The sequence below is a fragment of the Lithobates pipiens genome, unplaced genomic scaffold, assembly GCF_037356315.1.
Source record: "Lithobates pipiens isolate NorthernLeopardFrog02 unplaced genomic scaffold, aLitPip1_a1.2 Scaffold_8, whole genome shotgun sequence".
In the NCBI taxonomy this organism is placed as follows: Eukaryota; Metazoa; Chordata; class Amphibia; order Anura; family Ranidae; genus Lithobates; species Lithobates pipiens.
In genome coordinates this window covers 341,746,188-341,875,148 of record NW_027507903.1, presented here as the reverse complement: position 1 = coordinate 341,875,148, position 128,961 = coordinate 341,746,188, and the positions used below count along the sequence as shown (strand labels likewise).

General features: G+C 45.1%; 1 protein-coding gene across 1 annotated transcript; it reads left to right on the top strand.

Moving 5' to 3' along the window:
• The first annotated feature begins 39,806 nt into the window (after positions 1-39,806).
• NDFIP1 (Nedd4 family interacting protein 1) lies at positions 39,807-111,466 on the top strand. The gene is made up of 8 exons (XM_077473132.1): positions 39,807-39,979; positions 84,515-84,602; positions 86,586-86,716; positions 92,176-92,263; positions 97,250-97,374; positions 99,027-99,093; positions 102,014-102,119; positions 107,471-111,466. Exons 1-7 carry the CDS (start codon positions 39,947-39,949, stop codon positions 102,115-102,117), a joined length of 636 nt encoding a protein of 211 aa, XP_077329258.1. The 5' UTR covers positions 39,807-39,946; the 3' UTR covers positions 102,118-102,119; positions 107,471-111,466.
• Positions 111,467-128,961: the final 17,495 nt, after the last annotated feature.

Below are 128,961 nucleotides of genomic sequence, written 5' to 3'. Positions count from 1 at the left end.
CTGAAGGCACTGTTAAGCAAGTGCTAATCAGTTACGGCAGAAGCACTGAAGTTATTCCAATTGTTTTGACGCCTGAAGTCACGTGGTAAGCTGTAGTATATTACATTTTGGTTTTAAATATGCTTTAATGCACCCTACAATTACACATTACATTAAATCGAAACTTTGAATTGGGACACGAGTCACTAAATGGATAAAGTAAGTAGTATAAATGAACTACAGGTTGATCTTTATTACCTCCTTTCTGCTATAAGTAAGGTCCACATAATGTATCCTATAAAAATAGACAGGTAAAATGTTAAACTCGGACTATGATAAACACTTATTACATTCTGTATAACCGAGTGCATATTCACAGTCAGGAAAGCATTTGTTTTGTGTACAGGGGGAATAAACCTGGTTAAAGCGGGGTTCCACCCTAAAGTGGAACTTCCGCTGATCGGAACCCTCCCCCCCCCCCCCCCCCCCCCCCCGGTGTCACAATTGGCACCTTTTCAGGGGGGAGGGGGGTGGAGATACCTGTCAAAGACAGGTATTTGCACCCAATTCCGGGCATAGACTCCCGTGGGAGTCTATGCCTCTTCCTGTCCTGCCGCGCTGTCTGCTGGGACACACACGGGTCCCAGAGAGAGACAGCGCGGACAATTCCTATTGCGCTGCGCGACTCGCGCATGCGCAGTAGGGAACCGGGAAGTGAAGCTGATTCGCTTCACTTCACGATTACCCTCACCTAGAATGGTGACGGCAGCAGCCGAGAGATCGATCGGCCTCGGCTGCCGGCATCGCTGGACCCCGGGACAGGTGAGTGTCATTTATTAAGTCAGCAGCTATAGTATTTATAGCTGCTGGCTTTTAATATTTTTTTTTGTAGGTGGAATCCCTCTTTAATATTGCCTTCAGCTGTCCCTTCCTCCTTGTCTTTGTTCTCACTACATCTGTAGACCACCTTTTGTCATCTACTGGGCATGCTCTATTTTCAGTTCCTTTCTAAGCTTTTCATTTCCCTCCCTATTTTTTTATTTTTTTTTAAATAAGATACAGATACCTGTAAAGCAAAAAAGAGCCTTGGATGCAGATACTGTCAGACAAAAAGAAAGCTATTGTCAATCATCTTTGACTCTGCCTACATCATATTAATGCACAAAAAACTACACATTTTATGTTCAATAAAGGTTTATAAGAAGCTGTAAAAAATGTTTTTCTTTTAGATTTGAATTGCTCTATTGAAACTTTTTTGTTTGTGATTAGTGCTATGCCAATCAGGGATGGCCAGACAGTTTCATACAGTAGAGAGTATACAGAGTATTAGAGAAGCCCTAGGGATCTTTGCTCGCAGCTGCCAAAAAACAAGGAACTATCATGTGACCACAAAACGACCTGGTAGCTCCTCCCCACATCATATAATCCCCTAGGTGAAGCGCTCACCTGGGGGATTACCTTGCGTGCACACCCCACAAGTCTAGCATTTGGCGTCCATAGACGCTGAATGTAGGACCCGGGCCCCACCACCCGTCTTATTGGATTTGATTGACAGCAGTGGGAGCCAATGGCTGCACTGCCATAAATCTATCCAAGCAAGAGCCGAGAACCCCGGGCAGAGAGAGAGTGTGGCGCTGGTGGGGGAATAAAGGACTCGGGTGAGTAAAGTGTGTGTGTGTGTGTGTGTGTGTGTGTGTCAGGCATGGAAGTTTTTTCACCTTAATGCATAGGATGTGTTAAGGTGAAAAAAACCTGAGGGTTTACAACCCCTTTTAAAGCCCCGTACACACGAGCGGACTTTTCGACATCCAAAGTCTGACGGAATGATTCCGCCAGACTTTTCGATCGTGTGTGGGCTGCAACAGACTTTTGATTCGCAAAAGTCTGACAGACTTTAGAAAATGGAACATGCTTCAAATTTTTCCGACGGAACTCCGCCGGACCCAGTTCCTACCGAAAAATTTGCTCGTGTGTATGCTATTCCGACGGACTAAAACCGACGCTAGGGCAGCTATTGGCTACTGGCTATGAACTTCCTTATTCGAGTCCAGTCGTACGTCATCACGTTCGAATCCGTTGGAGTTTAGTGTGATTGTGTGTGGCCAAGTCCGCTCATTCGAAAAGTCCGTCAGAACTCTGTCAGAACTCCGGTGGAAGTCTGTCGGACATAAGTCTGGTCGTGTGTACGCTGCATAAGAGTTTTAATTTATATGCAGGCAGGCCCTTGCACTACATGTTTTTTTTGTAAATCGGACAACAAAAGTTGTATAGTGTGTATGGGGTCTAATTCTGGCCATTGAAATTAATTAATAATACTCAAGCACTAGCTCTCAGGCACATTTAGCAGCTTTTAGAAGCAATTCTAAAAATGTCCAGTGTGCATGAGGCCTAAGCAGTGAAAAATTCTGTCTATAATAGAAGGAGATAAAATAACTGATGCACAACAAGGATGCTATCCTCCAGGAACAGGACTCCGAACTTGGAAAGAAAGATGTCATGGAATACCTTCTATATAACGCTATGCTTCCCAGCCAGAGATCTGCTACATCAAAACCTCTGCACAAGCTAGATCTTTGTAGGAAATTAATGGAAAATTGCACCTCCAGCAGACAGACATCATATCATTTATCTTCCCATCCCAAGCCAGTCATCTTTTTGTCCCTGGACTTGCCCTTCAGCTGGGGTGGCTTTGCTCAGTTTGATCTCTCATAGGATATATATATATATATATATATATATATATATATAATGATTGTAGATTTCAGATTTTTCAGTTTTGCACCAGTAACTGTGTTTTGTGTTAAGTAGAATGTAATCTTACAATCGTTGCAAGAACCTTTTATCTATTCCAGTAATATAAAAGTTTTGCGCTGCTGTAAATAAAAATTATTTTGATGTGATAATCCAAAATACTGATGGAGAACTAATTCAATAATAATGATGAAAACATCCACCAATCGTGTATCAGATTAAATTGAGATTCAAAACAGTGACAAAATTAAAATAACATTCCTGTGTTTTAGTCTGAAATTCCCCTGGAATATAAAACCAAACTCCCAGTGCTGCAAGCAATATAATCCCTTAGTATTGGTTACACTCAAACGATGATTCTTTCCTTCACACAAAAAAAAACAATATGTTGCAAAGTGGCTCTAAAGCCTAACCATGTTTTACCTTAATGCATTCCTTGCATTAAGGCTGCTTTTGCACTGGAGCGGGCGGGCGTTGATGGTAAAACGCCGCTAGTTTTAGCGCCACTATTCAGCCGCTAGCAGGGTGCTTTTAACCCCCGCTAGCAGCCGATGAAGGGGTTAAATGCCCCGTGTAGCACCACTGCAGACGCGCTTTGCAGGCGCTTCAGCAGCGGTGCCCATTCATTTCAATGGGCAGAAGCGGGGGAAGATCAATGTATACACTGCTCCTTCACCGCTCTAAAGATGTTGCTTGCAGGACTTTTTTTTTTTTTTTTAACGTCCTGCCAGCGCATCACCTCGGTGTGAAAGCACTCGGGCTTTCACCCTGAGATTGTAGGGGAGGTGTTTTACAAGCGCTATTTTTAGCCCAAAAGCACCTGCAAAATGCCCCAGTGTGAAAGGGGTCTAAAGGTAAAAAAATGTTTAGGCATTGGCATCCCACCCTTCATTTTACTTATCTGAGCTTTAATTTGGTTCAGTGCTGTGCACATCTGCATCTCTTCTCTACCCTCACTTCTGGGTTTGCTGGGATGCCGAGAGCCATTGGCTCAGAGTGCTGTCAGTCTGTCCAATGCCCATGGGGACCAGGAGCCCTGAAAAAAGGAGGAGGTTTCTATTGCACAGAGCAGAAAAGTATAGACATGTTTGCTTTTTGTTTAATTTTACAATCATAGTTACATAGTTGTGTCTTTTTGGACATTTTTCAAGTCCATCTAGTTCAGCCAATAAAAGGAGAATAAAAACAAAAAAACATACATTCCTAGATCCACAGTCATGGCCGGCTCTCCTGCTTGGTGAACTAGGCAGCCGCCTAGGGCGCACCCATAGCCGCTGGGTCCCCTCCAGATGATCGGTTTCCCCCTGGCGTTTGGTGCGGAGTGTAGCGGGAGGTGCAGGAGGCTGGTGCAGAGTCGCTATTTCAACATTTTCATGTAATAAAAACAGGATTTTTAAAAACCGCTTACCTGTAAAAATCCTTTTCTTTGAAGTACATCAGGGGACACACAGCCATAGTAGTTACTATGTGGGTTATAGGCCACCTTCAGGTGATGGACACTAGCACGCCCTAAGGCAAGAAGTGCACACCCTATATAACCTCTCCCACGACTGGGAATACCTCAGTTTTGTAGCTAAGCAATATACGTGCATACCAAAGAAGAGAGGGACCTCTGTGTCCCCTGATGTACTTCAAAGAAAAGGATTTTACAGGTAAGCAGTTTTTAAAAATCCTGGTTTTCTTTTCTTACATTAGGGGACACTCTTTCCCTCATGGTAACTCAGTTCCCATTACTTGGGCAGAGTTACCTCAATTACATCTATCGCCCAGGAGGCCCCGCCGTGGCCGCGCTGCCTGGCCATTAGTTCCGCCGCAGCGAGGGGGGGCCTTTCGCCTGCTGAGCTGAGAAGAGGCTGAGACTCAGAGAGACTGTCTGGACCGCCCTGCCTATCCAGAGAGAGAATGTAGGGAGGTGGGGCAGACACTGAAAAATTAAGTCAGCTGACCAGCTGACACCTATCAAGTGAAGGGGAGGGTCTCTCTCTCTCCCCATGAGGAAAGGCATCCCTTGAGGCATTCAAGTAAGTGACTGATGATTCCAATTGCAGTGCAATCGATACATACCAAGTTCTCCACCACCTTTGCTTCTTACTGATCCCATCCCTACCCACCCACCATCACTACTACAACAGAGGTGATGGGGGGATAGGGTAGGGATGAGATCAGTGGTGGTGGGGGATGGGATCAGTAAGAGGCAGAGGTGGTGGTGGTGTGAGAGGTTGGCACCACCACCGCTGCCACCCCCCCCCCTCCCGTACACCACTGCTGCCACCCCCCAAGTACACCACCACTGCCACCTCCCCAAGTACCACCACTGCCACCCCCTCAGTACACCACTGCCACCCCCTCAAGTACCACCACTGCCACCCCCCTCAACATTTGGATTAAAATAAATACCAAATGTTCTAAAATACTGTATATAGTGTTTTTATTCTTCAATCAGTTAATATAAACATCTTTGATATTCTAGAACGTAATTGCATTATAGAATATAAAAAAAAAAAAAGTCAGTTACTTTGCTGAGTAACTAATTACTTTTTCAATGTAGTAATTGAGTTACTAATGCAATTACTTTTTGAGAGAAGTAATTTATAACTTAACTAATTACTTTTTTAAAGTAAGACCAACATTGGTGATGTCCCATAGCAATGGCAACTGAAGGGAGGGAGACGCAACAAAAAAGGTAGGGCATTAAGAGGCTAGAGGACTTACACTGCAGCCTGCAGTACACTCTGCCCAAAGGCAATATCCTCATGACCTTTTACATCGATTTGATAGAATCTGGTAAATGTATGGACTGAATACCAAGTTGCGGCAGATCTGAGCCATGGAGGCCTGGTGATGCACGACCCAAGAGGTACTAACAGCCCTGGCGGAGTGCGTTTTAACATGAAAAGGAGGAATTTTCTTCTTTAGACCATAAGCTTGAACAATCACTTGACAAATCCATTTGGAAATAGTCGATTTTGATGCTGCCTGTCCTCTTTTAGGGCCTTCTGGCAGTACAAACAAAACATCTTTAAATAGACCTTGACCACTCTCACTACAGCAAGAGAATGTAGTGTCTTCCATTCCCTAGATCGAGGCTCTGGGAAAAACGAAGGCAGAACAATATCCTGGTTTAAATGAAAACCTCTCACTACCCTTGGTAGGATTTCAGAATGAGGTCCCAATACCACCTTATCCTTATGTATTATCAAATATGGCTCTTTACAAGACAGAGCCACCAATTCCAATACCCTTCTGGCAGAGGATATGGCAACCAAAAAAATAAAAAATTTTCTCGTCAAAAGAACCAAGGGAGTTTCCTGTATAGGCTCAAAAGGCTGCTTCTGTAAAGCCGACAAGACTAAATTCAAATCCCAATGATTCAGGGGTGCCCTGACGAGAGGTTTAATCCGCGTTACCCCCTGAATAAAACTACGTACCAGAGAGTGAGAAGCAACAGGCCATTGAAAGAATACTGATAAGGCCGAGACCTGGCCCTTGATAGTACTCAAGGCCAGCTTCATTTCCAATCCCATTTGCAGAAATTCAAGGATCCTACCTATGACATACCGTATATACTCGAGTATAAGCCGAGATTTTCAGCCTCTTTTTTGAGGCTGAAAGTGCCCCCCTCGGCTTATACTCGAGTCATCGCTGTCTGCCCGCTCGATCAGCGTGTCGAGCAGACAGACAGCGGCCATTCTGATTCAAAAGCCGCGCCTCCGGCTCCGCCTTCGCCTGTGATAGGCGGAACACTGAATTTCCCAGCAGCCTGTGTTCCGCCTATCACGGGCATCCGCTCATCCTCGTACTACGGACGAGGATGATACGACGTCCGTGATAGGCGGAACACATGCTGCTGGGAAATTCAGTGTTCCGCCTATCACAGGCGAAGGAGGAGGCGCGGCTTTTGAATTTTACAATGGCCGCCGAAGAGGGCACGGGACGGAGGCAAGGCAAGGCAAGGCAAGGCACGGCACCGCACGGGACGGGACGGGACGGGACGGAGGCAAGGCAAGGCACGACACGACGGCAAGGCACGGCACGGGACGGAACGGAGGCAAGGAGGCAAGGCACGGGACGGAGGCTCGGGACAAAGGTAGGCTGGACACACACACACACACACACACACACACACACACACACACACACACACACACACACACACACACACACACACACACACACACAGATACACACACACACAGGGATGGGTGGATGGATGGAGACACACACAGGGATGGGTGGATGGATGGAGACACACACAGGGATGGATGGATGGAGACACACACACACAGGGATGGATGGATGGATGGATGGATGGAGACACACACACACAGGGATGGATGGATGGATGGACACACACACAGGGATGGATGGACGGACACACAGGGATGGACGGACACACAGGGATGGACGGACACACAGGGATGGACGGACGGACACACAGGGATGGACAGGCATGTCTCACCCTCGGCTTATACACGAGTCAATAAGTTTGCCAGTTTTTTTGGGGGTAAATTGGGGGCCTCGGCTTATATTCGGGTCGGCCTATACTCGAGTATATACGGTACTTCCTGGGGTGCCAACCCGTAGATCCACACTAGGAGACATATGCCTTCCAGACTCTATAATATATGACTCTGGAGGCTGGCTTCCTAGCATTAACCAAAGTAGACACTACTGAAGGAGATAACCCACTGTCCTTTAGAATGTGGGTTTCAATAGCCAAACTGTCTTTGACATAATCGACAGAAAGATGGGGTGAAGGGACAATTCTCCCGGAAACAATTGTTGGCAACTCAAGTAGTCCGCCTGCCAATTTTCTATCCCTGGAATGAAAATCGCCGATAGGCAAGGAATGTTGCTTTCAGCCCAAGCTAGAACATGACTCAACTCTTTTTGGGCTGCACAACTTCTTGTGCCCCCTTGGTGATTGATGTAGGCCACAGCCGTGGCATTGTCAGATTGAATCCTGACAGGACAACCCCTGTTGGAGGTTAATGGATATCAACCACCAAATTGAGGCTCTGACGCACCTCGGGGGGTGAACGCATTGGAAAGTCCAAAGCCTGGACTTTCTTGTTCCAGGCCGACAGATTGGTGTTTTGTAGCAGTCTTGAATGAAACTGCACATAAGGAACAGCCTTGAAAAAGGCCACCATCTTTCCTAACAATTTCATGCACAGCCGAATGGAAGGATTTCTCTTTGTTTTGACAAAACGAATCAGATCCTTTATGGAGCCGACTCTTGCCTGGGGTAAGAATACCTTCTTTTGAATGGTACAGTGCCTTGCGAAAATATTCTGCCCCCTTGAACTTTTCAACCTTTTGCCACAATTCAGGCTTCCAACATAAAGATATAAAATTTTTATTTTTTGTGAAGAATCACCAACAAGTGGGACATAATTGTGAAGTGGAACGAAATCTATTGGATTTTTAAAACTTTTTTAACTAATAAAAAAATGAAAAGTGGGGCGTGCAAAATTATTCGGCCCCCTTGCGTTAATACTTTGTAGAGCCACCTTTTGCTGAGATTACAGCTGCAAGTCGCTTGGGGTATGTCTCTATCAGTTTTGAACATCGAGAGACTGAAATTCTTGCCCATTCTTCCTTGCAAAACAGCTCGAGTTCAGTGAGGTTGGATGGAGAGCGTTTGTGAACAGCAGTTTTCAGCTCTTTCCACAGATTCTCGATTGGATTCAGGTCTGGACTTTGACTTGGCCATTCTAACACCTGGATACATTTTTGTGAACCATTCCTTTGTAGATTTTGCTGTATGTTTGGGATCATTGTCTTGTTGGAAGATAAATCTCCGTCCCAGTTTCAGGTCTTTTGCAAACTCCAACAGGTTTTCATCCAGAATGGTCCTGTATTTGGCTGCATCCATCTTCCCCTCAATTTTAACCATCTTCCCTGTCCCTGCTGAAGAAAAGCAGGCCCAAACCATGATGCTGCCACCACCATGTTTGACAGTGGGGATGGTGTGTTGAGGGTGATGAGCTGTGTTGCTTTTACGCCAAACATATCGTTTTGCATTGTGGGCAAAAAGTTTGATTTTGGTTTCATCTGACCAGAGCACCTTCTTCCACATGTTTGGTGTGTCTCCCGGGGGGCTTGTGGCAAACTTTAGACGAGACTTTTTATGGATATCTTTGAGAAATGGCTTTCTTCTTGCCACTCTTCCATAAAGGCCAGATTTGTGCAGTGTACGACTGATTGTTGTCCTATGGACAGACTCTCCCACCTCAGTTGTAGTTCTCTGCAGTTCATCCAGAGTGATCATGGGCCTCTTGGCTGCATCTCTGATCAGTCTTTTCCTTGTCTGAGCTGAAAGTTTAGAGGGACGGCCAGGTCTTGGTAGATTTGCAGTGGTCTGATACTCCTTCCATTTCAAAATGATCGCTTGCACAGTGCTCCTTGGGATATTTAAAGGTTGGGAATTCTTTTTGTATCCAAATCCAGCTTTAAACTTCTCCACAACGGTATTACGGACCTGCCTGGTGTGTTCCTTGGTCTTCATGATGCTCTCTGCGCTTTCAACAGAACCCTGAGACTATCACAGAGCAGGTGCATTTATACAGAGACTTGATTACACACAGGTGGATTCTATTTATCACCATCAGTCATTTAGGACAACATTGGATCATTCAGAGATCCTCGCTGAACTTCTGGAGTGAGTTTGCTGCACTGAAAGTAAAGGGGCCGAATAATTTAGCATGCACCACTTTTCAGCTTTTTATTTGCTAAAAAAGTTGAAATTATCCAATAGATTTCGTTCCACTTCACAATTGTGTCCCACTTGTTGGTGATTCTTCACAAAAAATTAAAATTTTATATCTTTATGTTTGAAGCCTGAAATGTGGCAAAAGGTTGAAAAGTTCAAGGGGGCCGAATACTTTCGCAAGGCACTGTATCTATGATCAGCCCCAAGTACTGTAATCTCCTTGACGGTTTTAAAGAAGATTTTTCTAGGTCGAGATCCAGCCTAGAAATTCCAGGTAGCTTACGGCTGAGATTAAACTTTGGTGTAGACCGGTGACTGATTGATCTACTAAAAGCAGATCGTCTAGATGGGTTAGGATAGTTATACCCTGATGTCACATACCTTACAGCGGAGTCAGACTGTTGAGGGTGGCCTCTTGCACGGTTCCGGTCTCTACACCCCTGGAGGTGGGAACAGGGAGTGTGAAGACAGCGAAAGGGTGCAGGTGCCTGCAGATTGAAGTTGAAGGCCTGAAGATGCTGGGTCCTCACGGAGGAAGAGGTGTAGGTCGACCACCGGAGGAATACAGCGGAAGCCAAGCAGATGTAAAGGAAACACTGCACATCTGGAACAAGCAAGGTCGGAAACTGGCTGGCAACGAGGTACAGGAACGAAAGGCAGGTGCGTAGTCAAGGGCGAGCAAGTGTCTGGTAATGTGCTGGCAGTGAGGTACAAAATCAGGAAGCAAGCCAAAGTAGTAAGTCCAAGCTGAGGTCAGTAATAGTCCAGGAAATAGTAAACAAGGAGTATCCAAAAGAATAGGCGAACACGCCGGGTGATCAGGAACAAGGTCACAGGAACAAACAACGATCAGGTGTCTCAGGAATAGCTGAAGACGATCCAGCACTGGTATCAGGCCAGGATCCCATTTATATAGGGTGAGATGTGCCAGGATTGGTGGAAGTGGCCGTACGTGCGTGAGTACGTACATACGTTCGGTTGGCGCGAGTGCGTCCACATGTTCGGATTGGCGTGCGTCCGTTCATTCCGGAAACTCGTACGCCTCTGACGGGGACACCGCGCATGGCGCCTAGAATGAAAGTGAACCGCTGCTACACGGGGACGGACATTCACATGGTGAGTTCCCTGACACCTGAGCCCTTAACCTGGCTAAAGGAGGTGCCAGGATCTTTGTGAACACATGAGGTGCAGTGGCTAGACCGAGTGGCAGAGCCACAAATTTAAAATGACATTTTTTTCTACCTTGAAGCGTAGAAATTTCTGATGAGCGGGAAATATCGGCACGTGGAGATAGGCATCTTTGATAGATTGATGCCAAAAATTCCCCTCCTTGCAGAATGGAGACAACTGATTGGATTGACTTCATGTAAAAGGACCGGATATTCAAATGCCGGTTCAGATCCTTGAGATCCAGAATGGGTCTTACCTCCCCATTCGGTTTTGGAACCGTGAAGAGGTTTGAATAAAACCCTGAACCCACCTCTTCTGTGGGAACCTCTGATATCACCTTCTGGGACAAGAGATGATCCAGAGCTAGAAAGAGAGATTTCCTTTACCCTGGATCTTAAACGAGTAGACGGGAATTCTCTAAACTCTAGTTTGTAACCTAGAGTAATTGAGAAAGCCACCCATCTGTCTTGACATTGTTCCTGCCAGATCTTTGAAAATTGTAGAAGTCTTCCCTCCACCCGAGCGAGCGGGGGCACCCCTTCATAAAGAGGCTTAAATATTTTGCTTTGCGGGCTTCCTGCACCAAGCCTTCTTTTGGCCCTGGGACTGCCCCTGCGGTCTTCCCCTTGAGCTCAATGGTGGAGGCCATCGAGACTGTCTAGAGGCAGATGCTCCTGGCACTAGAGAAGATGCACGTTTAACCACTTGCTTACTGGGCACTTAAACCCCCCTCCTGCCCAGACCAATTTTCAGCTTTCAGCGCTGATGCACTTTGAATGACAATTGCGCGGGCATACAACACTATACCCAAATGAAATTTATCATTTTTTTTCCCACAAATAGAGCTTTCTTTTGGTGGTATTTAATTACAGCTGGGAGTTTTATTTTTTGCTAAACAAACAAAAAAAGATGCAAAAAAAAAAAAAATCATGTTTAATAGTTTGTTATAAAAATTTTGCAAACGGGTAATTTTTCTCCTTCATTGAAGTGCGCTGATGAGGCGGCACTGATAGGCTGCACTGGTGGGCACTGATAGGCATAGTTAAGGCGGCACTAATAGGCACAAATAAGGCGGCACCGATGGGCACAGATAAGACGGCACTGATGGGCAAAGATGGGCACAGATAAGGTGGCACGGATGGGTGGCACTAAGGGGCACTGATAGGTACCACTGATAGATGGGACTGATGGGCACTGATAGGTGGCTCTGATAGGTGGCACTGGTAGATGACACTGATGGGCACGGATATGTGGCACTGGGGTGCAGCACCTTTGTTGAGGCAGATTGTGGGCACTGCTGGGTGGCACTGACGGGGGGCACTTATTTTTTAATGAGGTGGCACTGGCAGGGGGGCACTGGCAGGGCTGGCCGTGATCGGGACTGATGTCCCGATCACGGCCGCCGGTGATCGGCTCTTTTTTTTTTTCTCCTCGCGCTGTCAGCGCGAGGAGGAATAATAGCCGATTACCGGCTCCGTTGTATCATATGATCAGCTGTCATTGGCTGACAGCTAAACACGTGATAAGGGGTCGGGATCGACCCCTTGCTCGGATCGGTGATCAGGCGAGTCTCAGACTCGCCGATCACAGAGCGCGCAGGCCGCTCGTGCACGGGACGACGTCAATAGATGTAGTCCCGGCAGAGGAGGTCCGCGCTGTAGCCGTCATTCGGCTATAGCGCAGGTCTCAAGTGGTTAAAGGAGAAATGCCTAAACTTCTTTTTCACTGGTAAAAGAACTTTTCCCATTAAAAATCCTTTGGATATATTTATCTTAATCGTCTCCAAATAACCATTCACCATGAAGTGGGAAACTGGCCAATAGCTTTTTACACGGCTCTTCGGCTGACCAATTTTTCAACCATAGGACTCTGAGTGAATGTACCAGTCCTAGCATAAGCCGTGAGGCTTGAATAATAGAACCTTTCATAGCATCCACCATAAAACATGGTGCTTCTGATATGCCAGCCCATTGCTGGGCCTGCTGATCAGGAATAATCTTAAGTATCTCTACAAACTGGTCCTTTATGGACTGAGATACTCCAATTGCCACAAGAGCCGGCTGCACCACTAAACTTGCCAGAGAAATGTTGTTCTTAAAAAGAAATTCCAACTTTTTATCTGTTGGATCCTTCAACATTTGCGCATTGTCTACAGGACAAGTGAGGTTTTTTTTTACCAAAGAGATTGCAGCATCAATTGCTGGAACCCTCGATTTCCTATAGAATTCCTCCTTCATAGGATAAAGTATAGAAAACTTTTTTGGAGGAAAAAACTGCTTATCTGGGTGTTCCCATTCAGAATACATCAGATTTTTTAGCCATGAATGGATAGGAAAGGCATCTCCAGATGAGGGAGGCTTTAGTGACCCCAAACAAATAGACTGTGCTACAGGCAGCAAAAAAGTTGAGCGAACCAAGTTAGTAAAGGAGTGTACCAACATTCTTTCTTGCGAGACTGCTCCCTCCATATTAGGATCCTCCAAAGAGGCAATATCAGCGTCTTCCTGATCTTTGGGAAGAACTTCCTGATCCCTTGCCCCTTGCACCTCAGTATGAGGGTCCTGAGCACTGGATGGGGATCTGCTACGCTTGGATCCACTATGGAAATCGACCATAGCATCAATCTTCTGTTCCAAACTTAAAATGGTAGAAGAAAAAAAAACCTCCTGAGTAATATATATGTGGGGCTGAAGTGTCCAGCGCTGCTTCAACACCAGTCTCCCCTGACGGCTCACTCTGACCGGCTGCATCACTCTCAGAGGATGACATTTTCTTGGACATGGATTTAGGTTGTTGTAAAACAATCGATCCTTTAGAACCATTTGAGGTGTTGTCCCCCTTCCGCTCATAGCCTGATGCACAAAGCATAGGCACTACCAGAAGGAATGCATACACTGCTAGGGCTATAGTCCAGCAAAAATCACTAATTGCTATTAATGCCCAGCCTGAAGCAGTAACAATGTGTCAAAAGGAAATGCCTATGTCACCAAACCTGTTAATGCCACCTCTTTGCTCTTGTGTCCCTCCACAGCCTGCAGTAGCACACAGTGTGCTTTTAAAATCTTGCCTCCATGCGCACCGGGTGTCGAAGAACGACAAAACCATTAGCCTCCCCCTGGGTTGCCTACGGCTCCACCCTATTTTAAAAGGAAGGGTTTTCCCGTGCGGCAGACTACAGGTCCCCTCAGACCCAGAGAGAGCATGGTGCTGGGGGAGGGGTTACATAGCTGCTGAGCAGCCACTGTGCTTTCCCTCTTTTCTTTTTTTTTCAAAAATGAATATGGGCGGGAAATTCCAGCAGGGGGGAGGGGGGGGGGGGCAACAGGCTTACCAGGGGCTCTGCTGCTTGGCTGGAGGAGGTCGGAAGTGTTCGCTCCTGACACAACACGGTTTCCAGTATGAGGCAGTGAGTGCTCAATAACGCCCCCAGTGGTGACACATAAGTATGACAAAATTATTATTTTTTAAGGAGACATTGATGAGAAAATTAAAAGGATTTCTTAAAAAACTTCACTTACCTTTCTCGCGGCAGGGTTTTCTGTGGTATCCAACAGACCCAATCTTCACCCTTCACTGTGGGTTCAGTTAAATCTTCAGGAGCAGGGGATTCTAGAGGAAACCCACAATCCTGGACCTGCAACAGCACCCTGCCAGTAAAATTTTTATGGCCTCACTACCAAAAAGTACTGGATTCACAGGCAAAACCTTGTTTCTTCGGCTACGAGGCCCGGGTACCATTCAATTTGGCCAAAAATAGGACACTTTGGATCCGGTCAGCGTGGCTAGCCCCAGCAAGGATTGCTCCAGTGGAAATCAGCACAGCACATCTTTACATGTGACCAACACCTTAGACACTGGCGAAAAAACTGAGGTACTCTCAGTAGTGGGAGGGGTTATATAGGGAGTGCACTTCTTGTCTTAGGGCGTGCCAGTGTCCATCACCTGAAAGTGGCCTATAACCCACATAGTAACTACGATGGCTTTGTGTCCCCTGATGTATGAAAAGAAATAGATGTATTTTATTGTAACACAGATACAGGAAAGAAAGAGTATATAACAATACACTTCTTCCATACAAAACACACACTATTTGTTTTGCCTTGCGGCTTCTTCAGGAATGTGCATGGATATTCTTGCCTGATAAGTAAGGATACAAAAAGTTAAATATACAATTTTAATACTAATAGAGCAAAACATTAACGAAAAAAGGTTTGTTACAAATTTTATTAACCAGTATGGCAATACCTGGACATTCACGGAAGCCCTGAAATATGTGACTCTGAATTCACCGATGGAGCAATCAGAGTGTATTTTGGAAGGGTGACATCAGAGCCATTCATCGAACACAAAAGTGCTGACCCCCAAAATAATAGGGAGTCACCTCCTGACTAGCTGGGGTCTCCAAAGTGGGGAATGGTAGTCTTGCTATTGTAATGTTTTGCCCATGACCTAGTGACCTGTAGTTAATAATGACAAAATATACATTTTTACATTTTTGGTTTGTCACTTAGCGTTTAAGCATTTATTGTACAGAGAAAGAAAACCACAACGTTTTGCTTACATAGCATATTGGAATGACATTGCATATCTAGGAGCTACATTTCTTGAAGACAAACACTGCAGAAAATTTTGTCTGAATATTGAGCGTTTGACATTCACATTTACCGATCTAACTGGAGGAAGAAAATTGGAAAAAAAAAAGCTAGTATATATCTCTCAGTACTGTATGTTTATAAATTTACCAGTGCTTCATCTTATATTTAAAATGTTTAGATTGGTTACCTCCTCAATGGACAGTTAGTACCAAGTTCTAATAGTGCACAGATTCCAAGGCTTTTAATATGTTATTTAAGTCATGCTTGATTGCAGGATCTGCCAACAGATATTGAATGAATATCAGCGGTTTTCCCCATAAGTGCTATAGCAACAAATCTTACCATTATTCAGATAGAGAGAAAATGTTTGTTACCTGGTTGCAGCATCAAGAAATAAAGTGGCTCCTAGAAGGCCCTGCGGACTGTCTATGGCCGCATGGGTCTATTTAAGTTCCCCACTTGTGCATCATTAGCGGCGCGTTGCATGAGGTCACGCAGCTTCCGACGCTACACCGTATGTGGGTGGCGTCAACATGTGGAGGGGCAGGAGCCTCCTCCACAGTGTGACCTGGGATGATGAACAAACCTTTTTTTAATAATGTTTTGCTCTATTAGTATTAAAATTGTGTATTTTTTAACTTTTGTATCCTTACTTATCAGACAAGAATATCCATGCACGCTCCTGAAGAAGCCGCAAGGCAAAACATGTAGGACAAATAGTGTGGCATTTTGTATGGAAGAAGTGTATTGTTATATACTGTATTTCTTTCATGTATCCATGTTACAATAAAATTCATCTATTTTTGGGTCACTTTTATTCCTATTACAAGCAATATAAACATCCCTTATAATAGAAAAAAAAAGCATAACAAGACCTCTTAAATGTGACATCTGGGGTCAAAAAGACCTCAAATCTATCCAGCCTATGAGGGGAGAGGACGCGATCATCTCAGGTAAGTGGCAGAGATGACTGGAGCACGGTGGGAAGGGTGTCCCTCTCCCGCCCCTGATAAAAATGATCTTGCTGCAAATCTGCTGTGGAGTCCACTTTTATCTAAAAGAGGACCGTCCGTTCTTGCAATTCAGCAATCAGTGGCCATCAGTGATGCCAGTCAGTGCTGGTTATCAGTGCTGCTCATCACTGCTGCCCATCTCCATTGATGCCGCCTATCTGTGCCCACCAGTGCTGCCTGTGCCCACCAGTGCCGCCTATCTGCCCAGTGCCGCCTATCTGTGCCACCTATCAGTGCCCATAAGTGCGACATATTCGTGCCTCATCTGTGCCACCTAATCAGGGCCCATAAGTGCCGTCTCATCAGTGCTGCCTCATCGGGCCCCCATCAGTGAAGGAGAAAAATTACTTATTTACAAAATTTACTGACAGAAACTAAGAAAAATTTTTTTTTTTCCCACAATTGTTGGTCTTTATTTTGTCCTTAAAAAAACAACAACCCAGGAGTGATTAAATACCATCAAAAGAAAAATTTCACATGGTTACAGTGTAGCATGACTACGTAATTGTCATTCAAAGTGCGACAGCGCTGAAAGCTGAAAAATGGCCTGTAAGTGCCCTGTATTGAGGTGGTTAATCAAGTCCCTGAGCGAAAGGTCTACCGCGGTCTGAGTGGTTCCTACGTTAAGCTTTAGCAGAGACCTAATACCAGGGTTCAGGGTGCTGTAAGGAGAGTTTGGGGTCTCCAGTCTGGGAAATCAATTGGAGGGAGGTCTAAACCCCAGCGATATTTAACATCTGTTGATCGCAAGGTATCAAGCAGTGGTTGTACTGTTCGGTGCTGCATTAGAGTGCGACGTGATATATCAGGGACTAGGAAGATTTGAGCTCCATCAAATTCAATCATAAGCGTTTCCCTTGCGTTTTTCTTAATAGCCACTTTTACAGAATACTTATGCAATTTACAAATCACATCTCTCGGCCTGTCCTTATTCTGATATGCATAGGGTGTAACGCGGTGAACTCTATCCACCTCCATAGCCTCCGGCACAGTCTCCCCCAGAATTTGATAAAATAAACTTTGTACTGTTGTTACAAAGTCACTGGTATGATATGTTTCAGGTAGGCATCGTATGCGTATATTTTGTCGGCGTTCCCTATTTTCAAAGTCATCCAACTGATCCATATAGGAATTCAACATTTCCTGATATTTAGTAGTATATTGAATGTCAGCCATAACCTGTATGAAAATGTATAGGCACACTTTTTTGGCTGTAGGCAGAGTCTTATTATAATTAGGGGGCGGGGCATGCACTCATAGGCGTGACATAGCAAAAAAAAGAAAAATGCAGCACGCATCGAAAGATGGGCATGGTTTATGTGAAATATTGAGTGTGCCTTATATGGGCGTGGTTCAGATAGGGGTGTGCTTAGAGTCTGGGATGCATGAGAGATGGAGAAAGAAAGGGGAAAAGAGGGAGGGAGAGAGAAACAAGGAAAGAAGAGAGAAGGAAGGAAAGAGGGATGGAGGGACAGCAGGACCAGATCCTACACCACAATAGAAATGTGTATTCCAGAGTTTAACAAATCAGCAGATAAAGATACTCCAAACACCTGGTGTTAGCGCTTCAATGATGATTGAAGCCCATCGTTACTATTATTACATTGTAATATAGAATGAAATCATTCAACTCACCATAATCCTAAATTAGTGTGTCCCCTGAGTATGTCACCTGCCACCAGATGCTATCAGGTGCCCCCAGCAGAGTCCGTCCTTGCATCAGGTGCCCCCAGAAGAGTCCATCCTTGCATCAGGTGCCCTCAGCAGAGTCCGTCCTTGCATCAGGTGCCGCCCCCAGCAGAGTCCATCCTTGCATCACGTGCCCCCAGCAGAGTCCGTCCTTACATCAGGCATTCCCAGCGGAGTCCCTCCTTACATCAGACGTCCCCAGAAGAGTCCCTCCTTACATCAGGTCTCCCCAGAGGAGTCCCTCCTTACATCAGGTGTCCCCAGAGGAGTCCCTCCTTACATCAGGTGTCCCCAGAGGAGTCCCATCAGATTCCCCCCATTGGAGCCCCCTTACATCAGGTATAGGAGGTGTCTTCGCCGTCATTAAGGTTTCCCTGTTCCCCAAGGGGGGAACACAATAGAGGTGGAGCCAGCCGTGTGGCTACAATAGAAATTAAGCTGCCGTGCCACCCATCCTCACCCCTTTCCATAACAGGTCAGAGACGGACCAGCAGCAGGGCGGGGCCGCAGCATAATTTATATTGTCGCCACCCGTGTTCTTCTTCTGGTCTTCTTAAAAATGGCAGCCGCGGACCTCCAGCGGCGGTGAAAAATCTGGAAAAAAATGGATTTCCCGGGACACAATAAAATCCAGAAAACTGCCTAAATCCCGGGAATGTCCCGGGAAATTAGGAACAGTTGGCAAGTATGCCTGTGCTCTAATGCCACCGTGTTTTCCCTTAGCTCTTCTACTGCTTGTTTACATGACTGTTCAACTGCAGCTATCAATTGCTTGATATCTGCTTTTGTGGGGCGAGCTCTTATATGCTCTTTAATGTCCCAATCCAAATTGATTGCCAGTGTATCTGTCCCACATGTGCCAAATGCAAATTAACAGGTAATACACTAGTTAATAATATTGATATTGTGCTGTTACGCTGCATTTTTAAAGTAGGTACCACCCCCCCCCCCCCCCTCGGCACCGGCACCGCCACCATCCAGCATGCCTCCCCCATCCCAGAGAGTCTGTAAATCCTCTCTATGCTCCAAAGGGCTGTGATCGGGAGTTAGGGATCCTCCGCCTGCCTTTAATATCCTACTGCCAGGTACCTGGAAGCCACGTCCAAAGTTAAAAAAGCTATAAACTGTAAGAGGAGAGCTTTTAAAAAATATAAAAATGAAGGATCACTAGTGTCATTTAAATGTTACAAAGAAATTAACAGTATATGTAAAAAGGAAATCAAGGATGCAAAAATTCAAAACGAACGACAGATTGCAAAAGATAGTAGGACAAACCCCAAAAAATTCTTCAAATATATTAATAGTAAAAAGGTCAAGTCTGAGCATGTAGGCCCTTTACAAAACAATCTAGAGTTGGTGACTGGGGACAAAGAGAAGGCTAATTTATTAAACACTTTCTTCAGCTCTGTGTACACAAAAGAGCATGGGGGAGCTCATGTCCATAATGGGGGTGGTAGTGACACAGCCCCAAATGATCCACAATGGCTCAAAAGGGATATGGTCCAGAAATACTTAGACAGAATAAAGGTGGATAAAGCACCTGGACCTGATGGCATCCACCCACGGACCCTAAAAGAATTGAGCTCTGTAATTTCAGAGCCATTGTATCTAATTTTTAGGGACTCATTAATGACGGGAATAGTCCCACTGGATTGGCGCAGGGCGAACGTGGTGCCTATATTTAAAAAGGGATCAAAGTCTTTACCAAGTAACTATAGACCTGTTAGCTTAACTTCTATAGCTGGGAAGATACTGGAGCGTTTAATAAAAGACCACATCGACGAGTTCTTGCTGAACAATAACACTTTAAGCAACAGACAGCATGGATTCATGAAAGACAGAAGTTGTCAGACAAATCTGATTTCTTTTTATGAGGAGGTAAGTAAAACCTTGGACAGAGGGGTGGCGGTGGACGTGGTATACTTGGATTTTGCAAAAGCATTCGATACAGTTCCGCACACACGGCTCATGTGTAAGGTAAAGTCTACAGGTTTGGAAATATCAGTTTGTAAATGGATAGAAAATTGGCTAGAAGACAGAATTCAAAGAGTCGTGGTTAATGACTCTTACTCTGAATGGTCTAAGGTTATCAGTGGTGTACCCCAAGGTTCAGTGTTGGGACCCTTACTTTTTAACATCTTTATAAATGATATTGGGTCTGGCATCAAAAGTAATATTTCTGTCTTTGCAGATGACACCAAGATATGCAGTGGAATAACGTCTTTACAGGATGTCTCCAATTTACAAGCCGACCTCAATACACTGTCTAATTGGGCGACTATGTGGCAGATGAGGTTTAATGTTGATAAATGTAAAGTTATGCACTTGGGGCCTAAGAATATGCATGCATCATACATGCTAGGGGGAGTACAACTGGGGGAATCCATAGTGGAGAAGGATCTGGGGGTTTTGGTAGACCATAAGCTCAATAACAACATGCAATGCCAAGCTGCTGTTTGCAAAGCGAGCAAAGTCCTTTCTTGTATTAAGAGAGGTATGGACTCCAGAGAAAGAGATATAATTTTGCCCCTGTTCAAATCATTAGTAAGACCTCACCTGGAATATGCCGTTCAGTTTTGGGCACCAGTTCTCAAAAAGGATATCGGGGAACTGGAGAAAGTGCAGAGAAGGGCAACCAAACTGATAAGAGGCATGGAGGAACTCAGCTATGAGGAGAGATTAGAGGAACTAAATTTATTCACTCTTGAGAAGAGGAGATTAAGGGGGGATATGATTAACATGTTCAAATATATTAGGGGTCCATATAGTGAACTTGGTGTTGAGTTGTTCTCTGTACGGTCAACCCAGAGGACACGGGGGCACTCTTTACGTCTAGAGGAAAAGAGATTTCAGCTTCAAGTACGGAAAGGTTTCTTCACAGTTAGAGCAGTGAAAATGTGGAATAGACTCCCACCAGAGGTGGTTCTGGCCAGTTCAGTAGATTGCTTTAAGAAAGGCTTGGATACTTTCCTGATGGTACATAATATAACTAGGTACTAACATAGGTAAAGTTGATCCAGGGAAAATCCGATCGCCTATTGGGGGATCAGGAAGGAATTTTTTTCCCCTGCTGTAGTAAATTGGAGCATGCTCTGCTGGGGTTTTTTTTCGCCTTCCTCTGGATCAATTGTGGGCATAAAATTGGGTATCTGGATTGTACGATTATTTTTTATTTTATTTATTTGTTTTTAAGGTTGAACTGGATGGACTTGTGTCTTTTTTCAACCTGGCTAACTATGTAACTATGTAACTATGTAACTATGTAACTATGTAACGTCCGTGTGCTGGTGAGCCTCGGCAATGCACCTGTGAGCCACATCTAGGCATTAGGGAACCACGTCCAGGCGTTGTATGTCCTCTGCCTGCCTCCGGGCTCTCACGCTTCCTCTCCTCCTGGCTCCCTTCTCTGCGGATTGAGGTAAGCTCTCAGTTCGCCCGCTGAATTCCTGTCACCGCCTCCCACAGGTTGGAGCCCTGCGTGTCTGTGTGTTGTCATCTCCCTTTGGTGGTACGTCTCTGCTGAAGCTCTATCCGCTGTAGAAAGCCCGGGGGCCTGAGGAGCGTTCACATTACATATCTGCTCTTCATCACAGCAGTAAGTGGAGTGATTGGATCAGTTTCACTGCCTTAGTAATTACTACAGCAGTTTCATCTGAGGGAAATCCTGAAAACATCACCTGTCGGGGTGCCCTAAATACTGGAGTTGAGAAACACTGGTGTAGAGGAGTGGTTTCAGTGTTTTATTCCAATATAATTCATAGTTGCCAACATTTCAAAAAAGTTTTTAAGGGATACTTTTTTTCTGTGTGCAGAGAAAGCCACTGTAGGGGGAACATTGCTTTAATTAGAGGTGGGGCATTCATCTATTATGGGTGCGGTTCTACAAGAAGCAAAAGAAACAAATATGCGGTGGGCAAAGCGGATCGCCGCAAAAAAGTGGGTGTGGTTTACATTATGCTAAATATTGGGGTGTGGTTAGAGTCTGAGATAACCTACATAGTGCAGAATGTGGTAACGTTAAATAGGGAATGTACAGTGCAGAACAAGTGAGGATGGAGGTGGCTGTGTGTGTGCAGGATTGAGGCCTGTGTTTAGGATGGAGGTGACTGACAGCTATCCCCACAAGATAGAGAACCCAAATGGCTGCTGCTCAACCCCCAAAACACAGAGACCCCAGCCATAATGATCTTCCCTCAGAGATGGAGATGCAGCAAAATCCCAAATTGCAGCACTAAACATATCTCTGCCCAGATTCACTCCAGCCTTACATATTTTGCAGTTCAAGGCTCAAGGTGGGCTGGCTGGCATATTCATCACCCCTCCAAAGCTGGCCATGCCCCCTCCCACCCAATTACTGAGAGGCAAGCTCCACCTGACCTCCTCTCATTGGTGAATGAGAGTCCTGAATACTGGAGCTGCCCAGATGCTGCTGGGGGAGGAGGTAGGGCTGGGTAGCACGACCCAATCTGTGACCCCAGCAGTGTGTGCCGCATCATCTGATGTTAGTTCTCAGTGCAACCAACCCTGCTCTATTTTGCCCAATGATTTTAATGCACAGTTCACATCTGTCTGTAACAGATGGCGATTTCCAGAATCAGCCGGGACAAGGAAATATTATGAAAGCTTTTAAGAATTTTTTAGTGTCCCAGACAATTCGGACCTTTGGAAACTACGTATAATGTAGTGTCCCAGTAGGCTGCTAGTGTTAAATTTTGTTTTTGGTCTCCCTGTAGGCAGTTAGAGCATCAATTGTTTAACAGTGTCTGTTCAAGGTTCTGAGCTATGGGATAGGTTATGAGTAGGGATGAGCCGAACACCCCCCGGTTCGGTTCGCACCAGAACTCTCGAACGGACCCCGCGTTCGTAACGAACGTTAGAACCCCATTGAAGTCTATGGGACTCGAAGTTCGAAATGGAAAGTGCTAATTTTAACGGCTAATATGCAAGATATTGTCCTAAAAAGGGTTTGGGGACCTGACTCCTGCCTCAGGGGACATGGGTCAATGCAAAAAAAAGTTTTAAAAATGGCCGTTTTGGCGGGAGCACTGATTTTTAATGACGATTAAAGTGAAAAAAAAAAGTGAAATATTCCTTTAACCACTTGGGATCGGCGCTATTGCCAAATGACGGCATTAGCACGGACCTACATTTCCGGGACTACGTCTATTGACGTCGTCCCGTGTACGAGCGGCCTGCGTGCCCCCTGAGGGGCGCGCGCGGCGCGCTCTGTAATCGGCGAGTCCATGAGACTCGCCTGATCACCGATCCATGCAAGGGGTCGATCCCGACCCCTTATCACGTGATCAGCTGTCAGCCAATGACAGCTGATCATGTGATAGAACGGAGCCGGTAATCGGCTATTATTCCTCCTCGCGCTGACAGCGCGAGGAGAAAAAAAAAAGCCGATCACCGGCGGCCGTGATCGGGACATCAGTCCCGATCACGGCCATCAATACAAGGGACCACCTGCCACCTGCCAGTGCCCACCTGCCTCCCGCAGTGCCATCCTGAAGTAAAAGTAAAAGCAAAAGTAAGTGCCCCCCGTCAGTGCCCATAGTGCCCACAGTGCCCCCCACAGTGCCACCCCACAGTGCCACCCCACAGTGCCACCCCACAGTGCCACCCACAGTGCCCACAATCTGCCTCAAAGGTGCTGCACCCCAGTGCCGCCCATCAGTGCCCAGCAGTGCCGCCCATCAGTGCCCAGCAGTGCCACCTATCAGAGCCACCTATCAGTGCCACCTATCAGTGCCCATCAGTCCCATCTATCTGTGGTACCTATCAGTGCCCATCCGTGCCACCCATCCGTGCCACTTATCCGTGCCATCTTATCTGTGCCCATCGGTGCCGCCTTATCTGTGCCTATTAGTGCCGCCTTAACTATGCCTATCAGTGCAGCCTATCAGTGCCCACCAATGCAGCCTATCAGTGCCCACCAATGCAGCCCATCAGTGCCCACCAATGCAGCCTATCAGTGCCGCCTAATCAGCGCACTTCAATGAAGGAGAAAAATGACCCGTTTGCAAAATTTTATAACAAACTATTAAAACATGATTTATTTTTATTTTTTTTTGCATCTTTTTTTGTTTGTTTAGCAAAAAATAAAACTCCGAGCTGTAACTAAATACCACCAAAAGAAAGCTCTATTTGTGGGAAAAAAATGATAAAAATGTAATTTGGGTACAGTGTTGTATGCCCGCGCAATTGTCATTCAAAGTGCATCAGCGCTGAAAGCTGAAAATTGGTCTGGGACAGAGGGGGGTTTAAGTGCCCAGTAAGCAAGTGGTTAAATATGGTGCCTGGGGGGTGTCTGTAGTATGCCTGTGAAGTGCCACGTGTTTCCCGTGTTTAGAACAGTCCCTGCACAAAATGACATTAAACGGAAATAACACCATTTAAAACTGCTTGCGGTTTTAATGTTATATCTGGTTCCTGCAATATGGTTGAAAATCATTCAGAAAAATGGCATGGGTAGCCCTCCCTGCCCATTACCAGCCTATTTGGGTCTTGTACGCATATTAAGGGGAACCCCGTACCCATATTAAAAAAAGGAAATGCGTGTGGCCCCCAGGCCCTATATACTCAGAACAGCAGTATACAGGCGGTGCAAACAATACAGGGACTGTGTAGGTTTGTTGTGTTAAGTTGAATCTGTTTGTAATTTTCAACTGGTACATTTTTAAAGTGTAGCTCCAGTCAAAAAAACTATTTTTAAGCTTTTTGGAAAACATAGGGAAGGGTTATCACCCCTGTATAATTTGTTTTGTCGTCCATCTTTTTTCATCTCACTTGCTGCTGTCTGATGTTTGTAAGTTGGATGTTTGAAAGTAGGGGCCTGCCCTATATGCTCTGCAGAAATGGCGGAACAAGGTGTTGGTTTTGCCACAACATTGTAAGCCCTCAAAGTGACTCTTGGTGGGCGCTGGAGCGCCCTGCTGTGAACGATTATATCAAGAATTGTAATTACATGCCATTGTTGAACAGTGGTAGAAAAATTGACCTTTGGTGGTTGTGGTGCTGGTGCCACAACACTATAAGTCCTCACCGTTACTCTGGGTGGGCACAGGAAGGGGCCCTCCTGTGAAATATTATATCAAGAATTGTAATTACATGTCCCTGTTAAACAGGGGCAGAAAAATTGGGCCTTAGGCACTGGTGCCATCACACTGCAACATCTGCCATATACTCTAGTTTTATTGCAGGAATTAGCCCTGCTGCAAAGCATTGTATCAAAAATTGTACTTAAACGCCCCTGTTAAACAGGGGCAGAAAAATTGGGCCTTAGGCACTGGTGCTGGTGCCATCACACTGCAACCTCTGCCATATACTCTAGTTTTATTGCAGGAATTAGCCCTGCTGCAAAGCATTGCATCAAAAATTGTACTTAAACGCCCCTGTTAAACAGGGGCAGAAAAATTGGGCCTTACGCACTGGTGCTGGTGCCACCACACTCCAACCTCTGCCATATACTCTAGTTTTATTGCAGGAATTAGCCCTGCTGCAAAGCATTGCATCAAAAATTGTAATTAAACGCCCCTGTTAAACAGGGGCAGAAAAATTGGGCTGCTGGCATCACCCAGAACCAAAAATGTTCTTCCAACATATCAGCGGAGGAGGAAGAGGATAGACAATCAACATAACAGGACAGTCACTCAGCATCAGCATAGGCAGTCTTGAAGGGATGTGGTATTTCAAAAAAAATTAGTCGGTTACATCAGCTTCAGGTGCTTGGTAGCTGTGGGTGATCCAAGACTGATTCATCTTGATGAAGGTCAGTCGATCAACTGATTCGGTGGACAGGCGCACCCTGTGATCGGTAACAAAGCCACCAGCAGCACTGAAGGTGCGTTCCGAAAGAACGCTGGATGCAGGACAGGCCAGTAGCTCAATTGCATACTGTGCAAGCTCTGGCCAGTGATCCATCCTCAAGACCTAGTAAGCCAGAGGATTTTCAGTGGGAAAGGTGTCCAAGTCTGACCTTGCCCCTAGGTATTCCTGCACCATGTAAATTAGACGCTGGCGATGGGTGCTGGAACCAATCATACCTTGGGGCTGCGGACTAAAAAATTGTCTGAAAGCATCAGTCAGACGGCCACCTTCTCCACCGCTCCTTCTGACTGATGCCTCAGCAACACGTTGTCCAGGACCAGGAGTTTGTGACCTCCCAGTCTCTGGGAACGCGTTGCACAGAGCTTTCTGCAAGGCCTCCCGGAGATGTCTCATCCTCTGCTCCCTCTGCGATGGCAAGATAAGGTCGGCAACCTTACCCTTGTACCGTGGATCAAGGAGAGTGGCCAGCCAGTAATGGTCCCTCTCCTTGATCCGAAGAATACGAGGATCCTTCCGCAGGCTTTGCAGGATCAGGGAGGCCATGCAGCGTAGGTTAGCTGAGGCATTCGGTCCGGAGTCCTCTGGGTCACTAAGGACAACATGATCCGCAGCTACCTCCTCCCAGCCACGTACAAGTCCACGTGTTTCTTGGGACTGTAAATCATCCCTATAAGACTGCTGATGCTGAGTGCCAGCCTCCACCTCCATGCTGACACAATCATCCTCCTCCTCCTCTTCCTCCTCCTCACCCTCTTCCTGTGTGATGGGTGGCACAGCAGGAACACTGTCTGGATAAAGGGGGCCTTGAGAGGCAAGGAAGTCCTCCTCTTCCTGCCTCTGTTCTGCCTCAAGTGCCCTGTCCATTATTCCACGCAGCGTATGCTCCAAGAGGTGGACAAGAGGTACAGTGTCACTGATGCATGCACTGTCACTGCTCACCATCCTTGTGGCCTCCTCAAACAGTGACAGGACAGTGCATGCATCCCTGATCATGCCCCACTGGCGTGGTGAGAAAAAACCAAGCTCCCCTGACCCTGTCCTGGTGCCGTAGTCGCACAGGTACTCATTGATGGCCCTCTGCTGCGTGTGCAGCCGCTGCAGCATGGCCAATGTTGAGTTCCATCTGGTGGGCATGTCACATATAAGGCGGTTCTTGGGCAGGTTCAACTCCTTTTGGAGCTCAGCCAGCCGAGCACAGGCATTAAATGATCGGCGGAAATGCACACAGACTTTCCTGGCCTGCTTCAGGACATCATGTAAGCCGGGGTACCTGCCCAAGAACCGCTGCACCACCAGGTTAAGGACATGAGCTACACAGGGCACATGGGTCAGTTGTCCCTGTCGGAGGGCGGAGAGGAGGTTGGTGCCATTGTCGCAAACCACCATTCCTGGCTTAAGCTGGCGCGGCGTCAACCACCTCTCGGCCTGCCCCTGCAGAGCTGACAAAACATCCGCCCCAGTGTGGCTCCTGTCCCCCAAACAAACCAGCGCAAGCACGGCATGGCATTGTTTTGCCTGCGTACTTGCGTAGCCCCTGGAACGCCTACGGAGCACCGCTGGTTCTGAGGACAGAGCACTGGAAGAGGCCATGGAGGAAGAAGAAGAGGAGGGGGTGGAGGAGAGAGGTGTGTCACAACCAATAGTAGCATTTTGGAGGCGTGGTGGCGGAACAACCTCGAAAACAACAGCACCTTGTCCTGCATCCTTCCCAGCTGCCAGAAGAGTGACCCAATGGGCCGTGAAAGACAGGTAACGTCCCTGTCCATGCCTGCTGGACCATGAGTCAGCGGTAATATGCACCTTACCGCTGACCGCCCTGTCCAGCGAGGCAAGGACATTGCCTTCCACATGCCGGTAGAGAGCCGGAATCGCCTTCCGTGAGAAAAAGTGGCGTTTGGGGACCTGCCACTGAGGAACCGCACATTGTACAAACTCACGGAAGGGGGCCGAGTCTACCAACTGAAAAGGCCGCAGTTGAAGTGCTAGCAATTTAGCCAAGCTAGCATTCAACCGCTGGGCATGTGGATGGCTGGGAGTAAATTTCTTCCGCCGGTCCAGCAGCTGGGGCATGGACATTTGCCTGCTATAATCGGACGTGGATGTACCACTAGCAGAGTTCCCGGAAGCACTTGGCTGTGACACACCTAATTCTACACCTTCATTCCTCTCAGAGCAGGTTTCAGAGAGGACTGAAGGTCTAGTGGGGTTGGAGATGCCAGCTGATGAGGAGCAAGGAGAGGTCCGCTTTGTTCTTTGGTGTGGGTCTTTGAGGTACGCTTGCCAACGAGCTGCATGGCAGGTCAACATATGTCTGGTCAAGCATGTGGTGCCCAAGCGGCTGATGTTTTGGCCACGTGAGATACGCTTGAGACATATGTTGCAAATAGCAGCGGTGCGATCTGATGCACTCGTCTCAAAAAAGGCCCACACCAAAGAACTTTTAGAATAACGCGCAGAGGAAGCGCTCTGCGCAGGCGGAGCTCTGCGGTGTGATTCAGTCGGTGTGCTGCCCCTAAGCTGGCCCCCGGAGGGCATCCTGCCTCGTTGGACATGTGCCTCCTCCTCCTCCTCCCTCCTTCCAGGCACCCACGTGGAGTCAGTGCCCTCATCATCCCCTCCCTCCTCATCGCTGTAGCAAACCTGGCAGTATGCTGCAGCTTGTGGAACATGACTGCCAGATTGCTGTGCTTCTTGAGCATCCTCTCTGTCTGCGCTCACGCTACTGCCTTCCTCTAGCTGAGTGTCATCATCAGAGCCCACCAAACACTGGGCATCCTCCTGGAGCATGTACCCAACACTGTGCTCAAAGAGTTCAGGAGACTCCTCAGGAGGACGTGGTGGGTCTAGGGAAGGAGTCACTGATGATGACATTGAGAGGAGGGAAGATGATGCGTTGGCAGCTGCTTTGCTACTACCCTGAGACTGGGTGAGAGAGGATGAGGAGGATGAAGAGGGCTTGGTCATCCACTCTACCAAGTCGTTGGCATGTTGCGGTTCAACATGTCCAGCTGCAGAAAAGAAGGACAAGCATGTCCCATGGCCACGTGCTGATGACAATGCACCGCGTCCACGACCAGCACTGTTGTCTCTAGACACAGAGCCTGCTTGCCCTCTTTTATCGGCTCGCGCCTGTCTGCCTCTCCTTGCTGGCCTTCCAGACATGGTAATGGCCTGAAGGGAGTTGGGTAAAACAGTAGTTGGGTAGTTTATATTGTGCTGGAGGCACACAACACCCACTAACTCCTGCAGATGCCTTTTTTATAGAACAGCAGAGTTAAAGGGGTATATACAGATGTATACTGTGCTGGAAGCACACACAACTTCCAATAACTCCTGCAGATGACAATTGGGCCCAAATAGAGAACAGCTATGTAGGTGGATTATAGCGGTATGTACTGGGTACAGAGCACGCAGACAGCACGCACTATCTCCTGACACTACTGACTGCAAGCGCTATTATTAAAGATGGACCACTAGCTATATAGGTGAGGTGAATATCACGGTGTATACTGCGGTCAGGGCACGCAGACAATAACCAGAAAACAGCAGAGTTAAAGGGGTATATACAGATGTATACTGTACTGTGCTGTGCTGGAAGCACACACAACTTCCAATAACTCCTGCAGATGACAATTGGGCCCAAATAGAGAACAGCTATGTAGGTGGCTTATAGCGGTATGTACTGGGTACAGAGCACGCAGACAGCACGCACTATCTCCTGAGTGACACTACTGACTGCAAGCGCTATTATTAAAGATGCACCACTAGCTATATAGGTGAGGTGAATATCACGGTGTATACTGCGGTCAGGGCACGCAGACAATAACCAGAAAACAGCAGAGTTAAAGGGGTTATATACAGATGTATACTGTGCTGTGCTGTGCTGGAAGCACACACAACTTCCAATAACTCCTGCAGATGGCAATTGGGCTCAAATAGAGAACAGCTATGTAGGTGGATATAGTGGTATGTACTGGGTACAGAGCACGCAGACAGCACGCACTAACACTACTGACTGCAAGCTCTATTATTAAAGCTAGATCACTAGCTATATAGGTGAGGTGAATATAGTGGTGTATACTGCGGTCAGGGCACAGACAGTAACCACTACACAAGAGCAAGATAGGAAAACAGCCAAAAACGATTGGTGTGTAACTGTGTTGAAGGTACACAGAACACCCACTGCTTCAGATGCTAACTAACACACTACACGAGGCCGCCTCAAAGGCGGCCTTATATAGTGTGGGGCGTGCACTACACAGCCTGAGCTATGATTGGCCACAGGCAGGATGCCTGTGGCCAACCATGGCTCTCCTCGCTGCTGGCGCTGCGATTGGCCAAGCATGCGGGGTCACAGTGCATGCTTGGCCAATCATGAGACAGCAATGCACTGCGCCATCGCAGTGCATTGTGGGCCACACGAATTTTGCCGCGAACGGCCCAAACGTTCGGAATTCGGCGAACGCTTGAACGACCAATGTTCGAGTCGAACTTACGTTCGACGCGAACACGAAGCTCATCCCTAGTTATGAGCTATGGGATAGTATGGATGGAAGAACACAGTCCCTGGCCTGCAAAATAATTCCTCTTTAGCCAATCCCTGGTCAGTGGAGTGAGTGGCCAGCAAGGGGCTGAAATGGTTATATATAGGTTGGTACCCAGAACAAAGCTCTAGTTTCTGGGTGAATAAGATCCAGCCTGAGGGCTGTGGCATGCCTTGGAGATTTCCTGCAGCTGAAAGAATCATTTTTGGAGGTCCAAGCTTCTGCTTTGGCTGGGGGACCTCTGGCCTAGCCACCTGAAGATTTGTAGAGAGATCATCTAAGCTTCCAGGGCACAGGCACATCGAGTACAGAAACTGGCTGATACTGCAGACGGCAACACAGTATTCAGGATACAGTGAGCGCCAGCCTCTTGGACTTGGAGACTTTCTTTAGCTTTATTTGGGAGAGTTTTCATTTAGTACATTCGGGTCTATACTCCTGTTGGGGAGTGCCTGTTTACTACCAGTATAGCTTCACTGATGGAATAAATCCGTTTTAGTGTCCTCTACTACAGTTGTTGAAGTTTAGTGAAGTATCCCAACACAGCCTCACCCTATCCAAGTGCTTTCAAAAAAATAAAAACCACAAAAAGACATGTACAGCCTGTTCTCTGACTTGAGTGCCTGGCTGCTGTGTGCCTTTTACACACAGCAGCCTGAGACCAAACAGCCAGACCAGTCCCAGCTCTGCGCTACATGTGGGGGCTCTTTCCTGGATTCCCACCTGGCACAGGCAGCTGTTATGGGAGATGGCCAAAGAAGTTTGTGTAAAGAGAATGTAGCCAGGGACATGTGCACTAAAGTGAATGTAACCGGTGATATGTGGAACTTCAGAGGTGGTAAGCCAGTGAAAGACATCTGTCTTTATTCAGGAATTGTTTACCTTAGAGATATAGGGCTGTCGAACATGTGTTTTGGAAGAGGAAGGGTTAAGGGTTGGTGCGGTATCCTAAGGCTCACCCTATTACAGTTCTTTAACAAATAAAATAAAAAATAAAAATCACAAAAAAGACATGTGCAGCTTGTTCTTTGACTTGAGTGACTGTGAACTACCATGTGACTGGCTGCTGTGTACCTATCAGGGAATGGAACCTGGGACCAAACAGCCAGACCAGTCTCAGCTCAGCGCTACATGTGGGGGCTCTTTCCTGGATTCTTCCCTGGCACAGGCAGCTGTTGCAAACAGAGATGGCCGAGGAAGTTTGTGTAATGTGAATGCAGCCAGTAATATGTGCAACCTCAGAGGGGGTAGGCCAGTGTAGGTCCACTGCCTTTATTCAGGAAATCGTTTGCTGTGGAGATAGTGGGCTGTTGAACATGTAGCTTGGTAGATGAGGGGTTAAGTGTTGGCGCTGTATCCTAAGTCTCACCCTCATCCTATCCCAGTCCTTTAACAAAATAAAAACCATAAAAAGACATGTGCAACCTGTTCTTTGAACTAAGCAGTGGTGCCCAGTCCACAAGGGGTGCAGCCCCCCTAATTTCCATGCGGGACGCCGGACTCATAGGTTTCTATGAGTTATTTATTTTTATTTTTTGTAATTGTTTATTTTAAATTTTCAACATCATACAGAAGAAAATATACATGAGATATGAATATTAACGTATCAAAAATGCAGGTATACTTTGATTACAAGGCATACAAAATCTAAACATATAGAGGCATAGCGATGTGATTAAAGCAGTGATCTTCCACCGTATCTTTAAGGGGGTTATAGACAGAATCTGTAAACAGACTATGTAACATCAAAGAGAGCTTTAAGGAAAAAATAAAAAATAGATTTCAGACCTTCTCTCGGGGACATGTATGTATCCAGGTTTATCTAAGTAGGAGCAATCCCATCAGAACCATATGTAGACTCATCCCATGTTGACCAAATTTTAGAAAATTTCTGCATCTTATCCTCCACTACGGCCGTCAAGTGTTCCATTCTGCGTATGTCAGCTACAGTGGTGATCAATTGCGGAAGTGTAGGTGGAGAGGTGGACAACCATAACCTGGGTATGACCCTTTTAGCAGCCAATAAGATAAAGGACAACAATCTGCGCAAGGCCTTAGAAATACCAGAGAAAGGGAGGCCTAGCAGATAATGCATGGGCGTCAGGGGAATAGGAGTGCCAGCCAGTGTTTCTAACAGATTTTGGACTTGGAGCCAGAACTGGTGGACTAGGGGGCAGTCCCAAAAAATATGGTAGTGAGAGCCGACTTCCCCACCACATCTCCAGCATTGTTTCGAAATTAACCTGTTACGGGCATGTAGAATATCTGGAGTCCTATACCAGTGCATTAGAACTTTGTAAGCAGTTTCCTTGTGGGTCACACATCGAGATATTCTGGAAGTGTGCTCCCATATGTTCCCCCAGTCCACCAGGGAAATATCGTGTTGTAGAATCTGAGACCATTTCCTCATGTAGTGGTGGGTGTTCACCGTCATAGGTATGGCGTCATGTAATATCGTGTAAATAGTAGAGATCAGTCTGGGTTCGTAAGGACCCTTAGCACATAGGCTCTCAAAGTCTGTGGGTTTGTCCAGAGTCAGAGAGGGGGACCTGATAGAGAAAAAGTGTCTGATCTGTAAGTATGAATGTAGAAGCCTTTGGGGGATCTGGTGTTGCTTTTGCAAGGTGGGAAAAGTCAATAAATGGCGTGTCGCCGGGTTAACAAAGTGTCGGAGTTGAAAGAGTCCCGCTTGGGTCCATGGTAGCATACGATCATAGGACAGGCTATCTGGGATGTCTGGGTTAAATAGGATATTTAAAAGCGGTGGACACGGTGAGGATAGGGCAAAGCGGTCATTGCACCTTTTCCAGATATTCAACGTGAACAACATGGGAGCTAGGCATATGTGCCGTAATTGGGGCATATGAAGGGCAGTAGAAGGCCAAAGCATATAGCAAGGATGTACCGGGGCTGTAACACTCATTTCTATTTCTGACCATCTATTTGGGGCCTTCCGGGAGGTCCAGGAGGTAAGAACTCTCAGGTGTGTGGCATAATAGTATTTAATGAAATCTGGGCCTCCGAGCCCCCCCCTATTCCTCCGAGCCAGGACCACTGTCCCCGCTAACCTGTGGGAAGCGTTATTCCAAACAAAACGGAGGCTTCTCCTTTGAAGGGATTTCAACTGTGACATAGGGATAGCCACAGGTAGAGTTTCAAACAAATATAATAACTTAGGGAGGATAGACATTTTAAGGACATTGATTCGTGCCCAACAGGGATAGGGGGAGAGATGTCCAGTATGTCAGCAAGCGATTAATTTCTGAGAACAGGGGGGGGGAAATTGGCCTTATATAAAGTATCATAGGAAGCAGTAATGCGAACCCCCAGGTATTTAAGTGAGTGAGGACACCAGTGGTAATTATACTTACTTTGAAGCGAGGATAAGAGGGACGGGGTTATGTTTACAGGTAATGCTTCGGTTTTAGTATCATTAATTTTGAAACCCGAGAGGCTACCAAAAGTGGATAGTAGGTGGTGAAGGTGTGGTAGGGATGTGTGCGGGTGGGTGAGAGTTAGGAGGACATCGTCCGCGAATAAGGATATTTTATATTCTGCGTTGCGGAGGCAGACTCCTTTAATATCTGAACATTCCCGTATAGCCGCAGCTAGGGGTTCCAGACTGAGGATAAAGAGCAATGGCGATAGAGGGCAACCCTGTCTCGTACCGTTGCTAATGGAAAACGGACGGGACAGATGGGAGGAGAGTTGTACCTGGGAGGTGGGCTTCGAGTATAGGGCTTGGAGGGCGTGAATAAAGGGGCCTGAAAATCCAAAGTGGTTTAGTATCGCAAACATAAATGGCCAGCTAAGGCGGTCAAATGCCTTTTGGGCATCTAAACTGAGTATCAAAGCAGGGTTTTTAGTTTTAGTAAGCAGGTCTATAAGGTCAATTGTGCGGCGGGTATTGTCCCCCGCATGTCTTGTGGGAACGAAACCCACCTGATCTCTATGGATCAACGCTGGCAGCAGTAGAGAGAGCCTGTTCGCTAGAATCTTGGTAAAGATTTTGTAATCAGAGTTCAATAAGGCTATGGGACGATAATTGTCAGGGAGGGAAGGATCCTTATCTGGTTTAGGGATAGTGGTTATGACTGCATGTAGGAACGAGGGGTGTGGTATTGTGCCCTGGAGCAGTGAGGAGAATAGGGTCAGCAGGTGTGGGGACAGGGATTCTAGGAACGTCTTATAATAGGAGTATGGAAGGCCATCTGGTCCTGGGGCCTTATGTGTGGGGAGATGTTTAATTACGTCAACTAGTTCGTCATTGGAGATAGGTTGGTTTAAGGAGGAGCGTTGCTCTGGTGAGAGTTTTGGGAGGTGAATAGATGATAGGAAGGAGTCCAACCTGTCTTGTGGGAACTGATCCTGTGTGCCCGTGTTCAGGCAGTTGTAAAGTTTGTTATAATATTCTCTGAATACTCCGGACATGGTCTGAGGGCAGTGCGTTGGTGTACCGTCTGATTGCATTATATAATCAGGAATGGATAAAAAGGGCCGGGGCTTAAGGTTGTGGACAAGCATCCTATGTGGTTTGTCTGCAAACTCATAGAACTTTCGCTTAGACCATAACATTGATTTTGAAATGTCTTTTGCGTCTATAGCCTTAATGTGGTTGCGAATAGTAGTCACTGCACGCAAGCGATCCACCGTAGGGGAGCGGAGTAACCGCGCCTCCGCGACCTGCAGCTGGGCCACAAGCTCCACCCTCAGCCTAACAGAGTCCCGCTTCAGACGTGAGCCAGCTGAGATGCACTCCCCCTAAAAACTGCCTTGTGGGCCTCCCACACAGTAGATATATCTGAAATGGAGCCTACATTGAGATGGAAAAACTCCTCCAATCTCTTGAGCAGTCTATCTTTGGTTTCAGCATGTCGCAATAGAGACTCATTCAGTCTCCAGTGGCAAGTTTTAGGTGATGCGTTATGGATCGTCACATTGAGAGTGATGGGAGCGTGATCAGACCACGTGATAGGCTCTATTTCAGAAGATACCACATTGGGTAGCAAGGGTGCAGTTATTAGAAAGTGGTCCAGTCGGGAATACAATTTATGTGGGGGGGAGAAAAAGGTGTATTGGCGATGGGTGGGATGTTTCACTCTCCATGCATCAAAGAGATTGTGGGAGCGGATTAGTTTGCGAAAGGAGGTGGACAGTTTAAGAGTTTGGAGGGACGGGGTTTGTTGAGAGAGTGCTAATCTATCCCTACCAGGGGACATACACATGTTGAAATCCCCGCCTATGATTGCGAAAGGCTGAGAGAAGGAGCGCAGCCGATCCAATACACTAGTGAGGAAGCCAATTTGTCCCGTATTAGGGGCATAAATGTTAGTTAAGGTAAAGGAGGTGTTCAGGTGAGAACAGTTCAGGAGTATAAACCGACCTTGGGGATCTAGGATCGAAGCAAGGATCCGTATAGGGCATGAACGTTTAATCAAAATGGCTACTCCAGCCTTCCCAGATGGGCTGGAGGCCATAAAAACAGTAGGGTACAGCTTGGAGGCAAATTTAAATGAGCCCTCTGGGCGGAAGTGCGTCTCCTGAACCATTATCACATCAGCCCCTGAGGATTTGAATTCCCGCAGGGCTAGCCAGCGTTTTCTTAAGGAATTCAAGCCCTTAACATTACAGGAAAATATTTTTAGAGCCATAATACATTCATGGAATAATTAGCAGATGATATTGGAATCTGGTACATGTGGTTGGAGTGCTCTGATCTAAGGAGGTCTGGAAGAGGCATATACACATCAGCATTTCCTAGTAACATAAAATTGTATGTCAAGTTTACAACCTGCAGCGACATGTAAGAACCAGGACAGGTCAAAAAAGGACCTGGTAAAAACTTTGAAAAATTGAAAAAAATAACCTGAGTAAAATATAGAGAGACAAAAATGAAGAGACAAAAAACAAAAAACATAAAACATGTATCTTGAAAGCCTGAAGGATATAAAATCTTCAGGGAGCCAAGGCAGAATACCTTGGACCTATAAAGGGACATAACAAACATTTGGAGTGGTAAACTATGTACCGCTCCCGCAAAGAATGATTAACCTCGGACTCTTAACATTTGAACAGTGGTCAGACATACCACCATCGACTGGGAGTACAATACCAGCTGGAGGGGCCCCGCGGGGGGGGGGGGGGGGGGGGAGGAGGCTCGTTGAGCACTACAGAAATGGGAGAGATTTAAAGTTAGGGGGATGTTCCCCGAAGAGTTCCTGAAGAGGTCCGATAGGTTCCTGGAAACCAAGGGTAAGGAGGTGCAATTCGGACAGGCGCCGGAACTTCAGGCAGGTTGTTTAGGCACGTTGGGGCGTTGCGGTGTGGAGAAGCCTCTCTGATGTCTCCGACGAACTGGGGTCCAAATTGCCGTAGGGGCTTGGAGAGGTTTGGGGGCCAGAGCGGGCGGGGGGAGTTGGAGGTCCTCTTCCGGGACAGGTGGGAGGCCCAAATTGCGAATGAAGGCCTCACATTCATGCAATTCTCTGATAGAGTATTGTGTGCCATCTTTGGATGCTGACAGCCGAAAAGGGAAACCCCATCTGTAAGGGATTTGGTGTAGTTGGAGGTGTGCAGTGATTGGTCGGAGGTTGCGCCTTTTGGCCAAGGTGATGGGAGAAAGGTCGCTGAAGATCTGGATCTTAGAGCCTTTGAAATCGATGCGATTTTTATTGCGTGTGGCTGCAGTTAAAGCTTCCTTGCTGTCATAATAGTGGAAATGGACTATAATGTCCCTTGGATTGGATCCAGGACGAGGTTTAGGGGCCAAAGATCTATGGGCTCTGTCTAGACGCCAATCGATATCTGGTATGTGCGGAGCCAGAGTGACAAACAGATCAAGCAAGTATACCCGCAACTCCTTATCACTGACTGTTTCAGGGACTCCACGAATCCTCACGTTTGAGCGACGTTCTCTATTTTCCAAATCTTCTTGTTGTAGTTGTATTTGGGAGACTGTGTGTTTAAGAAATGCGTTTTCGTCCTCCAATACGTGCATGTATTGCACATTCTCATCAAATTTAGATTCCAAAGTGGCAGTACGCTCTCCAAGCTGGTCGATCTCACCCCTAAGCTCCCGAGCAAGCTTTCCAACCTCTGTAGCTATATTGCGTGTCAAATCCTGTAGGAGTGTCTGTAGTTTCAGGTCCAGGACCGTTACCGTAATTGCTTCGGCAGGATTTGTTTGCTGGGTAGAGCCACCTTTGTGAAGAGAACTAGGTGTGGAGGGCAGGGAGTCGGTGGTCTCTAGTGGTTCTGCCAACGTGTGTAAGGCTGGAGATTGCGATCTGTGTAGGTATCGCTCCATGACGTGTGCAGGACGGGAGGTCGATGGCGGGATAAAGCCTTGATATATATTCTTTTGAAAACCAACTTTGCCCATGTAGTATCCGGAGGGGTCCGGGGGGCAGCTGATAATGACCCTGTGTATGTGAGAGCTTATGAAGCGGTGCAGGGTCCCTTAGGAAAGGAGCGGTATATTAAGCCATACTAAGACATGGTGTCAGCGTTGTTAGTCGCCCATGAGTTCTGCTAGTTTGCGCCGATTCCAACAACTGAAATTATGAAAGTCTCAGGAGAAGGGGGGTATGTCTCTTTAGGGGCTTGTTGAAGAGGCTGTGTAGGGAGAGCTGACCGGTGAATAGATGACTCCCGTGAACTGACCGTAGCCGTCTGCCTTGATGGTCAAGCAATTTCACCCAGACCGGGGGGGGGGCCACGGAGACTCCGAGCGGAGATGGCGGAGGCCAAGCCAGGTGTAGCCTGGAGAAGGGGCCTTAGCCGGAGCTCTAACCCACTAGGGCGGTAGTCAGGCTGTGAAGGGCCTGAACCCAGGAGGAGGCCGGGTCGGAGAGAGGGCCGTGGAGCCGTGGGGATGGGGAGAGTGTCCAGAACACAGTGGGGCGAGGTCTGGGGAAAGCAAGGGCCCCCTGGGCTAAGACAGTGCCTCACCTGCGGACCGTGGAGCTCACAATCACCGCCTCTTCCTCAGCTGTCTTGGGATCTTGGAGCGTGGGGGGAGAGGATGGCAGCTGTAGTGTCCAGATTCCAGTGAATGGGCCCCCTGCCAGGCGCTGGGGCAGAAAGGTGTGGTAGTTGGCAGGCTTCACTGGGCCTTGCTAGGCCTCACTAGGCCGCATCCGCGGCAGACAGTCCCGGGGGCCCCTCGGACCTCCAGAGGTCCCCAATTAGTGACTAGGGCCGACCAGGTGGCAAGGGGAGCCGTGCAGCCCACCAGGAGGGCCTCCGTTAGCGTGATTAAGGAGGGTGGAGGCCGGGAAGACGGCCGCGGCGTCCTCCCGCCGGGCGCTGTTGTAGGAAAGTGCGGGGACTGGCTGGCTGTACTAGGCCGCACTAGGCCGCATCCGCGGCAGACAATCCCGGCGGCCCCACGGGCCTCTGGACCTTACCGGGCACGGAGTAGGGCAGTCCGGATGGCGGGGAGATCCACTGCCAGGTCCCCCGTTGAAGTGGTGGAGGAGGATGAAGGGCAGGGAAGATGGCGACGGCGGCCAAGGACGGACTAGGCCGGCGTCTCTCTCCGCGGATCCCAGGCCAGTCTCGTCCCAATTTTCTTCCAGGCTGAGGCAGGACAGGTGGTGGGGTGCATAGGCCGAAGATTTGGGGAAAAACGGCCGTGTATGCACCCGGATTGCTGCGGATTACACTTGGTACTCAGGAGCAGTCTGTGAACACGTCCGTCCTGGGTCACTTCCGGGTACGCCCCCCGTTATTTATTTTTTTGGAAACACATGATTAGAGCCTGAGGCTCTAATTACCTTCAAAAAGGTTGGGTTTGGTTGCAGAGCACTTGTATGGAGAAGTGGGGTCAGTGTACAGTCTCTTGGCCTCCTATGTGCAGTGTGTAGAGTAGTGTCAGCCATCAGTGCTGTGTACAGTGTATAGAGAAGTGGTGTCAGTATACAGTACAGCACTGTGTAAAGGAGGGTCAGCCATCAGTGCTGTGCACAGTGTATAGAGAAGTGGTGTCAGTGTACAATACACCACCATATAAAGGAGGGTCAGCCCTCAGTGCTGTGCACAGTGTATAGAGAAGTGGTGTCAGTGTACAATACACCACCGTATAAAGGAGTGGCAGTCCTCAGTGCTGTGTACAGTGTATAGAGAAGTGTTGTCAGTATAGAGTACAGCACTGTGTAGAGGAGTGTCAGCCCTCAGTGCTGTGTACAGTGTATAGAGAAGTGGTGTCAGTATACAGTACAGCACTGTGTAGAGGAGTGTCAGCCCTCAGTGCAGTGTATAGAGAAGTGGTGTCAGTATAAAGTACAGCACTGTGTAGAGGAGTGTCTGCCCTCAGTGCTGTGTACAGTGTATAGAGAAGTGGTGTCAGTATACAGTACAGCACTGTGTAGAGGAGTGTCAGCCCTCAATGCTGTGTGCAGTGTATAGAGAAGTGGTGTCAGTATACAGTACAGCACTGTGTAGAGGAGTGGCAGTCCTCATTGCTGTGTATTGAGTTGTTGCAGTGAGTGTCAGCCTCCTCCTGGCTGTGCTCCCTCCTCCCCCCACCCCCTCCATAGGAAAGCATTAGCCATCTCTGTGTATTATTCACAGACTCGATTCCTTGCAGCCGCCGCCACCTTGGTGTCCTGAGTGGGCCGGATTCCTCCATCCAGCCGTGTCCGGGTTCCTGGTGCAGACATGTCTGAGCAGAGCGGCAGCAGATACCAGCAGGTAGGAGACGGGCGGGTGAGGCTTGTAGGCGAGGCCGGGGATGAGCTGTGTGCACTAGGCCTCAGTGTTGTTATTGTGGAGCTCCACACCCGGAACAGCCAGCCTGGGCTTTCCCCAGAGTGACAGATCAGCCCCGGGGACATGTGGACGGCCCTTCCCGTGTGACATGACTTTTTCACACGTTATTTGCCAGGCCTGCAGTGTGAGGGCGGGGGACGTGTTATCAGAGCCATATGGATTTATATGGGAATTAGGGCTGAATGCAGTGTGTGTTTTTGGATCAGGGTCAGTGGGTAATTCTAAACCCACTAATCGTGATCCCTGAACCAAAACACACACACTGCATTCAGCCCTGGTCCTAATTCCCATTGGAGTGATTGGAATAGTCAGTGTATACAGATTAGAGGGTCAGCTGCATGTCAGCTATCAGCAATACCACTTCCCTCTAATGGAGGAGATAGGATTTCCATACAGGACCATTCTTATTATTGGACACACACGACACAATTATATTACAGATATATAGACAAGGACATATGTTTTGTAGATGATTCTCGTGTACAATACAGTGTGGATGATCAGACATCTTCAATGATGTTTTGTGGAATAATGGAAGAGGGTAAAGTACAGCTCACTGTTCAGTTAACCTCTTGCCAAACGCATATTTCCAGCGGCTTTAACGCCTAGCCACCACACATGTGGATCCACAGCGGTGGGAGGTTATATGATGAGAGCTCGCTTCCAGTGCACTGACCTGTCCCAAACAGCTCCTGGTCAAAGCTTCTGATTGGCTCCCATCATGTGACTGCTGGGCCAGCAAATCACAACGGCTACATTTCCAATTTATTTTTCATAAATGGACCCCAATAGCTTTCAGCCATAATGTATTCATTTGCACAGGGTATTAGCACAATATAATATACTTACCTGGCAAGTTCTCTTCAGTAAGGATGAGCTCCGGCGTGTCCGCACCTCCCACATGCAGAGCCTGCCAGGAAGTCGGCACTGCGCTAATCATAGGCAGTGAGACATTTCCCGATCTTTGTAGCCGCGCATTGGGACAATGTGTCATCCTTACTCTTCAGCGGTGTGCTGTCAGTCATGGCTGTTGCCATCTTCTTTTCCTCTTCCATCTTGGCACTGACTCTTCCACTGCTTGGTTGGCCGGGTCATGGTGACTAGGGATGAGCTCAGGCGTGTTCGCACACTCCACATGCAGAGTCCGCCAGGAAGTTGGCGCAGCACTGTGCTAATCACAAGCCGGAGCTCATCCCTAATGGTGACATCACTCCCACACACGTTTAAAGGAGTCACATTCCGTTGCTTTCTCATCCCATTAAAACCAAACACACATAATTTACAGGGATTGTGAGGCTAATTTAATGCACATAAGGCACTAAGTGTGCTTAATTACCACCTTAATCAGCCACATATTCTGCATAATTAAGAGCTACAGGCGCCATAAAAAAAAAATGAAAAGGCAGCAACTACAAATACTGTAACTGTTGAATTTTAATATAAGGATCCAATGATGTCCTCACCTGAACCGATTCTTCAATCAACTTTGGGTGCAGGCGCCGGCATAGCAAGTAAGGGAAACAGGAAGTGAAGCCTTGGGGCCTCACAGCAGGTTTCCAGGTCTTATGTGTGATTTAGCATTGCGCCTTGTGAATGGACCTGTGATGTGTCCCAGAAGATTGGGGGTGAACGTCTGGCTTAGATAGCCCCGGCAATCAGCCACAAGTGGGAGCATGTACCCGCTCCTCCTCGACACCAAAAGGGTCAAATGTGGTATTGGAGGTGGGGAGGGTACAAACACGTAGAGCTTGTGTTCAGTTTTAAAGGGATGAGGTGGGCTAAGCTGCTTGTGCGTGGTTCTTTTTACACAAACGCAACGCCTACCTCCCAATGCTTATTTTTTTTTTTTTTTTTTTTTTTTTATGGTTTAATTTTGCTTAAAGAAAAAAAAAGAAGCCTCCTGGGAGGCAGCAGTAGGGAGGGGTTAAAAAACCCTGTGTGATTAGTCCAAAAAGCATTCACATTACATTTCTGGCAGAGTGTGTGTAGTTGAAAGCCTTGAACCAAATTCATGAAAACCCTGCAGCACTTTGTTAGGACCAACTCATGCAATGGGTACTTATTTGTGGCACTGTTGCTGCAACAAGTTCATAAAGAGATGCCACCATATCTGTGATCAGGAAAGCAGAGGTAAATAAAGATCTTGTGGAGTAAATTGTTATTTGTATTGTATGTGTAATTGTTGTGACCAGTTGCACAATTCATCACCATCCAGGGTTGTCAAACTAGTGGCCCTGCAGCTGTTGCAGAACTACACGTCTCATCATGCCTCTGCCTGTGGGAGTCATGCTTGTAATTGTCAGCCTTGCAGTGCCTTCCTGGGACTTGTAGTTCCACAGCCGGAGAGCAACCAGTTTGACTCCTGAAGAATCCCGTTATTCTCAATGGGCCTGTTCACGCCTTCGCATTTCACTTGTTGCCTTAAAAAATGACATGGGTACGTGTGGCAGAATCATGCATTTTGGGGTGCATAGACATTAATGGGAGCACATAAAAAAAATCATATGGGGATAAAAATTAGCAATTCTGCACCTATAGTGAAGAAAAAAAAAAAAAAGTGTAAATGCAGGCCATGTTCCTCTGGAACTGATATGTGATGCCTTTTATTGCTTTATTGTTACCCTCCCAATGTCTCCAAATAGCATCTCTGCCTATAAAACTTTTGGTTTGCTACAAGTACATATTACTGGCATGTACATAAGTCTGTCGGTCACCAGCTCTCTGCTCTGTCCCTCCATCACTCTCCCTCACTGGAGAGCTGGGATGTGGAGGGGGGTGAGAGTGGCTGGTATAGGCTCTTGGCGGATCACTGAGAGCCTGAGCCAGGTGCAGGTCCAGGCTGCTGGGTGGTGTCTGACCATATAGTCTGAATCTTTTCAGAGCCTTAACTGGCTCTGTAATGTCACCCGACAACGAGCTTTAGCCTGCTGTCAGCTGAAAATGGGTTATAGGAGACATACAGCAAAAAAAAGCTTTGGCTATACTTCTCCTTTTTAAGCTAGCCATGTGTATTCATTTTTTCCTATTCAGTCTGCTGATACAATGAGTTTAGATGGGGATATCTCCCACTATTTCATTCTGACAGCCAACACATGCAATTGTTAGAATATCCAAAGGGCTCGTTTAAAGTGATTGCAAACCATTTATCTTTTTTTTTAAATAGCAAACATGTTATACTTGCCTGCTCTGCAATTCATTTTGCACAGAGCAGCCCCGATCTCCCCCACCACTGAATGCCCACAATAGCAAGCCACTTGCTATGGGGACACTTGTGTGGGCCTGCTCCTAATACGATTCTGTGTGCCCATTGACACACATAGCATTGCTTATTCCCACCCCATACAACCTGAGAAGTCTACGCTGCATTTGCATGCGCTGCACATGGTTGCAGCATGGCTTCATTCACTTGAAAAATAAGATGTTGTGCTGTGGTTTTAACAGCCCCTGATTGTTTACCTTAGCACCAGTTCACCCCGTAGAAATGCAGTTTGGATGCATTCTTAATGCGTTCCAGTGCATTTTTGATGCAGTCCAGTGCATTTCCCCCCCCCCCTTTTTTTTTTTTTTTAACCTTTAGGGCCAGTTCACACTAGATGCAGTTCCATGCAGTTTCGTTTTTTCTGCACCAATACAGTCAGTTCCTGCACCAGAAATTGACCGGAAACTGACTGCATGGTGTGAACTAGAGCCATTGGAATACATAGAAAACGGTGTGCATGCATTTTTAGTGCAGAAAAAAAGCACACGGAACTACATCTGGTGTGAACTAGCCCTAAAAAGGGACGTGTGTGTTCTGGTGTGTTTTTGATGTGTTTTATGCCACGTACACACGACCAGACTTAGGTCCGACAGACTTTCGACGGAGTTCTGACAGAGTTCTGACGGACTTTCCGAATGAACAGACTTGGCCACACACAATCACACCAAAGTCCGACAGATTCGAATGTGATGACGTATGACTGGACTAGAATAAAGAAGTTCATAGCCAGTAGCCAATAGCTGCCCTCGGTTTTTGTCCGTTGGACTAGCACACACACGAGCGGATTTCTTGGTAGGAACTGGGTCCGGCGGAGTTCTGGTGGAAAAATTTGAAACATGTTCCATTTCTAAAGTCTGTCAGACTTTTGCAAATCAAAAGTCTGCTGCAGACCACACACGATCGAATAGTCTGCCGGAATTGTTCCGTCGGACCTTTGATGTTGAAAAGTCCGCTCGTGTGTACGCGGCATAACAGTATTCCAGTGCAGGAAAAAACGCAGCATGTTCTACCTTTTTTTTTTTTTTTTTTTTTCTTGCACTGGAATACACTGGAACCCACAAGCACTAGTGTGAACTATGCCATTGAAATTCATATAATCTACTTTCCATGCATTTTTGATGCACTGGACTGCATGTGGTGTGAACTTGGCCCTTAAAGTGGTTGTAAACCCTTACAAACCACTTTGACCTACAGGTAAGCCTAGATTAAGGCTTACCTGTAGGTCCAAGAAATATTTCCTAAACCTATACGGTTTAGGAGATATTTGCCAAAAGACAGGCACCGCTGTCTACGGCGTATGCACCGTAGACAGCGACGTGCAGGCGCACTGAGCATGCCGCTGTTAACAGCGATATGCCGCGAGCGGCGGGTCCTGTGCGCATGGGCGGGAGTGACGTCATTGCGGCTCCGTCGAATGACAGCGCTGGATCAACGAGACCCACCAAGAAGAGGGAGGCTCCGTACACAAGGGGACAGCGGTGACTTCCCTGGCTCCTGTGTCAGGTAAGTGACACATAATGGACTACTATGCGATGCATAGTAGTCCATTATGCTTTACCTTTGCAGGGAATCAAAGAGGAAGTAAACCCATCAGGGTTTACTTCCTCTTTAATCTAACACAGTGGCTGGAGGTGGTTGAACACATGCTCTGGCCACAGCAAAAAATATATCCTCTGTTACATTTGGTGGGCAATACTGCAGCCAGACACAACAGGGAAGTATCGTTGTTGCCAAGGCATGTGTACAGCCTCCTCTGGCTGCTGTGTTAGATTAAGGGGGAGGGCTGTCGGTGGGTGATTAAACCACACCTGATTGGCTGCAGTCACCGTTCGGGCCAATGTTTTTCTGGCTGACTCCTTTAAATTTTCAGTTAAAGATTGTCAAGCTGGTTGTTGTTGGCAGGAGGACCCACGGCTCAAATTCAAGCTGAGACCATTCTCCCATGAATCTCTCAAGAACCTGGCCCAATGGCACTACCTGCCTGGAGTTTGCAGGTTCTCCCAGTACTTGTGTGTGTTTCCTCCCATATTCCAAAGACATGTTAGTAGGTTAATTGGCCCTGGTATGTATATGAGTTAGGGACCTTAGATTGTAAACTCTTAGAGGGCAGAGACTGATGTAAATGTACGATATATATGTGTAAATTGATGGCACTATATAAGTACCTGAAATAAATAGAAAATAAACACTGCCCACTGTATGACCGGGTTGTGTTGAGCAGGTCCACGCTGCAGGTCTGAGTGGGTGCATACAACCCAGTAAGGGGGTGGGAAAACTCTTAGGGCTAGTTTACACTTGCTTCAAAACAAGGCTTCGGACAGGCTTTGTTAAAGCTCCTGTCACTAAATAAAATGGTTAGCTTACAGTCCTCTTTACACATTGCTTTTGCTTCGCTTCAAAAATTAAACCCCATGTCGCTTTAGTGGTGCTTCAAAGCACCTTCAAAGCCTCCATAGAAGTCTATGGCAAAGCTTGCTTGAGGCCCCACTGAAGCATCATTGAAGCACCACTGACGCATCAAAAAAGCATGTTGAAGCAGTAGGCGCTTTCATGTGTGTTGAAGCCCAAGCTAGTGTAAGGCCGCGTACACACGGGCGGACTGTTCGCCCAACCTTGTTCGGCAAACAGTTTCATCAAACAGTCCGCTCAAAATTTGCATGAGCGGACTTGCCCACACACGAGCGGACTGTTTGACGAACAAGGTTGGGCAAACAGTTCGCTCAACTTTTGAAATGAACGGACTCGCCCACGTAAGGAGGAGGCAAATCCGCCCATTTCGAGCGCGTGTACAGTTAGGCGGGGCCCGCGAAGGAGACGTCGCGGGCTCCGCCGCCTGGAATGGGCTTAAAGGGGAACCCCAACGCCGAAAAAAATCGGCGTGGGGGTTCCCCCCAAGTCCACACCAGACCCTTGTCCGAGCACGCTACCCGGCCGGCCAGGAAAGGGGGGCGAGCGAGCGCGCCCCCCCTCCTGAGCCGTACCAGGCCGCGTGCCCTCAACATGGGGGGTGCCTTGGGGAAGGGGGGGCCGCGCGGCCCCCCCCACCCCAAAGCACCTTGTCCCCATGTTGATGAGGACAAGGGCCTCTTCCCGACAACCCTGGCCGTTGGTTGTCGGGGTCTGCGGGCGGGGGGCTTATCGGAATCCGGGAGCCCCCTTTAAGAAGGGGGCCCCCGGATACCGGCCCCCCACCCTATGTGAATGAGTATGGGGTACAATGTACCCCTACCCATTCACCTGTGAAATAAAGTACAAAAAAAAACACAACACATGGAAAAAGTATTTTATTGCACAGCTCCGGGGGTCTTCCGTCTTCGGGGGTCTTCTCGCCGGACTCCTCCGCTATGTGTGTGTAGCTCTTTTACTAGCGGAGGAGTCCGGCTTTCTTCCTCCCCGCCGCCGGCCTCTTCTCCCGACTTCGGGGGTCTTGTCCCCCTCTTCGGTTCTTCTGCCGGGCCACCGCGCCTGGTCCGGTGGCCCGTTCTTCTGTCGCCGCCTTCGGTTCTTCTGCCGGGCCACCGCGCCTTCTTGTAGCTCTTTTACAGGCGGTGGCCCGGTCTTCTGTCGCCGCTGTCGTCGCCGTCGCCGCCGCCGCCTTCCGTTCTTGTTCTTCTTCTTGTTCTTCTTCTTCTTCTCCTGGAGATGTTGACTCGACGATCTCTCCGGCCGGAATGCCAGGGACACGCTCCGCTGCCACTTATATAGTGACAATGGGGCGGTGTCACATGGTATATGTCACATGGGTTGGTCACATGGGTTGATGTCACATGGGGACTATGACATCGTAAGGGGGCGGGGTCACCATGTGACCAACCCATGTGACATATACCATGTGACACCGCCCCATTGTCACTATATAAGTGGCAGCGGAGCGTGTCCCTGGCATTCCGGCCGGAGAGATCGTCGAGTCAACTTCCCCAAGGCACCCCCCATGTTGAGGGCACGCGGCCTGGTACGGCTCAGGAGGGGGGGCGCGCTCGCTCGCCCCCCTTTCCTGGCCGGCCGGGTAGCGTGCTCGGACAAGGGTCTGGTGTGGACTTGGGGGGAACCCCCACGCCGATTTTTTTCGGCGTTGGGGTTCCCCTTTAAGCCCATTCCAGGCGGCGGAGCCAGCGACGTCTCCTTCGCGGGCCCCGCCTACCTGTACACGCGCTCGAAATGGGCGGACTTTCCGAGCGGGAACAGTCCGCTCATTTCGAAAGTACAGCGGACAAGCCCACACACGGGCGGACTGTTCGCTCAAACACAGTTTCAGCGGACAGTTTTTCGGAATTTCCGAAAGACTTTGTCCGTCCAACTGTCCGCTGAAACTGTCCGCTGAAAGCCCACACACGAGCGGACTGTCCGCCCAAACACTGTTCAGCGGACAAGGTTGGGCGAACAGTCCGCCCGTGTGTACGCGGCCTAAGGCTGGATTCACACCTATGCACTAAAAATGCATAGGTGTGAATCCAGCCTTAATGAGCCCATACAGGCTTTTTAGCTAGAAAGTAGACTTGTACTTTTAGCAGATGGAATCTGTTTATGTAAATGATTTGTTCGTAAGGTCATCAGCTCTTTATTGCAAAGTTGTCTTCCCTACCATCCAAATCATATGACGCACGTTTCATCTTTTCCTACTGATTTCCTTGGTTTGTATCACATGACTTTAACTTTGTGGTTGCATATAAAATGAATGAGGGTTTCTAAAAATTCTGCTGAGAATGCTTGAAGTAAGCAGATTCATCCAGTTCCCCAGAGCGATTTTCTTTTTTTTTTTTTTTGTGTGCAGCACAAGACTTTCAGTGCAGTATTGCTTCATGTTGGCAAGTGTCACAGACTGTTGTTTTTACAGCTATGGATAGCAAGTTCAACTCATTATTCAGCATTCAAACAAAAAAAAAAAAAAGAAGAGATTAGATACTAGCCCTCTGATTTAATCTTTTTAATAAAATTAAAATTTTACCCCAATGCCTGTATACTTAGATGTGCCTCTTTTAATCATCAACCATGTGAGTTGCTAAATGTTGCACTTTCATTAAATGTAACCATATTGCCACACTTAGAGACACCTTTTAGGCTCGGTTCACACAGGCGCGACTCGTCCAGGCGACTTCGCCACCTGACAAGTCGCCCCCGTTCTGTACTACGGAACCGTTCTAATAGGAGCGACTCAAGTCGCTCCGACTTAGAAAAAAGGTTCCTGTACTACTTTTGGCATGACTTTGGGCGACTTGCATTGACTTCTATACAGAAGTCATTTTGCAAGTCGCCGCTGAGGTCGCGGCGCTGCAAGTCGTGCCGCGTCCTGTGTGAACCGAGCCTTATACTCAGTTGTGACATGACGCTACTTGTATATCAAGTCAAAACTTATTTAAAAATTTTGCTTGTCTTGTAAAACACTCCCAAACCAAGGTTTTACTGTACACTTTATTTATCTGTATTTAACAAAGGATTAAAAATCCAAATGTCCTGCCTTGAAGCAAGAAAGGATGCTGTGTTTTTAACCACTTAAGCCCCGGACCAATTTGCAGCCAAAGGACCAAGCCCCTCTTTGCGATTCGGCACTGCGTCACTTTAACTGACTATTGAGCGGTCGTGCGACATGGCTCCCAAACAAAATTGGCATCCTTTTTTTCCCACAAATATAGCTTTCTTTGGTCGCCTTCAGGAGTTTGCGCTATAAACAAAAATAGAGTGACAATTTTGAAAAAAAAATACAATATTTTTTACTTTTTGCTATAATATCCCCAAAAAATATATATAAAAAAATTCTGTGCACCCCCTCCCACTCTTGCTCTGTGACCACCCTTCAGCCCCCCTGCTGTTAGACTATGCCTGCTGGAATGCATCCCCCTTACTATTAGGGCTCATTCTGATGTGCAGCAGCCATTGCCATTCCTGTGAAAAGCAATCCACAGAGGATCGTTTTTCAGAGAGGGTTTGACAGGTGGTGAGGAGGCACTGTCACCTCATCGTTGCTTGTTTTAACCCTAAAAAAGGTTTCAACGACCATGTGTATTGCACATGGTTGCAGGGCAGTTGTGTTTCAGCCCAATACACTTGCATGGATCAAATTTTATGGTGGTACCCCCTGCTAAATGCAACATGCGATTTAATTTTTGTAGCAACTGCACAGCAAAATGTGTACATTGCTGAGCAGCTGCATGCCCTTCTTTTTTATCGCCCATACTGACTGTTACAAGAAATAGCAAAAAAAGTATACATAATGAGTTGCATTCCCATAGCATTGCCGATCCCTGAAAAAATAAAATGTTTTCTCTTATATTCACTGACCGACACAGATCCTCTCATAACCATTGGGTTGTTCTGCCCTATTACTAGGAGATACTAGGCATTAGTTGTAATACAACACTCAGGGGGCGTTCCCTTGGGCAACAACCCTCCAGCCTGCCATGCAGCCCTAGGTTTTATTTTGCCTAGTGAAGGAGAAGGACTTAGGAACCCTGTTGGCCCATTGGTCCGTGCTTTATTATGAAGCGTGACTTTTTGCGCAAGATGATTGATCCTGTGATCTACCATCAACATACCCTTATCCTAGTAGTCTCCCCAGTCCGGCCATCGAGCGGTTGCAGGCCGCAGCTACGCACTCAGCAGGCCACGGCGAAACCTCAGCTCCAGAGGTGGTTGGTGAGCTTTTATGCTCCGGGGCATACATATGACCGGGCTACTGATGTCTGCGTCACAGTATGCCGGGCCAGCAGCCACCCTGCACTGATCAGAGAGTGGGTCTGTAATGGAATGTCTCCCAGCTCTTCAGGACTGGTAAGTACAGCTCTCCCGGCCTCGGCAGGGTTGAGCAGCTGGGCATTCCCTGGGAGGTCTTTTTGGGGGTCCCTCATCTCCCTCTCTTCTCCCCCTGTCCCTATCCCTCCCCCCTCCCTGGGGGGTTGCTGCATGTGGCTGCTGAGCGGTGTGTGTGCGCCTATGTGGGGGCTCTCATCTGGGGGGGGGGGGTTGCGCTGGCTAGCGGGGTCCTGTCTTGTACAGCACTGTGTTCACTGCCATCTTTTTCTCCCTGTACCTCATGGAGCTGCTTTAGCGGCCATTTTAGGTGTGGGCAAGGACAGCATGCTTTCTTTCTTGGGCTTCAGCGGCCATTTTCCTAGTGGTCTCCTATACAGGACACTGACTGCCATTTTCTTGAAGTCTGAACACGTTTTTCAGTGTTCTCTAGCGGCAGCATGTGCTCTCACAGCCATTTTCCCTGTGTTTTATGACTGTACTAGACGCTGGGCGGCCATATTGAAGCCTGAGCATACTTCAGAGCGGTTTGGTGCTATTTGCAGCTGCTGCCACTGACACAGCTTTTGATTCCTCTGCACCTGGGAGCCCACAGGGACTACAGGCACTGCTTGCTGGATAGCGCAGAATCCTCAGGGTGGTGAGTCCGGCAGGAAAGAGCCCCTCAGCCAGCGGCAGTAAGGAGGGTGGGACTGTCACTGTCCTAAGTCCCCTTAGGGTGGCAGACAGGGTAGGGTCAGCATGGCTTCAGAAACTGGTGTTTCTTCCCCAAAAATTCAGGCAATTGCAACCGGGTCACCTGCAGACTGCGCAGTGCCCATGGACACCCTGACGGCGGTCCTCAATTAGTTAGTTGCCAAGATGGAGGCGGTGCGTGGGACGAAAAGTGCAATAAATTGGCCCCTGCCCCCCCGTCCTCTGGGGAGAACTCTGACGCAGACTAGGGTCCTGCTGAGGCTGGTGACCCCTGCTCTGTCTTGTCAGATGACGCTGACCGGGACAGTGAGGGTGAGTCCCCGTCTGGGTCCGTGTGTGACAAAGTACTTGTTGGAGCACTTATCACAGCTGTGCGTGATACCCTGAAGATTCAGGAGCCGGCAGATCCTTCTGCTGATGTACCGGTCCCTTTTGGGTCCCACAAGCCAGCACCTTCCCCTAAGGTGTTTCTGTATCTGACTTATTTTGACAAGTTCATTTACAAGGAATGGGGTCGCCCGCAACTGACCTTTTCGGTCCCGAAATACATAGCGGTGCGTTACCCCCTTTTGAGGAAAGCCTTCTCAAGAAGTGGTCAGCTCCTCCGGTCGTGGACCCCCCAGTATCCAGGTTAAATAAAGTAACCACGATCCCGGTAGAGGGGACTCCTGCATTCAAGGATCCCAAGGACAGGAAGGCCGCGGCGGTGTTTCGTTCCTTGTTTACGGTTGTGGGGTCAGCCGTGTGACCAGTACTGGCATCCGCACTTGTATCGCAGACACTGAGTAGACAAAACTTTTGCACCGCGAATTGGGAGAGCAACAGGCTTCTCCTGTCTGCGTGGAACTAGCAGACCAACTAGTGCAAGGCCTTAAGTACGTTTGTGACATGGCCCTGAATACCTCTGTTATCTAGGGCTTCAGTGTCAGCTGTGGTGCTGAGGCGGCTGATTTGGCTAAAATGCTGGTCTGCTGACCAGGCATCCAAAAAAGCCCTGATGGATCTTCCCTACCTTGGCGACCGGCTATTTGGAGCCTCTTTTGGATGACATTATTAAAAATGCCACCAGTGGTAAGAGTACACTACTCCCACAGGCCAGGAAGGCTAAGGAGCCTCGCCGTAGGCAAGGGCCCTTTTTTTCCACTCACAAACTGATTTTTCATCCGCCCAGAGCTTCGACAAAACGTCCCCAGTCCGACCGCAGAAGGACAAAAATGTCCCTGGAACCGCAAGCCTAACAAGCCTGTGAATAAAAGTGCTACCGCATGAAGGTTTGCCCCCACCCATGTCGCGGGTGGGGGGGTCGCCTTCGGGTGTTTGCAGCCCGGTTGTCCTCTCGGTTATCTGACCAATGGGTCTGTGATCTGATTTCCTCAGGCTACAAGATAGTTTCTCTCTTGGCCGCCAAACTGGGAGCAGTAATTGACCTGCTGAGTCGCGGGGTGGTTGTACCAGTTCCGGAATGGGAAAACATTCCAGGGATTCTACTCGAATCTGTTTGTAGTTCCCAAGAAGGAAGGGGTACGTCCAGTCTTGGACTTAAAAGCCCTCAATCACTTTGTAAAAGTGCAGAGGTTCACAATGGAATCAGTTCGCTCAGTAGTCACTGCACTCCATCAAGGGGACTCACTGTTGTGTTTTGTGGGTAAAGTTTTACTAGTTCCCACTTGCCACGGTGGATGAAGATTTATGCTGGTTTTCCCACCCCTCGTTTGGCACTGCTTGGGGACGTCACAATGGTTATGAGAGGAGTTGTGTCGGTCGGTGAATATAAGAGAAAATAGGATTTTTTTTGTGCTCACCATAAAATCCAAATCAATGAGCATATGAAACAGTAAAAATTTATGTCAGGATATATAGCTGATGGCTAGTGAAACTAGCTGGGTGGAGCACAATGTAAACATGTGAAGAACACATACCAAATTATATATATATATATATATATATATATATATATATATATATATATATATATATATATATATATAATTTGTTTCATTTGTGGATTAGCAAGGCTCTTGGCAATAGTGCATTGTACAAATTACCGTATATACTCGAGTATAGGCCGACCCGAATATAAGCCGAGGCCCCCAATTTACCCCCAAAAAAACTGGCAAACTTATTGACTCGTGTATAAGCCGAGGGTGAGACATGGCTGTCCATCCCTGTGTGTGTGTCCGTCCATCCCTGTGTGTCCGTCCATCCCTGTGTGTCCGTCCATCCCTGTGTGTCCGTCCATCCATCCCTGTGTGTGTGTGTGTCCGTCCATCCATCCATCCATCCCTGTGTGTGTCCGTCCATCCATCCATCCATCCCTGTGTGTGTGTGTGTGTCCATCCATCCATCCCTGTGTGTGTGTGTGTCTCCATCCATCCATCCCTGTGTGTGTGTGTGTCTCCATCCATCCATCCCTGTGTGTGTGTGTCCATCCGTGTGTGTGTGTGTGTGTGTGTGTGTGTGTGTGTCCAGCCTACCTGTGTCCCGAGCCTCCGTCCCGTGCCTTGCCTCCGTCCCGTGTCGTGCCTTGCCTCCGTCCCGTGCCGTGCCTTGCCTCCGTCCCGTGCCGTGCCTTGCCTCCGTCCCGTGCCGTGCCTTGCCTTGCCTCCGTCCCGTGCCTTGCCAGGATCGCCTCGGCGGCCATTCCTCTTTTCAAAAGCCGCGCCTCCGTCTGTGATAGGCGGAACACTCAATCTCCCAGCAGTCTGTGTTCCGCCTATCACGGACATCCTCTCATCCTCGTCCGTAGTACGAGGATGAGCCGATGTCCGTGATAGGCGGACCGCTGACTGCTGGGAAATTGAGTGCTCCGCCTATCACAGACGGAGGCGCGGCGTTTGAAGGGTAGAATGTCCGCCGTCTGTCTGCTCGACACGCTGATCGAGCAGGCAGACAGCGATGACTCGAGTATAAGCCGAGGGGGGCACTTTCAGCCTCAAAAAAGAGGCTGAAAATCTCGGCTTATACTCGAGTATATACGGTATCCCTATTATTGCATTTTCTCAGCATGGTTCTATCATACATGGAGATAAACCATGGGGTATACTGTATAGACATTCTAGCGCCATTCAGTTATCCAGTTGCATTGCTACATATTGTAGATGATGAAATTCTGTTATTTTATTACTGTTCACATATTGTGTTAGTCTTAGGCCGCGTACACACGGGCGGACTGTTCGCCCAACTTTGTCCGTCCAACAGTTTCGGCAAACAGTCCGCTCAAAATTAGCATGGACGGACATGGCCACACACGACGAACGAACAGTTTGCTGAAACCGTGCGCGATGACGTGAACGGCACGTACGACGGGACGAAAAATACGACGTCCTATACACTGCATTATAACTTTCGGCGTGTAAATCCTTTCTGAGCATGCGCGGAACTTAGTTTGACGAACAAGCCTACACACGGGCGGACTGTTCGCTGAAACAAGGTTTCAGCGGACAGTTTTACGGAATTTCCGAAAAACCTTGTTCGTCAAACTGTCCGCTGAAAGCCCACACACGAGCGGACTGTCCGCCCAAACACTGTTCAGCGGACAAAGTTGGGCGAACAGTCCGCGCTACACGTGTGTGCTACACTTTTGTATTGAATTGTGGCAATTTAAAGGGATTGTAAAGTCTCAAGGTTTTTCACCTTAATGCATTCTATGCATTAACCACTTACAGACCGGACCATTTTGCTGGCTTAAGACCAGACCACTTTTTGCGATTCGGCACTGCGTCGCTTTAACTGACAATTGCGCGGTCGTGCGAGGTGGCTCCCAAACAAAATCGACGTCTTTTTTTTTCCGAACAAATAGAGCTTTCTTTTGGTGGTATTTGATCACCCCTGCGGTTTTTATTTTTTGCGTTATAAACAAAAATAGAGCGACAATTTTGGGAAAAAAAAACGCATTATTTTTTTACTTTTTGTTATAATACATATCCCCCAAAAATATATAAAAAAAACATTTTTTTTCCCTCAGTTTAGGCCGATACGTATTCTTCTACATATTTTTGGTAAAAAAAAAATCACAATAAGCGATTATTGATTAGATTAGTAATAGCGTTTACAAAATGGGGGATAGTTTTATGGCATTTTTATTAATAATTTTTTTTTTTTTAACTAGTAATGGCGGGGATTTTTATTGTGCCTGCGACATTGTGGCGGACACATCGGACATTTTTTACACATTTTTGGGACCATTGTCATTTATACAGCAATCACTGCTATACAAATGCAGTGATTCCTGTGTAAATGACACTGGCGGTGAAGAGGTTAACCAGTGGGTGGCAGTGTAGGGGTTAAGTGTTCCTAGAGGCGTGTTACTAACTGTGGGGGGCTGGGCTTTCTTTTAGTGAACACTGATCTCTGCTCCAATCACATGGAGCAGAGATCAACATCACTTGTTGCTAGGCAGAACGGGGAGATGCTGTTTACAAAGGCATCTCTCCGTTCAGCCGCCCCGTGAGATGATCGCAATCGAGTCCGTGGGACCCGCGACCGGCGGCGCACTCGTGATGGCAGGGCGGCATTAAAGATTGGACATACCTGTACGCCAATATGCCTGCCCGTGCCATTCTGCCGACGTACATCGGCGTGCGCCGGTCGGGAAGTGGTCAAAGTGTTAACCCTAAAAATAAAGATCCTATTCCTTTAAAGCATTATGTACAGAGCTTGTGCTGTGTAATTTCCCCCCCCATATAACCTGAAATACCTGACTGATCCTGACAGTTTCTGCCCTCCTCTCTGTACGCTAACCACTATATATCGAGGCTCCTGACACCGTTGTCAGTGTATGTGCTTCTGTCAGCCACAGCCCTGCTCTGTGTCACCTGTGTCCTCTCCTCCATCCTCTTTCCCCTCCCCTCTCTGACTGTCTGCTACATGTCCGCGCCGCCCCCTCCCATCCTGCTGTTCAAATTAGGGTTAACGTTACATTATCTTCTTTGTTGATTCATCTAATGTCCCCTGTGACTGCTTTATTAAAAATGAAGCTATATGCCTTGTTTACTGAGCGCAGATCGGCGATCACATAACATGCCACCTCTCTCTTCTCTCGCGTGACTGGTGCAGTGGGAGGGGCTGTCTTTCTCCTCCTCCCCTCTTGAATGGCTTCAGTGGGAGATCCTCAGCTCCGCTCCTGCTGCATCTATGACGCAGAGAGAGGCTGCATGTCACGTGATCGCCGATCTGCGATCAGTAAACAAGGTATATAGCTGCATTTTTAATAAAGCACAGTCACGGGGACATTAGATGAATCAACAAAGAGGATAATGTAAAGTTAACCCTGTGGGTTAACAAACACTTTAAGGTGAAAAACCTTCTTTGCAGCAGCTGCTTCCCAGAGCCCCCTTCTTCTTACATGAGCCCATCCGTTCCAGCGACGTGCACAAGCCCAGCGGCTCCAGCCACGGTCTCTGTCCTCATTGGATAGATTGATAGCGGCAGGCGCCATTGGCTGAAGAAGGTCAATACGACTGTCAAATACAAAAAAATTCAAGATGGAAACTATCTTCACAATGGGAAAACTTCTGTCTCTGGAAGTGTTCATGGCTACAATTGATTCAAAGGTTGAAAATCTACACATACCCATTAGGAAATGTTCAAGAATCTTCCTCAGGTTTGCAGTAAGAAGTCCAAGCCAAACTGTCTTCTTTCAGTTCAACGCTCTGCCATTTTGGTTGACAGCCACATTGAGAATCCTCACAAAGGTACTAGTAGAATCTCTCAGACCTTAAGAATAGCGGGCATCCAAATAATACCCTATCTGGACAACTTTCTCTTATTCGTAAAGTCGGCAACAGAGCTGGAAAAATGCTTAAAGGTCAGGGTGGATTACAAACTCAGAAAAGTCAAACTTTCAGCCTATGCAGAGAATCACATTCCTAGGCTAGATGGTAAACGCTTTGGAGGCAAAAATCTTACTTGAAGAAAAAAAAGAGTTGCGCTGATCGTAGAATCCTCCATGATCATTCTAAGCCACAAGACATCCATCAAAGAGATAATGAGGCTGTTTGGCCTAAGGACAGCAGCGATTTCAGCAGTACCATGGGCTCAGTCTCACATGAGAAGTTCCTGCTGACTGGGACAGTCATCCGCAGTTACTGAGCAACTTAGCGGAGTTGCCGGGCCAGGTGAATGAGTCCTTACAGTGGTGGCTACAGGAGAAGAATCTGGTATTGGGACAGGCCTGGACTCGGGAAAGCCTAATAAGATTTTCATTGGATGCGAGTTCTTGGGAATGGGGAGCCCACAAGAGCCATCAGGTAGTCCAAGGGAAATGGGAGCAGAAGTGGGCCAGGCACTCATCAAATGTTAAGAGCTAACTGGAAAGCCCTGCATGCCTTAAAGCGGTAGTAAACCCGCACATTTATTTTTTATTTTTTTTTAAACCTGCAAAGCAAAAGGCATAATGAGCTAGTATGCACCGCATACTAGCTCATTATGAAATACTTACCTTAGAACGAGGCCCCGACATCTGGCCCGATCCACGCCGAGGGAGCTGACATGCTCCCTCGGCGTTTCTTCCGGGTATCGCGGCTCCGGCGCTGTGAGTGGCCGGAGTCGCGATATCGTCACTCCCGCGCATGCGCGCGGGAGATTTCAGTCCAGCCGCTCGGCTGCTGCCGGATTTTGATGGCGAGAAACCCCTTGTGCGCATGCGCCGCTGCAGTCAGCGGCGCATACCGAGGGGAATATCTCCTAAACCGTACAGGTTTAGGAGATATTTTTTTTACCTACAGGTAAGCCTTATTATAGGCTTTCCTGTAGGTAAAAGTTAAAAATTTGGGTATACAACCACTTTAAAGGAAAGTCATGTATTAATTTTCTCAGACAACGTTACCGCGACTTCTTATATAAACAAACAAGTAGGAATACGCTCAGAAATCCTCATGAAACTAGCAGAGCTAATATTCTCCTGGGCGGAAGTAAACATTCTTTCTCTAGCAGCAGAACATCTCAAGGGGGAGTTAAACACACTTACGTACACCCTGAGCAGAGAACAATTCTCCAACACAGAATGGAATCTGAACCAAGAAGTGTTCACTATGATCACTCAAAAATGGGCCATCCCAAACAGGTACAAACCTTTTTGCTACCTCAAAGAACAAGAAGGTGGAGAAATTCTTCTTGATGCACAGGGAATCTAAACAGTTTAGGGCTAAATGCGTTCATCTATCCCTGGGTGGGGAAGTTCCTGTATGCATTCCCTCTCTTCAGGCTCATTCGCAAAGTCTTGCAGAAGATCAAATCTTCGGAGGCATGTCTGATATCCCCAGTGTGGCCGAAAAGGTCTTGGTTTGCGACTCTCCAAAAACTGTTGATGGCAGATCCTTGTAGGATTCTGGTGAGGGAAGATCTACTGATCCAAGGTTGTCACCCTCATGTGGACCGTTTTTCACTGACAGCCTAGCTTCTGAAAAGGTCTTGCTGAGAAACAAAGGGCTGTCGTATAAAGTTATTTGCACTATTTTCGACAATAGGAAGAAATCAACAAACATAATTTAGGCCAAAATTTGGAAGAAATTCTGCACCTGGAGAAAAGAGGGCAAGCTTTCCGGGATTATAATTCCATCAGTTTTTTTTTTACAGGACAGTTCAGACTTGGGGCTCGCTCCCAACACTTTAAGGCCAGGTTCACACCGCTGCAATGCGGGAACGCCGCGAATCCGCGCCGTTTTCCCGCATCGCACACCTCCCGCCGGCAGTTCACACTGCCCTATGCGGACGGCTGGGAGTGTCAATGATATGTTAATGACACCCCCAGATCCGTCCGCATATCGCAGTGCGATCTGCCGACTCGCACAGGAATCGGATCGCATGGTGTGAACCCCCATGCGATCCGATTCTGTTGCGGACCAAAAAAAGGGTCCCGTGCGAGTTTGCTGCGGGAGCGATGCGAGTTCAGCCATACTAGCTGTATGGCTGAACTCGCATCGCTACGGAGATCGGATGTGATTTGCGGTGCGAATCACATCCGGATCTCCCCCCGCAGCAGTGTGAACCCAGCCTAAAGGTTCAGGTGGCAGACTTTTGATAAATGGAGCATTCGTTATTAAAAAGATTAATCAAAGCAGTCTCAAGGAGGCAAGCTCCTCAGCAAAGGAGAGTTCCTCCTTTGGATTTGTCCACAGTACTAAAGAGCTGCTTATGGCACAGGCTCTGAATGTCCGGTTTACTGTGCCGATGACATCAGCTGCATGCACTCTGAATATCTCCTGAACTGTGCAAGCAAAATCTTTTATTCTAGGCTTACCTGTAGATACAAGTGAAAAATAAGACTTTACTTCCACCTTAACAGGGGGGCCAGCTGCAAGAACCCATGAGAGATAGCCAACTCCAAATGATGTAAGGAAGGAAGATGGTGGTGGGAGGGACCCCATGGGCAGCGGCAGATTACAGCAGAACAATGTTGGATTTGCTGAGTGTGTTTATTCTAAAGTACGTGTCTATTCAAATCTTATTCTTTTGTACCTCATTATACTCATTAAAAAATATACTGACTGTGAGCATTTTTTTGTATAAATCAGAGTATTTTTTTTTTTTTTTTTTTGTATTTATGAACCTTTACCTTTTTGTCATAAGCAATCACATGACCTCTGTTCTCAGCTGCGTAAGAGTCTTAGCGAGGTGGCAGTAGAGACTCCTTGTGATAACTTGGAAAGCCTGGCAGCAGCAGCTTGAACAGTCAAGTGTAAAATGCTGAGAATGATTTACATAAACGGACCTTTGGTCATTTTTTTATCTATTAAATCGTCTGCCCTTCTTATTTTAACTTTGGACAGTAAAACATTTTTTTTTCTGCCAGTAAATATCTTATACAGCCCACTTCCTGTTTCTTGTCCAATTATTAGCCTAGGCTTATGACATCATTCACAGCTCTCTCTCTGGCAAAAGTTTGCCAGGAAGAGGGGGGGGGGGGTTGAGTCATAAGAGCGCCAATGAGAGCTGCAGAGCTGGAGGTGTGCCTCTGTGTGTCTGTGTAATTCCAGGAAGTGAACAGGCAGCAGCACACTTAAAATGGATGCAGCCAGACTTAAGTAAAGAATCACAGTGTATATATAATACAATGCAAAGTGGTTGGAGGGAAGCTCCAACCTTCTGAATGGCAAATATGTTTTTTTTTAGTAATTATGTGAGTAATCTGCAGTTTCTCTTTAAGGGATGAGCAGGAGGGCATGTCAGCAGAAGGCAGAGGGAGAGCTGTACACTGATCTTCCCAGTGAAGAACTGTGCAGGAGGCATGTCTGCAGAAGGCAGACAAGCAGCATTACACCAATCTTCCCAGTAATTAGCTGTGCAGTGCATCTCAGCACAAGTTTGACCGTTGGATTACAGGAAGGCTGTGCTTCCAAGTAGAATGTAAAGAAGGAAGCTGACCATGCCGGGATAGATGTGCTCTCATGCCTACTGTGGTCAGTTTTGAAATAGGAAAGTTGGGGGGCTGGCAGGATCGCCAGGTATTTCACAAGGAATCAATGTAAATGGAACAGGATACGTTTAAACACAAGTGCATTGTAACACAGACAGAACCCAATTGTTGGGTAAAATACACTATAATGTTGGGAGATGACTGTTTCGGTGCTCTTTGCACCTCTTCTTTTTTTTTTGTTCTTTTCAGTATAGGTGGCATTTTTTCTTTTACTACTAACTTGCTATGCTGACCCATTTATTGAATTTGAAGCAGCACATTAAAATCAGAGTTTACTTACTAGTCATATCTACTTTTAAAGAAGTCTACTCCAGGAAGCACAACAGCTTGCAAAAGCTTTATGCTTACTGAGCCATAAAGCCTTTTATCAGGAAGCTTGATCACAAGCTCTCCGAAATTGTTGTCGATGTTAACCACTTCAGCCCCGGAAGGATTTGCCCCCTTCCTGACCGGCCATTTTTTGCGATACGGCACTGATAATTGTGCAGTCGTTCGACGTTGTACCCAAACAAAGTTTATGTCCTTTTTCTTTATCCCACAAATAGAGCTTTGTTTGGTGGTATTTGATCGCCTCTGCGGTTTTTATTTTTTGCGCAATAAACAAAAAAAGTGATTTTGAAAAAAAAAAATATTTTGTTGTTTTTGCTATAATAAATATCCCAAATTTAAGAAAAACAAAACAAAAACACATTTTTTCCTCAGTTTAGGCAAATATGTATTCCTCTACATATTTTTGGTAAAGAAAATCGCAATAAGCATGTATTGATTGGTTTTGGCAAAAGTTATAGCCTCTACAAAATAGGGGATAGATTTATGTAATTTTTAATGTTTGTGTTTTTTTTTTTTTTTTTTTTTTTACTAGTAATGGTGGCGGGCTGTGATTTTTATCAGGACTGCAAGATTGCGGCAGACAGATCGGACACTTTTGACGCTATTTTGGGACCATTGACATTTATACAGAGCTAAAAATAGCCATTGATTACTGTATACATGTCACTGGCAGCGAAGGGGTTAACACTAGGGGGCAATCAAGGGGTTAACTGTGTTCCCTATGTGTGTTCTAACTGTAGGAGGGGTGGGACTGCCTAGGGGAAGAGAGAGATCGGTGTTCATACTTAGTAAGAACACACGATCTGTCTCCTCTCCCCGAGAGAACCTGGATTCGTGTTTACACACGTGGTGGGCAGTATAACTGCAGCGGCTGGTCCGGTAACGGTTAAAGGATAAATTCACCTTTTATAACATGTTTTTTTGCCCTTGACTGCTTGCCGACCCTCCGCAGGGAGAAAAATGGCAACACATCACTGCTGATAGTAGAGTCTCTTAATGTTCACCAACATTGGGGCTGAGTCGATCAGTGGGTCCTGGCCACAAATCGGTGAATGACAGAAGAGAGCCCTGTGATGGTCAACAATACCAGGCTCTCTACTGTCAGCATCAATGTGCTGGCCTTTTTCATCCTGCAAAGCAGGATAGTAAAGCACACACCTTAAACATTTTTAGGCACACTTTCAACCTCCTTGATTGCCCTTGATGTTAACCCTTTCCCAGCCAGTGTCAGTATAGTCACCGTGTATATTTGTAGCACTGATCACTATATTAGTGTAAATGGAGATGTCATTGGTAGTTCCCCGCCAGTGTCAGATTTCCCGCCGCATTATCACACTCTCACTAATCACTGATTGCCACCATTACTTGTAGAGGTCGACCGATATGGGTTTTTCTCTGGCCGATGCCGATATTTAGAAATCATGGCGGCCGATATATGATGCCGATTTTTTTTTTTTTTTTTTTTTTTTTTTTTTGGGCTGATATGTTAGGCCGATTTTTTTTTTTATTATTATTTATTTATTTTTTTCCTTTTTTTATTTATTATTATTTTTTTTTAATCCCCCTTGATCTAACACACCTTTCCCACTGGGGCGTTTTTCAGGCGCTTTTGGGCTAAAAATAGCGCCTGTAAAATGCCTGCAAAATGGCTCCCCTGCAGTCTGTGTGAAAGACAGAGTGCTTTCACACTGAGGCGATGCGCTGGCAGGATCTTAAAAAAAAGTCCTGCAAGCAGCAAGTTTGGAGTGGTGTATACCGCTCCTCCACCACTCCTGCCCATTGATATGAATGGGCACCACTGCCGAAGCGCATGCAATGCGATTTGGCAGCGGCGCTTCATGGGCGCATTTAACCTCTTCCTTGGCCGCTAGCTGGGTTATATGTGCCCCACTAGCAGCCAAATAGCACCACTAAAATGATGGTAAAGAGCTGCTAAAACTTGCGTTTTACCATCAACGCCTGCCTGCTCCAGTGTGAAAGCAGCCTTCATAAGTGATACAGAAAATTTCTTACATTTAAACATTTATTAACCACTTCTCGACCAGCGCACGACGATGTACGTCGACAGAATGGCACGGGCAGGCATATTGGCGTACAGGTACGTCCAATATTCAATGCCGCCCTGCCATCGGGAGCTGGTCGGGACCCCGGTCGCGGGACCCACGGACTCGATCGCCGCGGGCATCCCCGCAATCGTCTCACGGAGCGGCCGAATGGAGGAAATGCTGTGTAAACAACATTTCTCCATTCTGCCTAGCAACTAGTGACGCTGATCTCTGCTCCATGTGATTGGGGCAGAGATCAGTGTTCACTAAATGAAAGCCCAACCCCCCCACAGTTAGTAACACGCCCCTAGGAACACTTAACCCCTACACTGCCACCCACTGGTTAACCCTTTCACTGCCAGTGTCATTTACACAGGATTCACTGCATTTATATAGCAGTGATTACTGTATAAATGACAATGGTCCCAAAAATGTGTCAAAAATGTCCGATGGGTCCCCCACAATGTCGCAGTCACAATAAAAATCGCTGATCGCCGCCATTACTAGTAAAAAAAAATAATAATAAAAAATTATTAATAAAAATGCTATAAAACCTATTTTGTAAACGCGATAACTTTTGCGCAAACCAATCAATAATCGCTTATTGCAATTTTTTTTACCAAAAATATGTAGAAGAATACGTATCGGCCTAAACTGAGGGAAAACAATGTTTTTTTTTATGTATTTTTGGGGGATATTTATTATAACAAAAAGTAAAAAATAATGCGTTTTTTTTCAAAATTGTCGCTCTATTTTTGGTTATAGCGCAAAAAATAAAAACCGCAGGGGTGATCAAATACCACCAAAAGAAAGCTCTATTTGTGGGAAAAAAAGGACGTCAATTTTGTTTGGGAGCCACGTCGCACGACCGCGCAATTATCAGTTAAAGCGACGCAGTGCCGAATCACAAAAAGGGGTCTGGTCTTTGACCAGCAAATTGGTCCGGTCTGCAAGTGGTTAAACAAAACAAACCTCCAATCAGTTTACTTGTATGTATGATTTAGATAAAAAAAAAAAAACTATATATTAAATAAAAACAGGTAGTCAAAACTTTTGGATGAAAAAAAAAAATGGGCTAACTTTACTGTTTTTATTTTATTTTTATTTTTTAAATAGTGTATTTTTTTTCCCCAAAAAAATGCATTTGAAAGACCTCTGTGCAAATGCCGTGTGACATAAAATATTGCAACAACTGCTATTTTATTCCCTAGGATCTCTGCTAAAAAAATATATATAATTTTTGGGGGGGGGGGGGGGGGTCTAAGTGATTTTCTGGCAGAAAATACAGGATTTTTACTTGTAAGCAACAAGTGTCAGAAAAGATTTAGGGTCCTTTCACACGGGGCGGATCAGTGCTGATCCACCCTGTGGATATCCGTTTGCTCAGCGGGGATCACTCCGTCGATCCCCGCTGAGCAGGGAGATGACAGGTCTGTTTCTGCACACTGCGCAGGGACAGACCTGTCACAGCGCCGCTCTCTCCTATGGGAGATCGGATGACGACGGACCGCAGTGCCCGTCGTCACCCGATCCGATCTGCAGACGGATGGAAAAATAGCTTTTTCCTCCGTTACACTTTTTCGGATCGGAGCGGGTCGGATGTCAGCGGACATGTCACCGCTGACATCCGATGCTCCATCGAGCTCTATGGAGCACCCGTTCAGGTCTGCCTGAAAAACTGACAGGCGGGCCTGAACGGGACGTCAGTGTGAAAGGGGCCTTAGCCTTTAAATGGTTAAACTGAGAACTTCTACACACAGGGATGATTTCATTCATTCAAGTGTAAACATTGTATCTTTCTGTTCTTTTCTTGGCAGCCTGCCCAGAGAGGAGGAAGACGTTTCTATGACGACTCAGGCAACTTACACTGACTTCTATTACAGAAGTCATTTCAAAGTCCCTCTAAATCGGCTTTTTATCAGCACAATCGGCCGATGCCCATTAATTAAAAACTGCAAATATCGGCCGATATATCGGTCGACCTCTAATTACTTGTATAAAAGAAAAAAAAATTCCATTACCTATACCAGTGATGGCAAACCTTGGCACCCCAGATGTTTTGGAACTACATTTCCCATGATGCTCAGCTACACTGCAGAGTGCATGAGGATCATGGGAAATGTAGTTCCAAAACATCTGGGGTGCCAAGGTTCGCCATCACTGACCTATACCATAGTTTGTAAACGCTATAACTTTCACGCAAACCAATCAATAAACACTTATTTAGATTGTTTTTACCAAAGACATGTAGCAGAATACATTTTGGCCAAAATTTATGAAGACATTTTTTTGTGTTTTGTTTTATAGCAGAAAGTAGACAATAGTGGGGGTTTTTTTTCCCCTCAAAATTTTGGGTCATTTTTAGTTTATATTGCAAACAATAAAAAAACCCAGAGGTGACCATATACCACCAAAAGAAAGCTCTATTTGTATGAAAAAAAAATTATATAAATGTTGTTTGCACACAGCATTGCATGTCCATGCAATTACCAGTTAAAGTAGCGCATTGCTTTCGTGTGCAAGGAGTAAAGTGTTTTTGTTTTGTCTCAGTGGGAATGGTGCCTCATTGTAAGGTCTCTTCCCCTCCCTGCTAGTCTCTGGGTGCAGTGCTGGAGACGAGAAGGAAGTTGAATAGGAGTTAAACAGCCCAAAGCCTTGCTTCTCTCTGCGGTGCCGGCATTGAAAGTGTGGGCACCTGGCTGTGACGTCTTGCAGGTTAACAGCCAGGTGTGCACTGAGAATGCATGAGTCATACTGCGCATCCTGAACGGCTGGGCAATCTTCTGGGACCTATGACATGTCCCAGAAGATTTGCAGGGTGGAGGGGAGAAGAGAACTCAAAACTGGGTACTCCCTCCCCCCCCCCCAAAAAAAAATGTCAGGGGGGGGGGCTCAGAAGTCCTTAAAGTTTAAGTTTCACTTTTGGGTAGAACTCTGCTTTAAGTTGCCATAAAGGCCCCTTTCATTTTTAAAAGCCTAAAAAAAAAAACCTTCATATTTTCCATCCTGGAAAAGCCATTTCAAGGTTTAACTATTTCCGGACCACCCACCCAAAATGATAGCCCCCACTTGACTCAATGACGTTGGATGATGGGAGCGACGTCAAACGTCACTTCTGCTTAAATGGGCATTTTTTTTTTTTTTTTTTATTGCATGTAGTCTTGGTTCACACTGGCTGTGGGAATCAAATCAGCTGAACTCGCACAATTTCACTCCTGCATGGCAGTTCCAATTTCTGGGGTGATTTCAGAGACATCTGCGCACCCCAAAATTGCCAAAAAATGTCACTGTTGGGGATTAGTGTGGCGTCGCAAATGTGGCATCGCCCCGGTTCGGATGCCGCCATTGCCGGCGATTTGGCATGCGATTTGCGCGGTCGTACGACGTTGTACCCAAACAAAATTGACATCCTGTTTTCCCCAAAAAAGCGCTTTCTTTTGGTGGTATTTGATCACCTCTGCGGTTTTTATTTTTTGCGCTATAAACAAAAAAAGACCGTCAATTTTGAAAAAAAAAAAAGCAATATTTTACTTTTTTCTATAATAAATATCCCCCCCCCCAAAAAAAAAAAAAATTATATATATATATATATATATATATATATATATATATATATATATATATATATATATATATATATATATATATATATATATATAAAAATTCACTGTTTAGGCCGATATGTATTCTTCAATATATTTTTGGTAAAAAAAAAATCGCAATAAGTGGGGATAGTTATGTAATTTTTATTATACTTTTTTAAAAATGTTTTAACTAGTAATAGCGGTGATCTGCAAATTTTATCAAGACTGCAACATTATGGCGAACAGATCGAGGGGTTAAATGTGTTCCCTCAGCGCGTTCTAGGGATGGGCAACCTAAGGCATGACAGTGATCACTGCTCCCGTTGACAGGGAGCAGTATATCCCTGTCATGTCACTAGGCAGAACAGGGAAATGCCTTGTTTTTACATAGGCATCTCCCCGCTCTGCCTCTCCTCGCCGCAGTTGTGGGCCGCCGGTGAACATAGAGTTCCTGGGACCCGCGGTGCACTCACCCATTAGGCGGCACATTCAAAGGGACATACAGGTACGCACTTTTGCCTGCTCATGCCATTCTGCTAACGTAAATCGGCGTGTGGCAGTTGGCAAGCGGTTAACTTGACAAGCGGTAAACAACAAGTTTGAAAATTAGGCCTGGTCCTTAAAAGTGATTGTAAAGGCTTGGCTTTTTTATTTTTAATAACAAAAGTGTTATACTTACCCCCTCTTCTTGGGTCCCTCTTTGCTGCTCCTAGCCACTCCCTCCTTTTGAGTGCCCCTCAGCCAGCAGCTTGCTACAGGGGGCATCCAAACCGAGTCTGAGCTCTGCGTATCCATTTAGACACGGACCCCCCTCCCTGGCCCGCCCCCCTCCCTCCCCTGATTGGTTGACTGACTTTGACAGCTGCGGGAGCCAATGGCACTGCTACTCTGGCTCAACCATTCGGGAGGAGTGTCCTGGGTGGCTGAGGGGATCGTGGACCTCGTTGGAGAGAGAGGGGGCTCATGTAGGTAATTAGGGGGTGCTGGGGAGGTTGCTACACACAGGTTTTTTTTTTTTTTTTTTTTATCTTAATGCATCAAGAAAAAAACCTTCCACCTTTACAACTCATTCAGTAATATTTTTAAGTATAAGTATTGTTAAACGACCTTATTTAAATATGGTTTTGATTACAATTATTATTATTCCAAGTTTTTATTTGAGAAAGGCAGCTTCCAAATATGCAAATCAGGAAGGATACAATTGCCACAGATTTGTGTCAGAGGTCATATAAGAGGACCAGAGTCACTCAACAGAATGGAGAGGTCCTGACAAATATCAGCCGTAATGTAAACTGGTACAGGGAGTGTGAGGAAACGTCCCCTAGTGCTAACAGACTAATTATGTTATAGTGTAATAATTATGGGAGGTGATCCCAAAATGGCAAAGCTTCTGAGACAACTTCATAAGTGGTAGAAAACTGCCCAATTTTTACAGGTAGATGGAAAGACGGAGAAGAATATCAGAAGGGGGAGAGTGAGTGAGAGAGAAATAAGAAAATAAAAGGGGGGGGGGGTTTAAGGGTGGAAAAGTAAACAATGAGTTAGTTGATCTGTTGAGATGTCAGAATACCATCAATCAGTAGAAGTCACGTCAATTACAGCCTTCCCTTCCTCAGAATAGATAGACATGTTCCATAATATCCGAGTTTCTCTCGTTTCTGTTGGGCGGTCAAAACCAGGCCCAATTATTATTTTTTTTTAAACAGGACCAGTACATTGGGATCCTGATTAAGCCTGAGTCGCACTGCCGCGACTTTGAAAGTTCAAAGTCGCATGATAAGTCACGTCCCATTAACGGCAGTGGAACTGTTCTAATCGGTGAAACTCAAGTCGCTCCGACCTAGAAAATGGTTCCTGCACTACCTTGGTGCGACTTCAATACAACGTGCGTTGACTTTAAAAAAAAAAAGTCGTATGCAAGTCGCGATGAAGTTGCGTAGGGATGTCGGATTCAAAGTCGCGGCAGTGTGAACAAGAGCTTAAGGCTCATACACACGGTCGGAAAATCTGCAGTTAAATTATGTCCGATTTTTCTGATCGCTAGTATGCTGCTTTTGACAGCCGATTACGCATTTTCGGCAGACAAAAACTGGATGTGCAGGCTCCAAAATTTTTGTCTGATGTGACCACAAGGTCCAAATTTTTCCTTACATTTAGTACGGTTTTCTGCCAAAAAAAAAAATCTGAAGAGGAAGACTAGGCATGCTCAGAAATGAAAGAACAAATGCAAAACGATTCAACGCTTGTGACGTTGAATTGTATCGTCTGAAAATGTTCTGATGGTGAGTACCCTCTTCACTTTTGATTTGAGACTAGCATCCAACAAGAAACTGATGAAAATTTGTTCAATAATCTGACCGTGTGCTTTAGTCTCTTGGATCTTTTATCTTAGTATCTTGTGGCCATAAAGACCTTGGCTGTATCTGCTGAAGAACCCTTCCAGAAGCTGCCATGCTGGAATAGAGGAAAGGTAGGAGATGTAGGCTGCCAGAGGGGAGTGTATAAGGGGTCATCTATTTGCAGATTTATTTTAATCCCGAGAAGGTCACTCAAAAGAACAATGGAATTTTATCACTGAGTTAAATCAAGACCTATAGCCTCCATGTTTGTCCAGAGTTTATAGTATTAAACTTTAAACAAGCTGAACTTTAACTGCAGGAGCATCAAAAATAATGTGCAGGAACGCACAGCATACTTACCATCTTCCAGAGATTTGCCTTCTTCCAGAGATAACTGCTGTGCACTCTCGTTCACCACTCTTCTAGACCAGGATTGATTTTTCTTCAGCCATTGGGAGACCACTTATAATGTAACTTCTACATATACTGAGAATAATCCTATAAAATACCACATCTTTATAAATAGGCCCCTTTGTGTTGTAACACATCATGTAGGCTGCAGTAATTACTTACCGTAGTTGGCAATCTTCAAGCTATACAAGTCCGTTATGACCGTGCAGCCTGGGAACTACATTACATATTTATCTCCGGTATGCTGAAAATATTATTTCATAGTGTTTCAGATGCATACTTCTAGGCTCTCCCAGAGATGAGCTGAACTCTAGGGTGTAATCCAACAACCCTGTATTTATATGCATACAATTGTAGACGTTCGTTTCAATCTGAATTTTAATGAGCTTGTAAAACTATAATTATACCAGTCATCAGGGAATCCCTTGTAGAATTCCCTCAATGTAAAAGCAACAAGCGAAGCTACGAGGATTTGTTCAGTGGATAAGCAGTACATGATGTTCCATGAATGTGTGTTGCTACTCCTGTTTTTGTTATAGAGGAATCTTGTAGAAGTTGTGAAATCTGCATGGTGGATGTGATGATAGCTCCATCGTTCTTTCAAGGACTTCTTGAGATTCTGTCTTTGGGAGCCCATACATGCTCTGTTTGTAATTTGCGTAGAAGAAATCCTAACTGTGGGCTTCTGGAGTAGTTTGAAAATAAACTGAATATGTACGTACTTGCTGTATGCTGGCATGGCCAGGGGATAGCGTTTGAAAAACCTACAGGTTTACTATAAAAAAAGGACCACTGTTACAAGGTCTTAAAAGCAAAGTGAGCATGCAGCCATATATTAGTGCCCTCTGTTGCTGCATCATACCTATAGGTCCAGTTCACGTGGTGGCTATTTTAGACCCTTGGAAGAAGACTCCTTTACAACATAAATTAGTGCTGTGCGAACAACTGGTGGTGTGGTATAGAGGATGTTTCCGACGATGGTGACTCTGCTACTCCTGTATGGAGACTGTTCCTCAGGTGGTTGCCCCAAAAACATTGGTGCTGGATTTTCCTTTTTGCAGTCAAAGCTGGGTGAATACAATCAAAATAAATTTACCACAACATGATTTGATGGATTGTGCCAGTTTGTTACCAGCCATTTACCACATGTTACTGTACTGAATGGATCTAATGACTAAGCAAAGGCCTTTCATCCTCAACTTTGGCAGAAATGTTCAGCAATGTGTGTTTTTTTTTTTTTTTTTTTTTTTTAACTGGACTATAGTAAAGGTAAGGATTACCTTGCACTGATGTTTGGCTGTACAGTAGGTTCAAAATGATCCCTGGTATCTGTAAACATGTGTAAAACCAGTCTATTACCAGTAAATATATGTAAAACCAGCAGAGACAAGTAAATAAATACAATCCAACAGTGCATTATAGAAATGTATGTTTGTATTACGAAAAAACATGCAAACCTCCATGACCTTCTTTGCACAAAATAATAACCCTATCCACCCACTCCTTCTTACTCCTTCTCTAAACCCTTACTGCAAGGTTTTGTCTTTGCTTACCTGCTCAAGAAAGTTAGACTCACCCAATTCCCCCATGTAGGTCTCTTTCTGCCACTACGTTTGGATGTGGGGGACTGCTAATCTAGTGCTGCAGATGTGCTCAAGACTGCTGATCTCCTGGTCCCTCTGCTGACATCACTACTCGTCTGGTTCCTGAGGGAATTCCACTGCTGGATAGACCATAGGAAGTGACCACCTCACTCAGACAGTGATGTGGACACCTTGAAGAAGGACCCTGCAGGAAGCAAAAATGGCATGCTCAGGGCTTAAGTCCATATGACCAAGGATTTTTTTGCATTCCATTGATCAGTTAGAGGGGGTAAACGTTATCCTGTATATAGGCTTTAATGTGCCTTAGTGTCACTTGATCCAGTGGCTTTGATATTTTCCAAGTGATGTTAGTGGTAAACCAGATTTAAAATTATGGCTTTCCATTAAGGTCCTCCAAGATGTTATCCGCTCAGTGACACTGCTTTCCTTCTGGGATATAGCGGAAAGATATGGACTCCAAGGGAGAATGTTATTCACATATTAGCTGAGGCATGCAGCCAGAGCCCAATTCCCCCGGCCTATAAGCTTAAAAGCAGACCCCATTGAGGCAATCCTAGCATAGGAAACTCTTAAGAAGACCCTCTCTACATTATACTTTGGCCTACTAGGGGTTGATTGATTCACCTAAAATAAATGCTCTGTAGGAAAAGTGTCAGGCTGACATTCCTAGTTTAGACAGGGAGACCTGGGAGGAATGCTTTGAGGATGGGTCTAAATTAGTGGTATCCTCTAGAGAAAAATTGCTGCAAACCAAATTCATACATCAAGTTTATTACACACCGCAGAGACTGCATCAGATTTACCCTCATAGGTCACCAAATTGCCCCAGATGCCAATCCCCTGATAGCACATATATGTTCTGGACCTGTCCCCTTGTTATGACATTTTGGGCAGCAGTCTTTGAGAGTCTCAAAATCCGTCTACAGTTATCACTACCGGTGTCGCCCGAATTAGCTCTGTTGGGCATTCACGAGGATGACCAAAGAACCCGTTACACAAAGTTGCTCATCTCATTTTTGTTTTTATCCCAAAAAGGAAGTCCTAAAGAAATGGGCCTCGCCCTCTCCCCCGAAGGTGGACTCATGGGACTCCTCTATAAATGATGTGTTACATATGTATAAGATGACTTACACAAATAGGGGGTGCCTTCAGAAATTTGACCGGATCTGGTTACCCTGAACTGACTGAACAATTCTAATACCTCTACTGCTCTTATGGGGCACTTCCCTCAGGTAATGGGACGTCAGCCCCCCCCCCACCACAACCACTACCCACACAGGGGGTATCAATTCAACCTACTATTCTTAAATATATGCGCACTGGAAGTAGTATGCAACATTCTATGATCTAATGTGTAACGTCTACTCTTGTTTTTTCTGCCTCATCTTGGATTATTCACAGATGATTACTGTATGGCTGTTAATTGGTATGTGATGTCTTCTCAATAAAGACCAACCTTGTTTGTTAAAAAAAAATGATGGTTTTCCACACAAGCCATATGAATCGATTTTTCTTTCCTTCCACCCAGGTGGAAGGAAAGTACATTGCTCAGTTCCCCCATCAACACACTCAGTGTTGAATGGGAAATCCCTCCTGCGGAGCTACTGTGTTCTTTGAGGGGGGGGGGGGGGGGGGGGGGGGGGGTGGTTTCCAGCCATGGGGACGCAATGATTATAGCCGGTGCCAGTAAGGACTAGTTTACTTCAAAACATGGCTTCAAACACGCTTTTGTTAAAGCTCTCGTTCACATGAAGTTTGCTTTTGCTTTGTGCTTCGATGAGGCTTCAAAGAGCCTTTGGTGGGGCTTCAGTAGGGCATCAAGCGAGCTTTGCCATAGATTTCTATGGAGCCTTTGAAGCACCACTAAAGCTACATGGGGTATAATTTTTGAAGCAAGGTGTAAACAGGACTGTAAGCTAACCATTTTATTTAGTGACAGAAGCTTTGAAGAGCTTTAACAAAGCCTGTCCAAAGCCTCGTTTCGAAGCAAGTGTAAACTAGCTGTTAATGTGTGTTGAAGCAGAAGCAAGTGTAAATTGGCCCTTACTGTATAAAAAAAAAAACCCGATAGATGGAGTTCCGTAAAACCAGCCTGACCATAGATGGATTGAAATTCAGCCGGTTCAGCAGGAATTTTGATCCCTCTCTGGCTGACTTTTTAGTCTCACGGCTGCATTTGCCAACAGATCCCTTCCTGCCGGGAGAACACAGTGGTCGTTGCTAGTGGCCACAGCCGCTGGCAATAATCACATACTGAAAATCCGACATGCTGGTTGTACCCAAGTCGATCAGTGGATCAACTTGGGTACAATCAGCCTGCCCATAGATGGTTTGAATCTCGGCCAGTTCCCCGCTGAACCGGCCAAGATTAAAACCATCTATAGCGCCGCTTTACCGTTGTTTTTGTGATGCTTTTTGGGAGCTAGCGGGCGCTTTTAACCCCTGCTAGCGGCCGAATAAAGGGTTAAAAGCGCCGCTTCAGAGGCGCTGCCCATTGATATCGGTGGCCTGGTGCGCTTTAGGTGGGGTGTATACACCGCTTCTAAAGCGCCTCAAAGAAGCTGCTTGCAGGACTTTTTTTGATGTCCTGCACTGCAGTGCCCCAGCGTGAAAGCACTCGGGCTTTCACACTCGGATTGCAGATTAGGCTTTTCTCAGGTGCTTTACAGGCGGTATTTGTAAATACGCTAAAGCGCCTGAAAAATGCCTCTGGTGTGAAAGGGGTCGAAGTCCTGGAAAAACTGACCCAAGCCTGCATGCTAAAATGGAATTCTTTAGCATGTGGGTAGTGTGAAGGGGCCTTGAGTGTTGCATATAGTGCAGGGAATAAGTGGATGTGAAATTCTTGTGATATTATTCTGAATGCCAGACAAGTGATTAACTACAGTGCGTCTGGAAATTATTCACAGCACTTCACTTTTTCCACATTTTGTTATGTTACCACCTTATTCCAAAATTGATTAAATTCCTCAAAATTCTAAAAACAATACCCTATAATGACAATGTGAAAGAAGTTTGTTTGAAATCTTTGCACATTTATTGAAAAAAAAAAAAAATCTCATGTACGTAAGTATTCACAGCCTTTGCTCAATACTTTGTTGAAGCACTTTTTGGCACCAATTACAGCCTCTATTTAAACCTTCATTAAGACAGTCTTTTTGAGTATGATGCTACAAGCTAGGCACTACCCGTTTCTCCACATTCTTTGCAGGACCTCTCAAGCTCAATCATGTTAGATGTGGGGCATCAGTGCACAGCCATTTTCAGATCTCTCCAGAGATGTTCAATCAGGTTCAAGTCTGGGGTCTGGCTGGGCCACTCAAGGACATTCACAGAGTTGTCCCGTAGCCACTTCTTTGTTATCTTGGCTGTGTACTTAGGGTCATTGTTGGAAGATGAACATTCGCCCCAGTCTGAGGTCCATCAAAAATGTCTCTGTACATTGCTGCATTCATCTTTCCCTCGATCCTGACTAGTCTTTTAGTTCCTGCCACTGAAAAACATCCCCACAGCATGACGCTGCCACCACCATGCTTCACTGTAGGAATGGTATTGGCCAGGTGATGAGCGGCGTCTGGTTTCCTGCAGACATGAAGCTTGCTATTCAGGCCAAAGAGTTCAATCTTTGTTTCATCAGACCAGAGAATTTTGTTTCCCATGGTCCAAGAGACCTTCAGGTGCCTTTTGGCAAACTCCGGGCAGGCTGTCATGTGCCTTTTTCTGAGGAGTAGCTTCCATCTAGCCACTCAACCATACAGGCCTGATTGGTGGAGTGCTGCAAAGATGGTTGTTCTTCTGTGAAAGAGGCCCTCGGACATAATTCAAATTGCTTTGTTCTTGCATTGTGCAAAAGTGCCCAACAAAACTGGCATGAATGAGCTCTAAAGGGTACCCGCAGACATTAAAACATTCTACTGTGTCAGCTCTTGAATGCAAACTTGTTTTCAGGGAAGGTGGAAAGCATTCTCCTCTACTGTCTTAGTAAGTGTATAGCAACAACTATGAATTTAATGTGACTAAAAGTATAAAAAAAGCAATTCCTGGTTTTATAGCTGGCAAATAGAAAGACCTGGCTAAAAATAGTTGGCCGTTTCTAATCTCCCAGCAATAAGATATCCTCTGTAAACACCCTACCAGGGTTTGGCAACAATCCATTTAGCTGCAGCTACTTTGTCCCTTGGCTGCTTTCTTCCTTGTTGTGCCTCGCCAACACAACCAATCTGTTACAGAGAATATCATTAGAGCTCATGGAAACATGTTGACTTCTTAAAACTGAAGTTTAGGTATGGCAATTTTTACATAGTTACATTGGATGCCCCCTCCATGGCAAAACACCTTGTCCCTATGTTAATGAGGACAAGGGCCTCTTCCCCACAACCTTTGCCTAATGGTTGTGGGGGTGCTGGGGTTGACTCTTTGAAATCTGGGAGCTCCCCTCACTTCAAATGACTGAGTATAGGGTGCAAGTCCTTTATTAATCACTTAAAGACCAGCCGCCGCAGTTGTACTGTGGCATGTTGGCTCTCCTGGGCGAATCGCGAATTGTACGTCGGAAGCTTTAAGACCACTAGGGGACGTACACGCGACACCGAAGCCGATGCCAACATCATGGTCGCCGGCCACCCACGATATCTCCTGAGAGAGAGAGAGAACGGGGACCTGTCAATGTAAACAGACAGATCCCTGTTTTGTCAGGGGAGGATAGAAAGATCGTCTGTTCCTATTAGAAACAGCGATCTGTCTCCTCCCCCAGTCACTACACTGCCCCCACAGTTAGAAACACCTCCCTAGGGAACACTTAATCCCTTGATCACCCCCTAGTGTTAACCTCTTCCCTGCCAGTGACATTTACACAGTAATCGGTACGTTTTTATAGCACTGATCGCTGTATAGATGTCAGTGGTTCCAAAAATGTGTCAAAGGTGTCAGATCTGTCCGCCGTAATGTTGCAGTCCCGTTTAAACATTTCAGATCGCCACCATTACTAGTAAAAAAAATTATAAAAATGCCATAAATCTATCCCCTATTTTGTAGGCATTATAACTTTTTATATAAACCAATCAATATACGCGTATTGTGATTTTAATTTTATTTTTTTACCAAAAACATGTAGAAGAATGTATATTGGCCTAATCTGATGAAGAATATATATATATATATATATATAAATATAATTTTTTTTTTGGGATCTTTAATATAGCAAAAAGTATAAAATATTATTCTTTTTTCACAATTGTCGCTTTTTTTTGTTTAAAGCGCAAAAAGAAAGCTCTATTTGTGGGGGGAAAAAGGGACAAAAATGTTGTTTGGGTACAGCGTCGCAGGACCGCACAATTGTCAGTTAAAGCGACGCAGTGCCATATCGCAAAAAATAGCCAGGTCATTAATGGGGCAAATCCTTCTAGTCCTTAAGTGGTTAAAAACAAAAAAAAAATCCCCAGATGCACATCAGTCGTCAATCATGTTGTCCAGTGATGTCACTGTCAATCACAATGAATGCCAACCCCAACCAAAAAAATAAAATAAAATACCCTCTGATCAATGACTTATAGTGGGATCACAATAATGCGGTGGACAAATTGGACGCTGACACTTTTGACAATTTTTGGGGACTAGTGACACTAATACAGTGATCGGTGATGAAAAAAATAAGCATTGTCACTGTACAAATGTTAACATGGAAGTGGTTAACATCGGGGGGGGCAATCAAAAGGTTAAATGTGTTCCTAGTCAGTGCTTGTGTACTGTGCGGGAGGTGTTTTTTTTTTTTTTTTTTTTTTTTTTTTTTTTAAACTAAGGGAAGGCAAAGGTCTGTATCCATGCTATGCAGGAGCACAGGATTCCCTCCTCACAGATAGCCGTTCTGCCTGTGTACTGAGTCGTGTCTGCACTACTCGCCGCTGGGCTCCTTCTGTGTGTGATCACAGCAGAAGCGGGTTGCCAGAGGTGCGCGTGCACGCCCCAGACCTGGAAGTGTCAGATCATATACTAGGTACGTAATCTGCCACAGAGCGGCCACCCTGCCACACCCTATGCATGGTGGATGTTTCGCAAGTGGTTAACATGGGTTCCACTTAAATGCCATACAAGGCCTGAAGATTATGCCATTATTTTTTGATAATGCACCAAGTTGCAATGCAGTTGCACCGACTACGGTAATTATTGACTCGCTAGCTTTCGGTAAAATGCTACTTTCTACATTTATTAGGAGAAGATTATAGGAGGAGAAGGCAGAGTGACAGAGAAATTAGTTCCTTACTGGGCAGCGTACAGGCTGGGAGCAAGACACATTTCAGTCTTCTGCTCAGAGAAGATAGTTTGAATGATGCTCCTGTCATTTCATCCAAATAAAGAAATAAGTATAATGTACATGCAACTTGATGTGTCTAAACAGAGTCAGGGCTAGATGACTGTGTTTTGGCATACAAATATGATGCAGTATCTCACAAAAGTGAGTACACCCCTCACATTTTTGTAAATATTTTATTATATCTTTTCATGTGACAACACTGAAGAAATGACACTTTGCTACAATGTGAAGTAGTGAGTGTACAGCTTGTATAACAGTGTATATTGCTGTCTCCACAAAAAAAAACTCAACACACAGCCATTAATGTCTAAACCGCTGGCAACAAAAGTGAGTACACCCCTAAGTGAAAATGTCCAAATTGTGCCCAATTAGCCATTTTCTCTTCCTGGTGTTATGTGACTCGTTAGTGTTACAAGGTCTCAGGTGTGAATGGGGAGCAGGTGTGTTAAATTGGGTGTTATCGCTCTCACTCTCTCATACTGGTCACTGGAAGTTTAGCATGGCACCTCATGACAAAGAACTCTCTGAGGATCTGAAAAAAAAAGAATTGTTGCTCTACATTAAGATGGCCTAGGCTATAAGAAGATTGCCAAGACCCTGAAACTGAGCTGCAGCATGGTGACCAAGACCAAAGAGTGGCTTAATAGGACAGGTTCCACTTTTATAACAGGCCTCGCCATGGTTGACCAAAGAGGTTGAGTGCACATGCTCAGTGTCATATCCAGTGGTTTTCTTTGGGAAATAGACGTATGAGTGCTGCCAGCATTGCTGCAGAGGTTAAAGGAGTAGTGGTGGTGGTGGTGGTGGGGGGAGGGGGGTGGATGTCAGCCTGTCAATGCTCAGACAATACGATCAAATTGGTCTGCATGGCTGAAGGAAGGAAGCCTCTTCTAAAGATGATGCACAAGAAAGCCCGCAAACAGTTTAAAGACAAGCAGACTAAGGACATGGATTACTGAAACCATGTCTTGTGGTCTGATGAGACTAAGATAAAATTATTTGGTTCAAATGGTGTCAAGCGTGTGTGGCGGCAACCAGGTGAGGAGTACAAAGACAAGTGTGTGAAGAAGCGGAGTGTAAAGGTGATGGACTGGCCAAGCATGTCTCCAGACCTAAACCCTATTGAGCATCTGTGCAGCATCCTCACATGGAAGGTGTAGACGCTCAAGGTCTCTAACCTCCACCAGCTCCGTCGTGGAGGAGTGGAAGAGGACTCCAGTGGCAACCTTTGAAGCTCTGGTGAACTCCATGCCCAATATTGACACTTTGGGCCCAGTTTTGGACATTTTCACTTGGGGGTGTACTCACTTTTGTTGCCAGTGGTTTAGACATTAATGGCTGTGTGTTGAGTTATTTTGAGGGGACAACAAATTTACACTGTTATACAAGCTGTATACTCACTACTCTACTTTCTAGCAAAGTGTAATTCTTCAGTGCTGTCACATGAAATGATAAAATATTTACAAAAATGTAACTGATTAGGCTTTAGGAAGTGACTGTTGTTTTGAAAAACACAGAAGTGTACTAGTGAGCACTCACAATCACTATGTTGCTAAGCTGAGTAGTAATGTTTTATCAATTAGACATATGCACATGGGCACATTTGCCCATGCAGTGTAAGAAAAACAAAAGGGTGCATTTTAGTGCCTGGTAGCCCCTGGGTGAAAGTAGCTGTACACATCTATGCACCACTACTTGCATAAAGTAGTACATGTGCACAGATGTAACGTCCCAAATGCATACTACCTGTGTTTGGACATTTTGTCTGTATGCATACGTTGCTTTATACACAGGAGTGTACAGCTGCTTTTAGCCATTTATGTCTATGGGTATCTATACATCTCTAGGGGCTCCTGGGGACTAAATTTTGCCTGCTTGTTCATATTCAGGAAAATGTGCCCATGTACAAGATCCCCTACCCTTCCTGGTTCAGATATTAGCTTTGTGGGTCAGCTTCCTGATCACTGGACAGGGGTCACAAAGGTGACTTCTGTGAATGACAAGAGGGCGGGAAGGTGACATAGGAAGCATCAAAACCAAGACATAAGCCGATCGCCTGTCTGGCTGGGCAAGGTGCAAGTGGTATGGCCTTATTCACACCTTTGCAATCAGGTAACGTATCCAGATACACGCTTCTTGAACACGTGCCATTATTCCTTAATGACACCCCAAATGTGGCTAGCAAATGAGTATTTTGTAGCGTGAGGCTTACTCCGAAAAACGGTGCAGGAGCTACCCTGGTGCATTTGTCGCGCGTAGGGCAGCCCATTCAAGTGAATGAGCGTCCCTATACTGTGGTGTGCAAAAAAGCATGGATAAAAGACGCACATGCACGTCGGGCAGTTGTAAATAGGGCAGCTGTTTATTTTTAAGAAAACAGTCCCTTCCCTGTCAAGTAGGAGCTGTGCTGGGGTCTGTGAAGTATATTGACCTGCAGCTACAGTACAGATCCTGAGTTGTGCGGGAGACGGACATGCTGATTGTAGGTCAATTGTGGCTGTCCATACGATACCGGAGTGTATAATTGCACAGAATGGGGCTCTAAGCCTCTCCAACATAGAACATGTTCCTGGTTTTCCCATAGGGTAGAATAACAAAACACTTTCTAGATTAGTATGTAATACTTACTATTTCATTATTCAGAAGAAAATGTTTACCATCATTGCTGTACTCCGTAAACCACCTTTTATACAGTGGACCAATTTTATAGAAGCAATTTTTATACATTATATATATATATATATATATATATATATATATATATATATATATATATATATATATATATATATATATATATATATATATATATATATATATATATTATACTGTATATCTCATATACTATTATGAATTTGCCTCAATAGTGTGGTTTTTACATGTGTTGTAAAATACATACAGTTTATAGGTCAAGCTTTTTTATGTTTTTGTGTGACTATTTTACATATTTTTGTACTAGTTGTTGGCATGTCCACATCAGCTTTAGGTTTAGATCTGTTTGCAAATGCAGCCCTGAAAGCTGGCCATAGACTGATAAAAATTCCTGCTAAACCAGAGGGCTTTTGATTCATCTGTAGGCAGACTGGTTGTACGGAAGTCGATCTAGCTGTTGGTACAGGTTGCTTTTTACCCAGTCTTGCGCCGCGATTTTGCGGCCAGCGGTCAAAACGTTCCTATCCGGAAAGCAAAATAACTTCCCTCTCCTCATTCAGGAGAGGGAAGTTAGGGGAGGTTGAACCTCCTCTAACCTCAGAAGCTCTTAAATGATCCTACAAGCCTATGTGTACATGCACACAGACTTTTATGGAATGACGTTTAGGAGCTTTGGCAACAAAAAAAATGCCAAAAGCACCTAAACTCAAGTTTAGGAGCTTCTTGTGTACATGGAGCCTTAGAGGAAAAGCTCCCATTGCATTTTGATCAGCAATTACAACGTGCTGTGGGATACCAACATACACAAATTAAATTAATCACCTTGTAAAAAAAAAAAAAAATTCTGTTTAAAATAAAAATGAAAGGCAAAACTTGTGTATAGGAATAAAAAAACATTTATAAATACCTTTTTCCCTTTTTTACAAGCGATCAAATTCCTTCTGTTCTCAGCTACATAAGAGCACGGGGAAAGAGAAACAGCAGCACACTGAACTTCCCAGTGAATGGCTGTGCAGCCAGGGTGTGTCAGGACTGATCATTGGAAGAGCATTTCTCTCCTGCTTAGTGAGGTCAGTTTTTAATAGGAAAGCAGAGGAACTAGCAGGATCACCAGGGATTTCACACAAAGGAAGCAATACAAAGAGAACAGGATACTTTCTCATACAAGTACATGGTACATACTCTTGAAAGTGTTACTAAGGTCAATTAAAAACTAAAATAGCAAACATGTTATACTTGCCTACTCTGTGCAGTAGTATTGCACAGAGAGGCCCCAATCCTCCTTTTCTTTGCCCCCCCCCCCTCCGCTGGTGATTTTGGCTGCTCCTCCTCTTCCTGTTTGTGTATCCCCATAGCAAGCTGCTTACTATGGAGGCAAACGGTGTCTGCGCGCTGCAGAGCTGTGTCTGTGAAGCCGCGCTCCATAGACTTGTACAACGGGACTTAGCCCAGCCCCCACTTCCTCCTTACTGTATTTGATTGACACTCCAAAATATATGCAGCTGTGCACAGTGCTGGATCTATTCTCTCCTCGCTAATTCCTTCACTCAGGGAAGGGGGGACATAAATAGAAAGCGTTTTTTACCCTAATGCAAGGAATGCATTAAGATAAAAAACGTTTTTAGCTTTAGTATTACTTTAATGCTAGCAGAAGCACACCTATTCAGTAGTTATTGCCAGGATGGCGCAATGAGCAGTATTTTGTCTTTCAGAAATATGGTCCTAGCATTTCTGAAATTGCAGAGAAAGTATATTATGTCATGGTTTAGATACCAGCTGTGTGTAGGGGATATTACAAAGCCCCTTTTCAGACTCCTCATTCTGTATTGTAGATATCCTACACACTATTGCCATACAGCACTGTGTGGGTTTTCAAGGGCTGTGCAGTTCTTCTTCCCCTTCCCCATTCCCCTTATCCTTAGCAGCCCCATTTGCCTTACATTAAAGTGCTTTGTGGAGTTGAAGCACATTAGATGACTTGGGTGATGGAATATACAAGTGATTGATGTAGTTCAGTTAGCAGCTAAGTGCTCTTAGTAGAGATGCCAAGGCTACTGAATAATGGATGAGACAGAAGAGTTGTGTTGGGAATAAAGGGTTAATGCAGAACTTCACTCTCTCAATCCATATTGAGTATTTGTAATCCTTATGCTGCTAGCATTAGTAAATAGATAGGAAAGTATATAATATTTATTTGTTTTACACTTTGTACATTTCTTCAGGTATTTCCTGGTTTTCAGGCCTAGGCAAATTATGTCATACATCCCAGGAGTCTTTGGGAGGGGAGGAGGGGTTTTCTCAGTAAAGCAAATCCTCCTGCTTGCATGCCTGAGCTAAGGGCAGATGGATTCCAGGAAGTAAATGCTACATGAATCAACTGCCCTTACTCAGGATGGCCATGGCGAGAATTCTTAGGGGGTGTTTAGTGTTTTTCGTTTGTGGTACACAGATGCAGTGTAGTTCTGCTTTAAAGAGGAGCTATAGTTCTCTGAGTAATTACCAATAAACATATTGTTGTGCTCCTTAATTTTAGTTGTTTTTACATCAGGCATTATTGCTGGTAAAAATTTCTAAGCTATTTTATTATAGCTTAGCTACCGACAGCCATAACAACTGCTGGCATCTGAAAATGGCAGATGTATTTTGTGCAGCTGGCTACCCAGCATGCACATCACTATCTTGTGCATGTGCGGTAACAACACAATGGCAACATCTGTGGAAGAAAAATGGTGCCTAAGTCTGTCTGGAATCGCATCATTTCCAGTTCTGAAATAACGCAATATCAGAAACGGAGGATGCCCCTTGACTCCTGGGATTGATGACACTGATATATCTCAGGAGCCAACGAACGACTGGAAATGAAGTGTGGGACTTTCAAACAATAAAAAGGTACTTGGACAAAAAAAAATTCAAAGATTATAGACCAAGGTATTGGCCACTAGTAGGGACTGTTTCTAGGGCCTATTTTACACAATTGTCAAAGACAATTTGTGTGGAAGAAACACACGAGCTTCATTGGTCAAGGTCATTAAAAAACCGGGTCCTTTTAGCTTATAGCCAGATTCAAATATATAAAGATTCGATACTTGTTAAATTTCATTAGAATAATGAATCAGTCATTTCCTCAAACAATCAAGTACCGTATATAAAGGGTCAGCAAAGGGTAAAAAATGCCCTGGCCAAAAGTAGTCTGCTGCCTCCTCAGTTTTTATGATGGCAATTTGCATATACTCCAGAAAGTTCTGAAGAATGATCAGATAAATTGCAATTAATTGCAAAGTCCCTCTTTCCCATGAAAATGAACTTAATCCCCCCCCAAAAAAATTTCCACTGCATTTCAGCCCTGCCACAAAAGAACCAGCTCATGTCAGTGATTCTCTCGTTAACTCTGGTATCAGTGTTGACGAGGACAAGGCTGGAAATCACTCTGTAATTCTGATTGAGTTAGAATAACAGACTGGAAGATTTAAAAGGTGGGTGGTGCTTGAAACCATTGTTCTTCCTCTGTTAACCATGGTTTCCTGCAAGGAAACACGTTCTGTCTTCATTGCTTGGCACAAAAAGGCAAGGAAACTAATGCTACTAAGACTGCACCTAAATCAACCATTTATCTGATCAAGAACTTCAAGGAGAGAGGTTCAATTGTTGTGAAGAAGAATTCAGAACGCAAAGGAAAGTCCCATAAGCGACAAGGCCGTCTCCTACAGTTGATTCAGCTGCAGGATTGGGACACCACCAGTGCAGAGCTTGCTCAGGAATGGCAGCAGGCAGGTGTGAGTGCATTTTGCACGCATAGTGAGGCGAAGACTTTCAGAGGATGGCCTGGTGTCAAGAAGGACAGCAAAAGAAGCCGCTTTTCTCCAGGAAAAACATCAGAGACAGACTGATATTATGTAAAAGGTACAGGGTTTGGACTAGTGAGGAATGGGGGAAAGTCATTTTCTTTAAAGAATCCCCTTTTGCGATAGTTTGGGGCATCTGGAAAAACCTTATCCAGAGAAGAAAAGTTGAGTGCTATCGGTAACAGTAAAGCATCCTGAGACCATTCATGTGTGGGGATTCTTCTCAGCAAAGGGAGTAGTCTCACTCACAATTTTGTCTAAGAACACAGCCATAAATAAAGAATGGTACAAAAATATCCTCCGAGAGCAACTTCTCCCAACCACCGTCTAAGAACAGTTTGAGGAAACAATGCCTTTTCCAGCAAGATGGAACACTTTGCCAAAAGGTAAAAGTGATAATTAAGTGGCTTGGGGAACAAAACATAAGAATTTTAGGTCCATGGCCAGGAAATTCCTCAGACTTTAATTCCCATTGACAAACTTGTGGTCAGTCCTCGAAGAGGCAGGTGAACAAAAAAACCCCACAACTTCTGACAAACTCCAAGCATTGATTATGCAAGAATGGGCTACCATCAGTCAGGATGTGGCCCAGAGGTGGATTGATAGCATGCCAGGGTGGGTTGCAGAGGTCTTGAAAAATAAGCGTCAGTACTGCAAATATTGACTCTTTGCATAAACTTATTTTATGCACAGTTTTATATCCGTTTTTTTTTCTTCTTTTTTAACACTGACAGTGCTGTCAATCCAGAAGGTAGTCGGTTGTATTGGATGAGGTCTTGTGCTGACTGACAAGCTACCGCCTCATTACTCAGCAATGGCAATGGGCTGACTGACAAGCTACAGACTCATTACTCAGCAGTGGCAATGCTGATAGCTACACTCCCTGCAATATTTTTTCATCCCACTGTAGTTCAACCATACACAGTCTATAGGAGAGTGGTAACTGCTCTGAATTCTGAAAGGAGCAGTGCAGCATTATTGCCACACCATCACAGAAAGCTGCATTTGGTGGACTTCACATGCATGCTCAGCTTGTGTTTTGTGGGGAACTAAGAGAAAACTGTATGTCCATATGTATTTATATTTAAGTGCCGCAGCACATATTTTATTATCAATGTTGCACTTCCTGTCATTTTTAGGCCATGAAGTCAGGGATTTTGGCAGTCATGTTGTATGTAACCTAGTTTTATACTTATGTTTCTAAACCTGGTATTTGTTTCCTATAGTTACAGAATGAAGAGGAGCCTGTAGAAAATCCCCAGGGTGCAGCAGACGCTCCACCTCCATACAGCAGCATTGCTGGAGACAATGCAGGTTAGTGATATATTTTCTTCATTTCAGAAATGCCTGAAAACTTCACTTTAGCAGCATAAAGTCACGTGTCACCTCTTGCTTGTTAAGCCTTAAAGGATCTAGATTAGTGTTGCTTCCGTTGTTACATGCAAGACATGAATATTCAGCATATAACTCCGGCTTTTAACTCCATCAGCTATGTAAAGAATCTCCGGCAAAGGACATTCATAACCAGGCAGCACTGGCAGTACCTTTTTGTATTTATTAAGGAAGTTTTGTATTTATTTAACAAAACTACCACATCAGTAGGAAAGCTGAAGTGTAAAGAGTTTAGAGTAGTCTACCATGCTTTGATCCTGCTCTGGGACCGGAAGCTGAATGTCTCCACCTGGCATTGTCCCTACTGTAATAAACTAACATTGGTGCACTGTTAAAGGATAGGTTCAACTTTTAAACATGTCACAGCTGCTCTCCCCCACAGCGGTGTCATTTGTTTCAAGGAATCTGTGAATGAAGAAACTACAAGTCCGTCTTCCGCTGCAGCAGATTGTTTAAAATTCTCAGTGGACTACAAGGGTGCTAATGAGCACCCTCCAGTTTATAGACTCTTTCAAACATAAACCGCTTTCAAATGGAAAGTCCATACAGAGTCACAGGCAAGAAAGCTGTAGGCAGTGAAAAAAACAAACTTTTTTTTTCTTCAAAAATTCAGTATCTGCATTTATTATTTTTCTTCAGAAAGGGGAACTTAGCCTTTAAAGGGTTTGTTAACCCACATGTCTTACTTTATATAATCTGCTTGGTCTTCTAAGGATATGTCCTCCTGTGTATGTGTTTTATTAAAAACAAAACAAAAAAACTGTGTATATACCTTATTTGTGAGCGCTGCCTCTCTCCTCTCCCCGTCTGACAGATGTAGTGGGAGGGGGCAAGATTCTCCCGCTGACGTCAGTCTGGAGGGGAGGAGGAGAGAGCCGGCACGTCACATGACCACTGATCAGCGCTCACAAATAAGGTATATACAGCTTCTTCTTTTTTTTTTCATACAACACATACACAGGGGGACATATCATTAGAAGAAAGAACAGATTATTTAAAGTAAGGCATGTTATTACAACAGCAGCAGGGGGGAGGGGGGGAAGTATAAGCTATTTCTTGCTACCTTATTCCCCGCTCCCCCAGCAGCTGGGACTCTTCTACACTGTATGAGGCCAGTCCTCGCTGTCTTGCATTGTACAGAACATCAGAGAGCTGTGACTGGCTTAGCATTAAAGTGAACAGACTTTCAGCAGTTCAGTTGTACAGAGAGGGGGGGAGTGAGAAATACGGTAAGTATTTGAACTTTTCCTCTCTCCCCCCTGACCCCAGCCAAACAAGCATTTATCCCATGTAGTATGGCAGTGTAAAGGTAACAGCAGCCTGGAGTAGGGCTTGCATAATAAATATATGTTCTATATAATAGATAAGGCTTAACGTTTTTGTTACTAAGGAGAAGCAACTACTCTGAGCATCAAACAGCTCCAGAGTTGGGATTTAAAGAGTCACTGTCTCTTTACTTATGCATGGTGAGTTGACACTGTCTCTACAAAATGCATCCCTTGACCTCGTATAAATACCTTACCTGCAACCCCTTACGCTTGCTTGCTTTTCTTTAGCTGGTGCTTAAATCAGCCGTGTCGACAACCCAGGAGAGCAGTGACATCACTCCCCCTGGTCATGTGACTGAACAAATGGCTGCTATGCTTGGGCAGTGTTAAAGGGTAGCAGTTCACATGCTCTTTCATACCTGGAAGAGCCTGGTAGTATATACTGTGCAGGAGCAAGGAGCTACAAGCTAAGGTAAGTATATGGGAGTTGGGAAGGTGGAGGGAGCTATTTTCATAGATACTGTCATTTTGCCCTGCTTGGACAAAGTGACAGTATCTTTTTAAAGACTTTTTGTGGTAGCAGAAATAACCTGTAACAATTTCTTAAAGAAGTAATTTTATTTTTTATATTAAACAGCATTTTTTGACTACAAAGATGAGCCTGGTTTCCCCAAGCCACCATCTTACAATGTGGCAACATCCTTGCCTAGTTATGATGAAGCTGAAAGGACTAAGGCAGAAGCCACAATACCCCTTGTTCCTGGACGAGTAAGTACTCTTTTTGTGTCAGTATCCAGACTTGTTTACTGCAATTTATTTTACCAGAGAGTGCTTAAAGATGAACTCAATAGATATATATACTATGTACTCTAGCTAAATAGACACTTGGTCCATCAAGTCTTTCTGCTGCTTGCTGGCTGTGCTCCAGCTTGTGCCTGAGAAGATTCTTCAGCACCTGTCTGACAATCATTGGCAGCAAGTGACAGAAGGACCTGAAGGAGGCACCAAGAACATCTTCAGTGAAGCAACAATTAACCCCAGGTTCATGCCACTCTAATCTTATATATATGTGTGTGTGTGTGTGTATGTGTATATATGTATAATCTTTTTTTTGTGGACATTTCTTGTAGTTACAGTGGAATAATGAACTCCTATTTTTAAGCTGGGTATATAATTTAATGTCTTTATGCTGTTATACCTCCATGAAATCAGTTAATATTTGGTTCAAGGTTCTGGTACAATATTTTTATTAGAATATAAGAGTACAGCTGTAATGATCCCACACGGGATATGAACAGTAAGCATAACACAATACAACAGGGGATATGAACAGTAGGCATAACACAATACAACAGGGGATATGAACAGTAAGCATAACACAATACACAATAGACTGTATTTTCAGGCATGAACTATCGAAAAACGGTAACCCTTCAACCAGAGCCAGGGGTCGAGCCAGGGTGCAACACAGGGTGCCTAAGCTGACTCAGGGGCTGGGGTGTGGAGCAATCCACAAAAATTGGGATAAAAAAAACATACACCAGACACACAAAAACGAAAAAGGAGGTGTTTAAAAAAGGAGAGAGGTGAAGGGGAAGGGGTCAGAAAACGAATTAAGAGGTGAGAGGAGCCACAGAAGAGGGAAGAGAAGCGGAGAATAGGAGTTGGGGTTTTCCTGGGCCGGGAGGTGAAAGAGGTCAGTTAGAGAGGCCCAGGCTGGTCGGGTGCAAAGTTGGAAGAGTGTAGGACCACCATGGGGCCCACACTTTGAGATTTAGCAAGGGAGGCCTGGAGGTTACAAGTCCTCTTCTCATTAATCGTGAGAGTCATTAAAATGTTCTTTACTCCTGCAAACGAAACAGCAGGATTTTTTCCAGGCCCTAGCTATTTCACTCTTACTGGCGATGAATAAATAGGTGGCCAATTTCTGTTGATAGGAGAAGAGGCCTGGGATCGGGCAGTGAACCAGGGCCAATTTATGTCCTTACGGGTAGGTACATGGAAGAAAGTGAACAAAAGTCCAAACACCCTCAACCAAAATTCCACTAGGTGGGAGCTGGACCATCAGATAAGAGATTGTTTTTGGGGGGAAATTTTTCAGAAAATCCCATAATCTGATCTGTTCGTTAATATAACACCTGTGGTAGAGCTTTCTGTTTTTCTAAAAATGCTATCATTTTTTTATTCCTTAGCTTGCAATTTATGTTTCTAGTAGCAGATCAAATATTTGGGAGCTATGTTTATGTATTATTTCTTTTGTATATCCTTTAAACTACTGCAAGGCACAGAATTAGGCTTCATTCAGACAAGCGCCGACACCAACCTCCCCGCAGGCTGCCTTTGTTTTGTCATCTGCATCTGCATCTGCCTCAAACTGCATGCAGGCAACCTGTAGAGGTGAATGTCAATGCAGCAGCTGCATGACCCTGAATGCAGGGCCATAAAGCCAGTCCTGGGCAGCTGTCAAATTTTGACATGTAGCTGTGTTTCTATCCACCTCTGTAGGCTGCCTACATGCAGCTCAAGGTGCTGGTGCCTTTCTGAAGGCAGCCTATTTACCATATATTATATACAGTAGGCTTACCCAAGATGGCTGCCAGAGTCTGTGGTTGTGGACATTGCTTGTCATCACCCTGGCTTTTTCATTTCTCAAGTTGGCCAGTCTTATCCTTTACAAAAGAATGCAATGGCACATTCTACTGCCGCTGGAGCCTGCATTTACCGGAAGGTAGGCAGCAGGCTTAAATCCTTACAAAGTACTTTGGAGGGGATTGTAAGTCTATCATAAATTACTCAGTAGCATGAGCTTGAAATCACCAAATAAAAAGACATTGATGGTGAAATAAAAAAAATTCAGCATTAAAAAAGTACAGTAATAATGCATGTTGTCAACACCTCAGTTGCGACAAATAAACTACTGTAGAACCATCACCATGGTGTTGGCATCCGCCAATTCCGAATGTGTTGTTGGATGCCTGCATCTCCCCATTGTAGCTTTCCTTCCCAGATATTATGCCACTAGTTTGTCCCTGCAGCTGTGAAAGGACACAAAAGTGATGTAGTACTAGAGGGGAGACGCATCCAACATACTCCGCATGGGAGCAAAGATTTAATGCAACGTATGTACTGTTAATTACCAAAACAAAACTTTATAAAGCTGTTTTTATTTCAACGATGACCCTGTAAAGAAAAATACCTTTTTAAACCTGGGCACTCTGGTTCCTCCTACTAACTCCTAATACTGAAGATGGGTCAGTGGAAGGAACCAAAGTGCCCAGCGGGGGACACACCTGCATCTGACACACCTGAAAGTGTTTGAGAGCAGTGGCTCTCTAAGCTCTTTAACAGAGTGCCTGTCAGGAAGGCATTAGGCTGCTTGTTTTTCAGGGAGCTCTTGGTTTATTTTTATTTTTTTACTATGGCGACAGGATTGCTTTAAAATGGATGTAAACCCTCTCCTATACCCAGTGAAGTGAACAGCCTCAGATGATGCACAGGGATGAAACAAATCTCCCTACATAAGTTTTACATGTATAGCTGCTGTCTTCAGCTTGCTATAGTCTTAACAAAGTAAACATCGTATTATGCCGCATACACACGGTCAGAATTTCAGCCAGCAAAAGGCCGATGAGAGCTTTTCATCAGAAAATGCGACCGTGTATATGCTCCATCGGAATTTTGCTGGCCGAATTTCCGCCAGCCAAAAATTGATAGCATGTTCTTAATTTTCCCGATGGAAAAACTTTCTATCGGAAATTCTGATCATGTGTATGCAATTCCGACCCGCAAAAACTCACGCATGCTCAGATTCAACTACGAGACGGAAGCTATTGGCTACTGGCTATTGAACTTCCCTTTTCTAGTCCCATCATGTGTGTTGTACGTCACCGCATTCTTGACGGTGGGAATTTGGCGTGACCATGTGTATGCAAGACAGTTCGAGCGAAATCCCATCAGAATTCCGTCGGGAAAACCATCAGAGCCTTTTCCGACCAAAATTCTGATTGTGTGTACGCAGCATTAGAATTTGTTCTTACGGTTCCAGCCATTGGAGGGGAGTCTGGGCATACACTGTGTGACAGCTGATTGGATAAATAGGAAGAAAAACAAAGATACTTGCAGAGCTGTACTGTGAACAGACCAACTCTCTACAAATCTATTTATAGTTCCCGCCCTGACACAAATTTTCAGCTGCTTTTATATCCAGTGTTGGCAAACTTGTCAGAAGTTATCATGCAGATAACAGAGGAATGGAGCAGCAGAAACACATGGGATGAGATAAGTAAACACTGCAGATATATGTGCTTAAGTAAAATTTCACGAATCGGGTTTACATCCACTTTAAGCTTAGAGCTGATCACTGTAGAACACGTCTTGGGGCATGTTTTGTGTATAACTCAGAATTAGATTATTAGTAGCAGTTATCTGCTGATGATTCAGATCAGGCCATCTGAGAACTTTGCAGTAGTAGCTTTTAAATGACTGTTCTCTTTTCTGGACGTTATCTGCTGTCATTCAGCACAGGGAGAGATTGGATACTTTTGATGATTTCTTCCCAATATCACTGGAGGTATGGCACCTGCTTCTGCCTGATCTAGAAACTGCTTCTTTTTTTTTTTTCTTTACACCAGCTTCCTGTCTGTCCCTTTCTGTGTGCTTTAAAAATGTAGCTGTAGAGAAATAGAGACACCTGTATTGGTTCAGAGGTATATAGACACTGCTGTTAAAGCCTTTAGACAGTGTGTGTTGCTTACTGTGACATTTGTAAAACGTTTTCTAAAAAATGTGTTTCCAGTTTGATTAAATTACTGAGAAAATCGAGCCTCTCATTTATTGACAAATACTTTTTTTTTTTTTCATGCAGGTCTGTCTGGTGTGCAGAAAATCATATAGGTCAGGAATCAAAGCAATTTTGATTTATGAACTGAATGATTTTCAGTAGACTGGACAAATCGACATTCATATATTTATTTGAATGGAAAAAAAAAAAATGCAGCTTTTGATTCTTGCACTCATTCACATATTAGGACCAATGTTTAAAGTATAGCTAGGTTCCTTGCATATAGGCATCATTTGTTCAGCCACACTTTTGCTAAGATAAAACTTATTCTGTTTACATCAGTAAACATCGGTCTTTCATTTAGTCCCATTCGATTTACATCTATTTTTCATCCACTTACGTTTTTTAACAAAAATAGAGATGACTTCCGTTTAAAAAAAAAAAACCTGACCTGAGCGGAAATGGTTGAAAAAAAGCAGATGTAAACAGGCAATGCCCATTTACATTGGTTTGCCCATAGAAATGCAATGTTGACCGTTTTTCATCCATCAATGGATGGATAAAAAACAGATAGAACGCACGCGTGAAAGGGGCATTAGGGCAGGCAATTCTTTTTTTTTTTTTTGGAAAGAAAGGAGAGCGATTAGAACATCTGTCAGTTCTTTTATAGCTGTCTGTACCCCCGTTAGGGAGTCTCACCCTCTATATTTGATCTGTTTACCATTATTCGGGGAATGTTGAAAGGGGAAGAAAAAAATGAAAGCTATGTAGACATGAGAATGTACAAACTCCATGCAGATGATGTCCCTGGTGGGATGTAAACCCAAGGCCCAGCTGCAAGGCACAAATGCTACAACAAACATGGTATCAGAGGAGTAGGTTCACACTGACAGCAGGAATGAAATAATGTGAGTTCATCTGTCAGTCCCGACTTCGAGGGTGATTTCAGAGACATCTGTGCTTGTTTCTGCAAAAATGTCTATTGAAATCTCACCCTGAAGTCGCCAAAAGTAGTACAGAAACTACTTTTGGGAATCGGTGCGGCGTTACACTGATTCGGACGGTGCCATTGCCGGCTATAGCCGCCGATTTGGCATGTGATTTGTCAGATTGTGTTTGAGGTTTAGCTGACCTATACTTTTTCTTAGCTGAGAAGGATCCTGCACAATGAAGATGTTTGCTTTCCTTAAATATATTCTTTATGTCTTAGAAATGCAGCATTATTAATCCTTGTCATTGGTAATGCTGGCAGCTTTCCTAGATTTGGTTTTCATTAACACAAGGTTTCACTGTGTACTTGTCCAACGAAAAAAAAAAAAGATTTGTTTTCTGGTTATCTGTTTAAGTTTAGCTCTAACTGTAACTTTATCAGCTACATTTTTTTTTTTTTTTTTTTTTTTATATCTGAAAACTGAAATGCATCCTAACTGACTATTTTCCATGACAGGATGATGACTTTGTGGCACGGGATGATTTTGATGATGCAGATCAGCTCAGGATAGGCAACGATGGGATTTTTATGCTCACATTCTTTAGTAAGTATTTTCTTCTCACTGACGTAATATGGTAATATACCAGAGATTCCCACGCTCAAAAGACCACTACGGCAAAATGCACAGCAGGGTCATTCCACAATACTGATTTTATTGGAGTTCAGTGACGTGAGCTTGTGTGTAAAAATGACCCCAATCTATGCCTCAATTTGTATTTGTGTTTGTTTCTTGGCCTTCTTCAACTCCTGGTCTTGGTGTTTGAGGTTTTCTGTATACTTCAAAAGGTCATTGGACACTAGCAATTCTGTTACTTCCAACAACGTGCCAATGAAAGAATCGCTAAATCCCAGTTCATATATATGCGAATTGGATACATTTTGAACCGCATCTGAATCGCATGATGTGAAATAACCTTGGTTTCTATTGTAGCTTTTATATATGCAGTGCGAATAGAAAAAGAGTCCTGTACATTTTCCAAGCACTGCGATGCGGTTCAGGTGCAAATTATAAGCTCATGAACTTGCATTGTAATGCTTCTAAATTGCACAATTTAGCTTTGAACACAATTTTGGCATTTTTTTTCTATTTCCCTCCTCTCCTGTGTTTATAGCTGGTTGTTAAGGAGCGGGCCGGCTTAGACCGGGTTCACACATGTGCGGTGCGATTTTCAGTTCGAATTTCCAAAGTAGCTGTTCAGCTGCAATTTGGATATGATTCTGATGCAAAATTTAGGAGTAGGCAGCTGTCAGCGTCCTTAACAGAGGACGTATCAGCTGTAAGTAAATCCATACCAAGACCCTTATCTGAGCAGGCAGCTTGGCAGGCAAGGAAAGGGGATGATAACCCCCGGGAAGTGGTTAAATATATATATAATAATATATCATAATATCATATCAGCGGCATCATTCCAGTATGTATATCTGTATATTTTCAGTCTGCGATTCTCCTTCATGCAGAAGTGATCTGAATGTATAATTAGCAACTCAATCCCCGCTGCCGCCTCTTCCGGGCTCTACCATATGATCATGATGCCTGGGAGCGATGTGGCTGGCAGGGATGGCTGCCTTGAGCAGAGAGAAAGGAATGGACGTAGTTCCCCTCTCTCTGGAAACATGGGAGTGACGAGTTATGTCATCACTTCCAGTTCCGCCTCTTTGTTTACCTTGAGACCAGGAAAGCAGCTGAACAGACCATATCTGATCGGCTGCATGGGAGGCTAGAGGAGAGATTTGGGGGCTGTCGCAAGGGATGTTGTTTATCCCTTGTGATGGCAATAAAGTTACCCCCGCCCCCCCAAAAAAAGTGTAATACTTTAGTACTAATGCAAACACATACGTTACTCCCGCACCCATATGTAATGATTGCACCACATGTGAGGTACTGTTTGTTAATTCATAAAAGTTTTTTTTTTTAAATTGCATTTGAAAAACCGCAGTGCAAATACCGTGTGACCGTGTGAAATTGTAACACCCACCATTTTTCACCATTTTGTTGTATGGGGCCTCTGCTAAAAAAAATATATATGGGGGTTCTAAGTATTTTTCTAGCAAAAAAAAAGTTGATTTTAACAAGTAGGAACGAAGTATCAGAATTGGCCCGGATGAGAAGTTGTTAATAAGTGAGTCCCCGTCCCCCCCAATGAATATGGGGTAAACACGGAGACAGTTTTTGACAAGTCCTTTAAAAAAAGAAAAAAGTCCCCCAAAGTAAATCCAGTGGGGGGGGGTTATAGATCTGAGCCCGGGCCTGTCTCCCGACACTAAGTAAACTAAAGGGTGGGGACAACCGGTGATTTCATAAGGTGACCCCTGCCTCCTTATGATGTCATTGACTCATCATGCCCCAGTTAATGGCCCAAGGAGCAGGGCCACACTGTGATGCCACCAGATGCCCCCTCCCCTTAGTTTATTTAGCCGCAGAGCTGTCAGATGGTGGTTAGCCAGTGTTGGGTTCAGATCTTTCTCCTCCCCAGTCAGCGGCAGCGTTCATTGTGACTGATGCTGAATTTGCTTTGGGGGAACATTGTTTTTGTTTTTTATTAAAGGGCTTGTCAAAGCCCCCCACCGGCAGATCCCCACAACCATTGGCCCTTAGGGTACCCATCAACATGTGGCCTGGTATGGTTTGAGGTGGTGGGGGTGCTTGCTTGCTCATGCTCGGATAAGGGTCTGGTATGAATTATTTTTTTATTTTTTTTTGGTTTTGGGTTCCTTTTTTATCCATACCAGACCTGAAGGGCCTGATATGGATTGGGAAGGGACTCCCACACCGCTTTATTGCCTGCAATTCTTTTGGAGCCCCGCTAACAGCTGATGCGTCATCGGTTAAGGACACGATGGCCGATGAGATCAAGGCTAGGAAAGTGAGCGACACATTGAAAGGGTGGAGAACGGAAAGAACTTATACTATAAGAACTCGAATAAGGTGCCGACACATATTCCCTTTAGAGGAAATACCTAGAATATATACTACAAGATGGTATTGGATGATGAGAGTAATGTATAACTAAGCCTTCTGTGTTGGTAATTGAAATGTATAACAAAGTCTGTGCCTTAATTGTGAGCTGTAAAGTTTCCATGTATGTTGTGTTTTCTAATAAACATTCTTTGATATAAAAAAAAAAAAAGACGCGGCGGCCAGCTTGGCGGCCCGCTCCTTAAACAGCTATTGTTAAGGACACCGGCAGCTGTTTGCTCATGAAATTCACATCAGAACCATATCTATATGGCAGCTGAACCGCTGAACAGCTACTCCGGAAATTTGCTCAGAAAATCGGACAGCGCATCTGTGAACCTGGTCTAAGACTCATTTTCAGCTTCTCCTATGATATCTCCCCTCTACTGCCCAAATCAACGAGGTGTTGCTTCAAAGGTGGTCCATTAGGGAATGTAACATTTTGTTTTGATTCTTCAACTTGCATGATGTCACCAGCAGCAGGGACACCAGTGTAACATTGCCCTAAGTAGAGATAGCAGAAGCTTCTGTTCGTGGATTGAACCCAGAAGTATGGCTCTGCAAGAACAACGCTGGATTCAGCTAAACTTCCACTATACGTATGTGCGATTTTAGTGTAAATATGTGCAGATGTATTGGTGCTGCAGACTGTGCCCTATGCACATTGTCATCTAGTGGAGTCTAGCACTGTCTACTTTTGTGGACTGCGATACAACTAAGGTAGATTTGATATATTTTTGGATGACTTAGGTCTGCCAGCACCAGCAGATGTACAGAAGAGCGGGGGTAGCCACAAACAAAGCTGATTTATTTTTATTTTTATTTTTTTATCTCTTCTTTGTGTTCATCAAGCGTTTTTACACTGCAGGCCCAAATAAAGAGAAGTTTTGGTTTCCCAAACAAATATTTTATACTCTAGATAGAAGAAGCATTGATACGATGCTTCATCTGTCCCCTACATGCTTTGTAGTAAGAAATTAGCGATCATACACTGATCGCTCAATTCTCTCCTCCGCTCTGAGCAGAAAGCCGTGACTGTCAGTGACTGGCTCTCTGCTCTGTCACTCGAGTGACAGAGCTGGAAGTGGCTGGCTCAGTCTCTCAGTGGCTCACTGAGAGACCGAGTGAGGTGCTAGTCCAGGCTTCTAAGTGGATCCTGAATGTAAAGTCGAGAACGATCCAGCACCTGGATCGACTGAGTGATGTCAGCTGACAGGGATCTTTAGCCTACCGCTTGAAAACGGGTCACAGGAGTGCAGAATGAACTGCACTCCTGTGATCCATAGGAGAAGTAGGGCCAAAAAAGCTTGGGCCCTACTTCTCATTTAATCAAGCTATAATGGTTATTTACCTTCACAATAATAAAAAAATAGGAAAAATAAAAAAAAACATCAGTTGTGTACCAGGCTTAAGAATTCGATTGATGACTACTACTAGCTTTTAGTATAAAGACTACAAAGTCTTCAATTATTAAAATTGTTTTTGTATCGTGTTACTCATTGCTTCTTATCTGCTTGCTAACAGTGGAAATCTGTATGTATTGCAGTCATTAAAAAAATGGATAAAATAAAAAATCTATTTTAATGAGAGTGCACATAGCTTCTAAAGAAGCAGTTGCTAGGCTTTTGCATTGGACATTAAAGAGGAACTAAATTCACTGCTTTCCGAAAGAGTTATATTCAAGGCACGCTGTGAATGACACAGCGGTCACAGATGCTTTTACCCTCAACAGAACTGTCAAGCCGTTAAATGGCTGGTGTCATAAATGTTCACATGTGCAGCACCATGGCAACTGCAGATAAAACGGGCTAAGATGGCAGCTTCTTTGGCTGTAAAGGATAAGAGAGTTTAGTTCCGCTTTACATATCGGAGGATCTTTGATGAAACTAACCTGTACAGCCTGAGTTAGACTGTGTCAGTTTTGCAAAGCTAGCCTTACATTCATAGTATTTTTTCATTGAGCCTGCAGGGCAAAAAAAAACGATTCCTCCATCCACGCTATAGTGTCCATTAAGAAATCTCCCACTGACACTATAGTATTATCACTGTAAAAAAATACCTGATCAGCGGCTGTATCTGATCAGATGCAGGAGCTGTTCAGCCAACAATTTTCCATCAGCATCTCTAATTTTTTTAAGCAAAGAATGCTGGTCGGGTGGCGACCAGTAGGGCTGCCTACTGAGCAAATTTTGGCTGGTTCATCAGTGTAAGACCACAGTGTATTGCCAGCTTTTATAGTGGCTGATGACCAGGAACGGGGCCTTTTCTACAGGTTACAAAGACGCCCAAAGTGACATAATCTATAACTGTAATTAAACCATACAGCCAACAAATACTGACAGAAAAGGAAGTTGCACATATCTAAAGATAAATCTGTCACTGGAGTACTATTCACTGTGCAGCTATTATTATTAATCAGTTTGTGCAGCACTTTATAATATAATGTGTTTGACTGATCAAGAGTGGGTTTTATTTTTGTTTTGTTTTTCCTTTTCAGTCTGTAAATAAATTCTACAAAGTATGTTTATTTTTAATTTAATTAAGTTTAACACTTAAAATATATTTTTTTTCCAGTGGCATTCCTTTTTAACTGGATTGGATTCTTCTTGTCATTCTGCTTGACCACATCAGCTGCTGGCAGATATGGGGCCATTTCTGGATTTGGACTGTCCCTGATAAAGTGGATCTTAATTGTCCGAGTAAGTTTCACTGAAAATACTCTTCCACAGATTGGGGGCTCTTACACACTGACAGGAACTTTCAATGAACTACCACAGAGCTCAACAGCACTATGGTAGGTCACTGAGAACCACAACCCGACAACCTCTAAGGCTGTCGGCAGTTGTAGTTTCCTATTCACAGAACGCTGTGAATGATAGATGCCACTGGGTGGGCCATGACTTTTTTTGAATTTTGGCAGCAGACACCAGGAGAACCCCAGTCTGCTTTCACACCCTGGATCGTTTGGGGGGGGCACCTGCAGCACTAACATGTTACACACATTTAACATGTTAGTAAAACTGAGATCTTTTACCAGGGCTGAAGTTTCTAGTGTACACTGAACTTTAGGAGGTGATGAGCTGTTCAATTTTTAGGCTTCTTCGTAATTACTGACAAAGCTATTCTTTTCTGCATGGCAAATGGATAGCTCCCCTGCTGGACTACAGAACACCTCCCCTTCTCTAAATTTCCATAGAATAAAGGGGGTGTTCTTGTATTCCAGTAGGGGATAATTCAAGTAGGGCCAACACTGTTCAGTGAATCAGAGGCAAGTAATTAGGGGCTCACTGAATTTCTGGCAGGATGAACAGGTATTGTTCTGTATTTGCAGTGTTTTTTACAGAGACAAAATGTACAGCAGATTTTTAATTTTTTTGCTCTAACTTACACTATGAGGTGAGAATAAGGTGAGCTAAGCAACCCCTAATCTCTCTACATATATACATTACAACAAACTAAAGAATCCACATATCTTTAGGCCTGTGTCAATGGGCTTTGGTTTGCTTCAGGAGAGTTTTTGCATTCAAGTCTATGGGAATGCAAATAGCTGTTTACCTTTTCTTACTATTACTCGTAAGATGGAGGAAATCATCAGCAAGATTTAGGCCCCATGGGGCTAAATGAATGGGGTTGTTTGCATTTAGCTGTGGGAGGTCAAGCGAAGGTTCTCTGCAATTGGCTGCAGGTAAGAAGACCCGCTGAAAGTAATGTGTCCAGAGCTGATAATTCACAGGTAATCGCTCCATGAACAATTACATGCGAATAGCAGCGGGAGCTATCTGCCTCCTATTGCTTTCAGTGGGTCTTCCTATCCGCAGCCAATTGCAGGGAACCCTAATAACAAACGACCCCCATTTACTAGTGTAAATTGGGCTTTAGAGAAGGGCTGGGGTTAAGGATGCTTGAAGCCTTAGCAGTAAGATAGGACTGATATGTAGATTTGTTTTGTAAACTTGAGATGGGGTAGAGTTCCTTTTTAAACTGCCAAAGGGTGAGAAGTCAAAAGAAAGGCTTACAATTACTGCTGTCAGAAGGCGGCTCCATAGAGAGAGATTGGATGCAGGATTATAATTTGATATTTGACAGCTCTTTTTTTTTTTTTATGTGGTCTGGTCTGCCCTCTAATGTTAGGAATGCAAATTGCAGGATACCATTTTTATTGTTTTAAAGCTGACCATTTATTGTGGTGCTAAATCATAATGTCTTTTGGAATGCCACAGAATCATTGTGGTAGAAGCTAGAACTTTAATATTCTTCTTTACTGGGTTAGAAAAGTAGGCCCATGTAGACTGAAATGTTGTTTGTTAGCATTACTGCCAATAAATGAGCCACTTTCCTGTTTTATATACAGTTTTCCACTTACTTTCCTGGATATTTCGATGGCCAGTACTGGCTGTGGTGGGTGTTTTTGGTATTGGGTAAGTACAATTTAAATAATTCACTCCACATTTTAGATGTTCATACTTTTACATTTGATTTAAGCAATGGAAGCAGAAAATAAATTATGAATATCTGGACACTGTCAGTCCTAGGCAGCTGTAGTCCTTCCCCAGAGAAATGCAGCACCTAGAGCGTACACATTATATAATTGACTGTGGCACATCAGCGCGATTAGTTGCAGGGAAACTAGAAATCCAAGCAACCTGCAGTCAGGTACGGCTGCTTGGCGTTCTAGATCTACTTTTCTTCAGTTCAGACCCACACCTCTAATGGAAGAGCAAATTTTTGTTCTAAAAATGCTTGTTGTCTAGCTGTTATGCTTATCCACTGTCTTTAATACTTGCGAATTCAGAGACTCGGAACACATGTAAAAAAAACAAAGTCAGAGAAAAGTTAGAAGTCCTTCCTGATTGGAGGCCTCAAAATATTGAAGCCAGCAGGTCAGCATTAAAGTTGATCTATAGGCAAAACATTGTGTTTTCATTTTGAATAGAGCAAGGGAGGGTTAGAACCCCTGTCAGATATTTTCCCCCACCATCTGTGTCCCATTATGGAGATTTTCATTCACTTCCTGTTCCATAGCCAAACCGGAAGTGAGAGGAAACCCCTGCAAATTAAGGGAATTTCTTGGGTACCCACAGGTCACCAGAACTAGTGTCTTGGAAGATTATCCCTCTATTACTATTCTGGGGACAACCTTTCAATGATAATGGTACACAGGACAAATGGAGAGGTTGAATCTCCCTAAAGCAGACACAGACCAAATAAAAACTGACAAGCATTCTAATCCCTTTCCACTCTATCCAAAACAAAAAAAAAAAAAGTTTTGCTTTTAGTTATAGCTTAAAGCAGGGATCTAGCTTTTTTGAAGCTGAGGCAAACAATGGTAGCAATGGTCATATTGCTCCTGTAATGCATTAAAAAAATTAAAAATGTAACCCTGCAAAAAGAAACCAATTATACTTGCCTACGTCACTGCTCTTTTGTGGAATCTTTGCAGTCTTGCACATCAAAACCACCAGCAGAATCTTCACATCCGATACACTTTGTGTTGTGCTGGATGCCTGTGTTCCCTACTGCAACCTGTAGTTTCACCCACCAGCCTGTGTGCAACTGCTATGCACTGTATTGATGTAGCAGCCAGTGGGGGGGAACCACAGTGCGTGTCTGGAGTTCAGGGTGGATAAAAATCAATTATTTTTTAAAAAAACGTTTTTTTTTAACCGCCTCAGCAGCCCCGGAGATTTTACCCCCTTCCTGACCAGAGCACTTTTTGCGATTCAGCACTGCGTCGCTTTAACTGACAATTGCGCGGTCGTGCGACGTGGATCCCAAACAAAATTGGTGTCCTTTTTTTCCCACAAATAGAGCTTTCTTTTTGTGGTATTTGATCACCCCTGTGGTTTTTATTTTTTGCTCTATAAACAGAAAGGAGCGTCAATTTTGAAAAAAACACATTATTTTTTACATTTTGCTATAATAAATATCCCCCAAAAATATATTAAAAAAATCTTTTTTTCATCAGTTTAGGCCGATACGCATTCTTCTACGTATTTTTGGTAAAAAAAAATAAAAATTGCAATAAGCATTTTATTGATTGATTTGCGCAAAAGTTATAGCGTTTACAAAATAGGGGATAGTTTTACAGCACAATCAGGGATTTTTATCGTGACTGCAACATTATGGCGGACACATCAGACATTTTTGACACATTTGTGGGACTATTGTCATTTATACAGCAATCAGTGCTATACAAATGCACTGATTCCTATGTAAATGACACCGGCAGTGAAGGAGTTAACCACTAGGGGGCAGTGTAAGGGTTAAGTATGTCCTGGGGAGTGATTCTAACTGCGGGGGGGGGGGGGGGGGGGGGTGGCTACGTGTGACACGTCACTGATCTCTGCTCCCGATCACAGGGAGCAGAGATCAGTGACACTGTCACTAGGAAGAACAGGGAGATGCTTGTTTAACTTCTGGTTAATGACACCCACAGTGGTTCGCACAAGGCAGTGTGAACTGCCTGCCGGAGAGGAGCGATGTGGGAACCGGTGCTGGAATCGCGCTGTTACCGCATCGCACTAGTGTGAACCCAGGGTAACAACCTAAACTGGAGCTGAAGAGTGCTTTACTGACTTCAGTAAAGTACACAAAGCTTTACAGAAGTAATGAAAGTACTGCAGCTACTTTGTTGGCATAAAAAGCCAAACGGCTAGTATTTTCAGAAACAAAACATTTGACGGCTGACATTACAGTAAAACCTTGGTTTGAGAGTGTTTTGCAAGACAAGCAACATTTTTAAATAAATTTTGACTTGATATACAATTAGCGTCATGTCACAACTGAGTATATAAGAGAAGAGAGGTGTCTCTAAGTGTAGCAATATGGTTCCATTTAATGAAGGTGCAACATTTAGCAACATATTGCTACACTTAGAAGCACCTCTCTCTACTTTTATACTCTGTAGCTCCTGCTGGATTTTGCTTATAATCCCCTTGTGGAGGCTGCCATTTGTGGATGGACATTTTATGGTTACACAACCTATCACATTGCTATAATCTTGTTATATGGACTATAAACTGAAGGACCTATGAATAAATGTTTGTGCAAACGAATCATCTGAGTTTCCATTGTTTCCTATGGGGAAATTTGCTTTAATATACAAGTGCTTTGGATTACAAGCATGTTTCTGGAAAGACTTATGCTTGCAATCCAAGGTTTTACTGTACTCTGAAGACAAGTCTTTTATAAGAGTTCTATTACCCTTACAAGAGCATGTCTGACCTTACTGAAATGCTCTTGGTGTTGGGTCTGTTCCCCTGTATAGGAGATCTGACAGCTGACGGTAGCCATTAGGACAGTTGTGTGTGAGTTCTTATATATTATTTATTTTTCTAGGATTCCTTCTGTTTCTCAGAGGATTCATTAATTACGCAAAGGTTCGAAAGCTGCCAGACAACTTTTCCTCTCTCCCAAGAACCAGGGTTCTTTTTATTTATTAAAGGTAAGATATGGATTTATCATCAAATGTTATACTTGGACTTTTAGTACAGCATCGCTACATGAGTAGTTAGTAGAACTTCTTTATCTGTGAGGAGGACTGTGTACCTTTTACATCTAATTTTCAGTACAGTAAACATAGTTACAATTTATTATATATCTACATTACATAAAAATGAATACAGGTTTCCATAAACGTGAAATAATACCTGAATCGGGCAACAATCTTATGTCTATGGGAAGGCCCATAATGCTAAAAATCGAAAAATGTATAGTCTTGTGAAAACAGTGAACTAGTTTGGGGAATTGTCTAAGACTCCTTTCACACGAGCCGCTCCGGGCGTCCGCTGTAAAGCAGCGCTTTTTTTAGCACCGTTTAACTGTCGTTTTAGCATTGCTATTCGGCTGCTAGTGGGGCAGTTTTAACCCCCTGCTAGCAGCCAAAAAGGGGTTAAATCCGCCCGCAAAACGCAGGCAGTATCGCAGCGCTGGCCCATTGCTTTCAATGGGGAGCAGCGGTGGGGGAGCAGCGAGTTCACCGCTCCAAAGAAACTTCTGGCAGGACTTTTTCTGACAACCTGCCAGCGCACTGCTCCAGTGTAAAAGCCCTCGGGCTTTCACACTGGAGTGCATGGAGCAGCTGTTTTGGGGTGGTTTGCAGGCGATATTTTTAACGCTATAGCGCCTGCAAAATGCTCCAGTGTGAAAGGGGTCTTAGTGGAATGATGGTACTCACAGTGCAATTTGTACTTTGGCTCATTTTCATGGACAGAGATCTACTTACAACACTTAAAGCAGTGAACAGGAAATGGTGCTTTTTACCCTTAACCTCCCTGGCGGTATGATTATGTCGGATTTTAGGCGCTGAAAGCGGTACAATTATTTTGCATGGAAATTTGGCGTTTTTATATTGTAGGCCTGTAATTCTTAGGAATAACTCACTTAAAGCGGGAGTCCGCCGTTTTTTTTTTTTTTTAAAAGCCAGCAGCTACAAATACTGCAGCTGCTGACTTTTAAAATGATGACACTTACCCGCCCAGCGCGCCTGCGATGTCGGCACCCGAAGCCGATCTCTCGATCGTCTCTCAGGTGCTGCCGTCGCCATCTTGGGTATGGGAATCAGGAAGTGGAGCCTTTCGGCTTCATTTCCCGGTTCCCTACTGCGCATGCGCGAGTAGGATGGTCCCCGCTGTCTCTGGGATCCAGGGGTTTCCCAGCAGGCAGAGGGGGACCTTCAGAAAGGGGGGTAGATTCTGCGGAAAGGGGCGTACCTTCTGCAGAATCTACGCCGGGAGTGGGTGCAGATACCTGTACTGTACAGGTACCCGCACCCCCTCCCCCTGAAAGGTGCCAATTGTGGCGCCGGAGGGGGGGAGGGTTCCAATGAGCGGAAGGTCCACTTTAGGGTGGACCTCCGCTTTAAAGTGGTGTTCCACACAAAATAAAAATAAAAATGATTACAATTCCTAAAAAAAACAAACAAAAAAAAAACATTTTGAATTTTTTTTTAACTCTCCTCTAAATGCCTGTTGCTAGGGGGTCCCTCGTAGTCTGCCTGATTCAGTGCCAGGGTTCCTGATGTCACTTCCCTTCGGCGCAGGAAGTGCTCAGCTCTGCCCCCTCCCTCCTGTCAGTCATCTGGGACACATGACAGGTCCCAGATGACTGCGCGGCCAATCATGGCGCGTGGTGCCGCTCGTGCATGCGCAGTGGGTGCCCCGGCTGTGAAGCTACAGCCGGGTGCCCACAGTTGCAATGCCGCCGAGCGGAGGGGGGGGGGGGGGGGGGGGGGGAACGGGGCTTTGTTTCCTCGCATCGCTGGACCCTGGCACATGTTTTATATATATATATATATATATATATATATATATATATATATATATATTTTTTTTTTTTTTAAGGGGAACTCCTCTTTAAATCTGTCCAAACCAGAGTCTAGTAGACATCCCGGGTATGATAAAATTTGAAAAACAAAATCATAAATTTGAAATATAATAAAAAACTATAAATAATTATACCAAATAATAATAATAAAAATGATTCAATAATTTAGTCAAATCAAAAACACTGAAATTTGCTCAGTTGCAGAATTGTCACTGTCATTACTTTTCAGTATTAGATGACGGATCTCCCCACAAATCACTATCGCTTTATTCTGCAAGTGATTCTAATTTATTATCGCTGTTTTCTAGCTGGTCTAAAACCACTTTTAATGTAAAGGGACAGTTTTGGTTGCTATGGACAATCTCCAGTTTCCAGGCAGAAAGATCAGTTTTTATAATATAAAACTGCATGCAGGACACTGGACAGACCTCTAGGGACAAAAGGGAGGTGAAATAATTACATACAGTAATGTTATCTGTAAGATTACATTATACTGTATGTAATGTGTGTGTTTCACTTTTTGAATTTGGCACCGTTCTCCATCCCCGTGCATTGCAGCGCTCGCAGGGAACGTAGCTCGGCTACATGATAGATCGAGCAGAGGATGAGACGCTCGCACTGTGGGGGGACATCGCTGGATCAAGGGGATAAGGTAAGCATACTCTTCCTGGATCCTGCAATGCGATCCTGAGTCTGGCTCAGGGTTACCGCTTTTGGTTCTGAATTTTCACCCCGAGCCACACTCGGGAATACCATTAGGGGGGTTAAATAAAAAAATCTTTGAGAGCTGAAGAAGGATCTTTGCATTGTACTTCAACACAATGTAAAAACCTTTCTAAATTGTCTCATGGAATACAAATAGATTAAATCTAAATATGACTCTATATTCATTTGTATTGGGCAGTAGCAGTCCAGGTTTAGCAATCCAGGCAAATTATTTTGCCAAAAGAGCTATGTAAGCAGGCCGCAGTACCTTTTGATGGGGTGGGACTTTTGGTGGGAAATCAGATACACTGTCAATAACAATGGATTTGACCTTCAAATTATTCCTAACAATTAAAGCCTACACTTAGCCTACCTGCTAAAACCTGGCTTTTTTCTATAAAAATAACAAACATGTTATACTTCCATGCTCTGTGCAGTAGATTTGCACAGGGCAGCCTGGATCCTCCTTTTCGGGTCCCTCTTCACTGCTCCTAGCCCCTCCCTCCTATGAGTGCCCCACAGCAAGCAGCTTGCTATGGGGGCACCCGAGCCGAGGCACATCTCCCTGTGTCCATTCCGACACGGTGCTGCCATTCAACCCATCCCCCTCGCTCTCCTGATTGGCTAGCTGACTTTTATTGACAGCCGCGGGAACCAGTGGCGCTACTGCTGTGTTTCAGTTAATCGGGGGGAGAGTCCTGGATGGCCGAGGGACTGGTAGACATCGCTGGATAGAGATGGGGGCTCGGGTATTAGGGGGTGCTGGAAGGCTGCTGCACACAGATGTTTTTTTTATCTTAAAGCTTAGAATGCAGATAAAAAAAACCTTCTGCCTTTGACAACTCTTTCAGTCTTTAAAAAACAAAGACAATTCCATAGCTCAACTCACCAACCAGTCTGCTGACCAACCAAATTTACCTGTATAACCGTCTGTTAAAAGCAGGGGTTTAGTTAGCACACATTTGCAAATGCATGTGAAAGCTGCAAGGCCTCGTCACGGCACCCTGCGTTGCTTGCAGTCCTAACACTACAAATTTATAAGTGTCTCCACAGTGGAAGCACATGCATGGAATGGATAAATGTGGGACAGGTGAGCCTGGAGACTGCCAAAGCCCCCTTAAAGGAACAGGAGCACACTGGACACCCAGTAAGAGCACAATGGCAGCCAAGGTGCCCAGTGTGTCCCCGGACCATATATACAAACAGTAACAAAAAACTAAATGGGTAGACGGGGGGGGGGGGGGTGAGACAGGTGAGCCTGTAGACTTTTTTTAGGGGGCTTGGGTAGTCTCCAGGCTCACCTGTCCCACATCTATCCATTCCATGCATGTGCTTCCACTGTGGAGACACTTATAAATTTGTAGTGTTAGAACTGCAAGCAACACAGGGTGCCGTGACGAGGCCTTGCAGCTTTCACATGCGTTTGCAAATGTGTGTTAACTAAACCCCTGCATTTAACAGATGGTTATACAGGTAAATTTGGTTGGTCAGCAGACTGGTTGGTGAGTTGAGCTATGGAATTGTCTTTGTTTTTTATGGATATGCCCTCCATGGGCTCCTCACTGTGAAGGCCAGTTATAGGTGTGGGCAGTGGCCAGTTTTTTGTTGCTCCTTTAATCTTTGCATTAACCCTGAATGTTTATATGTTATGATCAACTAAGTATTAACTTTAAAGCGTCAGACAAATTCCCATTGCCTGGCCATATTGCTAATATTGGCTGTAATAGTTGATAACAGGGAACTACTATAAGGTGAAATTACAAAGTCTAAGCCCAATAGGTATATGTGGTGGTGAACTGCCTGTGTTATGCTTATTGGTCAGCATATGTGCTGCAGAGGTCCTGGCTAGGCTTATGAAAGCACCCAAGTATAAGGCCTTATAAGTAATATTATTGGGGCCAGGAGATGGACATTTTGTCATGCATTTGTTAAACCCTGTCAGGTCTCTAAAGAAATTAAAATGCAGCTTTCTGTAAGAAAAGGGATATTACACCTACCTTTCTGTTAGGGCCTACCTCCTCTGTGTTTCAGTGCTGCAGCCTCCATTGGTTTCTTACGCATTCAACACTTCTGGGTGTGTCCCTCACATGTGCTGCGGTTCCTTCTTTTGACCCCTAAGTCAGCGCTGTGTTCTGGAATAAAGTAGGGTTCAGAGAATGGAAGCACCCCAGGGGAAAAGAAGCAACCGACACTAGAAGAAGTGAATGATGAAGACACTGATGGAGGCTGTTGCATTGGAATTGAAGTAAATTAGGAGTAAAAGGCTGCCAGAGGTGTGCGGGAAAATACTTCTTCTCCTTACAGGTATCTGTCATTTTCACTTCTTTAAACTCCTGACAGGGTTTCTTTAAACATTATACACCCAATCTAACATTTATTAACCTAATGCTAACAGATAAACACTATCTTGCCCAATTTAACTTTTGACCTAAACCCAATTAACCCTTGTTCTTTAGCCTAAACATAAATTAGTCCATAACCTACTCCTTAATGCTAAGTTGACATCTAAAAGCTTGCCCTTACCTAATTGGCACAGAAACACAACATTTACACATTTAAATCTACCTACACTAAAAATGAACAAACTTTGGCATGCTTGGTCATGGCTAGACAACTAAGAGAGTTTAGCACAACTGTCAAAGGCTGTTGACTTGCAAATTTGTACTGCTATAAAATGTGACTTTTCTTATGTCCGTGTATATAGGGTATTTAGACATTCAGTATGTTGGCTCTTCAATTGTCTTTTATTATCTGCCTTTTTTTCAGTTGTTTGGTCCCTGCCTTCCTGCCTCTGCAAAACTCCTGAACATATGGACAGACTGCATGGACACCTGCAGGAAGAGACTCAAAATTTCAAACACCGAAGGGAAAATAAAAAATACCTGCTTCATTTAGAAATTAAACAAAAGTCATAAAGAAGCAGACAAAAAAAGAAAAACAAAGTTGAAGAAGAAAATAAGCATTTCTTTGTTTTTAGGTGTAAAATTTAAATAGTACTTGCATAAATATGTTTTATTATTATTCTGGAATCATTAGTGGCTACTGTTTAAATCAAAGCTATCGCAATCAAGTTTGTGAAGTACTAATAAAGCCTTATATATTGTTAGTAAAACAAAACCAAGAACATTGAACTGCACTCTTTATGCCAGAAGAGGGCACTGTCATTTCATTCTGTTATCCCGATCTCTTCATTTGACTGCCGCACAGATGTTTTTGTGTATCGTATTGTGTTCAGCTTTGGGAAAGAGTTTGTCGAAGCTTCATACGTTAATTTTTTTTTTTTTTGCTACTGTTTCTGTTACCCATCTGTAGATTATAAATGGTTGTCTCTCATAAGAGAGATTTGTTTGAAATTTCTGAGTATATGAATTATGACACAGTAAAAGAAATGTAATAAATGCATTTATATTTACTTAGAATAAGGCAGTAACTCGTAAAAGCATATCTATTACCAAAATGTTTTTTTTTGTTTTGTTTTTTTGTTCATTTTGTAATTGCTAAAATCCCTATAATTTGTTTTTGCCATCTGTGTCACATTTGGGAGATTTTACTTCATTTCCTGTGCACACAATGGGAAGTGACAAAAAAAATCTATCCAACATCAAGGGGAAACGCCCACTTAATTGTCATGGGAACAATTTTCGTTTAGAAGATTTCTCTTCTATTGATGTTCTGGTGACAGCTTAAAACTTTGGATTTTTCCTTACTTTCACTCCTTATGACAATGATCTCCAAGACAATTGGAGAGGGTAGATCACCTTAATGGGGACATAAACAGCAACAAAAACCTGACGGGATTCTAACCTCTTATCATTAAATCCAAAACTAAAAAAATTGTGTTCTAGGATTTCACTGTTGAAAAATAACCAGTGTATGTTATTTGTATCTGACTGCACCCATGCGTACATTCACTAAATGCTGCAATTACGGGACAAGATAAATATTCCTGTCCAATTAACTGGAAGATAACATTGGTGATTGTAATGTGACACTGGATCTGCTATATAGAATTATTAGGGGAGACTACTCTAGTGCAGGGGTCTCTAAACTTTCTAAACAAAGGGCCAGTTTAGTATTCTTAAAATTTTAGGGGGGCCAGTGGGAGTACAAAATGTTCTGGTGTCGGTGGGAGTAAACAATGTCTCCTCTTTGTGATCAGGGGGAGGAATAGTGTCCCACCATTGGTGTCAGTGGAAGGAATAGTGTCCCATCACTGATGTCAGTGCAAGGAATAGTGCTTATATCATTTGTGTCAGTGGGAGGAATCATGTCCTATCACTTGTGTTAGTGGGAGGAATAGTGCCCCATCATTCGTACCAGTGGGATGAATAGTGTCCCATCACTGGTGCCAGTGGGAGGAATATTGTGCCCCATCATTCGTATCAGTGGGATGAATAGTGTCCCATCACTGGTGCCAGTGGGAGGAATATTGTGCCCCATCATTGGTGTCAGTGAGAAAAATAGTGTCTCATTGTTGGTTTCAGTGGCACGAACTATGTCGCACTGTTAGAAGGAAAAACAATGTCTAAAGGGCCGCAGTTTGGAGACCACTGCTCTAGTGTAACAAACCCCATGCATTGCTCCTTGCACCACATCATTAAACCTTTTCCTGTGGATAATTGATGTTTTTTTTTTTGTAAACGCGCTACATCAGTTACATAGGAAAAAAGAATGGCAGTTATACATAGCATGATATCATTTTTTTCCCTTGATATGAAGAGACGCCAGCTGGGAAACGATTTGCTTGTTTGTGATACACCTCCACTTATTTTCACGCAGTTTTTTTTGATGGAGTCCATCTTCAGCTTTTAGGATTGGGAAATCAGTAGATTCCCCCTGAAGTGGCCAAATGAAGGTTTTATTAGTGTCCTGTTTTCCATAGGACTTGCTAAGAAGTATTTCCGTTTATAGACTGATGTTGCACCTCTAATCTCAGCTAGATGCAAATTGTGTGCACCATGATTGTATACACAACGGTGTTTCTCAACTCCAATCCTCGAGGCGCCTCAACAGGTCATATTTTCAGGATTTCCCTCAGATGAAATGGCTGTGGTAATTACCAAGACAGTGAAACTGATCAAATCACCTGTGCAAAATAATGGAAAGCCTGAAAACATGATCTGCTGTGGGGTGCCTTGAGTACTGGAGTTGATAAACACAGGTATAGACAGACATAGTGTATTATTATGACAGTAGAGGGTTGTTATTGCTGTAAAATATTTAAGGATCTACTCAACAGAAATTTGACAATTTTGACTAAAAGGCCAAGTTCACGGAATCAAAGCTGCAGTAGACGTGTGCATGGCACAATCTCCCAGCAGGGGTCCTAGACCACAATTAAGTCCTGATTTGGGTAGAGTCACTCTATAGTTTAATGGACAGCAGTAATATTATTATTACCTTGATTAATATTTAAGCATGCATTAAAATTATTCCTTTCCATGCGGGGTAGGTATTTAGTAATCAATGTATTTCCTTTCTCAGCTGCAGAGTAGTAAAAAAAAAAAAAAAAAAACGAATCCTGAAGTGCCAGTCAAATTGGCTTCTGTGATATTTCACTTTCAGTGCTAGTTCACACCAGATGCAGTTCCGTGCCCTTTTTTCTGCACTAAACATGCATGCACAGTGTGTTCCGTGTATTCCAATGTCTCTAGTTCACACCATGCAGTTTCTGGTTAGTTTCTGCACCAAACACTGACCGTAAACTGACTGCATGGTGTGAACTAAAGCCATTGGAATACATGGAAAACACTGCATGCATTTTTAGTGCAGAAAAAAAGCGTACGGAACTGAAAGGAACTACGTCTGATGTGAACTGGCCCTTAATCTTTTTGCGGTATAATCATTGGAAATGATTCCAGGGCATGGTCTTCATAAACTGATGCTTGGTAAACTTTAGTTAGCATGCTGCCGGATTATGGCTTGGGTGTATTCTGTTCTGTGGATGTATAGACCTAAAAGAGATATATTCAGTTTAAAAAACTGAGATTTACACCTCACCCCTCTGTGTAACAACCCAGAAGGGTCCCTGCACGCAACATACATCAGGAGTCTTACTCTAAGTAGAGTCTGTCACTATTAAGTCGAGTCTGAATATTCAAAAGCATATCCAAACGGTCACATCAAAATATTGGATTTCACTATGGCAGGTGACAGTGGAGTAAAGCTAAAATATGGGCCTACTGTTGTGAGAATCAATAGTAGGGAACAATACAACTGTAAACAGGAACTCCCTCTTTAGGGAGGTTTTTATTTATTTATATGTTGTTTAGCAGAGGTTCCTTTACCTTCATATATCAACTTTGTAGCCTTTTCCACCATCCAAAAGATGAGAATTAGTGACATTTTGTGTATGTCTCCTCTGATCAATACAGGTGGCTATCCAGGGTGCACAGCATTGCACAGAAATGATTGTCAGGTACTGTGTAACACCCTTTTCACTGCACATTCTGCTGTCCCTGGGCTTAACTACTTCAACCTGCACATTGGAACTCTATCTGGTCTGTTAACCTGGAAAAAATGAAATTGTATTTTTTTTTCTCTTTTTATTTACTGTAAACATGGGGTGGGTTGTCTGCTGTGGTTTGGGTGGGTCCATAAAATGTGTACTTTCTTGTGCTTTTCAACTGTGTAAGCAGAATCTTTGCATTTTGTGTAGACTGATATGCACCTTTACTTGCCGACTGGCAGTTCACTTTACAGTTTTACTATGTTAAAAATGTAAATATAGCCGAACATTAATAAATGTCACTTATGTAGCAATCCAGAGAGTACACTTTTTACTGCATGTTTAGTATGTATGACCATGGAGATATTCTGCCACCTAGTGATTGTTTTGTGAAATACAATCATAGGTACCTCTTTTATTATTATTATTCTACAGGATTTATATAGCGCTAAAAGTTTGCGCGGCGCTTTACAAAATGAAGGCAGACAATACAGTTACAATAAAATTTGGTACAAGAAAAATTATTTCATTGGAGCTTACAATCTAAGAGATTAGCCTTTAATATGGATGATTGTAAATTGTTGAAAAAGTTAGTACCTTGAAAGAGTGTTCATACCCCTTGAAATTTTTCACATTTTGTCATGTTACAACCAAAAACGTAAATGTATTTTATTGGGATTTTATGTGATAGACCAAAACAAAGTGGCACATTGTGAAATGAAGGGAAAATGATAAATGGTTTTAAATTTTTATTTTTTTTTACAAATAAATATTTGAAAAGTGTGACGTTCGTTTGTGTTCAGCCCCCACCCCCGTGTCAGTACTTTGTAGAACCACCTTTCACTGCAATTACAACTGCAAGCCTTTTTGGTCTCTACCAGCTTTGCATCTCTAGGGAGTGACAATTTTGCCCATTCTTTGAAAAATAGCTAAAGCTCTGTCAGACTGGATGGAAAGCGTCTGTGAACAGCAATTTTCAAGTCTTGCCACACATTCTCAATTGGATTTAGGTCTGGCCTTTGACTGGGCCATTCTAACATATGAATATGCTTTGATCCAAACCATTCCATTGTAGCACTGGCTGTATGTTTACTGTCATTATCCTCCTGGAAGGTGAATCTCTGCCCCAGTCTCAAGTCTTTTGCAACAGGTTTTCTTCTAAGATTACCCTGTATTTGGCTCCATCCATCCATCCAACTCTGACCAGCTTTCCTGTCCCTGCTGAAGAAAACCATCCCCACAATATGATGCTGCCACCACCATGTTTCACGGTGGGGAGGGTGTGTTCAGGGTGATGTACAGTGTTAGTTTTCCTCCACATAGCGTTTTTGCTTTTAGGTAAAAAGTTAAATTTTGGTCTCATCTGACCGGCGCACCTCCTTCCACATGTTTGTGTCCCCCCAACATGGCTTCTCGCAAACTGCAAATGGGACTTATGGCTTTCTTTCAACAATGGCTTTCTTCTTGCCATTCTTTCATAAAGACCAGATTTGTGGAGTGCACGACTAATAGTTATCCTATAGACAGATTCTCCCACCTGTGCTTTGGATCTCTACAGCTGTTCCAAAGTTACCATGGGCCTTTTGGCTGCTTCTCTGATTAATGCTCTCTATGCCTAGCCTGTCAGTTTAGGTGGACGGCCGTGTCTTGGTAGGTTTGCAGTTGTGCCATACTCTTTCCATTTTCGGATGACGGATTAAACAGTGCTCCATGAAATGTTCAAAGCTTGGAATATTTTTTTTATAACCTGACCCTGCGTTAAATGTCTCCACAACTTTATCCCTGACCTGTCTGGTGTGTTCATTGGCCTTCATGATGCTATTTGTTCACTAAAGTTCTCTAACAAACCTCTAAGGGCTCCACAGAACAGCCATATTTATACCGAGATTAAATTACACACAGGCAGACTCTATTCACGAGTTAGGTGACTTCTGAACTTAATTGGTTCCACTAGAATTGAGTTAGGGGTATCAGAGTAAAGGGGGCTGAATACAAATGCACACCACACTTTTCAGTTATTTATTTGTAAAAAATATTGAAAACCATTGATCATTTTATTTCCACTTTTTTGTTGGTCTATCACGTACAATCCGAATAAAATACATTTACGTTTTTGGTTGTAACATGACAAAATGTGGAAAATTTCAAGGGGTATGAATACAGTACTTTTTCAAGGGACTGTACATCTTGTATTCAAAAGGAAAAACTCTTTTTTTCAGGAAAAGAGGGCAGGGTGCCTCGTAAATGATTCCATGTGAACCCAGATTCCTGATTCAAAATTTCAGACTGGTTGTCATTGAAGGTGCTGTCATAGCTCGTACTTTAGTTGCAAACTATTTAGTTTTGCAAAGATATACAGCAGCACCTTCCCTAACAAGTGGCCTTTCTCAGCACACTAATTTCCTATGATGGCTAAGGCTTTAGCTACAAATCTGTTTTATTACAGAAATTAAATTGGAGTTCCTGCCTAACGCTATGTTTAAAAATATCTCCTACCCCCCCAACTACCTATGTTGACTAACCTGTGTAACAAAAAAACAAACAAAAACTAGTTAGAGTTAGGCATGACATTTACTTTAACCACTTCCCACCCGGCCAATGCACATATACGACTGGGTGGGAGCCATCTACTTCTGATAGGCCGTTCAGGAACGTCCTTCAGAAGGAGCGGGATCGCGCGTGTCCGCGCAGCGGCGCGATCCCGATGTGCTCATGTCACCCGGACACGGCACATCTCAGATCGGCAGGAGGGCTCTGTGATTGGCCCTCCTGATCACATGACGGCCGTGTCCAATCACGGCCGTCATGTGATGTAAACAAACAGCCGGTTGCTAGGCAATCGGCTCCTCCTCTCCTCACACAGAAGTCATCGCTGAGGAGAGGAGAGCAGATCGCTGCAGCCGGCTGATGATCAGTGAGTATGAGCTGTTTTTTACAGCTTTTTACTCACTGATCACCAGCATAGTGTAAACACACAACACACCACACAGTATAAACACAATGTCCCCACATATGTCCCCAAAACATACATGTCCCCAAATAATAAAAACACATGTCCCTAATAATAAAAACATGTCCCCCACATATCTCCCACTAAAATCACATGTCCCAATGATTATCTGCACACATATGTACGTGATCACCTGCACACATATGTACATGATCATTTGCATACATATGTCCGTGATCACACAAACCAATTATTATACACTTAACAGAGTTTTTTTTACCAAAAACATGTAGCAGAATACATTTTGGCTTAAATTTATGACAAAATTCGATTTTATTGGACTTCTTTTAAAATAGAAAAAAGAAAATATTGTTTTTTTTTTTCCAAATTTCCGCTTTTTTTGCGCTTAGATCGCAAAAAATAAAAAACGGAGTCGTGAATAAATACCACCAAAATAAAGCTCTATTTATGCGAACAAAATGATAAAAATTTCATTTTGGTACAGTGTAGCATGACCGCGCAATTGTCACTGAAAGCGCTAGAGCGATGAAAGCTGAAAATTGGGCTGGGAAGGAAGGGGGCGAAAGTGCCCTGTATTGAAGTGGTTAACAAGCTGAGGACTCAAAATCATTAAATATCATCTCCTCATTTTAAATAGTTTAACGTTTAACTGTACTGTTTCTGGTACTTACTTTCCCTGCGCATCCTGGCCACCTGGTTTGTCCAAGTAACAATAGATCAAAAAGAAAAATAAATACCGTGCTAAAGCTAAATCTACACTAGTACAACTAAAAAAATGCTGTAGCTCAGTTTTACAAGATACACGTAAACACAATAAGATAACAAAAGGAAAGTACTTGGCACTTTCGTTTTGTCACCTGGTTTGTCCCCTGGTACTTCCAGATATAGGGGAACCTGTGACTTTTAAGTGATGCAGTGCTGGGTACTTGAGTGTTCGGTTGCCTAATATGCACACTGTCAGTTTGGATCAGGTCCTAGGTAAGATCCTTTTTTTTTTATTTTTTAACAGATACGTTTTTATTGTATTGACAAACTAGACCGTACAAACACAACACGTATCATACAGAGGCTCTGACAATAGATACTCAAATACATGACATCAATATTGCATGTGTAAAGGGTTTTCCATGCTATCAAGATATTTTTCAGGATACAGCAGTTTCATAACGCAGGATTCTATTATAATAACCTAAGTGCGACATTTAGGAGTGATCATAATGAGACTATAGGTAGGTGGGAGCAGGTGGGCCAACCGGCCCAGTGGGTGGCGGGGGGGGGGGGGGGGGTTGGGGGCAGGGGAAGGAACGTTCCACCCCCTGGTCACAATTGAACAGGACATGACCCTGAGAACTAGAGGAGGGAACAGCCTCTGGCTTTTTTGCAGATAGGAGTGGTTCTGCTATGCTGACTTTCACCTGAGAAAGCGGGGGGGGGAGGGGGAGTCAGCCATATGCGTCTACCCAGTTTGACCATACTTGATCATATTTCTGTGGACAATTTCTACAATTTCCTCTCGTAAGTGAGGTGATAAAGTGGTAACACAATATTTATTGCTTTTTACCGTGTTTCCTTGGATGGGGCCTCTTTTTGCTTCCACTTAAAGAGGGATTCCGCCCAAAAACAAAATATTAAAAGCCAGCAGCTATAAATACTACAGCTGCTGACTTTTAATAAATGGACACTCACCTGTCCCTGGTTCCAGCGATGCCGAGGCCGATCGACCGCTCGGGCCTCGGCTGCTGTCGCCGCCATTCGAGGTGAGGGAATCAGGAAGTAAAGCGAATCGGCTTCACTTCCCGGTTCTCTACTGCGCATGCGCGAGCCGCGCAATAGGAGATCTCCGCGCTGTCACTGGGACCCGTGTGTGTCCCAGCAGACAGCGCGGCAGGGCAGGAAATGGCGTAGACTCCCGTGGGAGTCTATGCCCGGAAGTGGGTGAAAATACCTGTCTTTGACAGGTATCTCCACCCCCCTCCCCCCTGAAAGGTGTCAATTGTGACACCGGAGGGGGTTCCGATCAGCGGAGGTTCCACTTTAGGGTGGAATCCCGCTTTAAGGAGTATTTCTCTTCGAGCACAGAATAATGAATAGATTAGACACAACTTAACATATTGATCCCCTTTTATATCTTCCAGATGACTCAGGAGCAGGGTTAGGGGTTCCAATGGTATTGTAACTCCACAAACCGTCCCCAAAGTATCTGCCACCGCTCTCCAGAACGGGCGTAGTTTGGGACCGGACCAAACCGTATGAAAAAAGTTCCCGTTTCAAGTTCACATCTAGTGCAATTGGGGCTAATTCCAGGGTATATACTCGCTACCCTTTGAGGCGTGTAGTAGGCTCTACGTAAAAAAATTTAATTGTATTAATCTGTCTTTAGCTGTGATCATGGACGGAATAAATGTAGTTAGACACTCCTCCCAGAGAAGGGATATCAACCTTCCATTTGGCCATGGATCTGTCACTTTTAACTTCATAGAGATATAAGGAGGATGGGTTTTTCCAGCACCCCCGAGATCAGGAGGTGCTCGATTGAGTCAGGCTTGAGTTGAGCCCTAAGGGTATGCTGAAGCTGCCAGTACCTGAAGAGAAAGGCCCTTGGCAGGTTGTGGGTTAGTTGCAGCTCTTGGAACAAGAGTACGACATCCCATGGCATCACATGTTTTTGTGTGGTGATTCGCTTCTTGGCCCAACTTGCCGGTTCTGGGACTGCAGAGAGGTGAGGGAGCCTGAGATTACCCCAAAGTGGGGTGTGTGGGGAAACGCTTGATTGCTTTAGGAGGGCTGCCCTAGAGGATCGCCATACCTGAATTGTAGCCTTCATAGGACCTGTCACTGCAGGGCTAGCCCTCGACCCTTTGTATGGTAGGTTGGACAATGCTGCATATGATCCCAGGAGGGCTGCCTCCAGGGTGATAGCTGTATTCTGCCGGGGTTGCGAAAACCACCACCTTACCCATCACCAGGACAGCTGTCCAATAATGTACTAGGAAGTTAGGCATTGCCAACCCACCCCCAGACAGCGGAAGGTATTGTATGTTTAGTGCTACTCTTAGGGGTTTTCCTGCTGTCCTGCCCATATGAAGGAGATCACTATACTGTGTAGTCGGCGAAAAAAGGATCTGGGAATCAGAGTCTGGGTTTGCCTAAAGAAATACAGGAGTTTGGAAAAATAAATCATTTTTAATAGACTGCCCCTTCCTAGCGGGGTCAAGGGGAGAGAATTCCAGGTGCAGCATTTCTTTTGAAGTTGGGACAGCAATGGGTATACATTTTTATCGAGGTAGCCTGTCATTTGGTGTCTTATTCTTAGATCCATCCTTTACTGTCCTGAAGCATACACATCTTCTCTTGTTGAGGGTTTATCAGACAAATGAGACCCCAGGAGTACAGTGGGAGGTAGTGGAGGCAACATGGCACAAATGCAAAATTTAGATTGTTGAAAGACTATACGATTTACCCAGGTTCCATATACAAACTTGAATATTTAAGGTAGTATAAAGCCTAACTGCTTGAATTTGTTATTCTAAATCGTATATTACAGGACACAAGATCTTAGTCTTACACCATGCAGCTGTCTTTAAGAGGATGAACACTGGCAAACAGCCTGTATAGCCCCAGCCACTCCCCAGCAAGTCTCGGTGTTTTGCGAATATCCTTAGGAGAATGTACAACCTCTCTGTGCTCTTAGAGAAGCAAATCACTTACCTTTCTTTTTTCCTCAACTGCTTTCAAAATTCTTCAAGCGCGTTTTCCCAGCTGCGACGTGCAGCCACCTCAGCGCTTCTTTTATTTATTTTTTACGCTTTTTAGGTCAGTTGCCTCCTTACCTTAGCCTCATGGGGGACTGTATCCAGATCCAAGAAGATGATGGGGGGCCTTCCTGTAATGCTGCTTCTGGATTCTGCATGAAATACTCACCTTGTCACATGCTGCAATGCTTTGAGGTAGCAGCAGGGTGCTATACACATGGCCATGGTCCATTTGCTGATGGAACCCTGTTCCTGAAATGATAATAAAACGAATGTGATAATAAATTATTACATAAGCCTGAAGTGGCTATTTTCAGGTGAAACCTAGCCGTGAAGCAAATGCTGAACATAAGCTGTAACAGATTATCTGCAGCCTTCTCTCCTTATGCCGACCATACACTGTACGAAAAATTGGCCGAGCCGATTTTTGAAAAACAAACATTTGGCTGTGAGCGCAAACATTAGTGCCATCATGTAATGACCGATAAATCGTTCGGTGGACATAAATTAATGCATTTCTCTTATATTCACCAGCTGACACAGCTCCTCTCTTAGCCATTGGGTTGTTATGCCATCTCTAAGAGAAGACTAGGCATAACATGTTATGAGAAACGCAGAACTTTTAGTTCCACCCAAGGGGCGGTCCCTTACATAACAACTCCCCAGCCTGCCATGCAGCCTCAGTACGTCAACAAGCAGTATAACGGAAAGAAAAATAGGAGAGGCGGGTGCTGTGTCAGGTGGTGAATTACAGAGAAAAGGATTTTACGGTGAGTACAAAAAATCCTATTTTCTCTTATATTCACCGACGGACACAACTCCTCTCTTGGGGACGTCCCTTAGGTAACAACCCCCCAGCCTGCCATGCAGCCTCAGTTTTATTTTGCCTAGTGAAGGAGAAGGATCTAGGAACCCTGCGGGCCCATCGGTCCGGGTTTTTTTTTCGCAAGATTTTAGATCCTGTGATCTGCTATCAACAGCCGGCTGGGTGACAGAATCAGGGTGGTGAGTCCTGCGGGAAACCAGCAGCAGTTGGGAGGGTGGGACCATCACTGTCCTAAGTCCCCATCATGTGGCAAACAGGGTAGGATCAGCATGGCTTCAGAAACTGGTGTTTCTTCAGCCAAAATCCAGGCAATTGCAACCAGTTCGCCTGCAGAATGTGCAGTCCCCCTGGACACTTTGTCGGCGGTCCTTAATTAGTTTGTTGCCAACATGCGGTGCGTGGGCGCAAAGGTGCTAGAAAGCAGTCCCTGCCCCCCGTCCTCTGGGGAGAGCTCTGACGCAGACTTGGGCCGTGCTGTGATTGGTGACCCCTGCTCTGTCGTTTCAGATAACACTGACTAGGACCGTTCGGACAGTGAGGATGAGTCCCGTCCGGGTCCGTGCGCGACAAAGCGCTTGTCGGAGCACTTATCACAGCTGTGCGTAATACCCTGAAGATTCAGGAGCCAGCAGATCCCTCTGCTGATGTAGCGGTCCCTTTTGGGTCCGTAAGCCAGCCCGTTCACCTAAGGTGTTCCTGTATCTGACTTATTTTGATAAGTTCATTTACAAGGAATGGGGTCGACCGCAACGGACCTTTTCGGTCCCCAAACACAGTGGCTCGTTCCTTGTTTACAGTTGATGGGTCAACCATGTGATCAGTACTGGCATCCACACTTGTGTCGCAGACATTGAGTGGGCAAAACTGTTGCACCGCAAACTGGGAGAACAGGCTTCTCCTGTCTAGGTGATACTAGCAGACCAACTAGTGCCAGGCCTTAAGTATGTTTTTGACGCGGCCCTCGATACTCTTCCCCTGTTATTCAGGACTTCAGTGTCAGCAGTGGTGCTGAGGCGCTTGATTTGGTTAAAATGCTGGTCTGCTGACCAGGCATCCAAAAAGCCCTGGCGGATCTTCCCTTCCTTGGCGACCGGCTTTTTGGATGACATTATTAAAAATTCCACAGGTGGTAAGAGTACACTACTCCCACAGGCCAGGAAGGCTAAGGAGCCACACTGTAGGCAAGGACCCTCATTTTCCGCTCACAATCGGCTTTTTCGTCCGCCCGGAGCTTCAACCAAGCGTCCCCAGCCCGACAGGACGACCAATGAGGGACCAAAGCGTCCCTGGAACCGCAAGCCTAACAAGCCTGCAAACAAAAGTGCTACCGCATGAAGGTTTGCGGGTGGGGGGTCGACTTCAGGAGTTTGCAGCCCGGTGGACCTCTTAGCTGTCTGACCAATGGGTCTGCGATCTGATTTCCTCCGGCTACAAGATAGAGTTCCTCTCTTGGCCGCAAAACAGATTCTTCCCCTCCAGCATACCTGTACTCCCGGGAGGCCCTCTCGGGGGCGGTAAGGGACCTGCTGAGTCGTGGGGTGATAGTACCTGTTCCGGAATTGGAACGTTTCCAGGGGTTCTACTCAAACCTGTTTGTAGTCCCCAAGAAGGAAGGGGTACGTGCTTGGATCTAAAAGCCCTCAATTACTTTGTGAAAATACAGAATGGAATCAGTTCACTCAGTAGTCGCTACACTCCACTGGCATCCTTAGACATCCAGGATGCGTACCTGCACATACCCATATGCCTCCGGCACCAGAATTTTCTGCGATTTGCAGTCGGGGAAGCCCAATACCAGTTTGTGGCTCTCCCTTTTGGTTTGGCATCAGCCCCCAGAGTCTTTACCAAGGTATTTGCTCCTGTTTTGGCATTGCTACCAAGACGATACCTAGACGATCTCCTCCTGAGAGCATCTTCCAGCTCAGAGTTACAGGAGGATGTAGCGATCACCATGCAGACCCTGCAGGAATTTGGGTGGCTGTTGAACCTAAAAAAGTCGGTGATTGTACCGACTCAGCATTTGGAGTACCTAGGCTTGCTGCTGGACTCCATGAAAGCGAGAGTGTTTCTCCCTTCAGACAAGCTGCAGACTCTCAGAGCCACGGTAAAACTGCTGATGAACCACAAGTGGTCATCGCTAAACTTCTGCATGCGAGTCCTGGGACTCATGGTGGCCTCATTCGAGGCAGTACCATATGCCCAGTTCCACACCAGAGTCCTGCAGAAGGAGATTTTGACAAAATGGGACAAATCTCCATTGTCCCTGGTTCGACAGATTCAGGTGAGCCAGTTAGACAGGGATTCTTTGATCTGTGGCTGAGGTTCCACAGTACTTCAGACCGGGAAGTCGTTCCTTCCTCTGAAATGGACAGTGATCACAACGAACGCCAGCCTATCCGGCTGGGGTGGAGTAATGGGAGTTCAGTCGACCCAGGGCCTCTGGTCGGAGGAGGAATCCAAGTTGCCGATTAATCTCCTTGAACTGAGAGCGATCAGGCTCTCCACATGGTCGATAAGATTTCGAGGACGTCCGATCAGGATCCAGTCAGACAACGCCACAGCTGTGGCATATGTCAATCACCAAGGAGGAACAAGAAGCTTGGCCACCGTATGGGAGGTCACTCACATACTTCGGTGGGCAGAGCGACATGTACCGGCCCTGTTGCCATTTACAACCTGGGAGTGGAGAACTGGCAACGGACTATCTAAGTCGCCAGATGCTGGACCCAGGAGAATGGGCGTTGCATCCGGAGGTGTTCAGGCTACTGTGCCTGCGGTGGAGCACACCAGATGTGGATCTTCTGGCCTCCCGTCTCAATCGGAAAGTGCAGAGATTCGTGTCCAGGACAAGAGATCCGTGGGCAGACGCGTCAGGCGCGCTGATGGCTCCATGAGATCAGTACCAGCCTTTCCTGGTGTGTGTGGTTTGAGGGTAGTGTCTCTCTGTTGAGGAGCACCCTGTGTTTGTGGTGGTTTTTCCACACACTGTCGTTTTTGTGGGTAAAGTTTATACTAGTTCCCACTTGCCATGGTGGATGAAGTTTTTATGCTGTTTTCCCACCCCTTGTTTTGACACTGCTTGGGGACGTCCCCAAGAGAGGAGCTGTGTCAGTCAGTGAATATAAGAGAAAATAGAATTTTTTTGTACGCACCATAAAATCCTTTTTCTCTGTAATTCACCAACTGACACAGCACCCGCCTCTCCTATTTTTCTTTCCGTTATACTGTTTGTTGACGTACTGAGGCTGCATGGCAGGCTGGGGGGTTGTAACATAAGGGACCGCCCCTTGGGCGGAACTAAAAGTTCTGTGTTTTTCAGAACATGTTATGCCTAGTCTTCTCCTAAAGGTGGTGTAACAGCCCAATGGCTAAGAGAGGAGCTGTGTTAGTCGGTGAATTACAGAGAAAGGGATTACAAAAAATCCTATTTTTTCGTTTGTTTTTTTACACATACCTAGTGCAGACAGTTCGGATGGGAAACTCATTAACCTATCATTCATTCAGCAGATTACCAAACTTGTCCTATGTTTTTTTCGGCTCAAAAATCTCCCAATGATTATCAATTTTGTGCCCATTAACTGGCCAAAAAACGAACCAACTGTCTAAATTACCAAATTTCGGATGCTTTTTCATATAGTGTATGGCCAGCATTACACTGCGGATCGCCGAGTGTAGTCTGACACCTGAGTGGAGTGGATGGACACACCCCCCTCTACACAGTCTCATTGGGAAACATGCACATCTGAGATTATCAGGAACCTACTGTATTTTGGAGGGTGGACGCCAGCATGGATTGCCTGGTGTTGGGGAAAACTGAAGTGATAGATGTAGATTGCAGAGGAAAGAGAGACCCGCCAGGATCCACAATAGGTGCTATGGACGAAGGCAAGTATGGATATGCTTTGTCTTTCCTTTTAAAGGTTTACAACCATAGTTCCATAGTTCAACCAATTAAAAAAAAAAAAAAATCATACAATCCCATATACAAAATCCTATACCCACAGTTGATCCAGAAGAAGGTGAAAAACCCCAGCAAAGCATGATCCAATTTGCTACAGCAGGGGAAAAAAAATCCTTCCTGATCCCTCAAGAGGCAATAGGATATTCCCTGAATCAACTTTATCTACAAATGTCAGTACTCCGTTATTTTATGTACATTTAGGAAAGAATCCAGGCCTTTTGTAAAGCAATCTACTGAGCCGGCCAGAACCACCTCTTGAGGAGTCTTCCACATTTTCACAGCTCTTACTGTGAAGAAAGCTTTCTGTATTTGGAGATTAAATCTTTTTTTCTAGACGTAAAGCATGCCCACTTGTCGTTTGTGATGACCTTAAAGTGAGTAACTCCACACCAAGTTTTTATATATAGTTACCTAATTTACCAATTCAAGTGGTATGCCCAGCAGGAGGGTGGAGGTCTGGGTGGGACTTGGTACCTCATTCAGTTGCAGCCAGCAGTGGGAGCAGTTTGTTCATCATTTTTTATTTTCGTATTTGGTGTCTTTTTTTGTTCCTTTTGTTTTCTTCGGCCATTGGCCTGGGAAAGCTAGTGCTCCATGAGCACTCCATTTTGCCCACATACTGTATAAGCATAGTTTGCTTTCCCGCTGCATGACCAGCAGTCCTTGGGTGTTCTGGGCTCCTGCTGCCTACAGTGACTGGTCATGAAGGCTTTAACCCTTCCTGCCCTGCTTGTGAGTACCCCTAATAGGATATTTCTCAATACACACAACGACATTTGCTGTGGCCAATCAGAGAATGAGCTCGCAAGGGGGAACTCCACGCCAAATAAAAAAAAAAAAAATGGCATGGGCCCCCCCTCTGAGAACATACCAGGCCCTTAGGTCTGGTATGGATTTTGAGGGGGAACCCCTACGCCGAAAAAACGGCGTGGGGGTCCCCCTCCAGATCCATACCAGACCCTTATCCGAGCACGCTGGCTGGCCAGGAAAGGGGGTGGGGACGAGCGAGCACCCCCCCTTCCTGAGCCATACCAGGCCGCGTGCCCTCAACATGGGGGGGGGCGCGTGGCCCCCCCACCCCAAAGCACCTTGTCCCCATGTTGATGAGGACAAGGGCCTCTTCCCGACAACCCTGGCCGTTGGTTGTCGGGGTCTGCGGGCGGGGGCTTATCGGAATCCGTGAGCCCCCTTTAATAAGGATGCTGGGACTGTGATATCATAATGGGTGAGGACATCATCCGGTGATGTCCCTATATAAGTCGCCGCACGCCGTGTGTCCTGTCATTGGGACCGGAGACAGCGACGAAGCAACATCTCCAGAAGGGAAGAACAGAAGACAACGGCAGCGGCGAAAGAAGACCGGGCCACCGCTTGTAAAAGAGCTAGAAGAAGGCACGTGGCCCGGCAAGAAGAACCGAAGAGGGGGACAAGACCCCCAAAGTCGGAATAAGAGAGCGGCAGCAGTGAAGAAGGAAGCTGGGCGCCCCCGCTAGTAAAAGAGCTAGCAGAAGATAGTGGAGGAGTCCGGCGAGAAGACCCCCAAAGACGGAAGAAGACCCCCGGAGCTGTGCAATAAACTATTTTAACCCTTGTGTGTTGTGTTTTTTTTTTTGTAAATTTTTTTCACAGGTGAATGGGTAGGGGTACATTGTACTCCATACTCACATTCACATAGGGTGGGGGGCCGGGATCCGGGGGCCCCCTTATTAAAGGGGGCTCACGGATTCCGATAAGTCCCCCGCCCGCAGACCCCGACAACCAATGGCCAACCAAAAAAAAATAGTTTGTTTTTGTTTCTCTCAGGCCAAGTGTAAGCTTTAAATGCCATAGTCCTTGAAACCCCCCCAAGTCCAGAAACATGCCCTCTTTTCAATAAGGATGTGCCCCCACTTGTCACAATGGGGGAACATCTGTCAGTCTTTGCATTCATCTGGTCCTGGAGCATCCTATTCAGAGGCTTTGAGCTGAGTTTTGTTTTTTGTTTCAGTATTTTTATTAAGGTTTATCATTGTACGTGAGAAGAAATAGCACATTACATACGTACAGTCAAAATACATTTTGAGTACATCCAGAATAATGATATCTTTAGTAAGCATCATTAGACATATCAATGTATGTAATCAGAAAGACCCGTCAGGGTTGAGCCCATTGAGTGATAAGGTGAGACATGTGAGAGACTCTATACGGAGTTTGTGGAGAATCCAGGCAAGCCACCAAGGCACCCAAACACCCCTATTGGGAGCAAACTGTGAATTGGTGGGGGACGCTTATAGCCGGCTTTTATCATGTAATCTTACCAGTCCTCCGAGCCTTATATATGAGTCGCTCTGCGTCTCAGTGTGTGTATCAAACCCATCATTAGGGATGGGTTTCCAGGTAGAATCTACTATTAGTATATTGAAGTAGAGTAATGCGTACTCTGTTTGGTATAGCTCAGAATTTTATTAAGGAACCTTTGTTTCTGTTTTGGGGGGAAGGGTAGGTATAGAGTGCAGTGCAGGGAATGAAGTGGGAGTGTGCAGTTGTGTTGGTTAGTTATCTTATGCTTTGTAGGTGCCCCTAGGTCAAGCTATGGGGTAGTATTTGATAGACTGCATAATTCCGCAGATTCTGTGAAGTGAATCCAGCATGCCCAAGTTTTGCTGAACTTTGTCAGGGTATCTCTCGCCTGTTGGATTAGGTCTTCCATTTCAGCGCTCCTCCCTACGCGTTTAAGACATTCTGCGATACTAGGAGGGGAGCTATTCTTCCAATGTAAGGGTATACATATTTTGGCTGCGTTGATAAGGTATAGGGTAAGAGATTGTTTGTAGGTCAATTGGGGTAAGAATGTGTCATGAAGTAAATATTGAGCTGGCATGAAGTCTGGGTGTAGGTTGTTATATGAGAAATCAAACAGTGTATTTCTTTCCAGTAGGGTTGTATCAGTGCGCAGTCCCACCATATGTGGAGCAGAGAGCCACGGGTCATGTTGCATCTCTAACAGAGTGGAGAAATATTGGGATGGTATTTGTGGATTTTATCTGGGGTCCTATACCACCTTGAATAGATTTTGAATCCGTTCTCCTGTGTGGAGATGTTTGTGCAACCTTTGTGTATGTGGGAGAGCGTTCGCTCCCAGTCCTCCTTTGAAAGGTCAATTGCAAGATCCCTTTGCCATTGTTGTCTAGTCACGTTGTCTTTGGGATTGTTACTTGTGAACAGTAGATAGTAAATATCTGATATCGGGTGTCTTTGGGGCTCTGATTTGGAGCAGATTGCTTTGAAGGGGGTGCGGTCTCTACACCAATTGGAGAGTGGTTTGGAGGTAGTTAACCACTTGAGATCCGCGCTATAGTAAAAAGACGTCTACAGCGCGGATCTCAATTTCCGGGACTACGTCTATTGACGTCGTCCCCTTTAAGAGTTCCCCGCTGGACACGGCCAATCACAGATCGCTGTAAACGGCCAATCACAGCGGCCGTTTACAGCGCGATCGCCTCCTCCAATGGGTGATGATCTCAAATGTAAACAAATGAGATCATCACCCATTGCCGAACGTGTCTCCTCACACAGCGATAGCGTGTGAGGAGACCGAAGGTGTCTGTGAGTTTGTGAACAGTAAACTTATAACAGTAAACGTATAAAAACCCCACCTGTGCCCAGATCTACCCTGCCAGTGCCCAGATCTACCCTGCCAGTGCCCAGATCTACCCTGCCAGTGCCCACCTGTGCCCACCTGTGCCCACCTGTGCCCACCTGTGCACCGCCAGTGCCCACCTGTGCACCGCCAGTGCTCCATCTGTGCACCACCAGTGCCCGCCAGTGCCAGCCAGTGCCAGCCAGTGCCAATCGGTGCCCATCTGTACCAATCGGTGCCCATCTGTGCCTCAGCAGTGCCCATCTGTGCCGCCTAAGCAGTGCCCATCTGTGCCGCCTCAGCAGTGCCCATCTGTGCCGCCTAAGCAGTGCCCATCTGTGCCGCCTAAGCAGTGCCCATCTGTGCCCATCTGCTGCCTTATCAGTGCACATCCATGCAATAAATCAGTGCACATCTGTGCCGACCTATCAGTGCCCATCTGCCGACTCAGCAGTGCCCATCTGTGCCGACTCAGCAGTGCCCATCTCTGCCGCCTCAGCAGTGCCCATCTGCCGCCTCAGCAGTGCCCATCTGCCGCCTCAGCAGTGCCCATCTGCCACCTCAGCAGTGCACATCCGTGCAATAAATCAGTGCACATCCGTGCAATAAATCAGTGCACATCTGTGCCGACCCATCAGTGCCCATCTGCCGCCTCAGCAGTGCCCATCTGTGCCGCCTCAGCAGTGCCCATCTGTGCCGCCTCAGCAGTGCCCATCTGCCGCCTCAGCAGTGCCCATCTGCCGCCTCATCAGTGCACATCCGTGCAACAAATCTGCACATCTGTGCAATAAATCAGTGCACATCTGTGCCGACCCATCAGTGTCCATTTGTGCCACCTCAAAAGCGCCCATCTGTGCCACCTCAAAAACGCCCATCTGTGCCACCTCATCAGTGCCCATCAGTGCTACAATGGCTAAACGCGTCTTTTCCGCTGAGGAGGCGTACCAAATTATTTCCGCGGCCGACGAGAGCAACGGGGAGCTCTCCTCTTCCGATTCCTTTTCGGATTCGGATTCTGAAGACGTAACTTATGAGCCAGTCCTCAGCAGTGAAACACTGACTGATGAATCCGAGGAGGAAGATATCCGGCCCATCAAGCGAAGGCGTTCTAGTGAGGCAATGCCGTCCACCAGCACCGCAGTGCCGTCCACCAGCACCGCAATGCCATCCACCAGCACCGCAATGCCGTCCACCAGCACCGCAGTGCCCCAGCAAGAAAGGCCAAGTACCAGTGGGGTGTCATCTCAGCCCCAAAGGGTTAGGAGCCATGCTGGCCTTCCCTATGCCCTTCAGAACCCCTTGTGGCTTCCTCCTAATTCAGGAGAGGCCAATGTTCCCCCTTTCACCGCCCAGCCAGGAGTCCAGGTGGACACGGAGAATTTTAGCCCCATCGATTTTTTTCATTTAATTTTTACGGAGGACATGTTGGCGTCAATTGTGGCCCAGTGCAACCTGTATGCACAACAATTTATTTTTCAAAATCCGACCTCCTATTATGCCCGTCCCTACGAATGGAGAGACCTAACGGTGGAGGAGTTCAAGCTTTTTTTAGGCCTCACATTTAATATGGGACTCAACAAAAAAAACCAATTACGTACCTACTGGTCAACCCACCCCCTCCACCACTCACCGCTCTTCTCCGCGGTAATGCCCAGAAGCAGATATCAGATGATCCTGAGGTTCTTACATTTCAGTGACAATTCCCAATGCCTTCCACGAAATGATCCAAATTATGACCGCCTTTACAAAATTCGACCAATACTAAATTATTTTTCTGAAATATTCCCCAAATTGTTTACCCCGGACCAACACATATGTGTGGATGAGTCCCTTATTAAATTTAGTGGCAGGCTTAGGATGAAGCAATTTATGCCCAGCAAAAGGGCCCGCTATGGGGTGAAGGTCTACAAATTATGTGACCGAGCCACAGGGTACACATATTCCTTCAAGGTGTACGAAGGGAAGGACACCCAGCTACAGCCCCCTAATTGTCCGGATTATTTGGGATCCAGCGGAAAAATTGTTTGGGACCTCATATACCCCCTACTGGATAAAGGCTACCACCTCTATGTAGACAACTTCTACACATCTCTGCCCCTGTTCCACAACCTTCACTGGAAGAAGACGCCAGCATGTGGCACTGTAAAAAAGAACCGGAAGGGCTTTCCTCAAAGTCTGGTGAACAAGAAGCTGCGGAAAGGAGAAACCGCAAGTCTAAGAAACAAGGAGGTTCTGGCAGTGAAGTGGAGGGACAGAAGAGATGTGTACATGTTATCTTCTATCCACAACGATACCTTCGTAGAAATCCCCAGAAGGAATGGCCCCGTAAAGAAACCCAAATGTATTTCAGAGTATAATTTGTTCATGGGAGGAGTCGACTTCAACGACCAAATGATGGAACCATATCTGGTCTCAAGACGGACATATCATTGGTACAAAAAAGTAGTAATTTATTTTTTTCAATTGGCCATTTACAATTCATATGTAATTTACAGCAACGCCACCCAAAACCCCAAACGTTTCTTTGGCTACCAGGAGGAAGTTTTCACAGCCCTTATTTTCCCAAACGGCCCACCAGAAAATATCAGATCAGACGTTGTTAGTCGACTCTCCGAGCGCCACTTTCCGGATAAAATTCCCCCCACACCAGCAGGCAAAAGACGCCAAAAAAGATGTAAGG

Excerpts from the sequence above, each read along its gene's own strand:
- NDFIP1 (XM_077473132.1), top strand. The coding sequence starts at position 39,947 with ATGTCTGAGCAGAGCGGCAGCAGATACCAGCAG. Across the intron at positions 39,980-84,514 it reads GCGGCAGCAGATACCAGCAG|TTACAGAATGAAGAGGAGCC; the intron begins GTAGGAGACGGG and ends TGTTTCCTATAG. Across the intron at positions 99,094-102,013 it reads GTGGGTGTTTTTGGTATTGG|GATTCCTTCTGTTTCTCAGA; the intron begins GTAAGTACAATT and ends TTATTTTTCTAG.